Source organism: Phoca vitulina, unplaced genomic scaffold (assembly GCF_004348235.1).
Source record: "Phoca vitulina isolate PV1807 unplaced genomic scaffold, GSC_HSeal_1.0 scaffold14, whole genome shotgun sequence".
Taxonomy (NCBI): domain Eukaryota; kingdom Metazoa; phylum Chordata; class Mammalia; order Carnivora; family Phocidae; genus Phoca; species Phoca vitulina.
Genome location: NW_022589717.1, coordinates 33,044,410 through 33,181,663, shown reverse-complemented (window position 1 = coordinate 33,181,663; position 137,254 = coordinate 33,044,410). Strand labels below are relative to the sequence as shown.

Below are 137,254 nucleotides of genomic sequence, written 5' to 3'. Positions count from 1 at the left end.
TTCTTTCTTTCTTTCTTTCTTTCTTCTTTCCTTCCTTCCTTTCTTTTCCTTTCCTTTCCTTTCCTTCCTTCTTTCTCTCTCTCTTCCTTTCTTTTTCTCTTTCTTTCTTTCTTTTTTGCATCTGTCTATTCAAATGTTCCAGCACCATTTGTTAAAAAGACTGCCTTTGCTCCATTGTATTGTCTTTGCTCCTTTGTCAAAGATTAGTTAACTTTATTTATATAAGTGTATTTCTGGGCTCTATTCTGTTCTATTCATTTATTGGTCTATTCTTTCACCAGTACCATACTATCTTGTTTACTGTGGCTTTATAGTAAGTCATGAAATCCAGTAGTGTCAGTCTTCCAACTTTGCTCTTCTCCTTCAATATTTTTTATCTCTTCTGGAACTTTGCCTTTCCATATAAATTTTAGAATCAGTTTGTCAATATCTACAAAATAACTTGCTGGAATTTTGATTGGGATTGCACTGAATCTATGGATCAATTTGGGAAGAACTGGTATCTTAATAGCATTGAGTCTTCCTATCCAAGAACACTGAATATCTCTCCATGTAATTTGTGGGTTTGTTGTTGTTGTTGTTTGTTTGTTTGTTTTTGTTCATCAGAGTTTTGTAGTTTTCCTTATATAGATCTTGTACATATTTTGTTAGATTTATACTTAAATATCTCATTCTGGGGGGGTACTGATGTAAATAATGCTGTTTTTTAATTTCAATATCCATGTGTGTATTTCCAGTATATAGGAAAGTAATTGACTTTTGCATATTAGCATTGAATCCTGCAATCCTGCTATAATCACTTTTTAGTTCCAGAAGACTTTTTATCTATTCTTTTCAGTTTTCTACATAGATGGATGATCATGCCATTTGCAAAGACAGTTTTATTTCTTCCTCTTCAATCTATGTACCCTTGTTTCCTTTTCTTGTTTTATTGTATTAGCTAGGAGTACCAGCACTGCTTCACTGCATCACACAAATTTTGAAGTTGTGTTTTCCTTTCCATTTAGCACAAGTGTTTAAAAGTTTCTCTTGAGTGTATCTTTTACTCATGTGTTATTTAGAAGCATACTGCTTAATCTCTGACTATTTTGGGATTTTCCAGCTATTGTTCTGTTACTGATTTCTATTTTAATTTCATTGTGGACTAACAGTAAACGCTGTATGATTGCTATCTTTCTAAGTTAGTTTATGGCCCAGAAGGTGGTCTACCTTGGTGAATGTTCCAGGTGAGCTAGAGAAAAATGTGTTTTGTGCTATTGTTGGATGAGGTAGTTTATACTTGTTCATTATATCAGTAGACTGATTGATTGTGTTATTGGGTTCAACTATATCCTTACTGATTTCTCCTTGCTGGGATATATCCACTTCTGGTAAAGGAGTGTTGAAGTCTCCAACTATAATAGCGGATTTATTGATTTCAACTTGCAATTCTATCAGTTTTGTCTCATCTTTTTATCCTCTGTTGTTAAGCAAATACATGTTAAAGCTTATTATGTCTTCTTAGAGAATTAACCCCTTTATCATTATGCAATGCCACTCTTTATCCCCAGTAATTTTCCTTGGTCTGAAGTTGGCTATGTCTGAAATTAATATAGCTACTTCTGCTTTCTTTTGATTGACATTAACATGATTTATCTTTCTCCACCCACTGAGTTTTAATATTTGTATTAAATATTAAATATATATTAAATATATATTTAAAATGGGTTTCTTGGGCACTTGGGTGGCTCAGTCAGTTAAGTGTCTGCCTTCAGCTCAGGTCACAATCCCAGGTCCTGGAGTCCCAGGTTTGAGCCCCTCATTGGACTCCCTGATCAGTAGGGAGTCTGTTTCTCCCTCTGCCCCTCACCCCACTCATGTTCTCTCTCACTCTCTCTGTCTCCCGCTCAAATAAATAAATAAATAAATAAATAAATAAATAAATAAAATGGGTTTCTTGCAGACAACAGATAGTTGGGTTTTATTTTTTGATCCACTCTGACAATCTTTTAATGGATGCATTTAGACTATTGAGTTCATAATGATTATTGATAAATTAGATTGATACCAGCCAGATTTATTACTCTTTTCTATTTGTTGTCTCTTAGATTCTATTGTTGCCTCTCACTTTCTCTGCTTTTTTGGAAGTTTTAATTGAACATTTTATATGATTCCATTTTCTCTCCTTCCTTAGAGTATCAGTTACAGTTATTTTTTTAAAACTTTTTTAGTAGCTGCCCTAGAGTTTGCAATATACACTTACAACTAATCCAAGTCCACTTTCAAATAACACTATACCACTTCATGGGTTATGTGAGCATCTAATAACAAAATAATGCTAATTCTTCCCTCCCATCCCTTATATCATTGCTGTAATCCATTTCACTTATATATAAATGTGCATATGTACATAAACATATATAATTGAATATATAATGTATTGTTCTTATAATTATTTTGAACACATTATCTATTAGATCAATTAAGAATAAAAAATAAGTTTTTATTTTACCTTCACTTATTCCTTCTCAGATGCTCTTTCTTCTTTTTGTGGATGTGAGTTTCTGACCTATGTTGTTTTCTTTCTCTCTAAAGACTTTCTTTTAACATTGCTTACAAGGCAGGTCTACTGGCAACAAATCCTTTCAATTTTTGTTTGTCTGAGAAAGTCTTTATTTCTCCTTCAATTTTAAAGGGCAATTACATTGGATATGGAATTCTGTGTTGCTGGGTTTTTTTCTCCCAACACTTTAAATATTTCACTCCACTTTTGCCTTGCTTGCATGGTTCCTGATAAAAAGTTGGATGTAATTGGTATCTTTGCTCCTCTACAAATAAGGTGTTTTTTCCCCCTCTGGCATCTTTTAGTACTTTTCTTTATCTTTGATTTTTTTTGTAGTTTAAAATGATATATATATGTATGTATATATAGATGTAGATATATATCTATATATATTTTGGCATTTTCCTGCTTGTTATTCTCTGAGTTTTCTAGATCTGTGGTTTGGTGTCTGATTTTATTTTGGAGAAATTCTCAGTAATTATTGTTTCAAATATTTATTCTTTACTTTTCTTTATTTATTCTTCTGGAATTTCCATTATGCATATATTACACCTTTTGTAGTTGTCCCACCAATCTTGGATATTCCAGGGTTTTTTTTTTTTTTTTTCAGTTTTTTTTGTCTTAATTAGTTTTGTCAGTTTCTACTGAGATATTCTCAAGCTCAGAGATTCTTTTCTCAGTTGTGTCCAGTGTCCTAATGAGCTCATTAAAGGCATTCTTCATTCCTGTTATAGTGGTTTTGGTTTCTAACATTTGTCTCTGATTCTTTCTTAGGATTTCCATCCCTCTTCTTACATTGCTGTTTTTTGTTTGTTTGTTATTTTGTTTGTTTTGTTTTGTTTTGTTTTCATGTTGTCTGCTTTATGCATCTTAAAAATAGTTGCTTTAATTCCTGGCTTGATAATACCAACATCCCTGCCCTATTCAAGTTGGTTTTGATGGTTGCTTTGTCTTTTTAAACTGTATTTTTTCCCTTTTGCTATATCTTTGATTGTCAGACTTGATATACTGGGTAAAAGGAACTGGTGTAAACAGTCCTTTAGTAATGTGGTTGTAAGATACAGGGGAGGAAAAGTGCTCTATAGTTCTATGATTAAGTCTCAGTATTTTTGTGGGTTTGCACCTCTGGGCTGTGAACTTTACACATTAGTATTCCCTGCTCCCCCTTAGATCAGACAGGATAGCTAAAGCCAGCTTGAGTTGGGCATTTTTCTTTCCCTAGGTCAGTTAGGCTCTGATAAAGCCCCAGTAGGTTAGGATCTGGTTAGTTTCTTTGGAGGGCTGATTTTAAGAGGAACAGACTGCTCTGGCATACATCAAAATGGTTCCTTTTCTCTTCCTCCCTCAGGAAGCCCAAGGAGATTTCTCTCTAATATATACTGTGAGAATCTGGTTGAGCTCCTGAAGGTAAAATTCATTAACGTATGGGGACCCCTTCCCCCTACCATGACTGGGTACCCCTGGGCAGACTTGTCCATACTGAGCCTTCCAGTATTTTATATCAGTTACAGTTCAGGTTTCCCTACTTTAGCACTGGTTCCCATGGAGATTTCTGCTAAGGGTTTCTGCTCTGGTAAGTTGCAATACTCTCTATTCTCTTGTTGATATCTCCAATTTTACAGGCAGCAAATTGCCTGCAACCTCACCTTGACAAATCTAAGAAGAGTTGTTGACTTTTCAGTTTGTTTAACCTTTTAATTATTAGGACAGAATAGTGACTTCTTCCAATAGTGATGGATGAGAAACTAGAAATCCTCATGATCACTTTTTCTAGTCTACTTTCTCTATTGTCTAGCTTCTGATTACTTATTCATAAGATCGGTCATGGCCTCTAGTTAATTTGAGAGTTATTTATTTACCATGTACTTTGTATCAGGCATTAGGAGCTGAGGTAAAATGATTATTAATAAGATAGAAAACATGTCAAGCTTCTTAGAACTTAATTTTTTGAAAGGATAATTCCAAAATAAAAACAAGGTACACATATTTAATGGCAATGATTTTGATGATGGTATCCATTTGCAAACTAGCCGAGATTATTGGAGCAAGAAGTTTGAGGAGATAAAGAGTTTTATTTTTGTCACATTAATTCTGAAATACCAATCTGACATGCAAGGGACCAGGTCAAATAGGCCATTGGAGGCATAGATACCAGGTGCCTACTCCATATTTCTCAATTCACGTTTCCAAGAAAGAGATTTTTTTCCTTAAAACTTCTTAACAGTGTCCTTATCAGTGTATAATCTAGCTTCCTTTGGGTCATTTCCACAGCCATGACTAACATTGTCCCGGCCTTTCTTGATTTCACTACACAAGGCATAATATTACCTTTATAGGCAGACATATCCGGGCTCCAGTACGGCTGCCCTCAGGAATTTAAAAGTATTTTTGATCTCTAAGCTCAGTTTTCTCACCTTCTAAGATGCCTAGTAATACCCATTAGATTTTGTGAGCATTACATTTGGTAAGTATATAGAACTATCTAACCCAAATAATAGACTTTTGTTCATATTAAAAGATTAATTCAATTATACACATTATCATTTTGATTTTTTAAGTCTTTATATCTGTAATAAGAATCTTTTTCTAGAGATTTTTGCTCTTTGATTAGCTAGAAAGTATATGAGTTTGGGGAGTTAAATGGGTTTTGAAATCCTAATAGAATTGCATTTCTAACACAGAAGAAACAGTTCACTGACATGAATTTAAGATTATATTATATTTGCTAAATACAGCCTCTGGTCATGCCACTGTTCTTTTGGGAAACCAAATGGACTAGTAGTAGGAGGAGGAGGAGCAGTAGTACTTATAGTCATAGTAGCAGGGGTATATTGGCTGATCTTTCCTTTTGTCCTTTCTAAGTAGCATTAAGTTTCATTTTGTGAATTCCCCCCCCCCCCCCCCCCCCGCCTTTGGGCCTATTTAGGTGGCACTGTAAACCAAAGTCATATCCCTTAAGCTAGAAAATGAGACTTTCCCCTCTATGGAATATTAATCTTAAACAAGATAATATATAGACTGAAAAACGTTAGTGTTCATCCATATCAAAGGTCACATGCTCAATAGACTCTTCCTACTATAAAAGCATTCCTGTAGTTTTTGCTTTCTAGTCCTGGGACGTGGGTTTTGGTTTCTATGCATTTCTAAGTCTGAAGCTTTAGTTTACTCTACTGTTCTGCGGGATCCCAATATGCTTCCCATAAATTTCCTTTTGTACAAATTAGCCAGAATAGCATCTTGTGCTTACTGAGAGTCGTACCTGATATAAGACGTTGTTCACATCTTCTTAAGAGTACAACATGTTCTTAAGTGTACAACAGACTTTTGAGACCTGAATTTTGACAAAATGCAGATAGAGTTTCTTCGTGCTAAGAGATGAAGCAGAAGGTTCTTATCTGAGGAGTGCCGGAATTCAAAGTGTTGAGAGACTAAAATCTATGCAGGAAAGGCAAAGGAATGCAAGAAGAGAGTTCAGGAAGTCATCAAATTAAATTGGGCCACAGGAAGATGTCACAGACAGAAGTATGGCAGTGAGAATTTGTGTCCAAGAAGAGCTAATAGAGCAGGCGTGAAGGAGAGGGAAAGATAAAAATGAATTCAGGAACATACAAGTTTTTCTCAGGTTGCCTCTTATGGTCTGTGCATTTATAAGGAGAGGATCCAGGGGCACTTTACCTATCTTAGAGTACTTTGGAAAACAGTATCTGCTAGGTAAAACTAGATATTTCTTTCATCCAGGTTTATCTATAGATATATTCTCTCCCCTATCCCTTTACCCTTGGAGGTTCTTTGCTTAAAGACAAATTGGGTTTATTTATTCCTTATCTTATGACAACCCTTCCTTCCCTCTGCCCCAAGGTATATATTTTGAGTTTTCATGCACATTTCACTTCATTTTAATTGGTGTTATAATGCTTTTCATACCATAACCCCAGTTATCAATGTTACTTTCTGTTACAACTGTATTATTTCAATGCCTAGCTATAATGTTTTTGATCAAAAGATTATTTCCTTTTCAATACTAAAAAATTTCCTTTACCACATTTATAAGGTAGATAGAGTATAATAGATTGCCATGACATAATGTGTGCTTAGTTTCAAAGAAGCTTTCAATTAAATTTAAAGAGTTACTATTTAGTTTTCTTTTTTTTTCCTTCCTCTCCCTGGAAGGTGTGTTTTATTTGTTTATGACTGGGGGGCTGGTAGACCTTCTCCATCATGTAGGTGGTACAAAAATTCACAGTAAAGTTTAAAGTTATTTTTCTTCTGGGACATTTGAAAATAAATATGGGTCTTTCTGAGAACTTCTAGACAGTTTGATATTAATAGCATATTTTATGATATTTTTCACTGTACAATATAGGACTCTAAAGCTTAACAAATGGCTCCAGCATCCATTTCCTTCATACTTAGCAAGGGGAGTTTTCCCAGTTTCTCCTCACATTCACTGGCAGCAAATAAAACACAATGTTAGTTACGATCATGTATTTCCAGACACCCTAAGTCTACGTGTGATTTAACTACAAATGCATATATTTGGCATAAAATTTCTTCTTTTGAATATAATAGAATCTAGAAAAATGCAGCACTTAATGTAATTATGCATATGAATTTTTGAATGTTATTCTTTCAAGTAAGAATTATATAAATGAAAACTGATGCAGGAACCTTTAAAAATCTATGTTAGGTGCTACAATTCCATGTAGAGCTTTCTGAAGCTTGCATTGCACCTCTTTTTTTTTTTTTTTTTTACAATACATAAGTAAATTTAAACTATTTGGAGCTTATAGAGATTATATCAGCAGTCATCTGCAGAGTGTCAGCAGTTTTGAAAGAGGTAGGATATGAATTGTATTTAGAAAGAAAAGCTTGATAGAGATCTTTTGCACTGCTGTATAGAATTGTTTCAGAGAAATATTATCTCTTGTTTGCTATTAGGTTTTGTCAGACCTGAATCCAAAAAACATATTGATTTGTTGTCAGTAAGTTGCATATGCTGGATGGATCTGTTTATCCCACAATTGTATGAAGCTAATTTCATTGCACTTGCTTGGGGGCAGATAGTACTAGAAAAGAAGCTCAAATCCACCTCCACCCTACCTCTACCAAACAATTTCCTTCATTCATTTTGAATTTGGTTCATAAATAAAGGACAGAAAAAATCATCTCATTAATCTGGGTACGGGCTTGCACAATTTTGTTGTGATAAATCCTGAAAATTACTTTTTTCCTTCACTTTCACTATTAATGTTAAGCTTTTAGTGTATATCATTGGTCTGTCTTAGGACATGAAATATTAATTATGTTTAATTTATTAGCTGCTAATTTTACTTCTTTTACTCCATATTTGGTTAGCTAAAGAACCCAGAATGGAAGCTGACATATGGTATCTCTGCAGTACTAATTGAACATCCGCCACTCATGCAATATTTCAAATGTATCAAGTAGATTGCTTACATAAGTAAGATAATGTTTTATCTCTATTCCATTAGGTTGAGTTGAATATTTACTCTTTTTAAGATTTTTTTTAATTTTTATTTTTCGACAGAGAGAGAGAGAGACAGCGAGAGAGGGAACGCAAGCAGGGGGAGAGGGAGAAGCAGACTTCCCGCCAAGCAGGGAGCCTGATGCGGGGCTCGATTCCAGAACCCTGGGATCATGACCTGAGCCGAAGGCAGACACTTAATGACTGAGCCACCCAGGTGCCCTGAATATTTACTCTTTTATAATATAAGATGCACAGTATGTTCTATTGTATGGGAAACAAGAACCAGTTAGCAAAAAAAAAAAAAAAAAAAAAGATTTTTTTCATGAGTTTTGAGCTCAGATGGAAATACTTACAGTGAAATTATGGTACTTACTATAGAGGGAAAGGAGTATTCCAGTGGAGACAGAGAAAAAGGAGGAAGAGATTCGTGTTGTAACCCTGGGTTTATTGAAGACATACCTACTAGCAGAGCAGCAAAATGTTCTCTCTTTTTCTCTGTCTCTGTCTCCCTCTCCTCCTCCTTCTCCCATTGTGTCCTACAGTTCTCCTCACCCTACCTTTTCTCTTCATCTTCTTCCAGGGAGCACAGAAGGTTTTTTTGACCATTTTTATTGGGTGACTAATCGTATGTGCACAAATATGTCTATTTAATTCAGTAATTGTATTTAGCAAGAAGAGCTAAAAGCTTACCTGGAAGTGTATGACTTTCCTTTATGTAACTCATTGTGACAAGAAAAGCAAGAAAAGTCTACCTGGAAGTGTATGACTTTCCTTTATGTCACTCATTGTGAGCTTCTTGAGTGATCTGTGTTCTTCATTTAGACCTCTCCTTTGTAAAAATGCATTTGACTCTTATTCTCCTCATTGACAATCTGAGGTTCTTCATGTTCTGCACATTTCTAATTGTTTATCCTCATCAGAGTTTTCCTATGACTACCTTTACAGATACAATGAGTTCTGATAAAATTCTAGACTATTGTGCTCATGCTTGAGAGTTTTTGGGCTTCAAAATATCCATCTTCAAAAATGATGGCACCATTACATCAGTTCTTCTGAGTTATGCCACATGAAACATCTTTCATTCTACTTACTTGCTTACTCCCTTGCAAGTAATAAATATTGAAGATTTTTTTAGAAAATAGATGTTAAATTTGTTGTTTTTGCTTTTGATTTAAAAACTTCTTTCAGATGTACATTTTATTAATAAAGTACCTACCTACGTTCCAGACACTGTTCTAGGGCCTGCAATATAGAGGTAAACAAAACTTTCACTCTTAAAGCTTATGTGTGTATGCAGGGAAAGGGCAGACAATACTAAGTCAACAAATCAAACAAGGTAGTTTCCAATAGTGTTAAGTGTTAAGAAGGAAATGTGGGCAGTTTTCCTGGGTGTGGCTAGGTTGGAGGGAGGTTAATTGAATTGGATATTCAAGGAAGACCTGTTTGAAGAGTTATCTGAGCTAAGACCTGACTGATCTGAAAGAGCCGAGTGTGTGAAAATTTGTGGGGTGAGCATTCATCTAGAAAGAAGGGTGAGTGCTGGAGCCTTATGGAAGGAATACATCCTTTGTGCCTGAGGCATATAAAGAAGGCTTTTCTGGATGTTATATAAGAAACAAAAGGCTAAGTGACAAGAAGTAGGTTATAGGTCAAATCACATTTGATCTTGTAGGCCCTCTATGATTTCATTTGAGGAGTTGTCACTGATTCTAAGTGAGATGGAATTCCATTGGTTGACTGAAGTCAGGGAATGACGAGATCAGATTTCATACAGGCATTTGGGTTCCTCTATGAAGAATGGATAGAAATTATAGCGCCTTATTCAATGAGTCTTGGTTGGAAGCAAAAACAAAACAAAACAAAACAAAAAAAACCCCAGCCTTGGCTGGTTTAAACAGAAAGTGATTTGTTGGTCAGCATATTGGTTAGCACAGAGAATCACACAGACGGTTGAAGAAATAGGCAGAAACACGACCAGAATCCCATCCCATAGGTCTGTAGTTGAGGCTTCACTGAGCTCTGAACACCCGGAGGCCCTGCAGTATCCAAACTCTGGGTGTTGACTCCTGCAGCTGTTCTAATTGAACCACTTCTGTGGGTCACTGGCTTCAGACTCAAGGTCCTTGGGCCATTGTCTCTGGTTTGCTGAAATTCTGCAAGAAGAAAATCTGGGGAAATGTTTGTCTTGTGATTTCAGCTTCTATAGCAGCAAGCAAGTTTTGCATGGCACGTTCTTTAAATGTAAAAAAAGGATTCATATGCTTGACAGATAATAAAGTGACAAATATTCACCATAGAGGCTAGTGCAGTGATCCAGGTGAATGACCATTTTGGCTTGGACTAGTGCGGTAGCAATAAAAAAAGAAATCTTCAGAATTTTAATTATTTGAAGGTAGAGTCAACAAGAGTTTCTTTTGTCATGAATATGGGGGCTGGAGAGGAAAAGAAGAATCAAGTATAATTCCTAGGTTTGAGGACCTAGATGGATGGTGGTAACATTTTAATATTTAAGATAGCCTTAGACATTTAAATGGTGATGCTAAGTTTAATTCTAAAGCTTAGAGGCAAAATCAAGGGTGGAGATATAAACATAGCTTCATAGGCTTTTAGCCTCTTTTTTCTGATAAGGCATTATGTTTATTGCAGCCATTCTAGACTTAAAATTTTACTTTAATAGTGCCAATTATCTCTTTACTTAATAACTTAAAATAGCTCTGCAAAATTGCATGCAATATAAAGTGAAAACTCACCTGCTGAGCTTTCATGGCACCCTATAGTATGACTGAGCTTGGCATATTCATACTCAGCCTTATTTTCCACTGCTTCCCAGCTCACAGATAACCACTGTTATGATTAGGCCAACTATATCACTGCGTATCCCATAAGCATTGTGAAGTTCTGATTCCTATTTTTTTAAAATTGTTGTTACTCTCCCAAATTGGAAACATTATAGCAGAATGTTTAAGAGAACTTTTGAGTATGACAGACCAGCAGTGACTCCAGGACCACACCAGTTATTAACTGTATGATCTAGGGATGCCTTAAACTTCTCTACTTCTCATCTGTAAAATGAAGACCTATTCCACGGGGATAAGATGATTGTACCTCTTCCATGGGGATGTGGTAAGAATTAAATGAGATAATTTTTATAAATACTTGACACACATTGCAAGTACTCAGTAGATGATAACTTCAGTTATTATTGTTAGTCCTTTCCTTCCCTTTCTAAATGCAAAAGATCCATTCCTCAAAAAAAAGTTGTCCTTCAAGTCTAAGCTTTTGCAGCTCCTGCGGTACCCTTCAGCCTAGTTAAGGCTATAACTGAAAAGCAACAGCAACACTTACAAAGATTTATTGAAAAACCAACAAACAAAAACCAGGATCATGACTGTCCAAGGACAAAACACAAAGAACAGTCAGCCCTCTGAGGCTGAGGCTGGAGGCAGGGTCAAAGTGTATTCCTTTATAGCGCCATAGGCTGAAATCGTGAAGGCTTCTCAGCGCTCCTGTGTCTGTGGCACCTGTCTAACTTCTTTATGTTCACTCAGTTTCTGTGCTCACAAAGGACTTCTCTACTCCCCATAACTTATAATTGCATATGTCTCTGGCTTGTTTTGATTTATTCCCACCTTAGGTCTACATGAGTTTATAGGTCACATGAATTGTGACCCTTAATTTGTATTTCTTGACCTTAATTTAAAATTTCTAGAGATCGAGTATTTGGCCTAACCTCCATCATTTCTCTTGGGTCAGATGTCCACTGTACCCTGGGTACAAAATTAGGCTGTACAGTATCAGGCTTACACCTTTCTAGAAGCTGTAGGCAGGACAAATTAAACTAGGAGGGTTTTTGGGTACAGCAAGCAAGTAATTTGTTGTCAGTTGTAATTTGTTGGTAAGGAGAAGACCGCTCAAACTTACTCAGATAATAAGGGATTTAGCTGAAAGGATATAAAAGAACCATGAAAGTGTAGGGCATAAAATACAACTGGGGTAAGTAGGAATTGAAAAATTATCAAGCAAATTGCATCTTTCTATCTCAACCTGATTTTGCTCATCTCTATTTTACTCTCAGCAGACTGGTTTTATTTGCTTATTCAATAATATTAATTGCTCATTCAACATAAGCAAATAACTCAGGCATTCACTCTCCTAGGTTTTCTCTGCTTATTCATGGGATCAAATCTCCATAATTTTGTCTTACCTTGATTCTATCTCCATTGATTTAGTGATGGTTACTTTGAATTTTCCAGGCACAGTCCCGCATCTCTTCTTTGCTCTGTCTACACTCATTCCCTTAGTGATCTCATCCGGTCTCATAGCTATAAATACTATATTTTTTCTGACAACTTCAGATTTATATCTTTGAACTCCAGACCCATATATTCAGCTGCTCACTTTATGTCTCGACTTGGATTTCTAATTGGCAACTCAAACTTAACATGTCCAAAATACTACTCCTCATTTCATCTCCCTTTCCAAACCTGTTCTGATCACAGTCTGTCTCATCTTAGTTGATAGCAACCCTATATGTCCAGTTGCTCAGTCCAAAACCCTTGGTGCTATCTTTGACTACTTTCTTAGCTGTATTCCTTATATGAAGTTAGCAAGTCTTTTTGGCTCTACCTTTTAAATGTATGCCCCATCCAACCAGTCCTTCTTACCTCCATTGCCAACAGGCCACTTTCATTTCTCACCTGAATTATTGCAGTAGATTGTTAACTAGTTTCCCTGTTTCATCAACAGTCTATTCTAATAGATTTTCCAGAGTGATCCTCATGACAAAAAGCTCAGACTATCAACTCCTCTACTCAAAACCCTCCTTTGTTGTCCCTTCTCATGCAGAATAGAAGCCAATGTTTTTACAATCCTCTATAAGGCCCACAAGAGCTATCCCCCTCTCTTCCTTATTTCTGACTTTATCTCTTAGTATTCACCCTTGTTCATTCTTGTTCTCCTGGTTCACAGACCTCTTTGCTGTCCTTTAATGAGCTAGGCAAGACTATGCCCCAGGGCATTTGCGTTTACTTTTTTTTTTTTCTGCCTTAAAATTCCTTTCCCAAGATATTTACATTCTCTATCCTTCAAGTTTTTACTTAAATGTTACTCTCAGTGCAAGGCCTTCCCTCACCTCCTTATTTAAAATTGTAACCTTTTTACCCTGCACTCCCTATCCCTGCTCCCTACTATACTTCACTCCAAAGAATTTAGCAGGGTTTGACATACTATATATCTTGCTTATTGACAGGTTTTCTCCTCCTCCAGTGGAAGGCAAACTCCACAAAGGCAGATTTCTGATTGATCTATTCATTGCTGTGTCCTCAATATCTGGAAAAAGGTCCGCCACTCAGTAATATATGCTGGGTCAATGAGTGCATTTATGAATAAATGAGGAAATGGCTATTTGTCATTTTTTGTCTGGTTGCTATATGGGGTATTTATGGGGGAGAGATAATCTTTCTTATACATCTAGAACATATAAGGCATTTTGAATTTTCTGATTGTTTCATATAAATCTACTCTACGTAGCATGTGATATTCTTCCCATTTTACCAATGAGGATACTGAAATTTAGAGAGTAAAACCAACATGCCCAAAGTATGTGATGTGAACTTCAGATTTATGTCTTTGAACTCCAGACCCATATATTCAGCTGCTCACTTTGTCTCGACTTGAATTTCTAATTGGCAACTCAAACTTAACATGTCCAAAATACTACTCCTCATTTCATCTCCCTTTCCAAACCTGTTCTGATCACAGTCTGTCTCATCTTAGTTGATAGCAACTCTATATGTCCAGTTGTGATGTGAACTGTTATCTCCCTGTCTGTAATCTGTACCCCTTCTAATAATACATGCTGCTAGAATTAGGATTTCTATCTTCATCCCTATACATAACATTTCTGTTCTACCCATTTCTTATCCTTGCAAAAATAGCATTAGAAAAATACCTATAGATTTTATATCCCTTTGGGGTCAACAAGTAGAAGATCAATATTCTCACAAAATATACTAGACTTTGGAGTGGAGATTCTCCTATCGGTATAGCATTTCTGACAGTCATTAGTGGCCCTTCACCCTTTATCCAGACATTTATCATAACACTCTGCCCATTTCCTTTCTCCACAGCCTGCCTCTCTTCCCAGCTGAGCTATTTCCTGCTTAAAATCTCAGCCTATTCTTAGGGTCTGGTGTCACAAAAACAATATTTTTCTCTAATGTTTCTGAAAATATTAATTGTAGGTTTTCTGCAAATTTCATCTGTTCCCTACCCCACATTGTATCCTTTTCCTTTGAGATTGTTCCTTTTTCTTTTTCTCTTAAATTTTTTTTTTCTTATTTGGTTTCTATCTTTAATGTTATAAAGGTTTCTCAGTTCTACCCTGGTTGTGCATTCACATTAAAGAGTCAATGAAGCTTTGGGGGCACACACGGGGCTTACCCGTTAAGGCATTATAGAGGGCAGCCCACCGCCAGCTGTGAACATGTGTCTTTTCTTCTTGATCCCTCCATTTTCTTTATCTGGTCTTCCGCCTGCTTGTCACATTCTGTAAGCTAGTGTGTGAAGGAGAGTAAGAATATCATCATTCAGTCTGTAGACTTTTGTTAGTTCCTAGTGTTTAGTACAGCACATCAGCTCTCCTAGAGCTATGTTTCCAGGTCTGCAGGATTAATTGCTTCCTGTACAGAGAGGCAATGCTCCGGCTTTCAGCTACCCCCACCTCAGACTGGCTCCTCCCCCCATCCCTTCCAAAAGTACATATCTTTAATTTCTGAGTCTGAGATTCTGTGACTCAAACCAGATTAATTCTTCCAGTTTTCCTCCCAGGCAAGCACATAGGGTGGAACTTTCTATATTCTTCTATGTCATTTACTACTCACAGCAATAGAGCAAATAGCTTTTAGGTGTCCTGACTCAAGAGATGAACTGCCTTGCTTCAAACCCTAACTCTGCCACTTATTAAGTATATGATCTGAGTAAATTCTTCAACCTTTCAGGGCCTTCCTCATCTGTAAATTGTGGATAATAATAGTACCTATCCCAAAGAGCTACTAAAATAATGAAAGCACTTATAAATGTGCCTGACACACATAATAGATGCTAGAGAAATGTTTGGATTTACTGTGTACTTTCATTCTTTCTACAATCTGCTGATTTCTACCAGTTCCTGTTGTTTCTCTTCCTATTCTTTTGTCCTTATAGATTAAGATGTCCTATTCCCTTATTATCAATTTAATAATGTTTTTGGAACAAGCTGATATAAATACTTTAATACTTTATAATTATCTTAATAATGGAACTCTCCCAAATCTATTCCCCTCTTTATGTATTAGCATGGTAAATCAATACCTGTTCTGGTAATCTGCCTGGTACTTGCAAACCTCTGGGAAATGGTTTGCTTTCCGGTCCCCTTCCTAGGGACCAGAGTCCTACTATCGAATCCCAGCCAGCCTACCAGTGCACAAGCCTCTCGGACTGCCAACTACTTGCTTGCTCAGATTTCCCCAAATTCCCTGTGCCGGGAGTCACCTTCACCATGCCGAACCTAAGGAGACACTTCTACTTTGATGTGTTGAATTTTCATTGCCTGTGTTTGCCCTTAGATTTACTAATCACTCTTTTTCTTGTTAGCTGGGATCAAATTCTTTGTTTTTGAACCTTTCAGAGCCTCTCCAGTTTTTAACTGGCCCAGGCCTAGGTATTTAACCAAAATATTACACAACTTCCTTTCTTTCTATTTTTAAATTCTCACTTCCCATTTTCATTTTTCTCTTTTTTCTCCTATTCCCTTCCTTCTCTGAAATTTGAAAGAACACTTTTAATAACTTTTGAGGCAGGGCTTTTTAGTGATAGGATGACAGATATATTATATCCACTAGAAATATGTTTGAAGAACTGTATACACAGGAAATAGTCAGCAATGCATTATTGTTTAGGGAAATGCAGTCATCTTTCTCATTACTATAATAAGGGGCATTTTTATTTTTTATTGTACACTAGCAAACCATTCCAATTTCACTCTAGTTGCACGTTAGGCTTCATATTCCAAAATGAGGAACAGTAATGAGGAAGAGTAATTATTCATAGTTTACTACAGTGAAATGATTTTGTGAGAATGACATTTTCATAATCACTCTCCCCCACCAGTACTGTCATTACTATCAAATTAAGAAATATACAAATATTTATTTAGAAATCTCTGAGAACATAAAGGGTTTAAGATTGTGTTATATTTACTCTTCCCTCCCATGGGCTTTGAGAAGACATGGCCATTTTGAAGTGGACAAAAATGACCTTGAATTTACAAAATGCATCTAAAATACTCAGTAATTGAAGCTACTGAGTACTAGAGAGGGAGAGTAATTAGAGTGTGTACTAACGTTAACAAGTCAGAAGTACTATAACAATGGAAGTGAGGCACTAAGTCTGGAGCAGGAAATGCTGCTTGCTCCATTTTCATATACTAATTAAAATACAGCTGCATTTTTATTTGGTTGTTCACTCTTGCTTACCATTTATACCATTGTGTCATTGTGGATACCAGTGTGTGTACTAATCTGTCTGTGAGGGGCTAGGCATCTTATTCACTGTGCAGAGATCAGTAGACTTTCCTTTGTAGAGCTCTGATAAAATGGAAATCAACTCCTAGGAACAAATCTCACTGAAGGAAGGAGGGAGGAAGGAAGGGAGGGAAAGAAACTTGCCAGATTAGTTCTCATTCTAAAGTCCCCTACCTCAAGCATTGATTCACTGTTGCTTATAGACAGTCAGTTTGCTCATGTCATGTATACTTAGTTAGCCTATAATGTTAAAAAGACTGCCATCTAAATACGGAATCATGTAGAAAGTCAGATAGTTAAGGATTGCTTCCTCTTTCAGTGTATGCTCATTATTGGCTTTGCAAATCCTCAGTCAACATTACAGGTAAGAATTTGTAGAGATTTACTATTTTATTATAATTTAAATGTAAAAATAGATACATTAAAATAAAAGTAGGGATCCACCGTGTTTTAGTTGTATTCTATGTCTGATACTGGAGAGATATGTATCATATTATATCATGTCATACATATCTTTCAGAATTCACCTATTATGCTCTATTCTACTATAGCAACTCAACAGTTCTATAATTTTATTGTTATAGTAATCAGTTTTTGAGAAAATTGAGAGCACAAAAGTAGAGAATACAAATGTTCTTATTTTATCTCCTGTGTATTTTTGTTTGCTTGTTCAGGAACTCTTTTTTAGTGCTGGAGAAAAAAACAACTTCTTTAATAAATGATTCTCTGCTAACAATTTGATAGGAAACAATTTTGAGTTTGTGAACCCTGTAAAATTATGGGTTTATGCCTGTTTTTCATTCTGTTAATAAACTTCAAGGCTTGTTGAAAAATGACGCATTTCAGAATTAAATAAAAACACCTTACATCAAAATATTATATTGGCCTCTCCCTTTCAAACATGCCAGGCTCGGGAATTCTATAGCTCCAAGGTAAAGATGTCTTCTCCCTGAGCCTTGCTGGTCTTCGGAGCCAGTTACAAATTATACTGGAGTGAGTTAGTTCCTGCATTTTGTCAAAATGACTACAGCTTCCCTGCAAATTTGTAAAGTGTGGTCGATGGAAGAAGACACCTTTAATTTGTTTTTATCTCCAACACTCAGAAAAGACAAGCCAAAGAGCCATAAATGTTTTTCCTATTTTGAAGATTGATTTGAATGCCATAAAATATGTAGAGTTGAGAGTTGTGTAGAGCATGGTGACTTTGGAGGCAAACAAGGCTGTGAGTTCCATCCCTGTATGAGTTTTAAAGTTGTACTCTTAGAAACTGTGTGTGCAATTGTATCCCTAACTGTAACTCAGTTTGTTAATTCATGGCCTGAAGATAAGATTGAAATTTCTCATGTGTCTCCTCAGGACCTCATTTCTAAATGTTTATTATTGCTAACACACAATAGAAAAATCTCGATTTCTAATTTTTTTCTTTAAATAGCAGCAGCTCTATGGTGTCCAGTTGTAGAGCATCCAAATCTTGATCTTGGGGTTGTGAGTGAGCCCCACGTTGGGTAGAGAGATTACGTTAAGAAAAAAAAAAAAGCAGAAGCTCTGTCTGAGCTCATATGCATATGCCCCACAAGAGACCAATTGGTTGGAGCAGGGAAGCTGCTGCTTCCTTTGGATGTCTCTCTGGGCCACCTCTCCCCCTTCCTCAGCCCACGCATTTTGTTTCTGTTCCTGTTCACCGCCTGGGTCCTTAACCATTATAGGTTGCAAACATTGCTTTAGATTTAGGGCAGCTGCTAACCTATTAGTAACCATTTGGTTTTGAAAAGGTGACGCTTGCTGACCCATGCAGAACATAAACTGGATTTCAGTCACCTCTCACTCTCTCACGTGAGTGACCTTACATAGTAGACAAGCAGCCCAAGCTTAGATAGAATATACAACAACAGCCAAATGTACCCTGATAAAATGGGAGCTTTCCATTAATCTGGAGTTTGAGCAAAAGAGTATTTCTGTGTCAGCACAAGTCAGTCATCCTTGCTTGGAGGAAATGGCGAAAAACAAAAGCTGGAGGTCTACTGCTTTGTTTAAACAGGACAGCAACATTTTGGACCATACAAGGCACATCCAATTTATGTGGTACAAGTAAAGCTTCCAGAAAGATTTTCCTCAATGTTACCTTTTTTAAAAAGTTCAAATCCGGTTCCTTATGTTATAAATGTGAGGTTTTTCACAAATGACTAAACCTCATGAGTACTGTGGAGTGACTCATGCTGATAGATCATTGCTTCATTTTTAAAGCAAGCACCCTGTAGACATTTGAAAACCAAATTCATAAACTGAGGTTTATTTTGTTATGTGTGGGCATTTATAAATATCAGCTGGGAAAAGAGAGAAGAGGAGTTACCTTTTTCAATCTTAAGCACTGCTCAGGAGTTCCTCCACATGGAGCGGCATTGTGACGAAGCCGTGCCAAGACCTTCACAGCTCTGCGGCGAGGCTGCTTTAATAAGGAGGTTTGAGACAGGCTGGAGGAGAATGCTCTGCCTGAGTTTTGCTTCCTGATGGTTCGACACAAAAGCCTGATATTGATCTGGCATTGGAAGGGACATCTGTAAATGCTTGAGGTGATGTTCTGTGAAGGATAAATTTAGGAAGAAAATAATTAGGTTCAGTTTTCTGTGGTGACTAATCCATAAATGCTTTTAGAGGGAAAAGCTTAGTATTCAGGTGCATGCAGAGGCACTGGGCGAAGTTCTTCGTGTACTAGAGGCAGGGGGTCTAGACCAGATATTACAAGATCCTTTAGCTTGTCAGCGGCACAGCATGAGAAATATTTGCAAGCCAAGGTTATTCCTGCAGCAAACATTCAAGACTGCTGAGAAGAAGCAGTCTGTGTTTTGTTGAGTGTGTAGTATTCTGGGTGACCCTGGATGGGGTTTGCCTCAAACAATATGCAAGCAGTGAGGAAATGTAGGCAGAGAAAAATCCATCAGTTCTATGGTGATTTTGTACTGAACCCAGGGTCAGACAATCAGATGTATGAATGTTGTTCAAATTTTTGAGTTATTTGTTTTTACTTGTTTTATTACTTTAGACTCACCAGAAATAAGCCCAACAACTTGGCAGTCCGACCACCTGCGTCCACCTTCCAATGAGCCATCAGTGGCTCTCTGAGCCTTTAAGGCGTAGGATGAAGCCGGGGGAGGGTGTGCTTCATAGTTTTCCATTTTAACACACCTCCCACATGCCCGACTCAGTATTTCATAGATTGGGGTTGACAAGCAAAGATATCTGAAGAATGTAGCCTGATAGTCACATATTACCTGTCAAGGTAATAACTCCCTTAGGGTTTTAGGAAAAAGAAGCCTTCCAACCTGACATTTACAAACACTGCCGGTTTCAGCCTGTCTACTACCCCCCGTTGCCGAGCCTGGTATCCAAATGCTATACTATAGGCTAACATCCCACAAATACAAGAGAGAATGAAGAGCATCTGACACTGTTGGACCCCCTTTTCTTCAAACAGTCCTGGATGTCATGAACAGGGAAAAAGAGAACTAATTTTCTGTGAAATCAAACATCCTCGTTGACCCAGCTTGACTCACATTGCACCAACATGTCAGTAGTTATAGAATTTTTTGCAATGGTTAGGAGGAAAAAAATCACTGCTTGTTGTTTATCATTGTAAATGTTTCCATTGTAAATCTTTCCTGAGTTTGACTAATTATGTGGATGATATCTTATAGTTAGAATATACATTTTAAAAAACTTATCTTTTCCCTGAGTAAAAATAATGGTTATCCTTGGAAAATAAACAATTACAACATTCCTATGAAGGGTGAAGCTATGAATTAAATTCCTTTTTTTGCATCCCATGTGTCCTTAGTGTATCTCATCCTGTTTGGATCATAATCTTTCTCTGTGTCCACATCATCTCAAAATGAAAATTCTGAAAATCGGCATCAGTAAAATGGGTGGCTATCTCGGGGTCTCCATCTACATCCTCTTCTTTTGCTTGATCGTGCAATTTTAACACCATCCTTGCTGGGATTTCCCAAATCCATTTTTGCCTATTGTACAGCAAAGTCTTCATTTTCCAATAACACATTCTGTGACTTTTTCAGCATGCCTTTCTCATACACTTCTCTTTCATATCATTTAGTGCGAGTTCCTGTTAGCTCATGATTGGATTATTACACTGTTTTAGATGCCTTCCTCACTTTCAGGATTTATATCTTCGAAACTCTATTTTTACCACAGCCTAAGGTGTGTAGCCACTACAGTGATTCAAGGTATTATAGCACTCAGCCATCGGACACTTGGTACCGATCAGACCAAATATAAATACCTATATTTGAATTTCAAGTCATTTTAGCTTGCTGTTTTGGTTTCTAACTACAATTGTTTGCTTTTGTGTTGGTCGCCATGACCTCCTCTCCAGGTAAGATAACATTTCTCTTTCTTTCACGTACCACTCCTGCTGACTGTATACTCAAGTTTTCTCCTATGCCTCAGAAAGCCTATAAACTATTATTGTTTTTCCATTTTTCTATCTTTCATTCCCTTCTTTCTTCCCTTCTCCTTGCCTTTATGTCTCCCCAGCTCTCTCAATGAATATTTAATGGTAGTGCTTTAGAGAGAGAACATTAAGAGCAAGCTTGCAATAGGTGAATAAAGAAAGAGAACAAGAAGTTTATAAACCAAAATACTTTTAGGCTGCCTCTTATTACAAACAGCATGCAAGCCTGCATTCCATTCTCCCCCAAACCATCTGTCACAGTTATAGTCCCAGTTTGCTAATTTGAAATTTCACTCTTTGGTAGTTTCTCTTAAGAATCAATGGCCACAACAATGTTCTCAATTCAAAATCATGTTTTTACTACAGTGAATGACATATTTTAAGGAGATGGTATTGAATCCCTAATCATTTTTTAGTTCAAAGGGGATTAAAGGAAGATTGTATTTTAGGGCACAAGTTGAAAGATTGGTATTTCGTATACTTTCCCCTGGGCTGGTGAACGGAGACAGATTGGTAGAAGAGACAGCTGCTGCTACGTGAATGGGAGTAACTTCCGACCAGAGCGTGCATGTGTATTTGGAGATAGAATTAGAGTTCAGTTAATATTCAAAGTGGTTATCCAGCCACAATTTTGAAAAGTAGATGCTCCACTGGAACCATTTGCAAAAGATGCATGAAAACCCTAGGAGGGAACACCCACATCCAAGGAATCTGGGGAGGGCCTTACGGGAGAGGCTTGTGCTGGGTTTATGGCGTGAATGGAGACGTCAGTCGGAGGGGTGGTGGGCATTGCAGGAAAGGGCTGATGTGTACTGAAGCAAAGCGGCAGGAACAAGGACGGGACATTTAGGGAACTGCAAGTTGTAAGACATGAGACCTCAGGATTTTAAGGAGAAAAGTCACTTGTTCAGATTACAGTTTTAGAAAAATCAATGTGCAGCAAAGTAGACTGGATTAATGAGTCTCCATCTATATCCCTGAAGAATATTGGTGTAGTCAAAGCTGCTCACAAGTAACAGTGGTTTAATTAGCAGGAAAATTGGTAGTTTCCTCAACTGTAAGAGTTTCTCTTGTGTTTTCATTAAAAAATCTTTTATTTGCCTACAAGTACCACCGATAACAAAAAACAAATATAATAAGTGGTATTGATTTGACAAATATGAATAACTGTAATAACTGAAACAACCATCTATGCTTCTTTTTTACTGTAGTTTTTGCAAGCATACTGCCTGTGGATGTGTTTTTATACTTTATGATATAAAATATTATGTTTTCTGTTATGAAAAATTCCCCAGTTTATGTGCTGAAATAAATCTCTAAATGTTTCATGATATCCACAGAATAAAAATAGCATTCAAACTCCCTCTGCCCAGTTTGACTGCTGCTCTGTCTCACACCCTCTTGGCTCCACCTCTGCGTTCAGCTCCATTCACGGCAGGCAGTTCAATGAAGGATTCAAGTCACTTCATGCTGCCAGTGTCTCAGGTCAAGTCTCACATGCCTTTAGTTTCTGTTGTATGGAGGAGCTAACATTCCTGAGGGCAATTCGCAAGAAACGTGGGGTATAGATCCACTTGTCTTCCCACCAATCTTGAAGAGGTCGATTCTGAGTGTTCTGTAGGCTCTCTGGTAGTTCCAGACGGATCCAGCTCCCTGTGGCCAGTGACCAGCTTGATAATGACTCTGCATTAGTCTTTTCCTCCTTCCCTCACTACTGCCCTCTGGGATTTCCTCCCAAATAAACAACCTGAACACAAATTTTGTCTCAGCCTCCACTTCTGAGGATAAACCTTCCTCCCTTAATGATTCTCTCTACTTCTCATAGAGTTTGAGGACCACTAAGGGACAGGAATAGTCCTAGAGGGACAACAAGACTTTTGAGGAGGCCGTTCCTAGGATGAGGGCAAACATAATCAAGGTTCTGGTTCTACCTGACACAATGATATCTGGGATGGAGCACATGCCAGTTAACATAACAAAAATGCCTTCTACTTTTATAGTGCTTCATCCTATTCAAAAATTGTTTATTAAGATTTTAGTTTTTAATTTTTTTTGCAAGTCCCTCGTTTAATTTTTTTCTAAATTCAAATCTCTCTCTTTCTCTATTATTCCATTTATATAAAATCCAAACCCATCAGACTAAGTTCTGGTGTTGGTAGTCTGATTAATGGTGATCTTTAGGAAGAAGGAGGAAGTATAATGACTGGGAGGGGGCACACGTCAAACCTCATGTTAATGTCTCCATTATTTATGTGAAGTGTGTAGGGGAGGGATTATTTTCGTATTAGAAATGAGGAAACTTAGGTATGCAAAGTATAAGTGATTTTTTTAAGGTCAGGTAACAAGTGAGGGACAGACCTGACTGTCAAAGACTTTACTTTAGATCCTAATTAAGAAATAAATATTTCTCTATGAACCCACGGAAACTAAGCTGCTCTCTAATTGCTTTGCTAAACTATATGTGTGGCAGACTTTGAAAGAGGTCGATAAATAATACCAGCTTCCTCATTCAAGTTCTGAATCAAATGAGAAATAGGATAAAGAATTGACAAATGTAGACAAAAAATTATCAGCTTTCTGATAAAGCTGAAACTCATGAATAGGGACTTATTTGTTTAACTCCAGAACTAGAAAGACCTGCCCACTTCGTAGCCCTAGTTGTACCGCAGCTGGTTGCTATGGGAAAGGAATAAGAAGGGGCTGGACATCACATGCTAGGTTTGTCCTTCAAACCTCTTTAATAAGGGTAAGACACTCTTCCTCCAGAAAGGAAAGAGCAAAAGAGAGGAGAGACGCCACGGGTCTTATGCTAAATGGGAATAGGGAATAAGGAATCCCTCTCAATAATGTGATCAGTCATGAATTCATTCATTGACAATGTGTACAGAGTGACCACTATATTTCAGGTACAGAGTGATATAGTTATAACTCAGAATAACTGGCATGTGCTCCATCCCAGATGTCATGAGCAAGACATCATGTTCCCTGCCTCCTGCTGTTGGTTAAAATCTGAAAAAGTAATCTCTAGCATAAAGTCAAAAATTTATTAGTTCTTGATAAATCATAATAAATGATAGTAAAGTGAGAATCATCTAATATAAATGAATTTAAAACTTCAAACTATGAGTTGCATGAAGATGTATATGTACTGCTTTTTATTGCATTATGCTTTTAGAAGAGATAATCTAATATCTGCCTGCAATATCAGATAATTTAATACTGATAATCCAATATCTAAGTGACTCTCCTTTGTTTGCAGAGAAATATCAGCCACCAACTTCAACCTCTGCATCCATACCATTCCTACTTTGAGGTGGAAGAGATGTCTCTGTCACCATAACCTGAATCTCATTCTCTCCCAGTGGTAGAAGCAATATTCTTCAACCCACCCTTCTCTCTCTCTCTTTTTTTTAAAGATTTTATTTATCTATTTGATAGAGAGAGGGAGACGGAGCACAAGAGAGAGAGAGAGCACCAGTGGGAGGAGAGGCAGACTCCGCACTGAGCAGGGAGCCCGATGTGGGGCTCAATCCCAGGACCCTGAGATCATGACCTGAGCTGAAGGCAGCCGCTTAACAGACTGAACAATTACGGCACTCCTCTGCCTTTTGATAAAGAGAAACATTTAAACATTTCCCATCTAAAATAAGCAAAATACACACACACACACACACACACACACAGTTATTGACCTAACATGCCTACTTAATCATCCTCTTTCTTGCTCCCTTAGCAGAAAGCTTCTAAAAGAGAGGTCAGTCTAAAATTCACATTCCTACTTCATCTGGCTTGTTTCACTACCCACCAGGTACACAGTTTACTTCTTAATCTAGGCCCTGCTTCTTTTCTTTATTGTCTTTTATCATTGTCTCACGGCCTCCTTGAATAATGACTGGTTTCCCAAATATTCCATGCTGTCATGCCTCTGTACTTTTATACATATAATTCCCTCTCCATGAAAAGTCTTCATCCTCTTCTTTATCTTGTGAAGTCCTTACTTTTTTAAAAATGACTCAGTCTAAGGGGTACCTGGCTGGCTCAGTCAGTAGAGCACACAACTCTTGACCTTGGGGTCATGAGTTCATGCTCCAGATTTTTACTAAAAAAATAACAAAATAAAATAAAATTCTTTAAAAAAAGGGAGTTTAAGCTCCATCTTCAGGTTTATGTTCCTTTCTCAACTGAGTAACTGGCTTATATTTGTGCTCCTTTAGAATTCTCTGGATATCTCTATGATTTCTATTATTTTAAATCTCTTAAAGTATGTGTTATGGTCTAGAATGTGGTCTATCTTGGTGAAAGTTCCATGTGAGTTTTAGAAGAATGTGTATTCTGCTGTCATTGGATGAAGTAGTCTATACATGCTCATTATATTCAGTTAATTAATGGTGTTGTTGAGTTCACCTATGTCCTTCCTGATTTTCTACCTGCTGGGTCTATCCCTTTCTGAGAGAGGGGTGTTGAAGACTTCAGTAATGACAGTGGATTCATCTGTTTCAACTTACAGGTCTATCAGTTCTTGCCTCGCGTAGTTTGATGCTCCGTTGTGAGGTGCATTCATGTTAAGGATTGTTATGTCTTCTTGGAGAATTGATCTCTTTATCATTATGTAATGCCTTACTTTATACCTAATAACTTCTCTTGCTTTGAAGTCTCCTCTGTCTGAAATTTATATAGCTACTCCTGCTTTCTTTTGACTAATGTTAGCATGACACATTTTTCTCCATCCATTTCCTTTTAGTCCATATGCCTCTTTATATTTAAAATGGGTTTCTAATAATAGATATATAGCTGGGTCTTGCTTTTTGATCCATTGTGATAGTCCTTGTCTTTTAATTGGTGTATTAGGACATTGATGTTCAAAGTAATTATTGATATGGTTGGATTAACATCTACTGTGTTTGCTACTGTTTTCTACTTATTGCCTTTGTTCTTTGATTCTATTTTTGTCTTCCACTCTTTTCCTGATTTTTTTGTGGTTTTCATTGAGCATTTTGTACAATTCCATTTTCTTTCCTTTCTTAGCATATCAGTTACAGTTCTTTTTAGTGGTTGCCTTAGAATTTATAATACATATTTATAAGGAATCCAAGTCCACTTTCAAGTAACACTATATCAAATATTACTGTAAATAACACTATACTAAGAGTGAATACCTGATAACAAAATAATTCTGATTCCTCCCTCCATTTTGTATCATTACTGCCATTTATTTTCACTTATACATATGCATACATATATACATAAACATACATCATTGAATATATTGTTGCTATTACTATTTTGAACAAATTGTTTTCTGTTAGATCAGTTAAGGGTAAAAGAATAAAAGTTTGTATTTTAACTTCACTCATTTTTTCTCAGATGCTCTTCCTTTCTTTACGTAGATGCTAGTTTTTGACTGATACCATTTTCCTTCTCTAAAGAACTTAACACTGTTTGCAAAGCAGATCTACTGGCAACAAGTCCTTCCCTTTGTGTTTTTTTTTTTTTAAGATTTTTAAGTTTATTTATTTTAGAGAGAGAGAAATAAAAAGAGAGAGAGCAGGGGGAGGGACAGAGGGAGAGGGAGAAAGAATCCCAAGCAGACTCCATGCTGAGCTCAGAACCCTATGCGGGGCTTGATCCCAGGACCCTGAGATCATGACCTGAGTTGAAATCAAGAGCTGGACACCCAACCGACTGAGCCACCCAGGCGCTCCTGTCCTTCATGGTTAAAGGATAATTACACTGGATACAGAATTCTGGGTTGGTGTTTTGTTTGTTTGTTTTTTTCTCTCAACACTCTAAGTCACTCTAGTGTTTTCTTGTTTGCACCTCCATGAGGAAAAGCTGGCTGTGATTGTGGTCTTTGCTCCTCCATAAGTAAGGTTTTTTTTATCTCTGACTTCTTTCATTAATGTTTTTATCTTTGATTTTCTGCAGTTTGAAAGTGATATGTCTAGGTATAGTTTTGACAGTTGCCTTGCTCAGTGTTCTCTGGGTTTCCTGGGTCTGTGGTTTGGTATCTGACTTCATTTTGGAGAAATTCTGTCATTAATTTTCCAAACTTTCTTCTGTTCCTTCCTCTCTCTTCTTCTGGAACTACCATCATGCTTATGCTATGCCTTTTGTATTTGTCTTACAGTTCTCGGATATTTTTCCCCCCAGGCCTTTATCTCCTTCTTTTTTCAGTTTCAGCAGTTTCTATTGAGACATCCTCAGACTCAGCCGAGTCCAGTGTCCGAACGAGGCCATCAAAGGCACTCTTCATTTTGATTACAGTGTTTTTGATTTCTGGCATTTCTTTGTAGTTCTTTCTTAGGATTTCAATCTTTCTGCTTACATTGACCATCTCTTCTTCCACCTTGCTACTTTATCCATTAGAGCCTTCAGTATATTATTATTATTTTAAATTACTGTTCTTTTTTTTTTTTTTTTTAAAGATTTTATTTATTTATTTGAGAGAGAGAATGAGAGACAGAGAGCATGAGAGGGAGGAGGGTCAGAGGGAGAAGCAGACTCCCTGCTGAGCAGGGAGCCCGATGCGGGACTCGATCCCGGGACTCCAGGATCATGACCTGAGCCGAAGGGAGTCGCTTAACCAACTGAGCCACCCAGGCGCCCTAAATTACTGTTCTGATAATTTAGTATCCCTGCTATGTCTGAGTCTGGCTTTGATGCCTGCTTTGTCTCCATAGATTGTGGGGTTTTTGCCTTCTGGTATACCTTGCGATTTTTTCTTGAGGTACTTGATAAGGGAATTGTATAAGTAGGCCTCTAGTAATGTGGTGGTGGGGTGTGGGAGGGGGAAAAGCATTCTATGGTCCTATAGTTAGTTCTCAGTGAGTCTGTGCCTCTGGACTATGGACTTCACAGGTATCTCTCAGGCTTTTTTCTCTCTGTGTGAGGTGAGACAGGATGGCTAGAGTTGTCTGGAGCTCAGGATTTTCCTTCCACCAGGTCAGTTATGCTCTGATCGTGTCCTAACTAGCTTCTTCTGAGGGTAGGCCTTATTAAGAATGGAATGTCTGGTGTATTTCAAAATGGTTCCCTTTCCTCTTCCCCTGTCAGAAGCACCAGGGAATTTCTCTCTCATATTTACTGTGAAACTTGGTCAAACTCCTGGAGGTAAAGTTCACAAAATTGTTGGGACTCCCTATGATTGAGTCCCCCTGGAGTTTCTATTTTTTAAAAAATGTTTTAAATTATTATTTTTTTGTTTAAAGTTTTTATTTAAATTCTAGTTAGTTAACATATAGTGTAATACTGGTTTCAGGAGTAGAATTTAGTGATTCATCACTTACATATAACAGACAGTGCTCTTCACAAGTGCCCTCCTTAATACCCATCACCTATTTAGCCCATCCCCCCCACCTCCCCTCTAGCAACATATTACTAATTCTTTATCAGAGAACTCTCTGACTTATCCATACTGAGCCTCCAGCAGTTCATCAGCCACAATTAAGGTTTCCTACCCTGACACAGGTTTCGGTGGCTATTTCTACTGTGGAGTCTCTGTTCTAGTATGCCGTGACTCCCTGTATTCTTCTGTCTGTCTCTCTAAGCTTGGGGGCTTTGGTTTGTCCTGTGTCCTCCCCTCTATTATATATTATAGAAGATTTTTTTAGTCTATTTAGCTTTTTGTTTATTGTTATGGTGGCGTAGGGACTTCCAAGCTCTGCAGAATCAGAAAACAGAAGTCTCTATAATGACACTTATAATTCACTATAAGTACTAGTTATTTATCTCCTTATCTTCCCAGGACGTAAGCTCCCTGACAGCACACACTTGTGTCATGGCCTCCATTACCCGAGCCCTAGCTCAGGGCCTTTTTCATAAGAGGCTCAAATAAATGTGGAATGAATGAAGGAATGATCACAAAAAATATATTCCAAGATGGTTGCATATGATTTTGTATCAAATATAATATACAGAAATGGTTGTTGTAGAACAAATATATTTGATGAAAAAATGATCAATCTGTTAACCTAGACACAATAGGGGTCATACCTTTTAAATGAAGTAAAAAGAGATTCTGCATCAGGCAAAAGAAACTGTGCATGACTAATGCACAGTGTGTTCCGTCCATTTTCAATGCTCACAAGTTATATGAGACACATGATAGATAGATGAGAGATACGTGCAGGAAAAAAAAGGACAGAAACAAAGATGGAGACAGAGCAAATGTATTCAATGCTAAAGCTGTTGTTTCGTGCAGAAATAACATTAGAAAAAGCTTGGAAGATTTAATGTACATAAACAAATATGACTTAGGAGATAAAGAAGATTATGAAGCAGAAGAAAAAGCCTTAGGATCCATTGAAACTGATGAAACTACAATATAATGATTGTCTTGTGGAAAATGAAGAAAGATAAAAACACAGTTTCTAAAATAATAAACAATTTGGTAGGCAAAACATCCTTTCCACAATATTCTAAAATGTTTTAAAGCTTTTTGAGATCTATTGTGCTATAGAGAAATGAACAAGACTTTTTGATGAGACCTGTATTCATATATCAGCTCCATCACTTACTAATTGACGAATTGTCTCACTTTGGCAGGTTATTTTTTTTCCTCCCTAGACTTCAATTATCTGTTCAATGAAGATAGTTCCTACCTTCAAAGCTAATTTCTAGATGTAGCAGTATATGTGCTTATTGGTAATCAGTAAATTGCAGTTACAATTAGTATGGTATTAGAACATTATATACTATATTATATCACAGCATACATACACATTTGTGAATGATTCCTATCTATTTGTGTCTCTAACTTTGTCCTCTTTCTAAGGTCCAAGTCCATATTACCAACTACCTAATGATTACAGAATCATCAGGAAACGAGCATGCCTAGAAGTAAACTCCTGTTTTCCTCTGCAATTTGAAACATCAAGGTCATAGCTGGATACATTTTATCTGTGAGTCAGATCTAAGCATATGTGAGTGTGAGACCAAAAATTAGAGTGAAAGTAGAGGACAAGCATTGTGTGAACAATTAATAATTGAGGTGCGAGCTGAGTCAGGGAATGAAGGTGTAGGATTTGGGCTGTGAAAGAGGTGGGAGTGTCTGGGCTGCACAAGACATGTGCATTGGCAAGTTCACCAAAGCACAGGCATGGGAAAAGCCATTAGCTAGATCAATGGCTTTTTACTAACCCACATTGCTATTTAAGCAAATTACTGTTTGCAGTGCTCTTTATTTAAGAACATCTTAATATCAAGTATTAAGTGTTTTGAGTGTTAATATAAAAGGAACAGCTGATAACCCTCTGCAAACCACTCTTGCTTGTATTAGTTGGTTGGCTCAGGTCTTAGTGCAATGCTGTAGGGGTGATAATAGTACCATTCTTGTCCAACTTCTGATTCAAAAGGGAATACTTTTAATATCACTGCATTTAGAAAATATTTATTGCGTGATTTTTTATGTGTCTATAACCTTTATCAGGTCAACCATTATCTTTTTAGATACCACTTATTTGTCAAAACTTCATCTGTCTACACTGAAACAAGGTAGCAGGGAAAGCAGTTTGTTGTTTTCTTTTTTTAATAATGCAAGTGTTTTCAATAACACAAAGTGGAATGAACATTTTGTGTTATTGAAATACTTATGTAATCATTGCCTAAGAGACTAAAATGAGATGAATTCATGATTCATCTGCAACATATAAACTGGTAGGAATAATGGCTTTGGTTTAAAAAGGCTGAACATTTTTGATGAGGAAAGGCATAAACCCCTGAAATGAAATATTTTACAATTCTAATTAGAGACCTATCACAGTAAATCCTTTAGTTGCCATTTATATATTTGCATATATATTTCAGACTTACAAATATATTCAGAATAATCCCTCAAGAAATCCTTCTCTTTTCACTCCAAATAAGGCATTCACATTTACAACCCTAAATTACTTAAATATTAATCAAGGCTAAAATTGAATATACTAATATCAAAGGGTCATTTTTTTTAGTTTTTTATTTTTATTGTTATGTTAATCACCATACATTACATCATTAGTTTTTGATGTAGTGTTCCATGATTCATTGTTTGTGTATAATACCCAGTGCTCCATGCAGAACGTGCCCTCTTTAATACCCATCACCAGGCTAACACATCCCCCCACGCCCCCTCCTTCTAGAACCCTCAGTTTGATTCTCAGAATCCATCGTCTCTCATGGTTCGTCTCCCCCTCCGATTTCCCCCCCCTTCATTCTTCCCCTCCTGCTATCTTCTTCTTCTTTTTTTTTTTTTTTTTAACATATATTGTATTATTTGTTTCAGAGGTACAGATCTGTGATTCAACAGTTCAAAGGGTCATTTTTGAGATGAGTCACTATATTTTTATTTTGTTCAGTTAAATTCAAGTTTATATTGTCAATTGTCTGAATTTTATACTCATTCTTGGAAAAACTTTAGATACTAACCATAATTTAGTATTTATTTAAATAAAAATTTAAAGTATTTTAAATTTAAATTGGGATTTAATATTAATATAAGAAAATAAACTAATATGTGAAGGGATTAAGAAATGCTAGCATGAGGAGGTAGTTAAGAGCATAGACTTCACAGGTTTGGTTCCTGGGTCTGGCACTTTTTTGATGTGTGACCTTGGATAAATTGATTAACCTCTATGCTTCAGTTTTCTTTTCTGTACAATGGAGATATTGATAATACCTCACTCAAAGAGAAGTATTATGAGTATTTTAATGTGTGAATATAACTGTCTTAGAGTATTCCAGACAGATCCTATAAATTTGGACTATTATCATCATCATTGCCATAATGTCATGAAATACGTGACAAATTATGATTCTTCTAGTATCTTTTTTCAAAGAATTATTTATTTATTTTAGAGAGAGAGAGAGTGAGCACGGGGAGGGGCAGAGGGAGAGGGAGAGAGAGAATCCCAAACCGACTCCCCTTTCAGCTAGGAGCCCGATTTAAGGCTCAATCTCAGGACCCCAGATCATTACCTGAGCCGAAATCACGAGTCAGTCGTTTAACTGACTGAGTCACCCAGGTGCCCCTGATTCTTCTAGTACCTTAAGTGTAGTTCATATTAATGGGTTTTTTTTGTTTGTTTGTTTCTATTAATGTTTGAATAGACAGCATGTATAGTTCCTAATAACAATGTGAATTTGTTGCCTTCAATGAACAAAATTTCAAGGATAATATGACATTATTATTATTTGTTATAGTTAAAAATAAAGCAAGGGAGGCACATGGAACAAGAGATTTTTCTAAGAAGACTAAAATGGTGTCTACTATCTTTACCAGCTATGATTTCTATAAGCTAAGATAAATACACTCGTATTTCTATATGCTTCATAACTGGCAACCCTGTTATCTATCCTGTGTTAGTCTTCTTTTGGGAAAAATGCTCAAGTTCCTATTGCCATAACAACAGACTACTCTCCCTAAAACAAGATATGCTCTGAGTCAAAGTAAAATTGTTTCCATGGAAACTGCTACACATTTAAGTACAGCAGGCTGGTTTTTAATCAGTAAAATTGTCCTTTGTCAAAAAGCAATCACATATTGCTGCTAATATAATTACATATATTTTGGGGTATGGTAAATAAATAAAGTAAAATAGGTTCTCACAAAAATAAAAACAAAATTGATTAGCCCTTTTTAATAGTTACAGTTTCTTATTCATGAAATAAAAATCTCTATCATATATACATGTGCCAATCCATAACACAGCACTAGTGAATATAAAATGTTCCTATTTCTTATATTTGGACCAATTTAAATAAAATCTTCATCACCGAAAATGAAAATGTCCCACGGTCCAAATCTGTTTCCTGGTTACCCCCTTCATTCCCAGTCCTTTGCTTTTCTGATGGTTGTTTCTCATGTGGAAGGGAAAGGGTGTGACTATGGCCAGCAGTCTGGGAATTGAAATTGGAAGTGGTCGGCTTGTTTCCATTGCCTGTCAAGTAGAAAAAGGGGGAGGGCAGTTTCACTGAAGTGATGCTCTGGTGAACTCTAATTTCCTATTTACCACTGTGGCCATGTTTGTAGGTAGAACTACGTTTGACTCCTGATCTGTGGTTTTTCTAGCCATGTGACTTTGGGCTTAATTTTTTTTCATTCGTAAAGTGGAGTTAATATGCTTACCCCATGGATTATTGAGAGAATTAGATGAGACAAGGCATGAAGGAGGCTTAATACATGTGTTATCTCACCTACGGATGCCTAACGCATAGAATGCACTCAGTTGCTAATAGCAGCTCTCATTGTTCCCATTATCATGAATCTGACTTGAATCCTAACAGAAAAGGAAGTTAAAAGTTCCTGGTATTGCATATATACAGCTCCTCAACAATAAATTTTGTTTCATTTTTTCATCCTATTTTTAGAGTATAAAGATGTATATAAAATATAAATATATAATATAGATTACATGGTAATATAATAAAATAGTTTTGCAGCACTCTGAGATCAAAGTTAAAATACTTGATGTGATTTAAGGTTATTTTAAACACCTTTTTTTTAAGATGAATGAATCCATATTGTACTTTTCTCTCACAATTCTAATTGCACCCAGCAGATCAGATAACTTTAGGCTGAAACATATCTCAGATTTTCAAGGACAATCTTGAATTTAAATATCCTGTTTCATTGTTCCCACAGGTATAGCTATACCTGTCAGACACTGTGTCCTGATTTTTGGGTAAAAAATGTCGTCACTGTAAACGCGAGACTTGTACCATCCCTGACTTTGGCACTGGCAGGTAATTGTAGTCAGGATTCCAGGTCTCAGAGTGCAGATGGCACCTCAGCAGGGTCATTCTGCTACCACAAAACACGCTGGCAAAGTCCCATGACACCAGTCTACGTGACAAGAAGCATCAGAGGACAGCAGGTGACTCCTTTTCATCTTTTTATTTGTTTCCAAGGAAAGGGCGCAAAGGGCAGGTTGTCAACAACCTAAATAATTGACAGCCAAATCTCTGCTCTATCGTTCCATTTTAAAACTATTATTAGGTTTGGTACTGCGAATTATTTCACCGATAGTGGTCTAAAATAACACGGAGAAAGGCCCTCTCTCTTCTATATGTTGCCTGTTCTGAAGGGAAAATAAAGAATCAGAACAATCACTTCTGAGAGATCATCAAGATGAAATTCAAATCCTTCTTTTGACTGGCCATAGTCAGAGACGGGTCAGGAAAGGTTGAGACCACATTCTTCATTCTCCTGGGATCCTGAGCCCCTAACTTTAAAGCAGTCTTTCAGTTCCTCACCTCTCTTCCAACTCTTCTGATTATGGGAAATTATTTGAGATTTCATGAAAAAAATGATCTATGCATTGATATTTTCAAAAGATTTGAGGCAAAGAGCAGACAAGATCAAGGGTGCTGGAAATTCTCTCACAGGAAAGAAAAGATTTAGACTTGGATTAGAACAGAGAAAGACTGTGAAATAGAAGGAAAATTATAGTACTTGGGTAGGCATAAATAAAGAGCAAGCTAGATTAAAGAAGGATGTATGGAATAAGTCTCTCAGTTGCTAAAACTGGTGTATTAGTTGCCTAGGTTTGCATAACAAATTACCACAAACTCCAAGACTTATAGCAATAGAAATTTATTGTTTCACCATCCTGAGGGGCTAGAAGTCTGAAATTGAGATGTCAGCCGGGCCATGTTCTCTCTGAAGGTTCTATGGGAGGATCTTTCCTTGTCTCTTCCTAGCTTCTGGTGATGGATGTCAAGCCTGGGTATCCCTTGGCTTGTAGGAGCATCACTCCAATCTCTGCCTCTGTCTTCACATGGTTTTCATCTTCCGTGTCTGTTTCTGTGCTCCTTTTCTTATAAAGACACCAGTTATATTGGATTAGAACCTCCCTAATCCAGTCTGATGTTATCTTAACTAGTTACATTTCCAATGACTATATTTCCAAATGATCACATTTTCTGGCGCTCTGGCAGGGTCATGAGTTTTGGGGGGAGACTGTTCAATCCAGGCCATCGGATGTTCTTTTCTCTACCCCACATCTTAACCCCCATGCTAAAATATCGGGAAGAGCTGGAGATAATTGCAGAGTGCAGGTCAAAGGCCACGACTCAGGATTGCATCAAAGAGTGCCCTGGAGGGAGAAGGATGCCATGAAAATATATAACCACAATTTGATTGTGTAATTGTGGACTGGCCAGCAGACTTGGAAGTTAAACAGTAATAAATGGTTAACTCCAACAAGCTTGATTCTATTTCACAAAACACATCATGAGTGGAAGCAATACATGCTTAAAGTAGAGATACTTAATTTAACATTCTGGTTGACAAGTTGCTTTTCTAAGAATTTTCCTGAATACAAAGTGTTAAAATCTGCCTCACTTCATTACTGTGAATGTCAAGTGAGATAACATTAATGTGTGGCACCTAGTGAAGTAATTCCCATACTAGTTCTTTTCCCCTTCTTTTTATATGGGTATATTGATACATTGGTGTGGTCCAATGCCAGGGATCTCTGCCTCCTGTAGCAGAGGTTTACATTTATTTCATCCAGGTCAGAAATAAGACTTACCTCTTCTAGCTACGTAGTAAAATTGAAAGAGAAGCTCTTGTACTTTTTATTCTCTTTTTCTCCATAGAAATGTCTCTTCATTTAGAAAAGAAACACTTATAAACTACTATTTTAGATTAATTTGACTAAAAATGTTTGATAAAGCCTGAATTATCTATTATCTATCTCTATCTATCTATCATCTATCTATCATCTATCTATCTATCTATCTATCTATCTATCTATCTATCTATCTATCATCTATCTATCTATCATCTATCTATCTGTAATAACTAACCAAAGAACTCACTGCCTTGTGAGGATATAAATAGCTGGTATGCCAGTTTAAGCATATAGTCTCCCTTGTATCTGCTTGTCTCTGAGCAGGTGTTTATAACTGAGGGTCTGCCCTAAGCCTTAGAATTTAGCTGCATTGAAGTGCAGCTTCTTCGTGTCTTCTTTGTATCCTATTCCTCCCACTGAATTCTAGAAACCAAGGATCTGTGCTGCACCGAACTGCTCTGCTATTATCAAACTGCTGAGTGGGAGGCTAGAGCAGAGCATGTAAGTAAATCTGGTAAACAGTGTTTAAAATTAGTACGTGACAAGTACAATTTTTTTTTTTCTTTTTCATGGCTTCCCTTGGGCATTAATTAAATACAGCATTTTCAAGCATTTTCTCATACAGAATCATTTCCTCCTATGTATTAAAATATTCAGACTGTGAATGCAACAGACAGCAATATTAAATTCTAATGACTATTTCTGAAATAGCAGGGAGTTGGGTCATACCCAGTCTGTAATAGACACCAGTAAAATTGAAATATTTTTCCATTAACATACAGATGAGTCAAGTTTGAGAATTACCTCATTTGTGGAAGAGTTTCTTTTTTTCCTAATGAGGAGTTAAAATTAGGGCATGTTACTACTACCCCTGGAAATTTTTTTTTTGTTTTTCTCTCTGTCTTCTTCCTGCCTCCCTCCCTCTTTTCTTGTTCCATCCTCTCCCTGTTTCCTTCCTCCCCTCCTTCCCTCCCTTTTTTTTTCCTGTTTTCTTCTCCCCCTCCTCCTTCTCTCTCTCACTCTCTTTCTTGAATACATATACTTGAGTTCTGCAGCTATATTAATCATTGTGCCTAATCTTTCTATCATGTATGAGAATGAATAGCAATAACTAGAAATAATCTAAAAATTGCATATTAGAATTGAAAAGAAAAACCTGCCTCATTTTTATTACTACAAAAAGCATTTTGTTTTATGATAACATATTGCTATTAATAATAACATGTAACTATTTCTATATCTTGACTTTAAATGATCCCATAGATATGCAATTTAATTAATGTTTATTTCATGAACAATATATTTTTGTGCAAGTAAAGTTTTTGGCAATCAGTCCTTGACCTAAAATCATGCTTTTGTTGGTGTTTATTTTTCAAAAAGAATATTTTGAAATTTCATGCTTAAAAGCACACACACACAAGATTCATTTTGACGAGTGCCTAAAATCTTTCAGAAACACTCTTACACCTAGAAATAAATACTAAATGGCTGGTTTTATCTGTACATCCCATTATTCTGACTATCTGAAAAATGTGCTATCTGCCATGTGCAGAACACTGACACACTGCTTTGTGTTATAGAGGCTGCAAAAATACAGCTTCTTGTTTTCATGGATTTTAAACCTGCTAGCATATATAATATACTAGCATATATTATCTATAACTCAAGTATGAAAATGTCCACGAGCAGAAGATGTAAACACATAAACAGCTGCAGATTGGAGGAGGTTTCTAGAATATGGCTATTTGGCACAGAAATAACGAAAGAGAGAATTTTGGGGGAAAAAAAGCTATGAGGCAAATGATAGATTTGTAGCAATGAAAAAGAGCCATAAATCTGTATGACCTAAAAATACAGAAAAAAATTAGAAGATTGAGTTTCAATTAGCGGCTGGCTGAGTGTGTTTTGACGACTGCTTGTTATGGTCTCTGCATTGTTCTTGGAGAATGGAAACAGGTGTTAGGTTACTGAGGTGTATTCTTTTATACTGATTACGAATATATTTTTTGAAAAGCAATGGAGTAGGGTAAAACTGAAATAATGTTTGTTCTGTCATAGTAGTTTAGTCTGCCAATCAAATAAAAAAAGACTTATCCACAGGATAATACATTCCTCTCAAGAATCCATTTAACTCAAAAAGTAACAGACTTTTTCTGGTCTCATTCCTGTGTCTATAGAAAATTGGTTCTGATAACAAGAGATAGCTAGTATAGAAAGTGTTCCAAAAACCAGGAAAATACTGATGGTCTTGGGATCGGCACTGGAGTAAAATTCTAGTGAGATAAAGTGGACTGAGATTAAATGACATCTTTTCTGAAAAATTAACACAAGCACACAACTCTTACAGTCACCAACAAATAAGAATAGGCTAGTTTTTATGCCAAGACAATCAGATGAATACATATTTATAATCTTTTTATCTCTTTCCTGTTACTATCCTCCCATGCCCACTTCTCAAACCATATTTGTCCACCATGGATGAGACCGACAATCACTTTTTTTTTTTAAGATGTTATTTATTTATTTGACAGAGAGAGACACAGCGGGAGGAGGAACACAAGTGGGGGAATGGGAGAGGGAGAAGCAGGCTTCCCGCAGAGCAGGGAGCCCTATGTGGGGCTCGATCCCAGGACTCTGGGATCATGACCTGAGCCAAAGGCAGACGCTTAACGACTGAGCCACCCAGGTGCCCCGACAATCACTTATGCACATGTTTCATAAGTTGCCTATAATAAAAGCAATTTCCACAGTTAGAATAAATCCATGGCTTACGCATAACTGGACCCATGTTACCTTTAGTTACTATCTGTAAGTAATGATATATGGTGATGGTTGTGGCGATCTAAATTTCAAGAGTGGATTGCTATTTACAGGTATTTTCTAATTGGATCCTCTCAGCCATGAGATGTAGATGAGGCAGAATGTTTTGTATATCATACCTATAAAGATAAGAAAACAGTATCTTCAATTAGCTGCCCATGCTCAATCATCAAATCAGTCATAGAGCCGGGTTTAAAGGAAAATCTAACCTCTCCAAATACTGGACTTTCTCTATGACATCACACTGTTATGTATACTCTTCTTCTAACTTGTAGCATATTGCAATTATATTATTTCTGAATATTTTTAAATGTTATGGGTCAAAATAAAGAATTAGGCCAAGGGGGATAAATAAATAGTAACCTATGGTTGCATTATCTCATTAGAAAAATTGTCATTTTTCTTTTGGTTACAAAATAGTGGTATTTCTGTTTTTGATGAAAATAATATGGTTTATTTTGCATAGTCTCAGAGTTTATTTCCAACCAAATGGCCAGCCTTAGCACCTGCTTATTCTCCACAACATATAGCTAAAAAAGCTTTCCCGTTTTCTAGTTATGTTCTAATAATGAAACTTGGGGAATTAACTAGTATCAAGTGACTAGTCTAAGGTCATTTTGTAGGTAAATTGAGATTTAAAAAAATCCCAGAGTTTCTACTACATTGCTTAAGTCCCTGAATCACATTTCCCTGCTGCTACATTACTTAACTGGGCAAAGAGCTGTGCTTTTTCAATGAAAGATCATGCTGTTTTGTGATGCTCAGCATTTGTAATTAATGCACAAATCACTGCCAGTATATCTTTCGATAAAGATTATTTTAATTGGACCAATGAAACAATTAAACCTTGATTTTACTAAGTGCAGTCTATTTGGCTATTTGAAAATTAATGTAAAAAGAATCACCAGTACTTGAGTTTCCAATTTTCCACATGTGTAGTTATAACGTTTTGAACTAAGCCGCTTGGCAAAATATTTCATTGGAAACATTTCTTCTTCTAAATGAAGATAGGAAAGCAGATTATGTTCTTAATGAGAAACAGTTAGGTTGATGTGTTTGGATGGCATTTACTAAAATAGCCTATTTAGACAATCTTACCTTATACGATCTACTTAAACATTAGAAGAAATTCTAAGCTATGTTACAAGACTTCGAACCCCCCCCCCCAAAAAATAATAATAATAAAAATGTTCAAGATGCTTGTTACTTCAAGCATACTGTGAAGGTGTTGGAATCATTAAATATAAATATTTCTGCTTTTGGATTTATTTTAATTAAGAAGACATTTCTATTTAATTCCTTTTTTGTTTCAAGCGAAAAACTTATATTGAGACAGGGGTTCATTTCAGGAATATAACTATTATTTAATATGTTCTGTACCAAAAGAAAAAATGGATGCACTTTTTTCATCTGCCATATGAAAACTATAATGTTTGATCAATCCTTTCTTTTTCTAAATATTAGTAAATATTTCTCAGATATATCCAGGAGATATTTAATTCACATGATCTCCCTCTCAGTGAATAATCAACAAATAAAAAGAACATTTTAAAAGAAATGACATAAGGGAAAAAACCTATCTTATACTTTAAAAACATAAACATTCGAATCTTAATTGAAGGATTACTGGGAATCTTGATGGCCCATGCTACTTTTTCTCTTAGATTCAGGGCACAGTCTTAGAGAAGCAAATTGAGGGTAAAGTCAAGATGTTGGAAGGTGTTAAGTCAGACTTGCAAGGAGGGGGGGGAATTTATCAGGATGAAAACAATGGTGAAATCTCCCCAAATGAGTAGTAAAATAATTAAAATTATGAATCAAGATCCTTTTTAATTATTATTAACTTTTTTTTTAAACTTCTGTTAACTGCTATAACTGCCCTATATGTAGTAGCAAGAAAGTATTGACCAAGTTTTGGTTGCTGCAAAATTCCCAGTGTGATATTAATACATATCAGGAAACACATAGAGAGTAATGTTGTAATAATGTCAGATATATATTAAATATATTAATATTATAATAAATTAATATATATGTATTATTATGTTATATTATATATAATTTATATATTGTATATTCTTTATATTATATATAACATATAATAAAAACCTTAGATATGCATGTTAACTATAGTGGTTATATATTATTTCTTTAATTGACATTTTGACATATAAGATTAACGGTAATATAGTTTGTTATGTATCAGGTCTTCATGATTTAATTCCTAGGCCCCTACAATTGAGAGCAATTATTTATTTATTTATTTATTTATTTAATACATTTTTAAAATTAATTTCAAGTTTTTATTTAAATTCTAGTTAGTTAATATATATATAATACTAATTTCAGGAGTAGAATTTAGTGATTCATCACTTACATATAACACCCAGTGCTCATCACAACAAGTGCCCTTTTTAATACCCATCACCCATTTACCCCCATCCTCCCCGCCCACCTCCCCTTCAGCAACCCTCAGTTTATTTTCTAACCTTAAGAGTTTCTTAGGGACACCTGGGGTGTTCAGTCGGTTAAGTGTTCAACTCTTAATCTCAGCTCAGGTCTTGATCTCAGGGTTGTGAGTTCAATCCCCATGTTGAGTGGGGATTGAACCTCCAAAAAAAAAAAAAAAAAAGAGTTTCTTATGGTTTGCTTCCCTCTCTTTTTTTTCCCTTCCCCTATGTTAATCCATTTTGTTTCTTAAACTCTACATATGAGTGAAATCATATGGTATTTGTCTTTCTTTGGTTGACTTGTTTTTTTTTTTTAAGTTTTTTTATTTATTTGACAGAGAGACACAGCGAGAGAGGGAGCACAAGCGGGGGCAGTGGGAGAGAGAGAAGCAGGCTTCCTGCAGAGCAGGGAGTCCGATGTGGGGCTTGATCCCAGGATCCCGGGATCATGACCTGAGCCGAAGGCAGACACTTAACCAACTGAGCCACCCAGGCGCCCCTTGACTTGTTTTGCTTAGCATAATACACTCGAGCTCCATCCATATCGTGAGAACAATCATTTAATTACAAGTATTTACTTAAGTCATATTTTCCAACATCTTTCAAGCTATTCTCATTCAGTCAGAATTTCTGCTTGAGTTTTTGAAAGTATAACTAAAAACTTTAACAGCAAGCCAAATAAATATATAGTGATATGGCAAGCAGGGAAGAAATAAATCCAAGTCACTTTCACCCATCCAATCACCCGCTAGAAGATGAATTATAGGTACAAAAGCAAAACAAATATGTGTGCACCATTGGGTGATAAAAAAGAAATATGAAGGTAACAGAATAACTGGTCTTAGGACAATTTTATAACGGCCACTTTTTCCTTACAATTTTCCCCCTTCGTTCTCCCTGTCAGTTCTGCTGGGCAACTACATCACAGTCGCAAATAAATATGTAACCAAAGGCCATCTAGAATTGTAGGTTAAAATAAGGAGTCATCCATTATATAAGTTCCTGAATGCCATTATTCTCTCTATTATCTCAGTGGCAAATTGTTTTCGTTTAGAATAATTATAAGTTAACAGTTCTTCATTGTGCTCACTGCTTGCTACTGAACACTAACTGCAGAGTGCTGAGCTGAACCTTGTCTCCATGGAACAGAAGTATCAGAATATAAATGAGGCAAAAGGAGGGCACCTTGGGGATGTAAAGGCCATAGGGATTAGCGCTGAACACAAATCCTAGCTTCTCAGTAAATAAGCTCCCATAGTTTTCATTTAGCACTCTTATCACTGGGGAGCCTCAAACACTGGTGAAGTGATAGTATTTAGAAGTGATAGGACTAAAGACAATGGCTGGAATCTATGTCTTGAATTCATTCCATGTGGCTTTTTTTTTTTTTTTTTGAAAAGATAATCCCTGAAAGAATCTTCAAGCATAGACCCTGTAAATTCTTTTTGATTTTTAGTCTGTTATTTTAAAATAAAAGTGAGTTAGATGTGAGTGGATAAAGTACATTGGAAAGCAGAATTTTTTTTCTCACTAAAGTGGGGTGATAGGTCTGGGACAAGCTGCTAAATGTGAGACAAAAGAATTGTATTATTTATAAGCGCTTGGAAAAGTGCATTGGCCTGGGTATTACAAGTAAAGGTATTATGCTTACCTGTCCCCAGTAAGCAGCTGTGAAACTTGATAAAAAATATGAGGCAATCCTTTCAGGCATTAGAAAACATACTGATGTGATCCCTGAGAGAAGATGTAATAGGTGAGCTTCACAGTTACCTCAGTTGTTTGCCCAGAACACATTTCAGACCTTGCACGAGGGACTGGATCCCAAGCATAGAGTAGCAGAATTTCTGGGAAGAGGAAGCAGAGATCAGATGTCAGGGTTGTTGAGGTGTCTGGATCTGTGGGACAAGGTAGCAAAGAGGAGTTAGCTCTGTAAGAAAAAGAGCCCAGAAATCTGAAAAGGTGTTTCCTTGAGTGTTTGACAAAATACTAAGCTGTATATACCCAGGGTAAGACTCCATGAGGCCCAGGAGAAAACAAACAAACCACTCTAGAAGGCTCTGAACTGAATAGAGATCTTAGAAGTCAAACAGTGCTGGAAAATACCTGTCAGAATGGAGAGCTCTTGGGTAACATTTCAAATATTCAAAGAAGCTTCTAGAAGAGAGGAGGGCTACTTTAGCCCTAAGGTAAGGGCTACTCTAGACTTGGCCTTACAAAATTTAAAACTTAAAGCTGTTTTTTCTTTTCTCATTTGTATATTTTATTTTTAACACACACAAAATTTATAAATGGTTTAATTGAATACATTTTTTTTTATTAGTTAAAGCATAATTCACTCTATGGTTAATTAACTTATATACAAATATAGTCCCTTCTTATATGATTTTTTTAAAAATCAAAACAAATACCTTAATTTTGATAGATTAAAAAAACAGTTTATCAAGGACAATAATTTTAGTAAAAATGGAAATCAATCACCATACCTTTTCTTGAGCTCTTCAAAGAATTATTTTTCAATCCTGATTTCTCTGTGTGATTGAATAATACATGTGTTTTTTTCAGATTTGATATAAACATCAGTAAAAATCATCAGTAAATGCACTCACTGCTGGAACGAAACTCAACATTCTGTAAAGGGAAGAAAAAAAAACAGGTTCTAAACAGAGTAGCATCAGGTAGAACATAGGGAATACAGTCGATGGTGTTATAATAGTGGTGTATGGTGACAGATGGTAGCTACGCTTGTGATGAGCATAGCATAACTTAGAGACTCATCAAATCATTATGTTGTACACCTGAAACTAATGTAATATTATGTGCTAACCATACTACAATTAAAATAAATAAACAGTAATATCCACAAGTCCATCACACAATAAAAAATAACAGACACACAAAGAAGCAAGAAAATGTGAATCTTTAACTCAGACAAAAGTGCAATTAATAGAGGGGCACCCAGGTGGCTCAGTTGGTTAAGTGGCCGACTCTTGATTTTGGCTCAGGTCATGATCTCAGGATTCTCAGATTGAGGCAGCAGGGAGTCTGCTTAGGATTCTCCCTCTCCTTTTCCCTCTGCTCCTCCCTCTGCTCATGCTCTTCTCTCTCTCTCAAATAAATAAATAAAAATCCTTTAAAAATGCAGTTAATAGAAACAAACCTAGAGTTGACAAAAATGTTAAATCAGCTACTATAAAAAATTCAATATTTTAAAGGAAAAGATTGACATAATGGACAAAGAAATGGGGGATGCCATTAGAAAAATAGACACAGGGATGCCTGGGTGGTTCAGTCGGTTAAGCATCTGCCTTTGGCTTAGGTCATGATCCCAGTGTCCTGGGATTGAGTCCCACATCAGGCTCCTTGCTTAGCGGGGAGCCTGCTTCTCCCTCTGCCTGCCGCTCCCCCTGCTTGAGCTCTCTCTCTCTGGCAAATAAATACATAAAAATCTTAAAAAAAATAGGCACAATAAGAAAAAAACAAATGCAAATTCTAAAACTATGAAACAGCAATATAAGAATTTAAAATAAATCATTAGATAGGCTCGATAGAACTTTGGACACTGAAGAAGAAAAGATAAAGTAACTTGAAGACTGACTGACCAATAGAAATTATTGAAACTGCAACACTGAAAGAATAAAAAGGAGGAACCTCAGTAATGTGTGGAATAATATTAAGTGGTCTATCTATAAGTAATTGGAGTCTGGGAAGACAATGAAAGAGAAGTTGAGAAACAAAAATTATATGAGGACCTGAGTGTCAAAATGTTCTAAATTTGAATGAAAATATGCTCAATATCTCCCAGACAAGATTAAAAAAAATAAAGGACATTCAGTTACATTATAACCAAATTGTTGGAAATCAAAAGTAAAGAGAATTGCATCAAAAAGAATAAAACACCTAGGAATAAATTTAACCAAGGAGGTGAAAGACCTGTACAGTGAAAACTATATAACATTGATGAAATAAATTGAAGACAGCACAGATAACATTAATTCTTCCAATTAATATTATTAACATAATTAATATTATTAAAATGTTTGTACTACTAAAAGTAATCTACAGATTCAATGCAATCCGCATCAAAACACTAATGACATTTTTCACAGAAATAGAACAAACGGTCTTAAAATTCATATGGAATCACAAAAGACACAAAAAGCTAAATTAATCTTGAACCAAAAGAACAAAACTTGAGGCATCATGGTTTCTGATTTCAAATTATATTACAAAGCTGTAGTAATCAAAACTGTATGGTATTGGCATAGAAACAGACACAGAGATCAATGGAACAAAATAGAGAGCCCAGAAATAAAACCGTGCATATACAGTCAATTAATTTATAACAAAGGAGCTAAGAATGTATGATGGGGAAAGGACAGTCCCTTCAATAAACAGTGTGGGGAAAACTGGACAGCCACATGCAAAAGAATGAAACTAGACCACTATCTTACACCATACACAGAAATAAACTCAAAATGGATTAAAGACTTAAATGTAACACCTCAAACCATAAAATTCCTAGAAGGAAACATAGGTAAAAATCTCCTTGATATCAGTCTTAGGGACAATTTTTTGGTTGTGACAGCAAAAGCAACAAAAGTGGGACTACGACAAAGTAAAAAGCTTTGCACAGCAAAAGAAGTCAATAATATGAAAAGGCAACCTGCTGAATGGGAGACAATATTTATAAAACATATATCTGATGTGGGGTTAATAACCAAAATAAAGAACTCCTACAACTCTATAGCAAAACACATAATTTCATTAACAAATGGGTAAAGGATCTGAATAGACATTTTTTTTCTAAAAAAGACATACGAATGGTCAATAGGTACATGAAAAAGTGCTCAACACCACTAATCATCAGGTAAATGCAAATTAAAACCACAATGAGTTATTACCTCATATCTGTTATGATGGCTTTTGTTCTAAAGTCAATAGATGAAAAGTGTTGTCAAAGGTGTAGAGAAAAGGCAACCTTTACATTATTGGCATAAATTGGTAAATTAGTGCAGCCATTATGAGAAACAGTATGGAGGTTTATCAAAAAATTAAAATGGAACTTCCATATGGTTTAGCAATCTCACTTCCAGGTATATATCCAAAGGAAGCAAAATCAGAATTGCAGAGGGAACTGTGTGTACTCCCAGGTTTATTGCAGTAATCACAACACATAAGATAATAACCGAAGTGTTTGTCATGAGTGAATAAAAAAAAATGTGGTATATGTATAGAATGGAATACTATCCAGCCACAAAAGAAGGAAATCTTGCCATTTATGACAACATGGATGAACCTGGAGGACACTGTGCTAAGTGAAATAAGCCAGACATGAAAAGACAAATACTGCATGATCTTGCTTATATGTGGAATCTAAAAGAGTTGAACTCATAGTAAGAGGAAATAGAACAGTGGTTTTCAGGGACTAGGGCATGGGGAAAAGTAGGGGATTTTGACGAGGGTGCAGGTTTTCAGTTATAAGATGAATAAAGGTCTGGAGACCTAATGTACAACAAGATGACTATAATTAATAATAATTTGTTATTTATTTATTTGTTTTAAAGATTTTATTAATTTTTTGACAGAGAGAGAGAGACAGCGAGAGAGGGAACGCAAGCAGGGGGAGTGGGAGAGGGAGAAGCAAGCTTCCCTCAGAGCAGGGAACTTGATGAGGGGCTCCATCCCAGGATCCTGGGATCATGACCTGAGCTGAAGGCAGACACTTAACGACTGAGCCACCCAGGCGCCCAGTAATTTGATTAGTGGAAATTTGCTAAGTGAATAGATCTCATGTGTTCTCACCACACATGCATACATTCAAAGGTAACTATATGATGTGATGGATATATATGTTAATTAGGTTGATTGTCATTTCACATCCTTGCATATGTATACCAAAACATTATGTGGTCCATGTTAAATATATACAATTTTTATTTGTCAGTCATACCTCAATAAAGCTGGAAAAGAATATGTATCTATAAAGGTACTCATAGAATAGAAATGAAACAAACAGGGTAGAAAATATATATACCATGCACCTACATCATAAGACACCCGAGGGAGCTATATTAATATCAGATAAAATCGATTTCAAGAGAAGAGCTTTACCAGGTATAAAGTGACATTTCATAGTGGTAAAATTTCATCAGGAAGACATAAGTGCTTTGAAGAAAAGCTACTTTAGTAATACAAGAGAAAAAAACAGGATATTTTATTTCTTTTGTTATTTTAATACTCAGAATTGTTTCTTAGGGGCGCCTGGGTGGCTCAGTCGTTAAGCGTCTGCCTTCGGCTCAGGTCATGGTCCCAGGGTCCTGGGATCGAGCCCCGCATCAGGCTCTCCGCTCCGCGGGAAGCCTGCTTCTCCCTTCCCCACTCCCCCTGCTTGTGTTTCCTCTCTCACTGTGTCTCTCTCTCTCTGTCAAATAAATAAATAAAATCTTTAAAAAAAAAAAAAAAAGAATTGTTTCTTAGACTACCTATACTTATAATTGTGTATCAGTTTTAGTAGTATGCCGTGGCTTTCTTTTATGATTTTTATGATTATGACTGTGTGGCTGACATGACTAGTATGACTGCATACTAATCATTTCCCGTCTTCCGTGCTCTCAGAACCCTAATTTTGTTTGGATGGCAATATGGCCCACCCCAGAGGATAAATCATGATTAGACTATCAATCAGAGCAATCCATTTCCATTTTTTTTAATGTTGGAATAGATACAAGCCTTTGTTTCTCTTCTGGCAAATAGAATATAAAAAGAATCTGCTTCTGTGTAAATTTGTCATTACATATAAGGGAGTCCTGTATAGAGAAAGCTTTTTTGTCCTATGTCTTTCATTCCTAGTTGGGTGCACTTGTGTAATGACATGTTTAGAATTGCAGCAGACATTATGAGGCATTGGTGAAGGCATTGCCACATTTTTGAGTGGAACAAAAAAAAAAATTGTAGAGTCTTTCATGAATGAACTGAACTTTAAATGACCTATCTCCAGACATTTTGTGATATGAGGTTATTAAATGGCTTCCTTGTTTAAGTAACTAATTCTTGAGAATTCTGTTACTTTCAGCAAAGAACTTAAAGATTAATATTTAAGACGAACATTAATAGGGCTCCACAAGATATCCAGTTATATTTTGGGCTGCATAGTCACCATGAAGAGCCTAGGTAAATAATGTATCTAGGTATTTCATATTCCATCCAAAGTTGAAAAGGCTGTTAAATAAAAATAAGGGATTTTTTTTTACTTTAATAGTATACTTCATGTATAATATCTAATCCACTAAATATTCTTACTAATATACTTTTTAAGATTTTATTTATTTATCTGAGAGACAGTGAGAGCACTAGCAGGGGGAGCGGCAAAGGGAGAGGGAGAGGGACAAACAGACTCCCCACTGAGCATGGAGCCCCAGGCAGGGCTCAATCCCAGCCCCCTGAGATCATGACCTGAGACCTGGGATGCTTAACTGGCTGAGCCACCCAGGCACCCCAACTAATATTTTTTCAAACAATGCCATATATTCATTGAAATAGTTACAAAAACTTTCCTAGTGTTTCTGCCTTTTATAGTATACTATTTTCAGAATAATTTTGGCTTTTGTATTGGCTACTTTTATATTATGTTATATTATTTTATGTTATATTAGAATTTTTATAACAGACTAAATAAAACAGGTTATTTAAATCAACTAGACTAAGATGTGACTTGTTAGAGACCGATGGCATAATGTGTGTCTAATATCTTTCTCTTTTTAACTGATCCTCAAATGGTGGGTCTCTGATTGTATGTATGCTCAACTGCCTTTTCTTGGGAACTTTTCTCTGGTCTCTTAAATAAATACTTAATATTTCAACTACTATCTGCATTATTTTGTACCATTATAAACTCCACGCTCAGTTATTTTCAACGAATTTTGAAAAAACGAAAAATAAACTATTTTCATCTTTCTTTCCTTCTTAACTTTTATTATATTATATAAATTTTTGATATATTATTTTATATCTTTTTATACTGATAAAAAAATATACCATAAAGAAGTCCCAAAGTCCATATTCATTCATTCATTCCTTCTTTCATGTATTCACTGATTTCTTGTTAATTTTATTTGACAAATATTTATTGAATGCCTACTATATTAGTGTCCAGTGAAAACATTATAGATACCAAGGTGACTTCACACATCCCATAGTTTATTTTAATGAAGTAAACACAGAAAATGAATTAAAATAGTTATAACTCATAAGTTAGTAAGCTAAGTTAGTTCTTTAATGTTAGTTAAGCCAGTAATTTAAATGCTATAAAAGCAGTGTGTGCATGGCATTATGGTAACATTAAGGAGAGACATCTGATTTAGTATTTCTGAGGTTAAGAGTAGAAAAGATATAAAATATTGCTTCCAGTGACATTTTACCTTTATTTTGTAGGGAGTTAGTGAAAAAATGGCCAAAGGTTGCATTAGATCATTACTATCCCATAGAACGGTGTCTGTGATGGTGAAAATGTTCTATATTTGCACCATTTAATAAAGCATACACTAGTCACATGTGGCTAATAAGCACTTCAATTGTAGCTAGTGTGACTGAGGAACTGAATGTTAAGCTTTCAGTTAAATTTATATAGCCACATGTGGCTAGTAATCATCATGCTAGACCATGAAGCTCTTGAAGAGGAAAGTGCATAGAAAGAGGCATATAAGTTTGAGTTCTGTTGATTTAGGTATGATGTGATAAGATGCTTCAGGAAAAGAGGGTCATTCTTTAAGTTACAGAGGATCATAAAACTATTCAAGAGAGTTTGAAATTTTAAGTCCTAAAGGCAACAGGCCCATTAAAGTCTTTTACAGGAATGGTAAAAACCAAGTTACATTTCAAAACACGATTATGACAGCAGAGGAGGGATGGATTGAAGTCCAAACACTGGAGACAGTCACCGCTTAGATGAGTGCACATGCTACATTATGAGGGTAAGAACTAAAACAGAGGCAGTGAAACAGAGGTTGGGGAGAGGACAGGAGAGAGGAACTGAATATATTCAATTGATATTTGGGAGGTAAAACTGATAAGACTAAGGGATATGTTAAATGTAAATTGTTAGGGAGAGGACATTATTAAGGATGACCCAGGTTTGGCTCAGAGGAAGGTGTGTTTAATTTTACGTAGATTGGGGTTGAAATGGATCTGAACTTCAGAATAGGGTTAACCTCTTACAGTATTAATTAACATTCTTGACTGGCTCTGAAAAATGATGGAGGGCCCCAGGACTCAGTACTACTCTTCTCCCCATGCTTTTCAATCTGTGATTTTACCTATCACCCAGCTTTATAAGCTGATAACTGTTAAATATGTACTTCCACCTTGATTACTCCACTGATTTCCAAACTCACATGGTGGTTGTCTCCTTGATATTCTAATTGGATGGGCAAAATGAAATTCTTCATGACCATCACCTCAACATATTTCTCCAGGCAACATCATTCCACCCAGGTGCTCAAACTCAAAACCTGGAACTGATCCTTGATTCCTTATATTTCTTAACCTACTATATCCAAAATCCAAGGACATTTCAGCCCTGTTCAAAAACAGATTCAGTATCTGCCCACTTTTCTATATCTTCCCTGATGCTTTCCAATTTCAAGCAAACATCAGTTCTTAACTGAATTGTCATCGTATCCTCCTACCTGGATTTCTAGCACTTCTTCCCACCCTTATACATTCAGTTCTTCAGCAAGCAGGCAAGTGTAATGTCAAAACAAATCTAATCATTAACCATTACATGAACTAAACCTTCCTTCAGCTTCCCATTACACACTGAGAATGAATTCCAATCTTTGCATATTTACCATTCTCCCTTTTTATCTACAAGCTCACTCAGCGTCTTTAGGTCTCTCTGTTTTTCCACATAGCCAAAGTTCATTGTTCCATTAAGGTCTTTACACTTGCTGATTCCTTTACTTGGAATGCTTTGTTTCTCATTATTTTCTTGATCGGTAACTACTTATGATGAAAATATCAGCTCAGTTTTGCCTTTTCTGACAGAGTGACTAGTTTGCTCTAGTCATTGGGACATAATAGCGTGCTGGTTTACTTATGTCATAGCACTTAAAACAAAATTATTATATTCACTTGTTTACTTATTTATTCACTCTTTCCTTCCCCTAGCATGTAATAACTGCAAATATATATATAATATATATATTCACACACACACATATATATATATCCCACAATATGTAGGTTCATTTTCTAATGAACATGGAATTAGAACAAATGAGGTTCAAGATCTTCAGTGTCGTTTCATATAGATCATTGTGATGTACACTCAAACATTTCATCTTATAAGAGAAAAAAATAATTCCAATAACTAGTATACTTGTGTATCAAGATTCTGCTTCTCTTTTCACTGGTCATGGCCAAAATGACAATTGTACTTCTCTGAACCATGCTTCCATATATTTTCCAGCTTCCATTCTTCATATTTCTTTTAAATATCATTAAACTAGGTAGTGGTGATCGTTCAAGTATCTACTTTTCTTTTCCAGGAAATAACAGGTCTGGTCCCAATACAAACTGATGTAATTATTGTAGTTCTTAGACAGCAGTCTTATTTCCCTGTTTTCAAATCTTGAGGGATGTTTTATTATCAACTCTATGAACTATAAATATCAACCTAAAGGGCAATTGAATATAGAGATTTGGAGTTCAAGAGAGAGAAGTAATGAAAAGGAGGCTTTGGGAATTACTGATATACCTGTCAATTGTTCTTACACCTGTGTCATTATCAGAATCACCTGAACATCATTTAAAATATAGATTCCAGGAGCTTGTCATCAGACATTGTAATTCAGTGGATCTGGGCCAGGAACTGAAAATTTATATATGAATGCGTGTGAATGAGGAGAAATAAACAGGTTGGGGAGGTGGTGACAGGATTTAAGGGAAGCAGCTAAGCCACTGAGGGGAATTAGGCAAGAGACTTGACCACGTATAAGTGAAGGTATAACTTGTCAATATTCTGAGCCAGTTCTCTAGGAAAAGAAGTCTAAATTTTGAAGGATTTTTGAAGTACTTCTGGAGGTAAATATGAATACACATTCTTACATGCAATTAGTCACAAATTTTCTGTTATTTTGTTATATCTGTATTTGAACAGAAAGCCCAAAGAAATATACATCATTTAAAAAAGTAGATTCTTGCCTTAAAATGGAATAAATTAAATTTAAATAAGCCAAATTATATCTTATATTCATTGGAGAAGCTGATTATGTAGGAATATTTTCTTAAGCATTGTTTTGTAAAGCAAAAAAGTCTTATAATCTAAATGATCACCATTTAATACATTTTTATAAATGTGGATTTTCTATAGTGAGCACATATTTTTTAAGTAGGTCATATCTGCCATGAAAAATGTTAACTAAAAGAAGCTATAGTTTTGTGTATGTGTTTACATACTAATTTGTCATTTACATTTCTAGTATACAGAAACACAGAAAAGCATATAAAATTACATATCTGTATATATTTGATCTTGTATCCAATGTCATGAAAAATAGCATTTTTGATAGAAAAGTTATAGCACATATTTTTAGATATAATTTGCATTCAACCCACATGAAAGCTGTAGAAATCCGTTCTATTTGAAAATTAATTATTCTTGTCCTCAATATTGCCTTTGACAAGGTAAGAAACAGTTGGATTCATTCTAATTTGCTTCAAGTAGTGGTAATTAGAGAGGGTGTGAAGAACAGCTCTCCACTCAATTCTCTCTAATTATTATAAGATACATAATAAACCTCTTAGAAAAGCAAATGCTTTGAGTCCATTACCCCCACTCCTCTGGAAATATAAAGTAACATGTTCTTTCTCTTTTTTGGTTTCATTTAAAAAGAAATGTGTTGAGGAGCCATTGCAGATTTTCATGGGAAACCATTTTTGAAGGTTTTTAAAGTTAAGATATGGAGCAGACTAAAATGCTCTGAAATTTTTCACAAGTTTTTCTATCACATCATATCTTCTCCATCTTGTGTTATTAGAGTGGCCTTATGTTTATTCCTCATGAATTTAATTTGGTTTCTGTTCAGTAGCCTGGCCTATTGAGATATGCTTGAATCCGGATTGTTCTCGTTATTTTCATGCCCAATTTTCAGTCATTTGCAGATATGAGGAGCATATTTTGAACATCTTCACTCTTTTTTCACTGCAATAGCACAGAAAAAGTCCAAGCTCTGTGATACTTTACTAGATTTCCCTTTATGTTGACCAGGTGTCAATAACCAATTTTCACTGGTGTCAGTCACACAATGTGGCTCAGTTTCACCTAATCATAGTGTGATTGTTCCCTATTTTATTGAAGCTGTGTTCTAGAAGAGTCACAACACACTTCCAGAGTTTTCTTGTGACTAATCTCTAGAACTGGCAAAGTCCCCAAACAAGAACTGAAAAGGCAGAGAATAAAGTTGGGATAAGGCGAGACTGGGAACCAGGCTTTATTCCAATATATATGATCTTACACAACAATAGAGTTTTGGAAGGACAAGTACATTTCCTCCTAGAATTAGGTAAATGTGGTTAGCCAACTAGTGGTCCTTCAAAGATGTTGGTGCACTAATCTCTGTTAACTGTGAATATGTTAACTTACATAGCAAAAGGAACTTTGAAGATATAATTGGGTTGTGTATCTTAAAGTAGGGAAATTATCCTGGATCATTGGAATGGGCTCATTCTAATCACATGAGCCTGTAGAAGCAGAGAACAATCTTTAGCTGGAAGAAGGCAGAAGATAGATATGTCAGAAGGGGTATCAGAGAGATTCTGAGCATTAAAATGTTTTGACATGCCATTTCAGGCTGAGATGTAAGGGTTCACTTGCAAGAATAGGGGAGAAGCTACTTCTGGGAACACGGGGGGTCCCTAACTGACAGATAGTGGGGGAAATAGGGGCCTCCGTCCAACAACAGAAAGGAATCAGATTTTTAACAACCTGAATGACCTAGGGAATAGATTCTTCTATGGAGCCTCTTGATAAGAACCCAGCAGGGCAACACTTTGATTCTGTCCTGGGAATCCAACCCAAAGCACAAGAACAAATTGAGCCAGCAGACTATGGTGTACAGACCAGTGGAAAAAAAAAAAAAATGTGTTGTTTAAAACCACTCAATTTGTGTAATCTATGTAGCAACGATAGAAAATCAATACAATTAATATCTTTAATAATTTTGATATGAAGTTTAGTTGATTTTATGTAAGCAAAATGACAATAGTGATTTCTTGAAGTTAAGCTTTTACTTAATCACATCAAAATTTATTGATTGTTATTTTTATGTTACATATTTACTAACCTAAACTAAATTTTTACTTGTGATCAACATTAAATATGGGTAATATTTGCTAGGCTTCAGTTTTATGGGAAAATATTTTCCCTTATGTTATATCAAATAGTTATGGAAATTGAAGGAGAATGGAATAGTTTGGTTTTATCATGATCGGAACAGTTTTCATAAATAAATGACCAGTTGCAGTTAAAAGTGTTCTTCATTTGGGGCACCTGGGTGGCTCAGTTGGTTAAGCGTCCAACTGTTGAATTCAGCTCAGGTCAGGATCTCAGGAGAGTGAAATCAAGTCCTGCCTCAGGCTCAGGGTGGAGCCTGTGAAAGATTCTCTCTCTTTCTCTCTCTCTCTCTCTGTCTCTCCCCACACCTCCCTCTCTAAAAAACAAAACAAAACAAAACAAAAAAGTTCTTCATTGAATGTCAGGACATCTGGGTTCTTTGATGACTGTGATTCACATCAGCTAGTGTCCTTGAGTAACTCTCTGATCTCTCAGGATGCCAGCAGCCTTGTCTGTAAAACAGGAGAATTCGTAAAAATGATCTGAAAGACCCTTGCCAGCACTGAGAGCCTGTAGTTCTGGGAACAGTGAATTCAAGGACAGGTGGGGATTGACAATAAGAAATGGAAAAGGGGAAACTGTTCTTACCTTATCTTTCTTAGAGAGTGGTTGTGAGGATAAAAATAATAAAAACAAAAATATTTTCCCTTTCTACCTTCAGGTATTTTCCATCTGGGATTAGATTTTAATTCATTTGGACTAGCCAGGTGCTCACTTACTATCCCATTGTCTTTCCTGTGCTTCAAGTCCCTCCATATGTTGTTTACTCCACCTTTCTGATTTGAAAAATGTTTAACATTTGCTTAACAGAACCGAAGCAAACACAAGTTTTGATATTTCCCTTCTGTTGGTCATCCATTAACATTTATTTTATTCCCAAATCAGTGAAATCTGTCCTTTAATTTTTCTGTCTTCACATCGTTTTTAAAATCTTTTAAAACATTTTATTACATTTCTTTAAAAAAAAAAGTCTTTGTTTCATTCTGGAGATACCCTACCTGAACCAGGGACAATAGCCAATAATACTTTTTAGATAGATATTTACTGCCTGTTTTTAAAATATACCCAGTTGCACCTTATCATCAAATACATGTAGCTACAAATGGGGTTGGCATTATATTATGCAATGAAAACATGACCAATTTGTTAAGTTAAATGGAAAAAAATTAAATAATCTCAAATGCCTGAATCACTTCAAATTTTGAAAACTAAACTATTATAGAATTTTATCGATTAAATTAAATTAATATCGATGTAATTTTGTACAATAGAATAGATTGCCTACAGGGGTCTGGGAAATATTGTTAGACTTATTTAATTATACAGCTGCTTAAGGTCGAGATATTGTGCTGCAGGAAGTGTGTAGATTAGGATAAATAGAGACCTAAGGGATTGGATTTTTTTCTAAATCTGGATTATAATGGCCGTGTTTGTAAGATGTTATTTTTTCTCAGGATCTTGTTTCTTGTTAAGTGTATGTGAAATTTGGGCTAAATGTTTAGTGTATTCCTCCTACAGCCTGCTTGCTGTTTGAAACATGGGAAAGACCCTCCCTTAATACCGTTTGCTATTGTGCTAAGCAGTATTAAGGGAGGGTCTTTCCCATGTTTCAGAAGGAGCAGCCTAGAGCATACCAGGCTGTGGTCAGGTTCCTATAGCTGCATACACCACCTACTTGTTCATTCCTAGCACTTGACTTGGGCTTTTATTCGATATAAATTTTCCTAAACTTCCTGCTAGCAAACCTTTACATGAACCCTAACAACTTCTATGTGTATGTGGAAAAGCATCCCTTCCACATGTAGCACCCTTCCCACGCACTAACCTGTGCTTTGGAACTTCCCTTCTTACCTCTCACTACTAACTACCTCTCCTTTCCCTAAGTTTTCCTTTTCTACCTCTTATTTGGGTTTTTTCTCAGACCTTTGCACATGCTTAAGTTTCTCACATCTTTTTTTTTTTTTTTTTTTTTTTTTTTTTTTTTTTTTGATTTTTTCACATTTTTATTTTTTTCTTTTCTTTTTTTTTTTTTTTTTTTAATTTTTTTTATTGTTTAAGTTTCTCACATCTTAAATCTTTTCATTTCAGCTACTTCTTATTTCTCTCCTTATATCCCCAATCCCCCAATTTGGTGTGTACTTTCTATTTTTCTATTTCCCACTCCTCCTCAATCCACTTCATTATGACTTCTAATAGCACCAGTTCCTTTCTAAGTGGTTAAATGCACTGGAAATTTTTCCAGAACTCATTTTATTCGACCTCTCAGAGGCATGGGACCCTGTTGGTAACTCATTCCTTATTGAAACTCTCTTCTCTTTTCCCAACTATATCCCCTGGCTTTCTCCTATCTAACTGGCTGTCTTGTCTCTTTTGACGGTGAAAGCTCTTCTGGTAATCAGGTACTGAAATTTCTCAACGCTGTGTTCTGCACTCTCTCCACTTTTCTTCATATGTATTCTCCCTACCTCAGACTTCAGTGACATGTGCAGCATTTCCGCATGGATGTTCGAAGGGGATGTCAAATTCAAAATGTCTGTGACCAAACCATACTCTTTCCTCCCACATCTGGTCCTTGACTGTGGTTTTCTACCTCAGACAATCACTTCACAAGCCATCCAGTTAGTCAAGCCAAAAACAGGAGTTATTTTTGGTGCATCCCTTTGTCTCACATCCTATGTGTTTTTCCCCTCCTGAATATATTTTTGAATCTGCCATTCTCTATACTTCTACCAACTGCACCCTAGTCTGAGCCTCCATCTTCTTTCTCCTGAACGACTATTTTGGCCTCCTGACAGGTAACCCTGCATCCATCCTGCCCACCTTCCAATTCTTTTACATATTTCAGCCAGGGTACATTTTCAAAATAGACATTTTTACTACCTTTGATCATGAAACTCTTTACTTATTCTTCATGGCAGGGTAAAAAATCCACAATTTTAAATATAATTAAAGCAGATATCTCTTTATGGCCTGGTCCTTGCTTACTATGTAGGTTTTATCTCATATGATTCTACTTACTCTTTCTTACCATACCAGATTTTTGTCCATCTTTTCACTCCTGGAATGTTACAATTTTCCTATAATACTAACAGTATCACTGAGCACATTGTTTCTCTGACTGTTGTTTTTTCTTCCTTCTCACCCCCATAGGTAACTTTTACTTACCCTTCAGCTCTGACTGTCAAAATATCTTCCTCACTGTGCTTTCATGGAATCATATATTTTGTGTTTTTTTTTTTTTCTCCTCATTTGGTGTGGCAGCTAATCTCAGCTTGTACTTACACAATGATTAATGTGACCACTGGAATAACTTCTCCATCCCACTGGATTGTCAAGCCCATGAAAGTTGAAAATAAATCAACTTTTGCTTATAACTGAATCTGTTGTTTCTAGGTTCTCAATAAAATTTTTTTTTAAAGATTTTATTTATTTATTTGACAGAGAGAGATAGTGAAAGCAGGAACACAAGCAGGGGGAGTGGGAAAGGGAGAGGGAGAAGCAGGCCTCCCGCTGAGCAGGGAGCCCAATGCGAGGCTCGATCCCACGACCCTGGGATCATGACCTGAGCCGAAGGCAGACGCTTAAAGACTGAGCCACCCAGGCGCCCCCCAATAAAAGTTTTTATATTGATTGAATGATTCTTGTCATCCTTAAACTATAACCAAAATGCAAATTTCTCCATACCTCTGCAGTGACTTCAATTATATTTTTAAGCTTTCTTACCCACCATTCTCCTAGTACTAACTCCTCACTCCTCCTTGTCAATGCTTCCTCATTAGCTTACATTTCCAATAAATATCCCTATACTCTTTACCCCTTCAAAATATTTCTTCTACCTTTTTGACTTATTGCTACTTCTTATGCATCTAGGAGCTGGAATCTGCTATGAATAATTTTAATGCAATTAAGATAGGTCTAAAACATTGATTTTGTAAGCCTCTGTAAAATTCTCTGCCCTTTTTGTTAAAGATAACCAACTACATCACCTTCTTGTATTTTCCATTGTTGTCATCTGTTGCCCTCCGGGTCATTCCCCAATATTTTCCAAAGACTTTGAATTCCATTAATTTATATATTCGTGTAAAATAACTGATGAGTTCTTCTCATGCTCTGGACTCTGAGGTTGAACTATTAAACAACACATAAAAGACCCAGCTGTTACATGGCAGTGAAGTATGGGAGAGAGAACATATGGTCAACAGACAAGAAAATTGATTAATGGGTTATCTTCAGATAGTCAAGAAACTAAGAGGGAAAATAATGCAAGGTGGTTCAGAAGAGACTGAGGGAGATATTTAGTTTAGATTATTTGGATGGTCTGGGAAAGCCTGTGAGGAGGTACATGGGAACCTAATATCCTTGAGGCTAACAACTTTCACAGTTACATTGTGGAAGTGGTAAACTTTTAAAGCCTGAGCCCCAGTAAATGAGTCTCCAGATGACTTAAGGAGTGGGGATAGGGTACACCTCTGGAGCTTCTGTTGTTAACATATATTTGTCTTCTTTCCTGCTTCCCAACCACTATACACAGAGATACACAAACTAGATGATTTCAACCTTCCCTATGTTTTTGCCTCTTTGGAATGATCTAAACCTTGGGGGAAGGTGGAGGAGCCAGGGGAAAGCTCAGATGGTTCAGTCTAAGCCCACTGGCTCAGGACAGACAATGATCTGAGAGGAGCAATGTGGCATTCTAGAAATCTTTCCCTATCTATTCCTCTTCTAAAATGCCTGCCTTTTTTCTGCTTCCAGCATCCCATCCTGGCCCCATCCACAAGAGGAATACCACCACCTTCTGGCTCCTCAAGAGATTTTCCTCTAAGTTCCTGTGCATGTGTGTGTGTGTGTGTGTGTGTGTGTTGGGTATGTTGTTAAGGGTTCTATGACTTATTACTTCCCTTTGGTTTCTCTGACATCTCTATGGTTGAATCAGAGTGGAAGCTGCCAGCTTGTAGTTCACTCTGTAGTTAAAAAAAGTCTACCAGTTACCTAATTGCACATGAAAAATAACACAACACAACACAAAACAAAACGAAAAACCCTTCTTAGTCCTATTTTTACTTGACCTCGACCTCTTTGTAAGATTTGAGTCTGTTGACCACTCTTCCATTTCTTAGGACTCCCCCTTCTTAAAGATTCCACTACACCATTCTCCTCTGATCAATGGTCCATCCTATGTGTTTCTAGATAAAACTCAATGTCTTAAATATAACACATGAGACTCTTTTAGTCCTCTCCACCATGGCAGACACATTCACCTCCATACTGTACCCATGGCACAATCCTGCTTGAGTCATTAGTCACCAATATGTGCCTTGTATCAGTCTCTTTCTTGGCTATCTTGTTTATCACATGCTGTTCCTTCTGCTTGGATTATCCCTCTTCCCCACCCCTCTCTTTCCCATCTCCTCAGCAAACTCTTTTCTTTTCTAGGGAAAACAAAGACAAAAAAGAAAACAAAATAGCATTTGTATTGCTTGCATCATCTAGCATGCCAGAACTCTTTCCACTGTTCCCATATTTTGACTTTTTTTTCATGTTGCTCTAGTGTTTAGTTTATATCTTGTCTTGTGACTCTATGATTAAATTGTGAGCTCCTGCATGGCATGGGCTTTGTTCCTTCAACAATTTGGGGTATATACTAGTTAGTTAATAAACATCTGTTACATTAATAATTTAAAGAACAATAAATGTTTGCCATGGGCAAGGTTCTTATAAAAATAGCTAGTTAGTATATTGATAAAGTAATTTTCATAGAAAAAAATGTGGTTTCTTTTTGTTGTTGTTATTAAACTTCCACTTTGTAGAGAACAATATTGCCAACTTACTAATAGATTAGAGCCCAAAGTTCTGGATTTTTCAGAAGCATAGATAATGTTAGAACAATAAAAAAATTAGATGTCATTGCAAGGCATTTGTTTATTTTTATGAAAAATATTTGCTGTACACACGGATTTTATATTGGCATATTATAGATACTATTTAAGTACAAATGTTCCTTGACTTACAGTGGGGTAAAGTCCTGATAAACCCATTGTATTTATTTATTTTTTTATTATGTTATGTTAATCACCATACATTACATCATTAGTTTTTTTTTTTTTTTTTTTTAAAGATTTTATTTATTTATTTGAGAGAGAGAGAGAGCGAGAGAGAGCACATGAGAGGGGGGAGGGTCAGAGGGAGAAGCAGACTCCCTGCTGAGCAGGGAGCCCGATGCGGGACTCGATCCGGGGACTCCAGGATCATGACCTGAGCCGAAGGCAGTCGCCCAACCAACTGAGCCACCCAGGCGCCCTACATCATTAGTTTTTGATGTAGTGTTCCATGAGTCATTGTTTGCGTATAACACCCAGTGCTCCATGCAGTACGTGCTCTCCTTAATACCCATCACCAGGCTAACCCATCCCCCCACCCCCTCCCCTCTAGAACCCTCAGTTTGCTTCTCAGAGTCCATAGTCTCTCATGGTTCGTCTCCCCCTCCGATTTCCCCCCTTCATTTTCCCCTTCCTGCTATCTTCTTCTTCTTCTTTTTTTTTTTTTTAACATATAATGTATTATTTGTTTCAGAGGTATAAGTCTGTGATTCAACAGCCTTACACAATTCACAACACTCACCATAGCACATACCCTCCCCAATGTCTATCACCCAGCCACCCCATCTCTCCCACCCCTCCCCACTCCAGCAACACTCAGTTTGTTTCCTGAGATTAAGAATTCCTCATATCAGGGGCTCCTGGGTGGCTCAGTCGTTAAGCGTCTGCTTTCGGCTCAGGTCATGATCCCAGGGTCCTGGGATCTAGCCCCGCATCAGGCTCCCTGCTCGACGGGGAGCCTGCTTCTCCCTCTCCCACTCCCCCTGCTTGTGTTCCCTCTCTCGCTGTGTCTCTCTCTGTCAAATAAATAAATAAAATCTTAAAAAAAAAAAAAAGAATTCCTCATATCAGTGAGGTCATATGATACAAGTCTTTCTCTGATTGACTTATTTCGCTCAGCATAATACCCTCCAGTTCCATCCACGTCATTGCAAATGGCAAGATTTCATTCCTTTTGATGGCTGCATAATATTCCATTGTATATATATACCACATCTTCTTTATCCATTCATCTGTTGATGGACATCTTGGCTCTTTCCATAGTTTGGCTATTGTGGACGTTGGTGCTATAAACATCGGGGTGCACGTACCCCTTCGGGTCCCTACATTTGTATCTTTGGGGTAAATACCCAGTAGCGCAATTGCTGGGTCATATGGTAGCTCTATTTTCAACTTTTTGAGGAACCTCCATACTGTTTTCCAGAGTGGCTGCACCAGCTTACATTCCCACTAGCAGTGTAGGAGGGTTCCCCTTTCTCTGCATCCTCGCCAACATATGTCATTTCCTGACTTGTTAATTTTAACCATTCTGACTGGTGTGAGATGTGATAAACCCATTGTAAATGGAAATATCATGAGTCAAAAGTGCATTTAATATGCCTAACCTATCAAGCATCATAGTTTAGCCTAACCTACCTTAAGTGCGCTCAGAACAGTTACATTAGTCCCCAGTGTAAGTTTTAGTTGGGCAAAGTCAACTACCACAAACGTATTAAATAAAGCGTTGAATATCTTATGTAATTGATTAAATACTGTACTGAAGGTGAGAAACAGAATGGTTGTGTGGGTGCAGAATGGTTGTAAGTGTATCGATTGTTTACCCTCATGATCACGTGGCTGACTGGAAGCTGCCACTGCCCAGCATCACAAGACAATTGTACTGCATATCACAAGCCTGGGAAAACATCAAAATTCAAAATTCAAAGAATATATATTGCTTTTGCACCGTCATAAAGTCAAAAATTGTAAGTTGAATCACAGTAAGTCAGAAACTGTAGTTTCCGTTAGATGAAGTTTCAGGAAATTTGTATAACTGAGCAAAACAGAAGAATCCACCAAAAATAAACATACCTGACTTTCAGCTACTCTTCCCCTTTTAAAAATCTCAAAAACAATTTAGAGGAAGATAAAGTGCCAATAATACTGCAAAGGAGGTCATTCATTCCTACACAAACAATTTATCATGTGTTTTTGTGTTTGAAAAATAAAGTTGATTAAAAAAAAGTCTTTCCTGGAGGCAAATTAACCAGAACATTCCTTCTTTCTCTACCAAGGTGGATGATATACTACCACTATAGGGACTGTTAAGGAGGCTTAAAGTCCAAACAAACAAAAAGATCACTTATAATTATGTTAACTCCTTTTCCTCTATCTACTTGATGTAATATTTTTTGTTATTTTCTTAAGGTTTATGAAATATTAATTCTTGCTAGTACCATTCTAAGAGGCTCTGAACACATTATTTTTTAAATAAAAGGTAATTTCCCTTTCATTAATGCCAAAAAGAATTAACTACACTTTATATTTGATTCAGGATTAATCAGTCATATTTTCTAATAGACATTTATTTTGATTAAAAGGTAAAAAAAATATTAACCTGGAATAATTCCCTCTTCATCTGATATGCACTCTCATCATGTCAGTGAACTTAGCTATTTTGCATCCATAAAACTACTCCTACTTCAGTTTCTATTACTTTTCTGCATATTTGACAATTAATACTTTATTTCTTACTGCTACCTAAGGCTGCACTAATTTTCTTGCAGATGAGGTTTGTCAGTCTCGTTCTATTTTTATCCCACTGGAGAGGGACTTACTGGTGTTTCATTTGACAAGCTTCCTGATCTTCAGCACGGTCCCAAGGTGGTTTATGTGAAGACAGATACAAAAGCAAACTCATTTTAAATCTGTATCCTGTTAGAAAGCAGTGGTTATTGCTAGAATTTTAAGGGTTCATTTTCAAGTTCTTGCCGCAGATGGGTATGAAGTCTATGTGGTTATGCTGATTTTGAAGGACTGGGAATATTACTGAATGATGGTGTAGTTTTTGCATCAGAAATGAAGGCTCATAAATCCTATTTGTCTAATTTATCTGTGCGGCTTTTCTGCTCAGCTTCAGTTAATATCATTAAATTCTTATCTAATTATAATGCAAGCAAACTGACTGCCAGAACCAAGACTGTGTCAGCATTTTCTTTGCAAACTTCTAATCTCAAAGGTTTGGAATAAACTAACCCCAAAAATGATATTGGCTGATACACCTTAGAATGCTAATTCTCACAGCCAAAATGAGTTGTGTGCTGCTTCTTATTTGGAAACATAAATAAGACTTTACTGTGGTTGTTTTAAATACCTCAAGATAAGCTTATGTATGAGAAATATGATTATTTTTATGGCAAAGATTTCTCATGAGAGGCTGTTTTCTTTTTTATATCTGAAAGACATCATCAGTTATTTCTATAATCATAACACACAACCTTCTCCTTCCTGGTGTGTTCCCTATGTCTCAATCAGATCTCTCATGTCTTTTCAATAGAAGTCCTTTGAAAATTTCTGGGGTGGGGGGTGGCATTTCTAACTATCATGTGTGATAAAAGTACAAGTAAAAATTGCTGTAATCCAAAAGTGCAGGTTTGGTTTGTTAGTTGGTCTAATGTCATCCATGGAAGTCGTGAACATATCGTGAGCTATATAGATTGTGCTATTTAAACTTCACATGAAATATTTAAAATTCTCTGATTATTTTTATTGAGATATATTTAATAAAACAATGCACAAATCTTAACTGGTCAGTACAAGGAGTTTTACAATAGCATATGCCATATTACCACCACTTACAGCAAGATTAAGAACTTTTCTTTCCCTTCAGAAAGTTCCTTGATACCCCTTACCAGGCAATTATTCTCCAATGCTCCTTCAACCATTATCCAATTTCTTTCCTGTTAGAATAATTTGTTTGTTTTAGAAATTTTATATAAATAAAATCACACAGGAAGTATTCTTTCTAGCTCTTTTGTTTCTAGCAAGTCATTGTGCTTATCATTCTTTTTATTACTGAATAATATCTTATTGTACATGTATAAACCTTCTCTTGGATGTCTGGGTCACAGACCAGGTGTAAGATTAACTTTATAGATAAATATCAAATAGTTCTCCAAAAAAGGTTGAACATTTTATACTCCCAACAATAATGTATGAAAGTACCAGTTGCTGGACATTCTGATATTTGATTTGGTCAGTCTTTCAGATTTTAGTCATTCTAGTTGATAAGTAGTTGTATCTCATTGTGGTTACAATTTATATTTTTCTGGGAACTAATGACATTAAAAACCTTTTTATATATTTATTGTCCATTCATAGATATTCTCTTAAAAACTGTTTAAGTATTTTGCTCACTTTTGTCACATTAATTTTTAAATTATTAATTTGTGCTTTTTATATGTTCTGGAAGTAAGTGCTTTGTTAGATATATATACTATAAATATTTTTCATAGGTTGTAGCTTGCATATTATTTTCTTTTCATGAGCAGAGCAGAAATTTTTAAATTTTAAACATTTGTAATCTATCAATTTTCTTTTCTTCTGGAATTTGTGTTTTGTTGTTGTTGTGTTGTCAGTCTTAGAACTCTTTATCTTCCCTTAGGTTGTGAAAATTACCTGTTTTCTTCTAGAAGATTTACAGTTTCATGCTTAGGTCCAAGATCCGTCTTGATCTAATTTCTGGGCATGAATAAGGTGAGAATCAAGGTTCATCTTCCCCTCCCCCATCAATATCCAGTTGTGCTAAGAACATCTGTTAAAAAAATTCTTTACCTGATGAATGGACTTAAATCAATTGTCCAGGGTATATTTATGGACTCTCTATTCCTTTACGTTCATCTATTTATCTATCTTTATGCCAATAAAACCTTATGTCTTCACGATATATATAGTAGTAATTCTTGAAGTCAGGTATTTCAAATCCTTTAAATTTGAACTTTGTTTTTCTTTTCAAACTTCTTTTGGTTATTTAAATTGTTTTGGCTGGGCGCTTGGGTGGCTCAGTCGTTAAGCGTCTGCCTTTGGCTCAGGTCATGGTCCCAGGGTCCTGGGATCGAGTCCCGCATCGGGCTCCCTGCTCATCAGGAGGCCTGCTTCTTCCTCTGCCACTCCCACTGCTTGTGTTCCTGCTCTCACTGTCTCTCTCTCTGTCAAATAAATAAATAAAATCTTTAAAAAAAAATAAATTGTTTTGGCTGTTCAAAGCCCTTTTCTTCCATTAAAAAAAAATGTTTTAGAATATGTTTGTCAATTCTTAAAAAAACAAACAAACACTCATTAGGATTTTGATTGAGATTGATACTAATCTGTAGATCATTTGGAGAAGATTTGACATCAGTGATAGTTAATTTTATGTATCAACTTGGCTAGGCTACACTGCCCACTTATTTGGTCAAACACTGGTCAAGATACTGCTGAGAAGGTATTTGTGGGTATGATTAACATTTAAAATCAGTTAACTTTAAAAGTAAGTCAGAATACTTTCCTTAATGTAAGTGGGCCTTATCCAATTTATATGAGGGTCTTAAGAGTAAAGCCTGAGATTTTCCAAAGAAGGAATTTTGCCTTAATATTGCAACATAGAAATCTTACCTGACCCTGCTGGCCTGCCCTGTGGATTCCAGATGTAAGAGCCCTCACATTATGTGATCCAGTTCCTCAAAATAAATCTCTCTCTCTCATACACACATATATACACACAGATATACATACATAAACATGCATATATATACACATACATATATATATGTGTATATATACATATATGTGTGTGTGTATATGTATATGTGTGTGTGTGTATATATATACACGGTTGGTTTTGTTTCTCTGGAGAACCCTGAATAAATTGATTTTTGAATGTTATTTATTTATTTATTTATTTAAATTTTTGTTTTTGAGAGAGAGAGAGAGCATGTGTGAGCAAGGGAGGGGCAGAGAGATTGGGAGGGAGAGAATCCCAAGCAGGCTCCACGCCCAGGGCAGATCCCAACATGGGGCTGGATCTCACGACCCTGAGATCATGACCTGAGCCAAAATCAAGGGTCAGATACTTAACCAACTGAGCCATCTAAGAACCACTTGAATTTTATTTTTTAGTTGTGGGTTAAAGAGAAGTTCAATTGGTTTTCTGTAATAACATTTTTTTCCTTTAGTCATACTATTTTCAGTTAGTTATAATAATTTGTAGATTGTTTTGAATTTTCTATGTACTGCACCAGTTATCTGATTATTGTTGACAGGAATTTTGTTACACTTTTTAACAACCTAATGGACTTTTAATACCTTAGCTATCAAAATAATAAACATATGTTTCATGCAAAAGCTTTTTAAAAGATGGTATTCAATACTAAGCTGCTTATTGTACAAGATTAAAAATGATAATCTCCTTATTTATAAGTAAATACATCTGTCAGTATTCCCATTTTCATTTTTATTGTGTAATCATTTGTGACTCCATGTGAGGTTCTGCCTGTTCTTTGTTTGTGAGGCTATTGTTGTTGGTTTGGCTTTTCTTTTCTTTTTTTTTTTTTTTAAGATTTTTTTATTTATTTGCAAGAGAGAGAATGAGAGACAGAGAGCATGAGAGGGAGGAGGGTCAGAGGGAGAAGCAGACTCTCCGCTGAGCAGGGAGCCTGATGCGGGACTCGATCCCAGGACTCCAGGATCATGACCTGAGCCGAAGGCAGTTGCTTAACCAACTGAGCCACCCAGGCGCCCCTGGTTTGGCTTTTCAATATGCATTCCGAACCCCTTCTATCTATGCTCCAAACCCTTTTCCTTCAGAGACCAGAAAACTTAAAACTACATTTCTTAGCCTCCCTTGAGTTCTTTCTGAGACTTAGATTCTACTACTCTGTTGTATACTCAATAGGTTTGGATTTGGAACTGAGTCATATGAGGAAAGACCTAGAATGTGGAGATCTATTTTGCTGCTGTGAGACACGGTGGAGGCATCATTGTCCAGGAGGAGGCAGGTGCACAGCCAGCTTCCAAATTTAGGCTGGCTTCCTGATCCAGTGGCCTTTGGATCCAGGCAGGAGCAGTGCAGTTCTGAAGCCAATAACGTTTTTGTGTGTGTTTTAATGTAAGTATCATATATTTAGTTATTTTGATTTTTTAAAAATTTTATTGTATTATGTTATGTTAATCACCATACATTACAGCATTAGTTTTTGATGTAGTGTTCCGTGCTTCATTGTTTGCGTATAACACCCAGTAATTCAATAGCTGTCACAAGTAGCTGCTTTCTTGGCAGCAGAGTTTGACATTGCATGGTATTCTTGATAACTCATTTTAGAGTCTCTATCTGTAGCACTTCTTTTTTTTTTGTTTTAAAGATTTTATTTATTTATTTGAGAGAGAGAGAATGAGAGAGAGCGAGTACATGAGAGGGGGGAGGGTCAGAGGGAGAAGCAGACTCCCTGCCGAGCAGGGAGCCCGATGCGGGACTCGATCCAGGGACTCCAGGATCATGACCTGAGCCGAAGGCAGTTGCTTAACCAACTGAGCCACCCAGGCGCCCTCTGTAGCACTTCTGAAGAATCTATAACCATTTACTATTTCCTTCACATAGCTGGGATGGATTCTATCCTATTTAGCAAAATCCTGACCAATACTTGCAATTGGGAATTTCTTTTATATGCAATCAGTTACGAGTTAAATAATACTAACAAAATTATACTAAACCTGAATACTTTGGAGACATTTTTAAAATGCCATGAGAGGCATAAAACTGAAAAAGAAAATGAGGAATTTTAAATTTGGTGGAAATAACATGAATTAGACACACATTGCTTTATATATTAACAGATTTATATAACATTCTGTATCACAGGTAGTAAAAAATAAAAAATTAGGGAAGTTGAAATACTTTCATTTTAATTGATGAAACACCTTCCCTTAATTGGGTATATCAAATAGCTATTGTGAATCTAAGAGACTGAATAAAATATTTTACCTGCTAAGTTAATAAGAAAAAAAAAAGAAAGGGGAGCGCTAGATGTTAAAGCACTCAAATGCAGTTAATACCATACAACCCTGAAGTCTGGACCTGCTAAGTGATTCTCCTGGGGTACTGACAGTCTTCTCATGCAATATCACAGTAAACACCAGAAATGTGCGATGGTTATTTTTTACTGGTTTTTTGCTCGGTAGGATCCAGATCACTAAGGGATATGTAGGTTGTCAGAAATTTGTGGAGACGGGAAGCCATTCCTCTCTTTGTCTTTTCTCTTGCTTTATATAAAACTCTTTATAGATCATCATACCATTTGCCCAGACCTGAATATGTTGGTATCTTTCTATCATTCATATTACTGTCTGAGTGTGTCAGTCCAGCAGATGACTATATTTCAAATGGAGAAACTATTAAAATACTTTTCCAGTTGTGAGTTAACAAATTTGGATTTCATACTTCTCAAAGTTTGTCAATTTTCTATATTTATTGCCATATTTTCTATACTATTAATTTCTATTGAATATCTCCATTCTGTTTGTATTTTCTGCTTCTTTCATTGAAGAAATTTATAATCAACCGAAATCATGTTTCATTGGGGCCACTAGCATGAATGATTATCTTAAGTGTTCCATATTTCTTCAGTTACAATGAAGATTGTATTATGCATTAGAGACTGTTTTCCCTTTATATCCTTTATATTCAGTTATGTATACATACATATGTATATATATATATATATATATATATATATATATATATACACACACACAGTTGTGTATACACACACACACAAATACTTTTGTCTATTCATAGGTCTAATACCTTAAGAGTTGCTTTCCTATATTCATATTGATTTTTGTTATGTGCACTTCTTTAAAATTGTCTATAGATCTATTGCTCTTCTTTCAGGTTTTAGGTAGCACTGAAGATGGATAAATGACTTTTGACTTTGCCTGGAGAGCTGCACCAGTTATATCTCGACTCTACATTATCTATATCTCCCCCTGTGCTGAATGACTGAATGTGTTCCTTCAAAATTCATATATTGAAATATACTGCTCAGTGTAATGGTGTTAGGAAGTGGGGCCTTTGGGATCTGGGTAGGTCACAGTGGTGGAGCCCTCATGAATGGTATTAGTGCTCTTTATAAAAGAGGTCCTACAGAACTCCTTAGCCCCTTTTCCCACGTGAGTACAGTGATAAGATGGCCATCTCGGAAGTGAGTCCTCGTCAGACACAAAATCTGTGGATTCCATGACCTTAGACTTCTCAATCTCCAGAATTAAATGTGTGAAAATTAAATGTCTGTTGTTTATAAGCTATTCAGTTTGTGGCATTTTGTATGGCAGACCGAATAGGCTGATAGCAGACAAGCTAAAGTCTTTGAGGTATGTGGTGAAGATTGGGTCAGACAAATCCTTAAGACATACTTCTTTAGGTATACTACAATTTATATAAATGTTTATGTTGATGAACATTGATGTTGTTCATTCATTTTAATGGTTATATGTTATTCCATGATGAATATTTAACAAGAGACTTTCTTATTCAATACTGGTGTTTACATTTCTTATTTTTACAAACAAAGCTTCTTTTATAAACTTTTTGTACATATGTTGTAGACAACACCAGCAGGATTTTTTCTCTATGGTGTACACATTCAAGTAGAATTGCTAGGTTGTAACGTATGTGCATCTTCAACATTACTAGGTTGTGACAATGTCTCTTTATACTTTCATATGCAATGTGTGTTCCCACTAGTGCTTGGTATCAGAGTTCAAAATTTGAAGGTTTTTTTTCAATCACACTTTTGTTTTAATTTGTATTTCTCCAATGCAATTGATAATCTTTTTATGTTTATTGACCATAGTTTTTTCTGTAAAATGTTTACTCAAGTCTTTTGCCTTTTTTTTTTTTTGATTGTTCTTTTTATCGGACTGATTTGAAGAAATTCGTTGTATTCTGGATTATCCTTTTGTTAGTTTTATTTTTATTGCAAATATCTCCTCTAAATCTGTGGCTTAACATTACACTTTGTTTTAGGTATCTTTTGTAGTACAGACATTTTTATTGCCAAATAATATAGTTTATAATTTGTAGATTGTGTGTTTCAATAAGGAAATAATTTTCTGTCCTAAACTCACAGAGACATGTTTTTTATTCTAAACATTTTAAAGTTTAGCTTTACAAATTTTAATCTACATGGAAAGTATTTTTTTTGTACAAGGTAATGAAAAAATGATCTGGTTTTACTGGTTTTAAAAACAGATAACCACTTGTCTCTGCCCACTTATGGCATAATGCCTCTTTTATCCACTGATTTTAGTGCCACTTTTGTTATATTCCAAGTGTGGATATTCTCTATAAGGGTAGATATTTCCCTTTAAGTTCATGAATAAGATTGGCATGTAATTTTCTTTACTAAAACTGTCTTTGTTTTTCTGTGATGGTCACACATCCAGGCATGATGTTAGATCACAGAGATAAGGACTAAACATAGAAATGACAGAGAAGTGATCTGGAGCATAACTACTCAGCAGCCCTGAACTGCCTGAACTTTTACATTAGAGAGCAGCATAGTTTGATTTTGCTTGAGCCTTATTGGGGGATCAGTTCTATTTTTGGCTGAAAATCTAATCTCAAATGATCTTAGATATAGTCTATATTTTCTTGAGCTGGCCTTCATATTTTTATGTAAAACTTATATTCATTTTTAAAGTTTCCAATTCATCGCTATGAGGTTGTTCATAATAATCTCTTATGATCTGTAAAATGCTCTACAATTACATGATATTTTGCATATCTTATGTTACTTGTGAATTTGTCTTTTTTTCTTAATCAGTTTTGGTTTTGTGTTCATCTTTTTAAAAATATTTTATTTATTTTTTTGAGAGAGAGAGAGAGAGAAAGTGGGGGGAGGAGCAAAGGGGAGGGACAAGCAGACTCTGTGCTGAGGTTATCAGAAGAGTATAGACCTTAGGGGAGGAAAGGGACTACTTTTAATGGATTTTCCTGGGGAGATATGTTTTAATCACGTCCTTTATTTAGTAACTATTTAAATGGATTTTGCAGAATTTTTGGGTCCTATTTCTGTAAAAACTCTTCCCATGTATAGCTCTGATGAGATGAAAATCATGTGATTTCACTAAGAGATCTGCTTGGGAACAGACTGCAATAATAATCAAGTCCTGATGAGTGCATTAGATAGATGTATTGGCTCTCTGAACCCTTGAGAGATAATAATGAATAAGAATCTTGCAGTGGAACCCAGAGACTTTATTTTAGCACATTTCCCCAGGTTATTCTGATACACAGCCAGTATTTCCTTCCCACTGTCTTGAAACAGTAAAGTGTTTTGCTTGTAACAAGTAGACACTTGTGTGGGATGAATGGAGTTTAACTATTTTTTAACCACATGCAAAATGTAGCTTAAAAAAAAGTTTTATTTTAGAATCTAAGACATTAAATGAAGTCCAAAAAGATTCAGAGTTTTACTTCATTGCATTATCTGGTCACAAGTATCTGGCAAGCCTTTGTCTAATCACAGAAAAAAAAAGATGGTTTCTGAACACCAGTTAATCTGCAAATATAATGCATTTTAAATTTACAAGGAGAAAACCTTTTTTTGGTATATTTGATGGATTTTAAATGTCTCAATCTTCAAGTTCCTTTATAAAAATGATTTTGGCTTTGTTAGCAGAGTGGCAGTGTAACTCAAGGAGTGTAAGATTTGAATGACATTTGTGAGAATCATTCATTTTCTGCCAAACTCTTCACAATTCATGCTCACTTTCAGTGGTCAATTATCTCCACCTCAGAGTCCTACAGAAGTGATGTGCTCATTCTCAAGGGATAGGTGTCACTTCCATTTGATCATACTAATGAGACTCCACATAGTGGCCAGCAGCCCTTGTTCATGTTGGCAGAACTGGTCCTGCTGATTAAATGCCCTTCAGAGGCGCTCCATAAATTAAGCCACATATCAGTGCCCCTGATCACCACAGCTCTTGTTCTCTCACACGAATTCTGTGATGCTGGAGAGCTCAAACGCATTTCATATTTTTCAATTTCTTTATTTCCATGATGCAGAATTTGGAGGATATGAAAATCACATATAACACACTTCAAATTATATTAACATTTAAAACTCAAAGCTTTTCTCTGTGATATGGTGGGCATTTATCATGTGTTTGATGAACTGGCACCTTTTGAACACCCTTCCAATGTGACATGATCAGTCCCTTGTTCTCAAGTTAGGAGCTAGAGCGCCCTCTCTCAGCATTCCTATTGTCTACAGGGTTCTGTCATTCAAAAGTTAGAGTCTGGGGACTCCATACACAATCTCAAAGGTGTGAGCTGTAATTCTTATGCTCAGTGACATGGCAGTGATATTCTCACAGAAGCAAGCCCCATGTTGTGGTTGCTGGTCCAAGCTTCTGGGACTGGCTCTCCAACCTTCTTAGAGATCGTGTTAGCTTCCTAATATCCTTTAATGATGTATTTAATGTTACTTAGAATGGATTCTCAACTCTGCAACAAAGAACCCTGAACTTGCACATTCTTTCACACTTGCTAACCACATTCTGGACATTATGATTTTCTTTTTGTCTTTCCAAAAATGCCATTTATCCACCTTGGAGTTCTTCATTTGATGTTCCTTCTGCCCCAAATACAGATCTACTCAGAATTGGCACTTTTCATCTTTAGACTTCTTCTCTAACACCACCCTTTCAAAGAAGCCATCCTGGCCATTCTTCACCTATCTAGTGGTCTCAACTATGTTCATTGTTTAGTTGGTTAATGTGTCTTCATGTCTTCCTTACAACATGAGAACAGAGCCCTAGTTTGTTTTATTTACCAAAGTGTTCTCAGAATCTAAAATAAAGCCTGGCAAATAATTAACGTTCACTTTTTATGAATGAATGGATGATGAATGAATGAATGAATGAATGAATATGCATAACATATTGTTTCACTTTAAAGAGCTTTTTAAAGACAGGATTGAGAATCATAGGTTTTTATTTTAGGCCTAGTAGGAGAAAGAATTGAGCAACTCAAAGGAGAATTGAGTTAGAGGCAGAAAGAATATGGAGAAAAGTGAAATTTTTTCAAAGGGAAAAATGGTGAAGCCAAAGATAAAACCAAAGTATAGTAATTTGAGGAAATTATCACATGTACATTCCTAACTGCTATGTACTCAGAACCTCATGAGAAACTGCAATGGGTAAAAGAAAATCTAGGAAGTCCAAGATGTCCCTGACATTTTAATGCTCTGGAATAGTTAGGGAAAAAGAAGGACAGTTTATAGAAATGGAAAAAAGAAAGACAGAAAAACATGAGTGATGCAGTCCTGACATTGATGGAAATGTTTCCCTAAGAGTTTACATTGCTCTGAGTGAAAAATCTGAAGCCATGATTTGGGGATAGGTTCTCCATAATTAGAAATAATTGTTTAGGATTTGTGTTCTAAAATCCATTCCTATGAAACTGGTGATGAAGCACTAATAATTTTTGAGAGAAAATTAATCTCTAAACTTTAATATGTACTAGCAGAATACTAATTCCTAATACTGACAAACTTGCAAATTGTACCTTGTCAACCACTTTTCTAATTAGTAGGTAGACATCTTGAAGCACTGTGATCCTTTAGATTTTACTTGTCAGACAGCGTCATCTACAGTTACTCCTTATGTCCTAATCAAAAAAAAAAAAAAGAAAGAAAGAAAGAAAGAAAAAGAACAATTAGCCAAGATAACAACTATAGTTTTGATGATTGTAGATCATGGTTAATTGGGTAATGGGCATGATTCAGTTCTATTGCTTGTCCAGTCAAAACAATGATGATCATATTATCCAGTATACCATGAGCATATATATATTTTTCTCTCCAAAACAATCTTAGTGTATAATGTAAATAAGTACATAAAGTTTCTCTCTCAAGAGGAATTACATTTCACAGATTACATTTTAATTCCCTTAAAAGATATTCAGAAGTTATTACAACATGCTAAGTGAATACATACTCACTAACATAAATAATAAAATTTATATAGTGTGTCAATAACAGTGGTAATTTATTGAGCTCGTATTATGTTCAGGGAGCTCTTACCAGGGCTTTACATATATTAATATCTTTAATCCTCACCATTGTCTTTTGAGACAGGTTCTTATTCCCATTTTATATTCGAGAAACATAGTTTTTAGGAAGATCAAATGACTTATTCAAACTTAAACAATGAATGAATGACAGGGTCAGGATTTTCACTCAGGAATCCCGCTACCAAGTCCGTGTCCTTAACCAGAGAACAATACTGCCCTGGTAGTGGGAACAATAGAAGTTTTGAGTTAGCCCAACTCAAATTTGGGCTCAAATTTCAGTGCTGACTGTGACTTGAAGACTATTCCTCAACCTCTCTCAAATTTAAAATCTTCATTTGTAATAAATAAGCAAATAATAAGTAAGCAAATGAAAATCGTGAAACCAATCCATAAAAATATCTCCTGAGAAGGTTTGAAACTAACGTAGTGTTTTAAGGTAAGGTAGTGTGTAAAAGCACCTAGCATACTGATCAGAATATGCTATGTCTTTGGGTATCAGTGGTACTTTTCTTCATGTGTTAGAAAATTACCAAAATAAACCAGAAATCCTTTCTCTTGCTTTTTTCTCCATTTTGCAATTTGAATGGGAGAGGGCTGCTATTGGGAGGTCCTCCCCAACTCCTGGCCCTGGCACGCACCGAAATGGATGTGATTGTCAGGCTAGTGCATTCAGTGGAAACTCTTGTTTCCCCCTATTCTAGAAGCCTGAGCAGTGTCACTTCCAATTTTGTGATTTGCCTCTGCCATTGTGTTTACTTCTCGGCTAATTTTTAAATGCAATATTTAAGAAGAAATCCTCCTGCCTGGTATACTTGCTTCTTTTATTTTAAAGATTTTATGTATGTATGTATGTATGTATTTTAAGAAAGAGAGAGAGAGAGAGCTTGAGTGAGTATGGGGAGGGGAGGGGCAGCGGGGAGGGGGGAGGGAGAGAATCTCAAGCAGACTCTGCGCTGAGTGAAGGGGCTCGAGGCAGGGCTCGAGGTGGGGCTTGAGGTGGGGTTTGATCTCAGGACTCTGAGATCATGTCCCTGAGATTATGACCTGAGTGGAAACCAAGAGTCTGACGCTTAATCAACTGAGCCACCCAGGTACCCTGCCTGCTATACATGTTTCTTAACATTAATGCTGTTGGATGTAATCTGTCTCTGAAACACTAACAAGTTGAGTTTTTTCCTTCTCTCTTTTTTCTTTATTTTTTTTTTTCATTTGGGTACAATTTTTTTTTTTAATTTATTGATTTCAGCCTTCTGGATGATGGTAATAAATTTTCAAATATAAAAGCAGACTTCTTATAGAACTATCATTTTATGATTTTCAGAAATGCACAAAGAGCCCCCAGTTGGGGATTCCTTTAGTTTAACAAATAAAATCATTTTAAACCTCCCAGTAGTGATATTTTCTCTTTGATTCATATTATTCGAAGTAATCTGTAGAACTGAAAATATTTCCCCAAATCAAGATTTATAATACTTCTGAAAAAAAGACTGTGAAGCATTAGATTTAAGAACCTTATAGTCTTGGATTATCATTCTTTCCTTGTTACTACTGATTACTATGGCTTATTCTCATTTTTAATATTCAAGTGTAGATCATGTAATTAAAAATACCACTAACAGCTTACCACACCACAATGCTGAGGAGACCAGAAACTGAGGACTTTTAAATAAATCTAACATTAAAAAGATTGGCCTATATGGGTTCTAGTTTGAGATAAAGTAGTGTATCTCATATCATTTCCAGTGAGATGTCTGAGACTTGAATTGTCAAGAAATAACAGCCTTTTTATACACAGATACGACATCAGGGTCTCCTATATAGTGTGACATAAGGAGAGTCACGAGACAATTTCTGACCCTTTTCTCATGTTAACCTTATATTCTTGCAATGTTTGTTTCACTTTAGCACATTTCCTTAATCAACCAAGAGAAATATATTTGTATCAACAAATAAGTTGTTGGTCTACAAATAAGATTAAATAAATTACAGGCACCTAGGGGCTCAGTAGTTAAGCATCTGATTTTTTTTTTTTTTTTTGAGTTCTTTTCTTTTCTTATGTTAGTCACCATACATTACATCATTAGTTTTTGATGTAGTGTTCCCTGATTCATTGTTTGCGTATAACACCCAGTGCTCCATGCAGAACGTGCCCTCTTTAATACCCATCACCAGGTTAACCCACCCCCCACCCCCCTCCCCTCTAGAACCCTCAGTTTGTTTCTCAGAGTCCATAGTCTCTCATGGTTCGTCTCCCCCTCCAATTTGCCCCCCTTCATTTTTCCTTTCCTACTTTTTTTTTTAACATATAATGTATTATTTGTTTCAGAGGTACAGGTCTGTGATTCAACAGTCTTACACAATTCACAGCATTCACCATAGCACATACCCTCCCCAATGTCTATCACCAGCCACCCCATTCCTCCCACCCCCACCACTCCAGCATCTGACTCTTGGTTTCTGCTCAGGTCATGATCTCAGGGTCATGATCTCAGAGTCAGAAGTTGGTTAAGCGTCTGCCTTCAGCTCAGGTCATGATCCCAGAGTCCTAGGATCAAGTCGCATCCGCTCCCTGCTCCGTGAGAAGGCTGTTTCTCCCTCTGCCTCTGCCTCCCTCCCTCTCTCTCTCTGTCTCTCATGAATAAATAAATAAAATCTTAAAAAAAAAGATTAAATAAATTACCAGTCAATGATGGCATAGTATATTGTTTTGTTGAAAAAACAATATTTCTTACTACATGGTTGATAACATGCTCTAGTGAGAGAGAGGAGAGTTAGAAGCAAGTGGGAATTTGGGAATGATTTTGTGATATTATGAGAGGAGGTCACAGAAACAGAAGAACAATCAGAACACTAAGGTATTAAAGAGACAATGGAGCAACAAGTATCAGCAGAATGGTTTAAAAGGAGAATTAGTTAAATATATCCAATTTCTTCCTGAGCCTATCTGTTCTGTTTCATACACTTATTTTTTGTATCCATTTGGCAATATCACACTGTAAGAATACTCTAGGGTAAAATAAGCCTTGAAATGAGGTAATACAAGTCCTCTAATGGGTATCTATGTGGCCAATTGTCCAATCAAATGTTTTGTCCCCCTTTTATTGGCTCTTTGTCTTTTTACTGTTGATTTGTATTAGTTCTATATATTTTCTGGACAAAATTCTTTGTTGGTTTTACAAATTGCAAATATCTTATTCCTACTCCTTTGCTTGCTCATTCATTTTTTTAAATGACATCTTTAGACACAGAGAATATTTCTTCTGACAAAGTCCAATTTATCAATTTTGTTCTTTTCTGGTTAGTGCTTTATGCATCTATTTAAGAAATCTTTGCTTCCCTGAATGGCTTGAAGATATTCTTCTATCACTTCTTTTAGATGATTTATAATTTTAGCTTTTGCATTTAGGCCTACAACCCATCTTAAATCAGGTTATTTATTGAAAAGAAATGAAAACATATGTCAACATAAAATCTTTGACAAGAATATGCACAGCAACCTTATTCATAATAACACCATGATGGAAACCAAATTACTATGAGGAAGAAATGGACAATCAAATCCCACTGTATTCACAGTGGAGTACTACTGAGCAATGAAAAGGAATGCGCTACTGATATACTCACAACTCAGATGAATCTCATAAATGTTATGTTGCACAAAAGGACCCAGACAGAAAAGAATACATTTCTATGATTCCCTGTGTATGATGACATCCAAGAACAAACAGAATAATTTTAAGGTCATAAAAATCAGAAAGTGGTTGACTTTGTTACCAAGGTGGTGATAAGGTAGGTTCTTACTGTCTGATAATGAGCAGGAAGAACTTTATGAGATGATGGAGAAGTTCTATATCTTGTTTTGGACAGTGGTTACATGGTATACAACTGTCAAACCTATCAAAATGAACACTTGAAATCTGTACATTTTGTTGTATGTACATTGTACATCAATAATTTTTTTAAAAAATAGAGTTAAAAAGACATTAAAAGGCATAATGGCATTTTTATCAATGACAGCTATAATGTGAACAATTATTTCATAAATAGTATGCCTCTTGGAGTGATACTATCTACAAACTGGCTGTGTCCACTGGCCCACAGCAACCTACACACAAATTCCAGGAGCAGCATTATCCTGACTTGGTATAATATACAAGCAGACATTTAATAACAGCCATTATTTTGTGCTTGCTTCCTTTGTTGTAAGCATTTTGCAGCTATTATTTCAATTAATTGATCATTAGAGGCTACAGTAATTTTTATTATCAACTGATTATGCAGCTTTTCTTTGCCCCTTGCTAATGAGGTCAGTAATGTGAGCCTATGACTTTAAAAGGGTGAAAATCGGGGCACCTGGGTGGCTCAGTTGGTTAAGCGACTACCTTCCGCTCAGGTCATGATCCTGGAGTCCCGGGATCGAGTCCCACATCGGGCTCCCTGCTCGGCAGGGGGTCTGCTTCTCCCTCTGAGCCTCTTCCCTCTCATGCTCTCTGTCTCTCATTCTCTCTCTCAAATAAATAAATAAATAAATATTTTTTAAAAAAGGGTGAAAATCCATCAAAAGTGTGTATGAAGAGATGGTGAAGAAGAAAAATATTCCTAAACCAGTGAAGTGTTAATGTCAGGTTGTTTTAATGCCCAGGACTTGCTCTAGGGAAATGTTTTAATAGGGAAGTTTATCTTCAGTATTTCATGAACCCTTTTTCTCATAAAATCACATCACTTTAATAAAAATCACATCGCTTTCACTGCTGTCCCAAACACTCCATTTCACCTTATGGGGCTTACCTAGAGCTCCTTTTTTGTGTCCAGTACATTTTGCTATGTTTCTATGAACATTGCTTGTACTGAATCATTCATTCCTCACCGTAAGCTTGTTTGGTAAGCACACTTATTTTTTCATTTGACATTAGATGAAACTAATACACAAATGTTACATAATTTCCCAGAAACCACATAGCTTATATGCAAACAGTGAATCATGGAACACTACATCAAAAACTATGATGTAATGTATGGTGATTAACATAACATAATAAAAAAAATAACTAGGAAACAAACAAACAAACAAACAAAAAACCATATAGCTTATAAATAAGAGATTCAGCACTGGAGTCGATGCAGTTTGACACCAGAGCCTACACCCCCGATCACCATACTCTGTGCATCTCTCATATGTCCCTTCATACTTATACTCTTTACCTCTAAAACATATGGGTTTTGGGGCGCCTGGGTGGCTCAGTCAGTTAAGTGTCTGCCTTCGGCTCAGGTCATGATCCCAGGGTCCTGGGATTGAGCCCCGCATCGGGCTCCCTGCTCCTTTCTCCCTCTTCCTATGCCCCTCCCCCTACTCATGCTCTCACTCTCACTCTGCTCTCTCTCAAATAAATAAATGAATGAATGAATGAATGAATAAATATAAATAAATAAAAATCTTAAAAAAAATGGGTCTAAATTGCCTCTTATAAAAACTCTAATTTCTTCAAAAGTGCACTTTTCCTTACCCCACAGGAATACAAGGTGACACTCAGACACTGACCTGCTAGTAGAGGAGACAATTTTATTCATCAAGTCCCTTTAGTACAAATTATTCATAGACAACCATTTTCTCTAACTATTGATTCAACATGTATTTACTAAACACTTACTCTATATTAGGAACACTTGTGAACCCTGAGGATTCAGATACTATAGAAGGACACTCTTGGAAGGGTGTCTCAAATTCCAGACATTTCAGGAGGTGTAATATTCTCTGATGCTGGTGTTGCTGCCCTCCTGGAAACAACTCAGTGTTGTCACCTTAAAAACCAATACCACCTAGCCTATCTTCCACTAATTAGAATTCCGAGCCATGAAGACCACAAAACAGAGACAGCTAAGGCTTAGAACAGGATGAGAAATATAAAGGTTGGAGTACTTTCTATGGGCTGTGACCGCAGCCACCATGACAGCCAACAGACTCAGGTGGAGGAGTCATTCAGACCTGGAAAAGGTCTGAAAATTCCAGTGACAGTGATTCATCTTGTGGTTGGACTGTCATCAATCATGAGGGGTCTGATAAAGAGATGATAAATTCTGAACATGGTACAGCCAGTGACAGCTGTGAGCTTGCTCCAGAATATACATCTTTAGAGCAAGAGGGCCTATAAGTATTGCAGTCAGAGCAGGGATAGAGTAGCCAAAATAGTACACGTTAATGGAAGAAATCGCTTATCCAGCTTTGGAGGAAACAAAATCAGCACTTGAGAAAGAAGAAAAGTCATCTGAAGACAATGTCTATTTTGGAACTGTCAGTCATGATTCTGATATTCTTACCCTTGAGCCACCTAAGTTAGAAGAAATTAGAAATCATGAAGTGATACTTGTTGAAGAAGCACAGAGTCCAGAAGACTTTAACATGGGCTAGGGGCGCCTGGGTGTCTCAGTCATTTGAGACACCAACTCTTGATTTCTGCTCAGGTCATGATCTCAGGGTCTTAGGATCGAGCCTGTGTGGGACTCCCCGCTCAGTGTGGAGTCTGCTGGAGATTCTCTCCTTCTCATTCCCATGCCCTTCCCCCTGATCAAGCTCTCTCTCTCTCTGTACTTCTCTCTCTCTCTGAAATAAATAAATAAATAAATAAATAAATAAATAAATAAATAAAATCTTAAAAAAGCAAAACAAAAAACATTGGTTTTTCTTCTAGCAGCCAGTATATATTCTGTCAGTCAGAAACTGTATTTTCATCCCAGACTAGAAATGATAAATCAAGTAGTGATGAAACCAGTCATCAGCCTAGTCCTGCCTTTAGACCATGCCATGCTAGGAAGAAGACTTTCTAGTTCAGAATCTGAGAAACGGCTACTCCCCGAACAAGAAACCGAATCTCTAGGGAGTTGTGTAAATGCCAGTTCAGCAGAAATCTCAATAAATGTGTTATACTTGCTTTGGTGACTGCAATTGGCATGGGATTTGGGACATTTCTATGGCACAATTCAGATTCAGAAGCATCAGTAGTCAGAAAGATACATGAAGATGAACTGAATGATATGAAGGATTATCTTTCCCAATGTCGACAGGAACAAGAATCTTTTATAGACTATAAGTCATTGAAGGGAAATCTTTCAAGATGTTGGACCCTTACTGAAGAAAAGATGTCCTTTGAAACTCAGAGAAAGAATCTTGATGGAGAAAATCAGGAATCCTGTAAGGATAGATGAATTTAAACAGTTAATTGAAATGTATTTATTGGAAAAACTGGATAGTTTTCATCATTGGAGAGAACTCGGTCAATTCATCAATAAGTTTTTCCTAAATGGTGTCTTTACACATGATCAGAAGCTCTTCACTGACTGATGTTAAGGATTATCTTAAAGACATGAAGGAATATCAAGTAGATACTGATGGGGTATTTAAGAAGTTGGAGATATATATATATATATATATATATATATATATATATATATATACATATATATACATATATTTCTTTGGTCATACTCTTTCCCCTCCATATGGACCCAGTCGACCAGATAAAAAGCAACATATGGTAAATACTGAAAACTCCAGGCATGGAAAACAAGAGCAGAAGCACCCTCAGCCACAACCTTATAAAAGGGAAGGTAAATGGCACAGATATTGACACACTAATGGAAGACGCATGGCAAATCTTGAAATAGAATTGGGGCAGTTACCTTTTGACCCCTACATTTTGATGATCATGATTAAGTTAAATTAGAAAATGGTAACAGAAACATGGATGCTTTCTGCAATGTTTGGTGTTGAAACTAAAATGAAATTATCAAGATAATGTCTTTCTATCATTTCTAAGTATCAGTTTGATGACTTCACATTATTACTCAGAAACATCAAGCAAAAGCTTACTAACTTTCATTTTATGTAGTTTAGCTTTGCCAAATTTTTTTTGGCACTGGAAACGTTCAATGTAGTTTTAAGGAAGCCAGGCATGCAACAGATTTTGTGCATGAAATGAGTCCTCTTTTCAGTGCATGAGCTTAAAGCAAGCTCAAATCATATGACAAAGTGCAATTAACATTGATAGTTGTTTTAAGTTTGCAGTAGAGCTTGAAAAAAGTACATTGTGATGAAATTTCATCTTTAACATTTTATAATCTCACACTTGCTTCCTGTCTTTTTGTGGGTTCAAGAGCCGGTTGACTTGTGAAGAATTTGCTGTCGTTTTTAGGAGCTTGCTGATTTGTTCTCTTGTGAAATTTCTTGCACATATGAATATTGTGGAAGAAACAATAAAACTACACCATGAGGAAAACTAAAGGTTTTTATTTAAAATCAGGCATTTGTATTAATATATGATTTTATACTTTGTGATATTTTTCAGACATTTCCTCAGTAGTGATATTTGGTAAAGCAGTTCAGTGGTATTTTGCTAGTGTTTACAGGTGTTTTTAGGCAACATCTGAATATTTCTATGCAGCAAGGTCTATTTCTCTAAGAAAGATTTAAACACAGTTCAGAATTTCATCTTCTGTTGAATCATTATAATGACCTTTTAATTTCTGTTCATAGACATATATGTGACTTCCAGTTCTACCTTCTGGCAAGTGAGTGTAGAAGAACACAGCGGTTCTCTCATAGTTGCTTGAAATTAGAAAGCATTTATTTCCTGGAAGTAAATAAATGTTTAAATAAATAAAGGCTACATTTTGCTGGAAAAAAAAAAACTTTCTCCATCTATTCTTACATCTATTTGTTTCCTATTATGGCTGTAACAAACTACTACAAATTTTTTAGCTTAAAAAAAAAAAAAAAAAAAAGCAAACATTATCTTCCAGTTCTGGAGTGCCGAAGTCTGAAGTGGGTTTCACTAGGTTAAAATCAAGGTGTTGGCAGAGCTGCATTCTTTCTGGAGGTTCTAGGGGAGAATCTATTCCCTTGAATTTTCCACAGGCTGCCTGCACTCTTGGCTAGTAGCCTCTTCTGCATTCCAAAGTCAGCCGAATCATTATATCATACGCTTGAAACTATTATAATACTGTATGTTAACTATGTGGAATTAAAGTAAAAAGCAAATGAACAAACAAAATCCCAAAAGCCAGCAGTGCATAGCATCTTTACAATTCCCTCTGACCTCCTACTTCCCTTTCAATTTGTAAGGACCCCTGAGACTTCTTTAGGCCCTCCTGGATAATCCTGGATTATCTCTCCATCTCAAGATTCTTAGTTTAATCAGAACTGTAAAGTCCTTTCTGCCATGTAAAGTAACCTATTCATGGGTTCTAAGGATTAGGACATGGACATCTTGGATAGGGAGACATTTTCTGCCTATCACATTATAGGAACATTTTTCTTGCAGTTATGTATTCCATAAAAACTCTCTATATTGGAAATGTAGCTATCTATACATTATATAATTAATAGCCAGGATATACGTTATGCCTGAAGTAAATTACTTTTTAGACTCCCCAAAAATGTCTCAGAAGAAAAAAATATTCTGTAAACATTCTTAATTGACACAAAAATCACTCCACAGAATAGCTAGATAATAGATATATATATTTTAATAGCCTCTTCTCTTTCCTCCCTCCCTCTCCCCATTCTTGTCTTTCCTCTCTTTCTCCTTTTCCATATTCCTGTCCCTCTCCTTTTCTTCCTCCCTCCCCCCCCCCTTTCCCCCCTCCCCCCCCCCCCCGCCTCCCCCTTTCTCCCTCCCTCTCTAGCTCTCTCTTTTTCCTTCTCCAATCCGGTTTCTTTTTCAACCACACATGCATGTGCACACATCTAAATCATCCCTACTTATTACTAACAGCAAATGCACAATGATAAAGAAAATATCTAGTTCAGAAGTATATTTTGCTTGGTCTTAAATAAAAAGTACTCATATAAGGAGAAAAATATTTAAAAAGTCCAGGGGATTTCTTGGGGGGTGTGAAACATCCTTCCCAGGAGAAATAATCTCATAGTTTAAGCTAAATTTATTGCAGGAACTTGACGTGTTGGCTCAGTCCTCTGGTGCCTTTGGGGCATAATGCAATGTGCTGGACTTGGCAGATGAGTCAGAAAGTAAGAATTCATATGGAACTTGCTTCTGAGAAGGAAAAAAATCTCTTTAATGAGTGCTTTGGAAAGGTTCCTTGAGCTATAACCTTGGTAGATGTTGGATTCAGGATCATTAACTACCCAAGATAAACACAATCCATGGGAAGTAGTGTTCTTGCCATATGTGGGTTGCAAATGGACTAGTTGTTTACAATAGCTGCAGTAAAATGAGAACAAAGTTAAGTAGCGATGAGTCAACTATGCAAGGCTCTTCCTCTAAAAGTGCAAGGGCAAATAACATCAATTTCTAAATTTGAAAATTACTCAAAAATATACAATTTTTTCAATTCAAACTGCTGATGAATTATTTAGAATGATTAGCAGAAAGAATGATAGGATTAAATTCCCAAATCTACTCCTTAGTAGCTGAGAGACTTTGCTTAATAAATTACTTACCTCAACATGTTTCAGGTTTTTTAACTTTTAAAATGAGGGGGACAATACATTTGCCCAGCCTACATTGCAGTGTTGTGATAAGGATTATAACGACCTGAAAAAAATACTTAGGAAATCACTTGGCAGTATGATATCAAGCAAAAAAATTCTATACCAGCTTTATTAAATATTCATATTTGTAAAGCATTTATAACACTACCTGACAAGTGAGTTTATTATTACCAAATGTTAATTCAAGTTGTGAAATGTAACAAATGAAGTTTCAGATTTTTAGTCTCTTTTTATCAACGTTAGAATAATTAGTATACAGGGGCGCCTGGGTGGCTCAGTTGGTTAGGCGACTGCCTTCGGCTCAGGTCATGATCCTGGAGTCCCGGGATCGAGTCCCACATCAGGCTCCCTGCTCACAGGGAGTCTGCTTCTCCCTCTGACCCTCCTCCCTCTCATGCTCTCTGTCTCTCATCCTCTCTCTCGCAAATAAATAAAATCTTAAAAAAAAAAAAAAGAATAATTAGTATCCAGTTACAGTGTGCAGTTCAATGAGTTATGATACATGTTTACACTTGTGAAATCACTCTCCCAATCAAGATAAATATGTGCATCGCCTTTAAAATTTCCCTCATACCTGTTAGTGGTATGAATATAGATTATTTTGAACTTCTTAGAATTTCATATAAATGCAGTCATGAAGTATATACTCTATGACATCTAGTCCCTTTTCTTCAGCATAACATTTCTGACTTCTTCCAGCACAATACTGTTGTATGTTTCCTTGGTTCCTTTTCGTAGCTGAGTAGTATTGCATTATGCTGCATATAATAATATCTATTTCCATGCTAATCAACATTTGAATGGCTTTCAGTTTTAACTATTATAAATAAAGTTACTATGAACATTCTTTTTGAGAGAGAGAGAAAGCATCTGTGTGAGTGAGGTTGAGGTGGTGGGCAGAGGGAGTGAGAGAATCTTAAGCAGGCTCCATGCTAAGTGCAGAGCCTGACATGGGGCTTTATCTCACAAACCTGAGATCAGGACCTGAGCCAAAATCAAGAGTTGGACGTTTAACTGACTGAGGCACCCAGGAGTCATGCTATGAGCATTTTTATATGTCTTTGTGAGGACATAAGTTTTCATTTCTCTTGGATAAATCTCAAGGAGTGAAATTTCTGGGTCATATGTAAATGTATGTTTGTCTTAATGAGAACTTCCCAATCGTTTTCGCAAAATGGTTGGGTCATTATATTTCCCCACCAGCTATGTAGTTTTTCCACATAACTGACAACACTCATTCTCATCATTTTCCATTGTAGTCATTTGTATGTGTATAATTGCATTTCATTGAAGTTTTACTTTACTTTTCCAACTAATGATGTTTATTAATATTTCCTATATCTTAAAAATTATTCTTGAAACTAAAATTACACTGTATGTTAAATAATTGGAATTTAAATAAAAACTTAAAGAATTATTCTTTTTACTAAATTTTAAAATTGTATTACTCATTGGGTTCTAAAGTTCTTTATACATTCTAGATACAAGTGTATCTATATGTGTATCTATACATATATGTGTGTGTGTGTATATATATATTCTCTCCTAATTTGTGGTTTGCATATTTACTTCATTAAGCTTATTTTTAGAAAGGTAGTTTTTTATTTTGATAGAGTTCAGTTTATTACTATTTTTTTGTTTCATGCTTCTGATATCCCAACTAAGAAATTTTTGGTTATGTATTACTTTAAAAATGTTCTCATCTGGGGCACCTGGGTGGCTCAGTCGTTAAGCGTCTGTCTTCGGCTCTGGTCATGATCCCAGGGTCCTAGGATCAGCCCCTCATCCGGCTCCCTGCTCAGAGGGAAGCCTGCTTGTCCCTCTCCCACTCCCCCTGTTTGTGTTCCCTCTCTCGCTGTCTCTCTCTGTCAAATAAATAAATAAAATCTTTTAAAAAAATTCTCATCTTTTTTACCTAGAAATTTTATAATTTTAACTTCTACATTTAGTTCTATGGCTTATTTCAAAATAATTTTCGGGTATGATGTGAGTAAATTTCTTTTTACACGTGATTTTTTTCTTTTATTATGTTATGTTAATCACCATACATTACATCATTAGTTTTTGATGTAGTGTTCCATGAGTCATTGTTTGCATATAATACCCAGTGCTCCATGCAGTACGTGCCCTCTTTAATACCCATCACCAGGCTAACCCATCCCCCCACTCCCCTCCCCTCTAGAACCCTCAGTTTGCTTCTCAGAGTCCATAGTCTCTCATGGTTCATCTCCCCCTCCGATTTCCCCCCCTTCATTTTTCCCTTCCTGCTATCTTCTTCTTTTTTTTTTTTAACATATAATGTATTATTTGTTTCAGAGGTACAGGTCTGTGATTCAACAGTCTTACGATGTGAGTGAATTTAAGGTTTATTTATTATGGTGCAGATGCCCTGTTGTTGAACCTCATTTCTTTTTCTTTTTTTTCTTTTTATTTGCTTGGAAAAATACATTTCTTTTAAATTGTGTTTCTTTTTTTTTTTTTTTTTGGCTTTTTAAGCATTTATTTTAATTCCAGTTAGTTAAAATACACTGTTATACTAGTTTCAGGTATACAATATAATGATTCAACAATTCTATACATCACCTGGTGCTCATCACAAGTGCAGTCCTTAATCCCCATCACATATTTCACCCATCCCCTCACCTACCTCCCTTCTAGTAATGGTCAGATTTCTCTATAGTTAAGAGTCTGTTTCTTGATTTGTCTATCTCTCTCTCTCTCTTTTTTCCCCCTTTGCTCATTTGCTTTGTTTCTTAAATTCTACATAGGACTGAAATCATATGGTATTTGTCCTTCTCTGATATTTCATTTAGCATTATACTCTCTAGTTCCACCCAAGTCATTGCAAATGGCAAGATTTCATTCTTTTTATGGCTGAATAATATCCCATTGTATATATAAACCACCTCTTCTTTATCCATTCATCAATAGATGGACATTTGGGCTGCTTCCATAATTTGGCTATTGTAAATAATACTGCTAGAAACATAAGGGTGCATGTATCCCTTTGAATTAGTGTTCTTGTATTCTTTAAATAAATACCTAGTAATGCAATTGCTGGATCATAGGGTAGTTCTATTTTACTTGTTTGAGGAGCCTCCATACTGTTTTCCAGAGTGAATGCACCAGTTTGCATTCCCACTAACAGTGCAAGAGGGTTCCTTTTATCCACATCCTCGCCAACACCTGTTTCTTGTGCTGTTGATTTTGGCCATTCTGATGTGAGGTGACAGCTCATCACGGTATTGATTTGTATTTCCTGACCATGAGTGATGTTGAGCATCTTTTCATGTATCAGCCATCTTGATGCGTTCTTTGGGGCAATGTCTATTTATGCCTACTGCCCATTTTTAATTGGGTTTTTTGTTTTTTGGGTGTTGAATTTGTAAGTTCCTTATATATTTTGGATACTAATCCTTTATCAGATATGTCATTTGCAAATATTTTCTCTCATTACATAGGTTTATAAGTTTTACTGATTTTTTTCAAAGAACCAGCTCCTAGTTTTGTTGATCTGTTCTATTAGCTTTTTTTTATGTTTCTATATCATTTATTTCTGCCTTTTATTTCTGCTTTAAGATTTTTCTTTATCACTATATTTTTCAAATTTAATTACAGTATATCTTGGTGTGGATCTGCCTTTGTTGATTTTGATGAGAGTTCTCTGTGCCTCCTGGATTTGAACACATGTTTCCTTCCCCAAATTAGGGAAGTTTTCAGCTATTATTTCTTCAAATAAATTTTCTGCCCCTTTTTCTCTTCTTTTTCTGGGACTCCTGTAATATGAATGTTATTATATTTGTGGAGTCATTGAGTTCCATAAATCTATTCTTATTTTGTATAATTCTTTTTTCCTCTCATTTCTTCAGCTTGATTACATTCTATTACTCTGTCTTCTAGATCATTAATCCATTCTTCTGCTTCTTCCAGCCTGCTGTGTTTCTCATTTCATTTATTGAGCCCTTTATCTCTGCTATGTTATTCCATATCTCTGTGTTGAGTCTCACTCAGCCTTCCACTCTTTCCTTAAGTACATTGAGTATCCTTATGATCATTGCTTTAAATTCTCTATCATTCACGCATGTTATTTATATCTGTTTTGCTTAGATCTCTAGCTGTGGCCTTGTCCTGTTCTTATATAGGTTGCCTTTTATTTTGTTCATTATTTCTTTTGCTATGCAAAAGCTTTTTATTTTGGTGTAGAAATGTTGCTATGACTGATGTCAAAGAAGTGAATGCCTGTGTTCTTTCATTTGGGATAAATTTCTCTGTCTCCTCATTTTGTATAAGTCTCTGTGCCTGTTTCTCTGTCTTAGGAAAGTCAGCAACATCTCTTATTCTTAAGGGTATGGTCTTATGAGGAAGAGGTCATGTAGTGCCCTGCCATGTAGTGTCCTCTGTTCCCCAGGGCCTGGTACATCCAGGAGTGTCTCCAATGTGTGCTGCATATTCTCTGCTATTTCAAACTGTTGGCTTTATCCTTCAGGCCAGTCACCTGCAGAGGCTTTCTTTGCTTGTTGTGGGCAGTGTTTGGTCCTTGGGCTGAATGTGGTGTGTTTTCATTAGGTGTTAAACTACGTTTTAACTATAGTGATGGGGTGGTGGTGTTTGTTGTAAGCAAGTTAGTAGCGGTAAGGAGTGTCTAGGGAACTCTGTGCTGTTCCTGCAGGTGGCACTGTGCGTATGTTGAGGGGCTGAGGGGCTGAGGGGTGGGTGAGGGAAATAGTGCTGGCCAGTTCCTGTGTTCCTGAAAGGGTCTCTCTGTGAATGCTGTCTCTCTGGGATGCACTCTGAGATAAGCAAATAACCTTGGCACTGCATGCTCCAGGTGCAATTCAGATCATTGTTTCCATGCTTTACATTCACAAATTATTTGCCTGCCTTTTTTCCAAGAGCAGCCCAGTACCCTCCAGGCTCTATCCCAACAAACCCACTGATCTTTAAAATTCCAGGTTTTAAGCCCCACTGGTTGCAAGAACTCATAAATTCAGCCCCTCTCACTTTCCAAGCAACTTGCTATGGGAATTCATTTTCCTGTGCACTCCCCTGTGTATTCCTCACCTTTTCTCTGAGACCACGGCTCTCTCCCCACTGCAGTGGCCATGATCTGTTTCTCTCCCACCCCTGCATCTACGCACTTCCTGCATTCTTCAATGTGGCCTCTTCTCTACTTTTAGTTGTGGAGTTTGTTCTGCCAGTCTTCAGGGCAATTTCTGGGATTTTTAGGATGACTTGATAGTTATCTAGTTGTATTTGTGGTTCTAAGAGAGCCTAAGGTCCTCCTACTCTGCCACCATCTTCCAACCTCCTTTTGAAGCCTCATTTCTTGAAATTATTTCCTTTCATCTCTGAATTACCTTGACCCATTTCTCAGAACTTAATAGGTCATCATGTGTGTCTGTTTATTTCTGGACTTTCAGTTCTGTTCTATTGAGCTATATGCCTGTCTCTTTGTCAAATTTATACTATCTTGATTATTATAACTTTACAGTAAGATTTGAAATAAGGTAATGCAATTTTTCCATCTTTGTTTTTTTCTTTTTCAAGATTGCTTTGGCTATTTTAGGTCATTTGCATTTCCATGTGAGTTTTATAATGAGAGTCAAAATTTACAAAGATATTTGCTATATTGGATTTGTGTTGCATCTGTAGATTAACTTAGGATAAATTGGTATCTTAATAATATTGAAGTTTTTTATTCATGATCATGATTTATATCTCCATTTACTTAAGATGCTCTTTTATTTCTTTCAGCATAATTTTGTAGTTTTGTACTTATTTTGTTAAAATATCCCTAAGCGTTTAATATTTTTGGTTGCTATTTTTAATTGAATTGGATTTTTATTTGATTTAGAACTTTTGTTGCTCTCCTATAGAAAATTCTTTATATTAATTTTTTATGTTATGGTCTTATTAAATACATTTATTATTTTTAATACTTTTTTCATAGATGTCTTAGGACTTTATATATAATACAATCATGTATTTATGAAAAAAACTATTTTTCTTTTTCCTTCCAATCTGTAAAATTTTTTATGTCTTTTTGCTTGTCTCACTGCACTGGCTAGGACCTCCAGTATATAATCAACATTGGTAGCAAGTGTGGACATCTTAGCCTTGTTTCCAGTCTCGGGGTGAAAGCATTCAGTCTTCTATCATTATGTACCATGGTAGTTGTAATTTTCCTCATTAATCATCTTAGGGAAATTCTTCTCTGTCTAGTTTTTCTGGGTTTTTATCATGCGTAATGACTTTTATAAAACAATATTTTACATTTATTTACATTATCACGTGTTTTTCCCCTGCTATTTGGTTATTAGAGTAAATGACATTGATTAATTTTTCTGAATGTGTTAAGTCAACCTGGCATATCTGAAGTAAGTCTGGCCTCATAACTGTATATGACCCTTTCTGTATATGACTGACTATAATCTATTTGTGAATAGTTTCTAAAGAATCAATGTGTGTGGGCGCCTGGGTGGCTCAGTTGGTTAAGCAACTGCCTTTGGCTCAGGTCATGATCCTGGAGTCCCAGGATCGAGTCCCACGTCGGGGTCCCTGCTCAGCAGGGAGTCTGCTTCTCCCTCTGACCCTCCCCCCTCATGTGCTCTCCCTCTCTCATTCTCTCTCTCAAATAAATAAATAAAATCTTTAAAAAAAAAATCTCTCAAATAAATAAATAAAATCTTTAAAAAAAAAATCTCTCTCTCAAATAAATAAATAAAATCTTTAAAAAAAAAATGTGTGTATACTCAAGAGGGATATTGGCCTGTAGTTTTTGATTTTTTGTCTTTTTTTTTGTAATATCACATTGATATTTTTTTTTATCAGATAGAGAAGGAAAGAAGGAATATTCATAGAAATAGAAAAGATCCAGGATTATGCAAAATATTATCATAAAATTCCCACAATACAGAAAACTTTTACGTATCTTTCTCATTAGATTTAGCCAACCTCAAGAATAAAATTTTCTTACTCACCTGACAGCTTAGTTGAAGGTTTTGTTACTAATTTGGTAAATGTGGTTATTGTTTGGTAAATATAAGCTTTTACCTCCTCTGTGTAAAGGCTATATCTTCTTACCCATTGGTATTGAACTTGGTCATGTGAATTGCCTTGATCAATAGAATGTGAAGGGGATGATGAAGCTGAGGGCCATTTTTAAATTTAGGGCTTAAGAAGAACTGCATTTTTCTGCTTGTTCATTAGAATGTTTCCAACCTGGGCAGTGGGAGAACATACCTTAGACAGCTGCTACTCCTACAGCCTAAGACCAGAATGAAACACTGGGAACAGACCTGAGTTTGACTTGCATCCCAAAAGCAGAGCTGTTCCAGATAACATGAAGCCTTTTGAATAAACAGTAAGAGTTTATCGCTGTATGCCACTGGTGTTTTTGTGGCTGCTTGTGTGAAGAGAAGCTAACATATACTTATATACACTTAAAAATGAATGAATATAGATATGGAATTTTGCTTATGGTTATGGTTGAGTAGCTTCCATTGAGGCAACCCTCCCACAAATCACAACACTAGACTGTGGACAATATACACAAAGGATAATTGTCTGAAGTACTGAAGAGCAACCAAAAGCAACTAGATACTGGAGAGTGGGGGTGATGGTCAAAACTTGGAATCAAGGAACGGGACATGGTGAGTTTTCTGGATTTTTTTTTAGGAACTGTGTCTTGAAACTAGATAGTAGTCAATGCCATAAAGAGCTACTAGGACCCAGATAGGGAAAAAAAACAGAGTTGAGAGTAAAAGACAGCTATAATACCTGGAAAGTGAAGAAGAATATCTCAGGAAAGAGCTAGAAGAGAGACCCCAAGTTTCTGTGCACAAATGCTGACTGTACATGTACAATGCATTTAATAAGAAGTTCAACTAGGAGTAGAAAGAATTGAACTGAGACTTCATAGTTTGAGATTTTGAGAAAGGCATACTTGCTGATACTAAAAAGTCATTGCTTTTCAGAAGGACATAAAATAATCCAGGACCTTTAAAACATATCATCCATAAGGTCTTAGATAGAATAAAAATCACTAAACATATAAAGAAACTGGAAAATATGACCTGGTATCAAGAGAAAAGGTGATCATTAGAGATTAGCCCAGATGTTGGAATTAGCAGACAAGAATGTTAAAGCAGCTGTCATAACTAACTACGTTCAAGGACATAAAGTAAAATATACTCATAACAAATGAGAAAATATGAAATCTTAGCAAAGAAATAGAATCTTTTAAAAAGAACAAAATGAAAATTCTAGAACTAAGAGTATAATATCTGAACGTATGTATAAACACACACACATACACACACTAGCTCGGTTTATTAGCTATTTGGAAATGAGAAAAAAATCTTAGCGAAGTTAAAGAAATTTAAGATACAAAATGAATGACATAAATGAAATATGATATGAATTAATGTGTAATATGAAAACAACCTAAGGGACTGATGTGACAATATCATAATCTCTGGCATATGTGTAATTAGGATTCCAGAAAAAAGACAGAGTGAAAAGAAAAAAAAAAAAAGTTTGAAAAAATAATGGTTTAAAGCTCTCTAATTTGATAAATGATACAAATATTTATATTCAAGAATTTAAGCAAATTATAAGTATGGTAATAGGAAAAAAAAACCTACATCATTTTAAATTATTGAAAACCAAAGATAAAGAGAAAATTGTCATAATAATCATAGTAAATGATAAATTACACTCAAAGGAACAGTTTTTTTAAATAACTTTGACTTTGCATCAGGAACAATGGAGGCCAGAAAATAGTAGGAAACTCTTTAAAATATTAAAACAAAAGATCTGTTTACTCAGAATTCTACATCCCACAAAAATATCTTTCCATAATGAAGGTATAACAATACTTTCAGATAAAAGAAAACTAAGAATTTTGTCACCAGTAGACCTCCATCAAAGAAATGCAGGAGAAAGTACTTTAGATTGAAGGAGGATTACAAAGGAAGAAAACTTGAAACTTAGAATAAGAATGACGAATATTGGAAATGATGATTTGAGAGGCTTATATGGAACAACAACAACCATGAATAACTGAAATTAAAAAAGGCCAGTCATGGGGTGCCTGGGTGGTTTTGTCAGTTGAGTGTCAGTTCAGGTTATAATCTCAGCGTCTTGAGATGGAGCCCCACATCCACTCTGTGCTCAGTGTGAAGTCGGCTCAACATTCTTTTCCTCTCCCTCTACCCTTCCCCTAACTTTTGTGCATTCTCTCTCTAAAAAAAAAAAATATTATGAAAATTAAAAATAAATAAATAAAAGAGGCTAGTAGAGGATTTAACCTTGGCAGTAATGATGAATGATACACTCTGAAATGGGACAGTATGAAGATAGGGGAAAAAAACATGTAAAAATAAAAACAGAATGACACATCCTAATCTAAAGTAAAAAAAAGACAGATATGGTCAACAGTCATTTGTGGCACCTATGTTCTGTACGTTCACCTGAAAACACTGAATTGGGAAATACAGAACCTTTGCTCCTAGCGGAAATGCTGAGTTAGGTTCCTGCAAGCCTCTGGTCACAACATTTTCATCAAACAATACCTAAGCTTGTTTTATGTTAGTTTCTGTTTAAAGACACCTCATCTAATATATATTTCTCATCAATAATTTACTATATGGCTTTTGAATGATTTAAAGCCAGGGACTGTGGAGGCCATTGCATTAAATAGATTCATTTGCCATTGTCCTTGTAAAACAAGCCAGACTCCAGTTTCATCAGTATTGAAAACTTACTCTTCCACATAACCCTTTTTTACTTAGCAAGTAATTATTTATTTATTTATTTATTTATTTATTTATTTATTTATTTTTTAACAAGTAATTTAAAAAATGTTTCCCAGAGGCTCCTGACCTGCAGAATTCTCCAATGAAACACGTGAGCCAGCCAGCAGGAGCCAAGAAGGGCTTAACATTTTGTTGAGCCTGGGTTATTTGTGCCTCACAACAATGCTATTTACTGTACTTAAATATATCTATATCTATATCTATTTTCACTTCATTAACCCACCTATTGAGCCACTTTTCCATCTTATCCATAACTATATCACACACTATAGATGTTACTTTAGCACTTTCCTGAGTGGCCTCATGTACAGATTGGCAAATTTCCTCTTTCTTTTTCCAGTTGTGGTATACTGTTGATTCATGAACACTGAACTTGCAGTCAACAGCACTGTAACTCGGGCTTGAGTGAAGCTTATCTAACACATTTTCTCCATAAGGCACATCATAGCCTTTTTGTACTCAGGACCACTAACCAGTGCTTCAGCACTATGCTTGGGGGCCATTTTAAACAGCTCAATCACCAACAAAAAGTATGAAAATGAGAAAAACATGGCAATAAATAGACCATGAAAAGAACACTTGTTTCCAGTGTGAGAGCTGAAACAAGAAGGCAGAGCGTTGCCTTGTTAGATCTCAGCTGAAAATGTCAGTGAGTCAAAGCTTTTGCCACTATGCACATGTCCACAAATGACTGTGAAAGCACCATTCTGTATTGACTTGGGGGTTACAAATAAATTTTAGCGAGGAAGTGATTCACAATTATTGAAAACCAACATAATGAGGATAGACTGTTCTTTTATTTGCTTCTCAGGAAATTCTCTCCCTGTTGACAAATTTATATTAGAAAATAATTTAAAATCCAAATTGGTGAGGAAAAACAAAGTGAATTATGTAGATGAATTCATGGTTAGTGGTAGTTAATAGATTCTGGGACATTCTTTATAATCATGGAGTTTGAAATAAAAGATGGAAAGTAATAATAGCTAATTCTTATTGAGTATATTTGTGAAACACTGTTTTAAGTACTTGACCTTAAATTGTATAGGAGTTCTAGGAGGTAGGTACTAGCATTATGCTTATTTTATAGGCCAGAAAACTGAAGCACAGGAAGTTTTCATAACGTTGTATTTTAAAAAATTGTGTCAGGCTATTTTTTCCCTAGTCATGGTAGAGATAGTTCCTAATATGTGTTGTTCCACTTCATTTTAAAATTAAAGGGAACTAGGGGGAGGAGCAAGATGGTGGAGGAGTAGGAGACCTGGATTTTGCCTGGTCCCAGGAATTCAGCTGGATAGGGATCAAACCATTCTGAACACCTATGAACTCAACAGGAGATCAAAGAAAAGGAAAGAGTTGTTACTCTCTGAACAGAAAAGCAACCACTTTCTGGAAGGTAGGACATGTGGAGAAGTGAATCCAAGGTGATATTCGGGAGGATAGATGGTGGAGGAGGGGGCCTCCATCTGCCGCGACCGACAAGTGATAGAGCAGCAGATGGGGGAGACTCCCCTTCCTCCCCTGGGAGGAGCGGCGTGGGATCCCACCGCAGGGATCTGCTGGGTTTGGAGACTCCACACCAAGTCGAGTGCCAGAGATAGAAACGCTCCGTCACAGGCCGGATGAGCACAGAGTGCGGCCAGAGACCGGGGAGAGAGGAGTGATTGACTGCTTTTCTCTGGGGGCACACTGAGGAGCAGAACCCCGAGTTCTCGGCTCCTCCCGGGCGGAGATTGGGAGGCCACCATTTTCGCTCTTGTCCTCCAAAGCTGTACGGAAAGCTTGCAGGGAACAAAAGCCCCCAAGAGCAAACCCGAGCAGATTACTTAGCCCGGACCGGGCAAGTGCGGGGCAATTCCACCTCGGGCAAAGACATTTGGAAACCATGGCAACAGGCCCCTCCCCCAGAAGATCAGCAAGAACTGCCAGCCAAGACCAAGTTTACCGATCAATGAGAATGGCAGAACTCCAGTGCTAGGGGAATAATGCACATAGAATCCATGGCTTTTTTACCATGATTCTTTAGTCTTTCAAAGTTAATTTTTTTTTTCTGAATTTTTCTTTTTCCCTTTTCAACCAACATCTTATCAATCCCTTTTTTAAAAAAATCTTTTTTATTTTTCATTTTTAGAGTCATATTCAATCCCTTCATAGTAGTTAACCTTATTTTTGGTATATATATATTTAAGTTGTTCTCTCTTTAAATTTTTGGGATACAGTTTCTTCTAACAGATCAAAATATACCTTAAATCTCTAGTGTATGGCTTGTTCTAGTCTAGTGCCTGATCACATTCTCTCCCCGCCTTTTTTTAAATCCTCTTCTTTCTTTTTTCAACCAAGTTCTTATCAATTCCTTTTATAAAATCTTTTATAATTTTCATCTTTACAGTCATATTCCATCCCTTCATCGTATTTACCCTTATTTTTGTACATATATAAGTTTTTCTTTCTTTAAAATTTTGGGAAGCATTTTTTTCTAACAGACCAAAATACACCCAAAATCTAGTGTGTGGCACTGATCTATGCACCAGCCTGATCATATCTGATCATATTCTGTTTTGTTTTGTTTTGTTTTTGTTTGTTTTTATCTTTTTGTTTTTGTTTTTGTTTTTTTCTTCTTTTTTCTTTCTTTCCTTTTCTTTTCCCCCAGTTTCAGGTCTCTTCTGATTTATTTAGTGTATATTTTCTGGGGACGTTGTTACCCTGTTAGCATTTTGTTCTCTCATTCATCTATTCTTCTCTGGGCAAAATGACAAGATGGAAAAAATCACCTCAACAAAAAGAATAAGAGGCAGTACTGACTGCCAGGGACCTAATCAATATGGACATTAGTAAGATGTCAGAACTAGAGTTCAGAATGATGATTTTAAAGATACTAGTTGGGTTTGAAAAAAGCATGGAAGATATTAGAGAAACCCTTTCTGGAGAAATAAAAGAACTAAAATCTAACCAAGTCGAAATCAAAAAGGCTATTAATGAGGTGCAATCAAAAATGGAGGCTCTAACTGCTAGGATAAATGAGGCAGAGGAGAGAATTAGTGATATAGAAGACCAAATGATGGAAAACAAAGAAGCTGAGAAAAAGAGATAAACAACTACTGGATCACGAGGGCAGAATTCGAGAGATAAGTGATACCATAAGATGAAACAATATTAGAATAATTGGGATCCCAGAAGAAGAAGAAAGAGAGAGAGGGGCAGAAGGTATATTGGAGCAAGTGATAGCAGAGAACTTCCCTAATTTGGGGAAGGAAACAGGCATCAAAATCCAGGAGGCACAGAGAACCCCTCTCAAAATAAAAAAAAAAAAAAATAGATCAACACCCCAACATCTAATAGTAAAACTTACAAGTCTGAGAGACAAAGGGAAAAATCCTGAAAGCAGCTCAGGACAAGGGGTCTGTAACCTACAATGGTAGAAAAATTAGATTGGCAACAGACCTATCCACAGAGACCTGGAAGGCCAGAAGGACTGGCATGATATATTGAGAGCACTAAATGAGAAAAATATGCAGCCAAGAATACTATATCCAGCTAAGCTGTCATTGAAAATAGAAGGAGAGATAAAAATCTTCCAGCACACACACACACACAAAAATAGAATTTGCAAACACGAAACCAGCCCTACAAGAAATATTGAAAGGGGTCTTCTAAGCAAAGAGAGAGCCTAAAAGCAATACAGACCAGAAAGGAACACAGACAATATACAGTAACAGTCACCGTACAGGCAATACAATGGCACTAAATTCTTATCTTTCAATAGTTACCATGAATGTAAATGGGCTAAATGCCCCAATCAAAAGACACAGGCTATCAGATTGGATGAAAAAACAAGACCCATTGATATGCTGTCTGGAAGAGACTCATTTTAGACCCAAAGACTCCTCCAGATTGAAAGTGAGGGGGTGGAAAACCATTTACCATGCTAATGGACACCAAAAGAAAGCTGGGGTGGCAATCCTTCTATCAGACAAATTAGATTTTAACCAAACACTATAATAAGAGATGAGGAAGGACACTATATCCTACTTAAAGGGTCTATCCAACAGAAGATCTAACAATTATAAATATCTATGCCCCTAACATAGGAGCAGCCAATTATATAAAGCAATTAATAAGAAAAGCAAAGAAACACATCAACAACAATACAATAATAGTAGGGGGTTTTAACACCCCCCCTCACTGAAATGGACAGATCATCTAAGCAAAAGATCAACAAGGAAATAAAGACTTTAAATGACACACTGGACCAAATGAACTTCACAGATATATTCAAAACACTCCATCCCAAAGCAACAGAATACACATTCTTTAGTACCCATGGAACATTCTCCAGAATAGATCACATCCTAGGTCACAAATCAGGTCTCAACCAGTACCAAAAGATTGGGATCTTTCCCTATGTATTTTCAGACCACAATGCTTTGAAACTAGAACTCAATTGCAAGAGGAAAGTTGGAAAGAACTCAAATACATGGAGGCTAAAGATCATCCTACTAAAGAATGAATGGGTCAACCAGGAAATTAAAGAAGAATTAAAAAAATTCATGGAAACCAATGAAAATGAAAACACAACTGTTCAAAATCTTTGGGATGCAGCAAAGGAGGTCCTAGGAGGAAATTATATAGCAATACAAGCCTTTCTCAAGAAACAAGAAAGGTCTCAAGTACACAACCTAACCCTACACCTAAAGGAGCTGGAGAGAGAACAGCAAATAAAGGCTAAACCCAGCAGGGGAAGAGAAATAATAAAGATCAGAGCAGAAATCAATGAAATAGAAACCAAAAGAACAGTAGAACAGATGAACAAAACTAGGAGCTGGTTCTTTGAAAGAATTAATAAGATTGATAAACCCCTGGCCAGACTTATCAAAAAGAAAAGAGAAAGGACCTAAATAAATAAAATCATGAATGAAAGAAGAGAGATCACAACCAACCCCAAAGAAATATAAACAATTATAAGAACACATTCCGAGCAACTATATGCCAGCAAATTAGATAATCTGGAAGAAATGGATGCATTCCTAGAGATGTATCAACTACCAAAATTGAACCAGGAAGAAATAGAAAACCTGAACAGACCCATAACCACTAAGGAAATTGAAGCAGTCATCAAAAATCTCCCAACAAACAAGAGCCCAGGGCCAGATGGCTTCCCAGGGGAATTCTACCAAACATTTCAAGAAGAATTAATACCTATTCTTCTGAAACTGTTCCAAAAAATAGAAATGGAAGGGAAACTTCCAAACTCATTTCATGAGGCCAGCATTACCTTGAACCCAAAATCAGACAAAGACCCCATCAAAAAGGAGAATTACAGACCAATATCCCTAATGAACATGGATGCAAAAATTCTCACCAAAATACTAGCCAATAAGATCCAACAGTACATTAAAAGGATTATTCACCATGACCAAGTGGGATTTATCCTTGGGCTGCAAGTTTGGTTCAACATCCACAAATCAATCAATGTGCTTGATACATTAATAAAAGAAAGAACAAGAACCATATGATCCTCTCAATAGAGGAAATGCAGAAAAAGCATTTGACAAAATACAGCATCCTTTTTTGATTAAAACTCTTCAGAGTGTAGGGATAGAAGGTACATACCTCAATATCATAAAAGCCATCTATGAAAAACCCACAGCAAATATCATTCTCAATGGGGAAAAACTGAGAGCTTTCCCCCTAAGGTCAGGAGCATGGCAGGGTTCTGCACTATCACCACTGCTATTCAACAGGGTACTAGAAGTCCTAGCCACAGCAATCAGACAACAAAAAGAAATAAAAGGCAACCAAATCAGCAAAGAAGAAGTCAAACTCTCACTCTTTGCAGATGATAGGATACTTTACATGGAAAACCCAAAAGACTACAGCCCCAAACTGCTAGAACTCATACAGGAATTCAGTAACGTGGCAGGATATAAAATCAATGCACAGAAATCAGTGGCATTTCTATACACCAACAAGACAGAAGAAAGAGAAATTAAGGAGTCGATCCCATTTACAATTGCACCCAAAACCATAAGATACTTAGGAATAAATCTAACCAAAGAGGCAAAGACTCTGTACTCAGAAAACTATAAAATACTCAAGAAAGAAATTGAGGAAGACACAAAGGAATGGAAAAACGTTCCATGCTCATGGATTGGAAGAACAAATATTGTGAAGATGTCAATGCTACCTAGAACAATCTACACATTCAATGCAATCCCTATCAAAATACCATCCACTTTTTTCAAAGAAATGGAACAAATAATCCTAAAATTTGTATGGAACCAGAAAAGACCCCGGATAGCTAGAGGAATGTTGAAAAAGAAAAGCAAAGCTGGTGGCATCACAATTCCGGACTTCAAGCTTTATTACAAAGCTGTCATCATCAAGACAATATGGTATGGGCACAAAAACCGACCCATAGATCAATGGAACAGAAGAGAGAGCCCAGAAATGGACCCTCATCTCTATGGTCAACTAATCTTCGACAAAGCAGGAAAGAATGTCCAATGGAAAAAAGACAGTCTCTTCAATAAATGGTGTTGGGAAAATTGGACAGCCACATGCAGAAGAATGAAACTGGACCATTTCCTTACACCACACACAAAAATAGACTCAAAATGGATGAAAGACCTCAATGTGAGACAGGAGTCCATCAAAATCCTAGAGGAGAACACAGGCAGCAACCTCTTCGACCTCAGCCACAGCAACTTCTTCCTAGAAACATCGCCAAATGCGAGGGAAGCAAGGGCAAAAATGAACTATTGGGACTTCATCAAGATAAAAAGCTTTTGCACAGCGAAAGAAACAGTCAACAAAACCAAAAGACAACCGACAGAATGGGAGAAGATATTTGCAAATGACATATCAGATAAAGGGCTAGTATCCAAAATCTATAAAAAACTTCTTAAACTCAATACCCAAAGAACAAATGATCCAATCAAGAAATGGGCAGAAGACGTGAACAGACATTTTTCCAAAGAAGACATCCAAATGGCCCACAGACACATGAAAAAGTGTTCATCATCACTTGGCAACAGGGAAATCCAAATCAAAACCTCAATGAGACACCACCTCACACCAGTCAGAGTGGCTAAAATTAACAGGTCAGGAAATGACAGATGTTGGCAGGGATGCAGAGAAAGGGGAACCCTCCTACACTGTTGGTGGGAATGCAAGGTGGTGCAGCCACCTGGAAAACAGTATGGAGGCTCCTCAAAAAATTGAAAATAGAGCTACCCTATGACCCACCAATTGCACTACTGGGTATTTACCCCAAAGATACAAATGTAGGGATCCAAAGGGGTACATGCACCCTGAAGTTTATAGCAGCAATGTCCACAATAGCCAAACTGTGGAAAGAGGCAAGATGTCCATAGACAGATGAATGGATAAAGAAGAAGTGGTATATATATACAATGGAATATTATGCAGCCATCAAAAGGAATGTAATCTTGCCATTTAAATGACATGGATGTAACTGGAGGGTATTATGCTGGGCAAAATAAGTCAGTCAGAGAAAGACATGTATCATATGACCTCACTGATATGAGGAATTCTTAATCTCAGGAAACAAACTGAGGGTTGCTGGAGTGGTGGTGGGTGGGAGGGATGGGGTGGCTGGTGATAGACATTGGGGAGGATATGTGCTATGGTGAGCGCTGTGAATTGTGCAAGACTGTTGAATCACAGACCTGTACCTCTGAAACAAATAATACATTATATATTAAAAAAAAGAAGAAGAAGAAGAAGAAGATAGCAGGAGGGGAAGAATGAAGGGGGGGAAATCGGAGGGGGAGACAAACCATGAGAGACTATGGACTCTGAAAAACAAACTGAGGATTCTAGAGGGGAGGGGCGTACGTGTATGGGTTAGCCTGGTTATGGGTATTAAGGAGGGCACGTTCTGCATGGAGCACTGGGTGTTATACACAAACAATGAATCATGGAACACTACATCAAAAACTAATGGTGTAATGTATGGTGATTAAGATAACATAATAATAAAAAAAAAATTAAAGGGAACTATCACCTTTTTGAGTATATGGTTATTATCCCAAAATAAGAAAAAAGGAAAAAAAGAGTGTATTTTATACACATATACATATATAGTATTCACCCATGCATATAAACATGGCTTTTAAAATTCGTGTTTGTTTATTTTGTGGTGCAGTATTGTAATACGCTTTCTTTTCCAGAAATTTTAACTAAATCTGCTTGTGTAAAGACTGTTTGGGGGCAATCAAGGAAGCAAGGATGTACTGCAATTCTGATTCAGTGTGGAGAGAGATGATGCCTGAGTAGAACTGAGCATTCAGTAGGAATGGGATCTTAGAGTAAGAGAAAAGCCTGACAAGTAAAGTCTTTGAAATCTTGTGATGAAGTGGGGTTTCTGGTCAAAGAATGGACTGGTTCATTAATAAACATCATTCCATACTATGTATACTCTTTTTTTAAAAATGTGTTTTCAACTTAGTGATACTTTCCTGAACTTCAAAACATAATAAACATAATAATTTCTGTCATATTTTTGCAAGTTTTATCAGCAAAAAAAAAAATGACTTGTTTTAATTCACAATTAGTTTGTTACTTGTAAAGTAGTTATTATTATTATTTTTTAATTTAAACATGTTTGTCAGCTATTTATGGAAAAAAATCCTAAACAAGTCAGGTCTACACACAAATATAACTAAAACATTAAGATTAGAAGAAATGTTAGATAATTTCTCAGGTATAAGACAAATCATATAAATGATAGTTTTTACACTTTTGATTCGGTTAGGAACAAAAAGATACATATTTAGGATTAAGTAAAATAAGGATTCTCAATCTAGACCGATTATTCTCAAACCAGAATGCATATCACAACCTCCACCTGGAGGACTTTTAATAAATATAGTCTCCAGGTTCCCATATTTAGAAAATCTAATGTGTGACATAATAATTTGTATTAAAATCTTCTCAGGTACTTTTAATGTTCCATGAAAATTGAAAACTTCTATTCCAAACTATATCCATGGCCAACATATACAAATTTTGTTTATCAAAATCATCTAGAACAATCTTCTTAGTCTTTAGTCTACAATTTTCTTTAGTTTGGTGGCAACTCTATAGCTGTTATTGGAATTAATCACCACATTAAATTACATCTTTGGTTGACACTTTAGACATATTCTTCTTAAGAAGAAGAAACATCCTTAGAAGCACATTTGACTGAATCTCATAGTTGGGCTCTTTAAGAGAGTGGAGACCTTCTTAAACCATTAAGGTGAAACAGGGTAGTAAAACAAAGTTGACCATTTTGCAGTAGTGCTCAATGTCAAGGGCTCAGGAAAAGGAGGTAGTGTGGACTTCTAAGCTCCCTCTGAATCATTGCTTAGTGTTTGTCTTCTTTTTATATGTAGTGAGCACCTAGAAAGTAATTTTTATCTCTTTAAGTGTAGGGTATTAACTCATTCCTACCTAAAAATTTCAGGACTTTTGATTACTCTTATATCTTCAGTGGCATGAATAATTGTCAAGTGGCTGCCTCAAATAACTTCCTAACTTTAAGACCAGTCTTTAAGACTATATGGAAAGTGGAGCACCATATTCTTCAATCCATTGGTGTAACTTCTCAAGGGAAAATAAAATACTTCAGTAAAAATGGCCGTTATATTTCTGTTTCTTAACCCTTTATTTGCCTTCAGTGCTGCCACCTAGGTTCTAATTAGGTGTTTGTACAGGTATCTGAGCATTGGGGACAGATTGTTTTATTTTTCTTTGGCCTGCTAAGTATCACTAAGCAGGCATGAAAGGTGATTCTGTCCTCCTTCTCTCAGACCTACTTTCCTTTTACATCTTTAGAAAATAAAATTTTTGTTTTTGTCATTTATAATCTACTGGGTCTGCTGGTAGTTATGCACCTTGGGATGTTTGTATTATTAATGGGTGTGGTTCACTCTGGTTTCCCACTGTACCTTGTTAATATTACAAATTATTCTTTAAAAAGGGGAAAACAATTTCTCCTATTATGTGGTTTTTAAGTGTGTCTGATATGAGTTTACAATACCAAAAAAGAAAAATAAATATACATTAACAGAATAATAGTTTGTGGGTCTGTTTGACAAAATGAAATTGTAGATTGAGGTAGTTCCATACAAACATAAATTGTATTCTCAGAGGCTACAATATGTGAATATAAGAGTGTTGACATTGTTTTTTAGTTCAAACAATTTTTTTGATTTTCAAGACTAAAGAGCTGTTTATATAGCTTTATGCAACTATATTAAATATAACCATATCTAAGTTGGAAAGTAATACTAAGATAGTTTAATTTTTCATACTCAAAGTATTCTAAGTCATCAAGAAGAAAACATAAAAAATTGTGATACAAATAAAAAAATTCACTTGGTGAATTTTATCTGGATTGAGTAAACAAGACTGTTTAGTATGAAAAATTTAGGTTTATATCATCTATCTACCTTCCCTTTCCACCACCACTATCACCATTACCAAACTGGAAAACAGGAATTGATATTATACTCCAAATTTTTATGACATTTTTTATATCATAAAAGGTAAGGCATACTTTCACATCGGGAAATTGCAATGAGAGAGGCGTATAGCCTTTATTTAATATCAATATTTATCAAACTTAATTTTAGGAATTATATATGTTCCTTAATAAATAATCATCTCAGTGGGTTTCTGAGATTTTCACTTGCTTTGGTTGATTTAGACCATATTTCCCTGCCTAGACTCCCTTTACATTAAGCAACATGGAATTGGTAGCCATAATTAAATTTATTCTGTGTGCAAACTCATGTAAAGGGCCAGAGGAGTGACTGCTATAGTCAGCTGCTGCTATTCCTTCTGTCTCTAGAACTTCTAGTTCCCAATGTTTTTTCAAGTCAATGTAGAATGTTGTTTTTCAAAGACAAGGCCAAGGAAAAGCATTTTTACTTACACTTTTTTTTTTTTTTTCCAGTTTACTATTCTGTATTGAGAGCCCCTTTGCAAACTATTTTTATAACCTTCCATCTTTCAAACCTGTGCTGTTGAAATTTTGGAAACCTGGAGTGATAATTTCTAAAATCTTCAGAAATCGCTGGAAAATTCCCTGGGAAATATGTCACTTGCCCAATCCTAAAATAAAACTCATCTTAGAACAAACACTTTGTTACAGGATTTTGAAAATAAAAAGGACTTACTCCCCTCAAACTACTTGTGTCTCTTCCATCCTACCAAAATGCCTCAAAAATACTAAAATCTTAAAAATATATAAAAAGCGGAGCTTCTATAAATATGATTCAGTAAACTGAATGGAGCTTATGTATCAGTCATATTGTAATGTATTTCCTTAGAAGGAATCTGAATAATTTTTAAAACATTAACTGGTTTAAAACTGAGGGTTGCTGGAGTGGTGGGGGGTGGGAGGGATGGGGTGGCTGGGTGACAGACATTCGGGAGGGTATGTGCTATGGTGAGCGCTGTGAATTGTGTAAGACTGATGAATCACAGACCTGTACCTCTGAAACAAATAATACATTATATTAAAAAAAAAAAGTAGGAAGGGAAAAATGAAGTGGGGTAAATCGGAGGGGGAGACGAACCATGAGAGACTATGGACTCTGAGAAACAAACTGAGGGTTCTAGAGGGGAGGGGGCTGGGGGGATGGGTTAGCCTGGTGATGGGTATTAAGGAGGGCATGTATCGCATGGAGCACTGGGTGTTATACGCAAACAATGAATCATGGAACACTACATCAAAAACTAATGATGTAATGTATGGTGACTAACATGATAAAATAAAATTAATAAAAAAATTAACTGGTTTATATCTTTTTTTTTTACTACACACTCACACTCACACACACACACACACACACACTCAAATCAATTTGTTGAGTGCTGTTTCACCTTAATGAGCCAGAATCCTATGACTCACAGGTATTTCATTCTCTCCATCCAAAATGTTAAATATATCATTATTCTATATTGAAATGAAATGCTTCCAGTTAGTCATTTCTATGATTTGAGTGAAAACAGGGAACATTTCTAAGATGACTGCCAGTTTGCTCCCACATGCTTCAAAAACTCCACAACTAGCGTTGAATTACAGAAAATTTCCAATGAAAAACAAAGTGCATATACTGTATCTTCTGGGGTAAAAAAATATTCTTCGTCCCTCATGCTTTCTTTAAAATTAAACTTAAAACTAAAATAACACTGACTTGCACAGAAAAGATTAAAAATTATAAAATTCACTAACAGGAAAAAAAATAAGGAACAAGCATTCAATTTCATACAAAACAGAAATAATATCTTGCTGTTCATCTCCAGCTAGCACCTAACCCAACAAAACATGTAAGTTGCTGACTGTTAATATTGGCAATGGTATTCTAATACTTAACCTTTTTCATTAGTTCAAAATGTTTGCATTATGTTTTTTTTTTCTTAAGAAAATGCTATTGCATCATGGAAGTAATAAAAATAGTGGAACATATGTTATTATTAGAAATTGCTATGTTCCCATTTAGCTATAAAATTTTAGCCCAAGTCCCTAAGAAATAAAAGAATGATCCTGACAAACCAATAAACATGGGTAGTCTGTAACTTAGGCAGTCTCTGAGATTCTACCCCTTTAGAAGGACATTTCCCAAGACTGAGACATTTTAATGGCACCATAAAGCTAGGTAATCTCTAACACGAACCAGGAAATCACTGATATTGAAACACTAATATTGTAATATTCCAAATCCAATATTACTCCGGGCACATTGGCATGAACAAACGACACTGTCTACTTCTACATCCACCTCTCCCCAATTTCTTTTTTTTCAAGATTTTATTTATTTATTTATTTAGAGAGTGTGAGTTGGGGGAGGGGCAGAGAAGAAGGAGAGAGAGGATCAAGCAGACTCCATGCTCAGTGCAGAGCCTGACACAGGGCTCAATCCCACAACCCTGAGATTATGACCTGAGCTGAAATCAAGAGTTGGACGCTTAACTGACTGAGCCACCCAGGCACCCTTCTCTCCATTTTTCTTAAAGAATAAGTGAATTGTGATCCTGGAGTGTTGAGATTTTTTTCAATGACTCTACCGTTGGATGATAAAAATAACTGACCATAGTAATTACTATCTATAAGGTGCCAGCCATTGTGCTAAGTTTTATGTATACTGTCACACTTAATGCTAGAAACAGTCCTGATGCATTCCCAGTGCCCAGACCAATGCCCGCTATAAACATCCAGTAATAAATGTGAAAGCCTATGATGGAGGTATTATAACCCTCACATCACAGATGAGAGCACTGAGGCTAAGAAAATGGAGAAACTTACTCCATTTTATACTACCAGCAAGAAGCAGAGGAAGTATTTGAAGACAGATCCATCTGATTGACTCCAACGTTTATGCTTTGATCCTCCATGCACAAAGATTCATGTAAATTCTCTGAGCCAAGCTTATTATTAAGTAAATAAAGGTGTATATCAAGTGATTTCTAAGGTCCTTCCCAAATTAAATATATTTTAAAAATTCATGACCAATCCTGACATTAACAACAAATTAACATCAAACACAGACTTGAGAAGTGGATATGGAACCTGAGGGTTGATCTGTTTTTTCCACCCTGGAAAAGTTGGCAGTTTTTCTGGATTTGAGGCTGAGTGTAAAAAGTGAACCTCAGGTCTTTCCTTCTATAGATCTATATAATCTCTTATCTGCAGTTCTAATATCCAAACAACTCTAAAACCCAAAACTTCTTTAAACTTAGTTGGCTGCAACATCTGGCCCGACTTGAACTTACTTGGCTGCAAATACTAACCTGAACTGATGTGAGACCATTTCCAGTCTTCATTTATCACACTTGTGAATATTCATTTGCTTTACTGCCAAAATATTAGTGTACTTGGCTGTGAGGTGCTACATTCACTCCTTGAGGTGAAGGGGGTAGAATGTTACAACATTATACAATTTATGCAATATCACCTGCCTATAAATCTAAAATAACCTGATTATAAAGCATGTCTGGTCAAGAGGTTTTGAGATAAGAGATAGTGGATTTGCTCATGCTCTAATGGTTAAAGCTACAGTCATTGGAGGAAGAGAGAGCAAGGACAAAACAAACTTTAAGTTTTAAGAGTGTTAATTTCAAGATATCAAGGCATCCACTTTAGAATTGGGTTTTCTTATTTGTGAAAAGTGGCCCACTAGAGATTGTAAAATATTTCAGACAGAAATACTACTAACCAGGATGGAGTGTCCTTCATGAAATAGTCTGGCATTTTAGAAGACAGAAATACAAGATAGAGTCCCTAGGAGTGACACGTTCATTCTAGCAAATGTTAAAACAGTAACAGTAAAGTAACCTCAAACCATTCAATACATACCCAGCTAGGCTTTCACATATCCACATTCTTTTTCTAACTTTTATTTGTATTTAACCCATCCTTGTCCCAGTTTGAGAGCAATCACAGCATTTCAAGGTAGCATAATAAGAGAGAAAGAGAGAGAGGAAACAAACAAACAAAAAAAAACCCAAAAGAAAACAAAATGCTTTGCACCTACATACTATCTCCTCGTTTTAAAGTTGTTTTTCTTTTTCCCTGACATTATCCTATAGAAGTACTTACGTAAGACAAGTAGAGAAGAGAGTAAAGGGGTTACTATGGGCTCCATTTAACAGATGGCAAAACTTATGGTCTAGAGATTGAGTGACTGATCATTGTCACACAGCTATTTAGTGCAGCTGAGGGATTAGACTCTAGAATCTAAATTCTTAGCGGAGTGAATTTTCCACTACAAGACAGTGACTCTGCAAAGTAACTGTCATCATTTGACTAGGTCTAGCCCTAGGATATTTTCTTTTTAAATAGATGTTATATAAAAACCATGCCTGGTATTCCACAAATATCATGTCAATGAGTAAGAAAAAAATTATATAAAATGATAGTGCAGTATGACTCACAAGATTTCTTGATTGTTTTCCAAAGTGTTTTTCCTTGTCTATTCAAGACACAGGACAAAGTTCCTAAAATGGCACTGTTAAAACTCCTCTATATCTTCTTTGAGAATCTGGAGACTGGCCAAGCATTCATTTTGATAGTGCTGGAACTAATGCTGTACTTTATAAAGTGGGTCACAGCATGTTCCTGAGATGTCTTAAAGATGCTGTAGGCTTTGACTTGGGTGAGCGGAACTGGTTCTTGCACACTGGCAGACTTCAGTGGTCCCTTGCCAAACTTCACATTGGGATTCACACAGCAGTCAGACTCCGAAGTAACTGTGTGTCTGTGCTTCAGGATAACCTAATATTTAACTGCTTTTAATCTTCCCTTGTAAATGATTAGTCTCCTTCCTTCTTTATTTTTACTGACAATACAGAAATGTAGCAATTTTGATATCTTTTTGGTTAGGCTATGCTTTGAATGAATTATGTCCTCTCCAAATTTATATGTTGAGGCCCCAATCCCTGATATGATGGTATTTGAAGATAGGACCTTTGGGGGATAATTAGGTTTAGATGGGGTTATGAGCATGGGGCCTTTATGATGGGATTAGTGCCCTTGGAAAAAGATGCTCCAGGGAACTTGCTGTCTCTCTTTCTCTGCACCATGTAAGGACTTAGCAGGAAAGTGGTTTTCTGCGAGCCAGGAAGAGAGTCATTACCGGAGATCGATTACACTGGTACCCTGAATTTGGACTTTCCGGCCTCCAGAACTGTGAGAAAATAAATTTCTATTGCTTATGCCATACAGTCTATGATGTTTTATTATGTCAGCTCAAGCTAAGACAAGGTAGTATGACACTGTCACTGCCATTTCACTGGACTCATTGACAATAAAGCCTCTCTACTCCTTGAAATTGGAATAAGTTCTTCTTTCTAGTTTAATAGTATGTATATACTGGATATAATTTAAAAAATAACATGTGGTGGGTTGAAAATGAACGTGTTGCTAACTTGGATGTGCAAGAAATTTCAGTGAGAATCCAGTCTTCTCGTTAGTGTTGGGTTATGACAGAACAATTTAAAGTTTTCTACAGAAAAAAGGTTTTGAATTCTTCTAAATTATATGGTCTCTTTTTGGATAAATATTCAGTCAATTAAAAGTCAAGCTCCCTCTCCAGTTGTTTTCCTACTTCTGTACTTTCTAAGATGACATTTGGGTAACTCACTGCATCCTCATTGGTATTGAGGAGGGATCCTTCAGTCTACTTTGAGCAGGTGGATGCCCTTCATTTTGTCTTATCATTGGGTGTCTCCTATACATTTGCTGCTAATGCCTTGGCAGGTGGACTTATGCATCTACTCCCAATATGGTCAGGGTCATTTGGCAACTCCTTGCTGACTTAGGCTCAATTCATTTTTCCTGAGTCTGCCACATCCGTCCATGGTCCAAGCACCACCTTCGCATAATAATCGCATTGCAGGCATCTGGCTCTCAATCCCACAAGTGGCCTCCTGGAAGGAACAAGCCAAACCTGCCTTCATTCTGCTCAATGTGACAGGATACTGATTAAATCCTTGAAAGCAGGTAATGAGAAAGAAGAGATGATCTGAAATGTTCTGGCTAAGGAATATTTAAAAAAATAGTTTGATGATGGGGGCACCTGGGTGGCTCAGTTGGGTGAGCATCCAACTCTTGATTTCAGCTCAGGCCAGGATCTCAGAGTTCTGGGATCGAGCCCCGTCTCAGGCTCTGCGCTTGGGGGGCCGAGGCGGTGGGGGGGAGTCTGCTTGAGGATTCTCTCTCTCTGCCTCTGCCTCTCCCCCTGCTCATGCTCTCTCTCTCTGTTTCTAAAATAAATAAATAAATCTTTAAAACATAGTTTGATGATAACCTCAAACAGTTTTCATTAGGCTGAAACACATGATGAGAATGCTAATGCAATGAAGTATTCAGTGAATATGTAAAATTTATGATCTTCTATAGGGATGCATGTTTTGTTAGATATTAATGCATATTTTTCCATCTACCAAATGACTGTTACAACATGCCTCAAAAATATAATATCATCAGAAACATGTTTTGGTCCCCTCTTGTCAACTGTGTTTAATAAGCCCTAAACAATTCTGAAGAAGCTAAAGTAATCCTTGCTTTCATAGCATCATAAGCTGAAGTCTTTCATTTTTGAGTCACATTGTTGCACTGGATCTACTTTGCTCTGACAGTTAATCATGAATAAAACTTGTGTAGAGTCTTATAATAATCCTAGATGAGCTTGCTCTAAATATTAAAATAACAATGCTAACTGCGATGGTGTGTAAGTTGGTCAAGAGGGTGGCCGGTGTCTCCAGCAGTGCTTGTGCTCTAATTTTCTTCATTTCCTTCCCTTGGTTTCCAGTGGGTTGCTGCCTGTGCAAACATTGAACTTCAAGTTCCCTAACTCGATAATATTTTGAGAGTGATCTTCATTTTCTTTCTTTTAGTTTGATTTTAATCAATACTATCCCTGTTAAAATATCTACCTGCAACAACAACAACAAGAATAGCTTTGTCCGAACAAGATAATACTAGAGCTGGAACAAATCCACCTGAGATTGTCCAGTGGATCTCTGGTGATGAGAAAACTAAAACTCTGAGATATTAAACAAATGATTCATTGTCAATCAGATGCTAGAAGCAACAGGATAAGAACTAGGGGTTTCTTAACTCATGGTCCAATACTGTCGCCTTATAATCTTAAAATCACTTTTAAATATACTCTTACAGATATTGATAAATCCTTTTTATAATGATATTCCCATGTTTTTAGATTTGAAAATTACTTTTTGTTATAATTTATCCCATTCATTATGTATTGAGTGTTATATGTCAGACACTGTGCAAAGCACTTGTCGTAGATTAAGTCGTTTACTTCTCAGAGCAACCCACTAATAGTTTCATTGCTATTATTTATACCTGACAGATGAAGAATCAGAGGCACATATAGGTAAAGTGACATGTCCAAAGTTACATGACTGGTGAGTGACAAAGCAGAATTTGAATCCAGATTACTGCCTCCAAAGCATGTTGACTTTCAAAGTAATGTTCAAATTAGCCACAGCTGTCCCATTAGTTTGTTTTGCTCCTGGGAAATCTGTAATTTACCCTGTTCCTTTCCTAAACTGTTTATTAAATAAACCTAGAACCATAATTGTGACTCACCTGTACCAAATTAAACTATTTTCTGGATTTGTTTTTCCATATTAAACTCCTGGCTCCAAACTGTTTTCCTGCTTTTGCCTCCAACTGTTCCCTTTTTTCACCATTCTCTTGTTTAAATATATTTTATCTTGTATGCATCTTTACACACATCTTTGTGTATATGTTTTGTATGCATCTTTACAAGTCACTTTATAACCTTTTTATGTAAGAAAGCAGGGTACAAAGAAATAAAAAACAAATTATTAAATAAACTAGTCAACCTCGAGTCACTCTACTAGAAAGCTAGAATAATATAGGCTAATTATTCATGAATGTGGGGCTAGCTGTGCACAGCCTAGTTGCAAATGTTGAAAAAGTCTAAGTACATCCAATCACAAAGTTCTACAAGATGCAAAGTATAAATAGAGTTTATTGCAAAGAGGAACAGAACAGTCCAGGGTTGGGCATCTGGGTGGCTGAGTTGCTTAAGCGTTTGCCTTCGGCTTAGGTCATGATCTCATGATCCTGGAGTCCTGGGATCCAGCCCTGCATCAGGCCCCCTGCTCAGCAGGGAGCCTACTTCTCCCTCTCCCTCTGCCCCTCTCTCTGCTTGTGCTCCCTCGCTCTCCCTCAAATAAATAAAATCTTAACAACAACAAAGAAAGAACTGTCCAGGGTCATTCGCAGAGACTCATTCTAGCAGGCATGAACTCTCTCACAACTGCATGAATTAGACATTGCGTTTTGATGGCTTTTCTGGTCTGTTGCTTTGTTTTGTTTAACATAAGAACTTTTATATCAGAAACCCAAATGAAAAACATTGGTTAACTCAGGTAAAAAAATAATTGTAATTTCTCATCTTGTAGAGAGAGAACTATGTCAAATGAACATTATATTTTCCTGTTGGTTGAGATCTCTTGTGGGCACTGTCTGAATTTTTGTTCTTAATAATTTGGAATCATTGGCAAATATCCTTAGAAATATAGAATAGCAAATTAAATTATTACATGGGTATCACTATACCAGTACAATAAAAAGAGATCCCATATTTTATTATAAATAGCTTATATTTAATGCCACCTGTAGGTATTTAAGAAGGAACTAACTTTCCAATATTTTATTTGCCAAAATAATACTAAAAATGAATTTTTATAAATTGCATTCTGTTGCATTTTTTTCTTGCTAAGAATCTGTCTAAAATTGATGAATAAGAAATTCCTCATAGTGAAATGAGCCTCTCTAGATGCCCATTATGAGACTTCCAAAAATAATTTTATTCTTCATTTGAGCAACTGATATGATTTTAGAATTTTATTTTTAGAACTTCTGGTAAATTTGGAAATTCAGCAGTATTCATGACACCAAAATGTTTTGTCAATGTTTGTTTTATAAATTGTCTAAAGCAAATAGCAAATGTAACCCTTACAATCCCAGGTTTTTGTGTAGAAATAGAAATTGTTTTAGTCCAAATTTGATTAAAAATTATTTATAAGGGAAGATGTAACTCTGTCTTTGAAAACAAGTACTACCCATTTTGAATAATGATATGTTAATTAAATTAAAATTGATTTAATCTGACAACATTATATATTTGCTAGTACTTCAATTTTAGCCAGGAGAAGAATGAATATTCTTTAATATTCAAATGCCACCTTCATGTTTAAATTCATTGCTGTGCTGTGGAAAGAGAAACAACAGAAGCAGCTGTCTGCTTCCTCCACATTTAGCCAGGAGTTCAGTAACTCCCAGAATAGGCAGGATTAGATACTGTCAAACACAGTTGCCCAATTCTGTGCTGCAGATTTTTTTTTTTAATATTCCACTTTAGAATTGTAAAATGTTGAAATATGTAAAATATGCAAACATTTCCATTTGCAAGTCGCAATGAAAATATAGAAGATAAACAGGTTCTATTTAGCTTTGTAGATTTCCTAGTTGAACTCAACTCATTTACTAAAGATATGATCTTTATTAATAATGGAATCAGAATTTATTAACCAAAACAAGTTTCCAAACATAGTACTTATAGTACTCACTCTTAATCAGTGAAAAAATTTTGTTAACCTTTTCACCTCTACTAAGTGGACATGGTGCCTTCTTTTTTAGATTATGCCAACAGACCACAGTTGTCTTCCAGACATTGAGCCCAAACTGATTATGCAGTTAAACCATTAGCATTGCTGGCCCAGGAGCATGCTTAAAAATATTACATTAGAAATATCCTGACAGTCATGACTTCAGGGCAATTTGGGAACTATTTTCAGCTCAGATCCAAACTGAAAATTAGCCTTCTTAACAAAAAGTTAAATTTTAGAATACTCTTCTGACCAGCAGTAGAGCATGGGCCAGAAAACAGACAACGGAAAGAGGACATAGAAAGAGAGTAAGCCAGATAAATGAAAAAGAGAGGTTGTATTGGGTTATTATCAATATTATCAATAGCCAAATACAAATACTATTGCCCAACACAAATATTATTTACAAATGTTATGACACATAGAGTATATCTTCTTTCTTAACACTCATCATCCTTCTTTATTTACTCACTTTTTAAAGGGACACAAAACAATGTTAAAAAGTCCTGTAAACTATCTAATACAGAATCTTAACATTAGAAATATGTGAACTATATCTTTTTTTAATATTTAAAATTTTATTATTTTTTTTCAAAAATTATCCCATTTGGTTACATTTAAAATTACTTAAATATACTTAAATCTTTATTTTAATAGCATCGCTTTTTGACAGTATTTTTTGAATATTCTCTGATTAAGAGGAGGGCACTAATACCCTAACTTTTCATTCTTCCTTTACTTCCTCTTCTATATCATGCTCCTTGTGAACTATATCTTAAGAGGTCTTATTGAGTGCAGCTTGGTGGTTCTGAATAACCTCTGTATTTTTTAGAACTTTCAGGCAGGCTTAGCCTGCATTATAGTAAGGGGAAGAAGGAGTGGATATGAAATTTTATTTTTCTATCGGTTTTTGAGTAACTATTCCTCCTCCTGCATACACAATCAGGCTGAATTTGTGTATACATCAAACCTGCATCTAGGAGAAACATTGTCTCTGTGCAATGAGCAGTGTAGAAATTAGAGTAACTAGATAATCCTTTGCAATGGTTGCTCATGCCCAGAAAGAGTCTCAGGTGGGAGCTAAAGGAAAGAGGGCTATAAATGTTCTCCTAGACACAAAGGCAAGGAACAAATAAATGCAAAGGAAATTTTGCTCTTTTGTTAATTAGTTTCAAATCTAGGGCATTATAGGTAGCCATGTGATAAATGAATGACAGTAAAAGGAAAATGTTGGGGAGTTTAGCAGAGTACAGCATCAGCTATTATTAATCTGATGAACTTTTCACTTGTAACCTTTGAAAGTATATTACCATAAAGTGAAGCATGGGAAAAAAATTCCTGTAGAAGACATTTTTAGGATTTAAAGTGTACAAAGATGGGCAACATTAACAATTTGAAGCCCTATTAAATATTTCACAGTTAAGAATTTTTAATGAATTATATTACAGTTAGATTGACTTTCATAGTTACTTTTAAAAATAGATGGAATGAATGCTCCTGAAAGGTTTTTTTAAATTGTATTTTTAAAAAATATGTTGCTATATTAAGGAACTTTATAGAAATCACTTTGGTAGGGTACTTGTAACTCCTGTTAATTTAGTTTCTTTTCAACTTCTGAGCCTTATTTTAGTATTTGCTTATGTAAGGCTAACATTTGTATAGGAAAAAGATATTCTAACTATACTATACACAATATCTAAGGAAGAATAAAGCTGGTACAAAGATTCCTGGAAGATTTCTGCTTCTGAACATGATGGAGTAAATGGGACCAGACTTGTCATTCTCCCATGAACATCAACAAAACCAAGTATAATAGATGACACATCCTGGCCCAAATATGAGACAACAGGCAGCATGAACTACGGTTCCTAAGATAAATGAAAGAAATATGATGAGTCCTATTGTCCCAGCTTTCTGCCTAGAGGCACGGTCCTGACCACAGTGCAAAAAGGAAAAACAAAACGAAGCATAACAGTAATACTGAGTAAAAGACACAGAGGGCAGAGCTTGGGGAGGCTGAGGTGGCTGTAATTTAGAGAACATAGTATCAGAGAAAAGGGAGCTATGCAGAGATAGAGCTCCCAAAATCCATAAAAGTGTCCCCTTGAGCCTTTTGTTAAATACTAAGCAAACTTATGTAAGAATGAACTCCCTGAGGTCAGGCAGTGTTCAGAAACCTGTAAACTAAACAATTCCCAGACCTCATTCAGGTCTGGGAGGTGGTGAAGTCTGACCACTCAGATTTCAGAGTCTTCATTGAACACTGAGGACATTCTGGATATATGTAACAAGTTATGATTACGCCTTAGCAGGGATGTGCTAGTATTCTAAGATACTCCCCATGTTCCACTCTTCCAGGGATTCATTATCTTCTCTTCTTAAATGTGAGCAAGACATAGTGAGTTGCCTATAAATAATAGAATACAGCAAAAAATGGTGAGATGTTACTTCTTAGATTAAATTAGAAAATAATACTGGCTTAAATCTTACTTGCCTTCTCTCTTGCCTTCTTTTTGGCTTACTCTAATGGAAGCCAGCTGCCATTGTGAGCTGTGTTATGGATAAGACCATGTGGCAAGGAAATAAGAAAGAGCTCCAGCCAATACCTCATGAGCAACTAAATCTTGTGAATAACCACTTGAGAGAGCTGAGAAGAGGATTCTCCCACAGTCAAGTTTTGAGATGACTGCACCCCTGGCTGACATTTTAATTATAGCCTTATGAGAGGCAGTAAGCCAGGGGAACTTGTACTGGGATTCCAATCCAATGGACACTGTAGGATAATGAATGTGTTCTTTAAAGCTTTAGTGCTTTGGGACAATTCTTTGTATAGCAATAGATAGCTACCTGGAAGTGGGAAGCTACCATAATAAATACCTAAATACAGATAATTAAATACAAGGGGTAAATTAGCCTTAGATTAAAAGCTGCTATAGACTGTTAGCAGAGCTTAAAACAAGCCTTGAAAGGATCAAACTGATTAGCAATAACTTACACATCAGCAGTTTAAAGTCCAATTTCCCTTTAAGGAAGGCAACAAAAGCAACATTCAACTATGTAAAATTCACAATATCCAACTTCTAATCAGGAATTTCTAACTATGTGAAAACATGGGAAAATGTAATGCATAAAAGGAATAAATTTCAGTGAACAGAAACAGATCCAAAAATGACAGCAATCATGGAATTACTAGATAGGAATTTAAAACAACTAAAAAAAAAATATGCTCAAGTGTTTAAAGGAAAACATGAACATCATAAAGACAGAAATTAGAGATATACATGAAAGGGCCAAATGGAACATCTAGAGCTTTGTATATCTCATATACTATATGAAATTAAGACTTTATTAGATAGCTTCAACAGCAGACATGACACTACGAGTTAGAAGACCTGTGAACTTGAAGACATGGAAATAAAATTTCTCTAACATGACCCCTCTCCACCCAGAGAAAAATATAAAAAGACTAAAAAAAATATAAACAGTGCTTCTGGGACCTGTTATACTGCTTCAATGTCTCAGGTGTCAGTAATACCAAACTGTCTAATAAATGTGTAATTGGAATTCCAAGAAGAGTATTGGGAAGCAGATAAAAGTTAAGGAAATGATGGCCAAAATTTTACCAAATTTTGTAAATAATAGATATATGTCACTTTCTAGAAGTTCAATGAGTCCTGATTGGACTAAATGCCAAGAAAAAAATGCCTAGGCACATCATAATCAAATTGTTAAATACCAGCAATAAATGAAAATCTCTTACACAAGTCAGAGCAAAGTCAAATTATTTAGAGAGGGACAAAGATCACAGAGGCCAGAAAATAATGGACTAACATCTTCAAAGTGCTAAGAGAAAAATTTGTCAATGCAGAATTCTATATCCAGCAAAAATGTACTTCAAAAAGAAATGTAAAATGAAGATTTTTTTAAACAAACAAAAACAGGCACTTTACCTATATGTGCCTCTGATTCTTCATCTATCACTAGATAACTTGCACTACAGGAAGTATTTAAGAGAGTTCTTCAGGTGAAAGGACAATGATGACAAAGGGAAACTTGGATTTACTAACAGTAATGATGTTGGGAATAGTAAATATATGAGTAAATACAATGCTGAGTCAATATGCTCTTCTTATTTTAAATATCTATAAAACTATATGACTTTTAAAACAAAAGTAATAAAAATACATTGTGGAGTTTGTTATATATATGTAGCATACGTTATAAACCACATGTATGAAAACAAAAGTAGAAAGAATGAGAGGGTATAATTATATTATTGTAATTTTTTTCTACATTTTATGTGAAGTAGTATAACATTATCTGAAGGTAGAGTGCAATCAGTTAAAGACACATACAAAAACCCTGCAATCAGCAAAAAATAAAAAGAAAGCCATTGCTATAAAGCAACAGAAAAAATAAAAAGGAATATGAAAAAAAACAACAAGAAGTCAAGAAGAGGAAAAATAGCAGAGGTACAAATACAAAACAAATAACAAAATGATAACTTTAACTTAACAATATCTACAATTAGCATAAGGAAAATGATATAAAGACTCCAAGTAAAAGGGAGAAATTATCAGACATAAAATAGCATGACCCAATCATATCCTTCCTATAAGAAGTGCATTTCAGGTGTCAAGACACATTTAAGTTTTATAATAAATACACAATAAATTGGCGTGCCTGGGTGGCTCAGTTGGTTAAGTGTACAATTCTTGATTTCAGCCTGGGTTATGATCTCAGGGTCCTGATATGTGGCTCCATGCTCAGCAGAGAGTCTACTTCTCTCCTTCTCTCCCTACCTTTCCCTTTGTCCCTCCCCTCTCTCCACTTGCCCACTCTCTGTCTCTCTCGCAAATAAATAAATAAATAAATAAATCTAAAAAAATACACAATAAATATAAATATATGTCTATACATCATATATCACTAATAATAAGAAAGAAGACACACCTATATTGAAATTAGATAAAGTAAACTTTAGGACAAGGAATTATACCTGGAGAAGGACATTTCAAGGGATAAAGTGGGAAATTAATTAAAGTATACAACCCTAAATGTGCATATTTCAAATAAGAGAACTTCAAAATGCACAAAGCAAAAGCTGACTGAACTGAAGAGCAAAATAGAAAAATCTACAATTTTGTGTGGAGGCTAGAATTCTTTTTCTGTAACTATAAATAAGACTTAATCAATGGTACTAACCAATATAAGTTAATTGATATTTGTGGAATTTTCTCTTCAACAATAGCAGAATAAATATTCTCAATAACATATGGACCATTCACCAAGATGGACCCTATGCTGGGATATAAGACATGTCTTAATAAAACTAAAAGAACGGAAACTATAAATATTACATCTGCATGTAGTAGAATTAAATTTTTAATTGACTGCAAAAATCTATCTACAAAATTTCCCCAAACATGGACATTAATCAACACACTTATAAATAACCATGAGTCAAGGGAGAGTCACAAAGGTATTAGAAAATATCCCAATTTGAATAAAAATAAAAACATAACATGTCAAAATTTGTGAGATACAGCTAACACAACACTTAAGGGGAATGTAAGAATTTAAATCATTATATTAGAAAAAAAAAGGTCTAAAATAATCGATATTAACACCTAAAGAATTGAGGAAAAGAAATAAATTAAATTCAAAGTTAATAGAAGACAATAATCAAAATAATAATAAAAATAAGTGTGGAAATCAATAAAACAGAAGACAAGTAATTAATAGAGAAGAATCAATAAAAGCAAGGAATTTTTTTTTAAAGATTTTATTTATTTATTTATTTGCCAGAGAGCGAGAAAGCGAGAGCAGGAACACAAGCAGGGCGGAGCGGGAGAGGGAGAAGCAGGCTTCCTGCAGAGCAGGGAGCCCCATGCGGGGCTCAATCCCAGGACCCTGGGATCATGACCTGAGCCAAAGGCAGACGCTTAACGACTGAACCACCCAGGCACCCCAAAACCAAGGTCAAAAATCAATAAACTTCTGGCTAGACTGATAAAAAACAAGAGTAAAGACACAAATTGTCAATATTAGGAATGAAAGAGGGAGCCTCAGATTTTACAGATATTAGCAAGACAGTAGGTAATGTTATGAACAACTTTGTGCCAATAAATATGATAACTATGTAAAATTTTTAAATTATTAGAAAGGCATAAATTACCCAAATGGTAAACCTCTAAATGATTTATTAATACAATATAATTAATATATTCTGTATTATGTTGCATCATGGAAAAATAGTGAAAAGTCAAAATATTTTTTGGCATTAGTACCTATGATTAATTTCCTTACCCCTGTGTTAATATTCTTAGATTGTATTTATGAACTTTCTAGGAAGAATAATGTATTTGCTATTACATACATCATTGATGCTCAACATCATTATTTAGTAAGAATATAAAGTACAACCATTATAGGATACCAATACACAGCCAGTCGAATGGTTGTAATGAAAAAGACTGACAATACCATGTACTGGAGAGGATGTGGAACAACTGTAATTCTCATGCATTGCTGGTGGAAGAGAACACAGTGAAACCACTACAGAAAATAATCTGGCCACATATGCTTAGCATAAAATCTAACCATTCCACTCGGAGATTTATACCCAAGTGAAATAACATATATTTGCACATATGTTCCAGCCCAGAACTGGAAAGCAACAGTTGAATGATTAACCATTTTATTCATATTAACCCCAAAATAAAAACAAGCCAAATATCCATCAATAAGTGAATGGACAAATAAATTATTATACAGACAATGGATAAACAAATTGTGATGTATGTAATGAAATACTACTCATGAATAAAAAAAGAATAACCACTGATAAACACAACAACATACATAACTCTTAAAAATGTTATGCCAAGAGAAAAGAGGCTGACACAAGAGTACATGTAATGTATAAGTTCATTTGTATGAAATTCTGTAACATGGAAAAGTAATCTATAGTGACAGAAAGATGGTGCTAACCTGGAGCCACAGTTATAGGGTGAGGATATTTACCACCAAAGAGGACAGGAGAAGTGTTCTGTATCTTGATTGTGTATTCAGTGTCAAACCCATCAATCTGTAGACCTAAAATGAATGTATTTTACTGTGTATAAAGTAGTCCTCAACAGAATGGAGTAAAAACAAAAGTAAAAGAAAAAAGAAGCAAATCACTAGAAGATTTTTCTCAGTATTCAAATGTTTTAATAAATCAAAAAACAAGATATCAACTTTAAGAATAAAGAATATGAAATCTACATTCTGAAGACAAGGTCGGGCCACCTGGGTGGCTCAGTGGGTTAAGCTTCTGACTCTTGATTTCAACTCAAGTCATGATCTCAGGGTCATGAGATCGAGCCCCGAGGCAGTCTCCATGCCTGCTTAAGATTCTCTATCTCCCTTTCCCTCTGCCTGCGCTCCCCATCCCCCCACAGTGCTCACTTGCACTCTCTCTCGAAAAGAAAAGAAAAGAAAAAAGAAAAAAGACATTGGATCTCCTTAAAAAAAATAAATAACTAAAGACAAGGTAGTTAAAACTTAAATCTATTTGAATTTCCTCTATAGCAGATATAAAGATCAGAATATATTTCCTTTGCTGTAGTCAAACACTATATAAAAAATGAAAATTTAGTAAACATGACTTCATCTTCTGTCCAAAAGTGAAGCAAGTGATAAAGGAAATAAAGGGAAAGGAGTGAGATGAAATGAGTGAGATGAAGAAATAAGGTCATGCTCTATGCTCATAGTGTCTCACATAGATGATACATTGTTCAAAAATCTCTTAATTCTGTGGAAATAAGAAAAGAGACCATTGCTTGGGTCAGGGGCCTAAAGTAAAATATTGATTTTCAAATTGTGAGCCATACTTGAAAACGCCTATATTTGTCTCATATATGCCTTGGGATGGAGTCTCCAAAGACAGAATAATTTAGGCAGAAGAAGTCACATGTAGCATATCTAGCCTTACAGAGATATTGGGAGCAGAGTTCCCCCAAGCAGGATATATACCTGGTAGGGAGATGGAGGTGATACACTGAGATTTGAAAAGAAATATGGAAGCTTTATATCCATTTGATCTAAAATTTTCAAGTAAAGTTTTTAATAATATGCTGAATGAGAATTTTTTTCCAAATATGAATGGTTTTAGGTAGGTCACTACAGTAACCACTAATTCCAGTATTATAACATCCTGCTTCTCATATTTTCTTTATCTGTCTAGACCCTGTGAGTATTTGACTTTCACTGTGAGGACACAGGCAATGATTCTGCCATTGCATTCTGAGGGAGACCATGAGTTTTTCTAGCCTCACAAAGAAGGAAGGGAATTTTTTTTCCACATGCAAAGATTTCCCTTAATAGAGCACTCACTCAAAAGCCAAACATAGCTCTTTGAGCCAGGACTGGTGAGTTGAAGGAGTTGGGTGAGCACACTCATGGTGGTAATTTGTTTGGTGGAAACATCTCCTATGTGATTTTTAAGGTTAATATGGGAGAGTTTTCCTGTGGGGCTTCAACTTTCTGAGTAGTTCCTTTAGCTTCCCCCGTGAGAAAGTCTATCTTTCCACCCCTGATGACAAGGAATGCCCTGTACATGAACTTACTGCACAAGAAAACAAGAGGAACGAAATCATTCTCTAGAATTACAAACTTTTTTCAGAAAGTGGAACAAGTCTAAAAAATATATTTTAAATGACAGTGAATTATTAGATTATAATACGTACAAATCTGTAAAAATTCCATTTGCTACCTCAGTTTATTTTGAATTGCAGTCAATGTTCTTAAGTGTATCAGAATCCTGACTTCAGAGTTTCTAGAAAGAAATCATTTAGTAGAATCAGAAAGCACATTTCTGTTTTCAATAGCTGTTTACTTAAATGCACACTGCAGTTTTCAGAAGTGGTTTTCCCTCATTGCCTGTATTTGCATAATGTTTACTGCCAGGAAGGTTATTTAAGAGCAGCGAAATTTGAAGTTTGGAGTGTGCTCTTTAATCAAGGCAGTGGTTACTTCATCTGGAATCATTTGATTATTTAGAAAAGTCTAATTTGGTGTATGATTTCTGTAACTTTTTTCCAATGTTATTTCTAAAAAATGAAGAACACAGGTTTTGGAATAATGCTACATTTAGTTTGTAGTATATATACATTCTTAGACCATTGCTTATCTGATTCAATGATGGTTATATAATTGGAGTGTGTTTTTCTGCAGAAGGATGTTGTCATCTTGTCAAGCAGAGGAAGTAAGAGATTTGGAGCCATGAATAAAAGACGTTTTATTCCTGGCTCTACATTTACTCTTTGGAAAATCTTAGGCAAATATATCATTTCCTTTTCCATCTATAATCTAAAATGCAAATAGAGCGATGATATTGTTCATCAGACTTGAAAGAGATTTATCTTGCATTAGTTTGTTTCTCTGAAAATGAAAACACCATGCATGATTTTAAATACACCCTTGTGACTTCTAATCTGTCTCTTCCTACACACAGAAAGAATTCAACTATTGTCTCCTTTTTAAATATTTTCATTCATTTTTATTTGTAAAGATACAAAATCTTACATCATGTTGCAGTGATAATAAAATTCTAAAATTAGAATTATGTACATTTACTTAAATATACATCATCAAGTTTGTTTCCTGAGTCTGGGGAACAGAGAAATCCACTCTACAATTCTCACAATTGTTCATCAAACTCTCTTCTCTCCATGAGGTAATGGAGCTTCTATTTGTACTGCATTCTAACTGGCACCAAGGACTGCAGAATCTGTTAGAAAGGAAGCTGATTGACTATATTTTAAGAAGAAATTTTACTTTTTACAAATGATGAAAAGATTAGTGATTGTAAATAACAATTTTAACCTTTATTTTTATTTTCAGAATCCTCAGGTCTATATCTGGTAAATTTCCTTTAATTTTCCTGTTAAATGGCCTTCATAAAATGTTTCAGTAGATACCACAGTCATGTTCTATGAGGTTTTTGTTCTATATCTGTTTACTTTGTTCATAATGGACCCAGAAAATAAAAATTCATCACCTATATGATTTCTTACTTCCAAAGCTAAGAACTCTTTTTGAATCCAAAATCCATAAATGCATGCACACCATACACATACACACACACAATATCTCTCATATGGGAATTATATTCCTGAGCTACCAAGCCACCCCAGATTTCAACTTGCCATATAATGTCCTTATTTTTCATCTAAATCAATCATCAAATATTTATCCTATGCACATATATATTCAAGGTTTTAAGTTAAGTTTAGGGGATATACTTACTTTGATTTTAAGTGAACAAACACAACTTTCTACCAAAAATATACTTTTCTATATAAAATATAATCTCAAAGTAATAAGTAAGCAGTCTAGAGGAGAAGACTCTTCAGAGATATCTATGGAAATTATAATAAATCTCTTTTTTAAAGAGACCATCAGAAACTCAACTTCGTAATGAATAGATACAGTATAAATATAGTCTTTACTTAAATTTTATTATAAGTAGTAAGTAGATACTTTCTAACTTCTCTTTGCTTTACAAATAAAGGATAATAGATACCTTATTTCTTGCAGTCACTATCAACAATTTTATTTTTACTCAGATATTACCATTAACTGTATTTAGAATTGAGGTCTATATTTTCTTTTTTTAAAAAAATTCATTTATTTCTTTCAGAGAGAGAAAGAGAGAAGAGAGCATTAGTTGGGAGGGGGGCAGATGGAGAGAATCTTTAAGAAGACTCCCTGCTGAGTGTGGAGCCCCAGGCAGGGCATCCCACGACCCATGAGATCATGACCTGGGCTGAAACCAAGAGTCGGGTGTTAAACCACTGAGCTACTCAGGCGCCCTGAAGCCTATATTTTCAATTAAAGTTTTAACTAAAGTTTTATTAACATATCTGAGATTTTTTTTTTTTTAATTTCCACAATTGTCCTTGATGAATAGAAAGGATTTTGATAAGCAGGAAGGGAGGAAATAATCTCACTTAAACAAACAGTTCTAAGTTCTTTCACTTTCTCCAAAATCGGTCTCTTCATGATATAGATTCCTACCAATTATCATGGCTATCTAGGAGTTCAATCCTTTCCAATCCTGACTAAAACAATCCAGTAGTTCTCTATGAAATAAGAAGGAAAATAAGAAGGGACGCCTGGGTGGCTCAGTCGTTAAGCATCTGCCTCCGGCTCAGGTCATGATCCCAGGGTCCTGTGATCTAACCCCACGTTGGGCTCTCTGCTCAGCGGGGAACATGTTTCTCCCTCTCCCACTCCCCCTGCTTGTGTTCCCTCTCTCGCTGTCTCTCTCTCTCTGTCAAAATAAATAAATAAAATCTTAAAAAAAAAAAAAAAGAAGGAAAACACCCTTACAGGCCTGGGAATAGTGTGACTTGTAGTAGGCATGTATACATGACATATATATATATAGATGACTTACTTACATGTATGTATACATATATACATGACAGTAGTTATCGACAAGTACAGTTATTATTCAAGCGCAGCTACATACATATGCATATCCTTTCTTCCCTTCTGCCAATGTCCTGTGGTGAAGCCCCGTTCTCTGTTTCATTCTTAAGAGTGATTTCTCTCTTACAACCCACATTATATGCCGTAAAAATTTTGATTCTGTCACATAGGACTTCCTACTCTCTCAGGCATATCTATGGATATATGAAACCTCAGTGAAAACAGAATTCACTGATTTTTGTCTTTGGTTATCTTTTGCTTGATTGTTTTAAAAATTAGTAGAGTTTTATCTTTCTATTTTTATTAGTGATAAGGTATTATCATCAGTCCAGTTATAATCTTCTTTGGCATATTTTAAGGTTATACATTAGAGTCAAGATTAATTTTGACTCTGAAATATATTTGAACTTTGACTTATTACCATAATTAGACTAAACAAATAATCTTTTTCAACCCGTATTGCTCATTAGCATCAGCTGGGAAGCTTTTAAAGCTACTAATGCCTTGGCTCCCACATTTTCTGGAGTTGAGGCTTGACATTTTTTAAGTTTCCCAGGTGGCCTCAATATAAAGGTAGAATTAAGGACCAGTAAAGTAATAAACTCTACTGGTTAATCTATTGTGGGAAAGATACCAACCATTGGAATGCCATTCATTTCCCTTAATCACTTAAGTAGGTCCACATAACATTTACTGGTCATCTCTCAAGTTGGAATTACTGTGCTCAGTTCTGAAGAGGCAAAGATAAACAAGGCATGGTTTCTAGCAACAAAGAAAGAATACTCTCAATGTTTCTGCAGAAATAATGTTTTCTGTTTCATTTCCCCCAAAATACATACTAACACTCAACTTCATGTTTTGTATTTACTTCTATATGAGTTCTAAGAGCAAGCAACATTATTTCAGTTGTAGGTAGCATTCTGAGATATGCTTATCATTCACCATTATAATAATACTATTTGCCTACTTGAACTATTTTATGGTTGACAAATACAGTTATATGGTTGACAAGAATAAAACCCAGAAACTTTTGGACTCTGGCTTATCTGCAGTGAATAGCCTGAGCAAGCAACTGTAGTTGGACAGCAGTCTTTCCAAAGATAATGTCAGAAATCATCTCTCCAATAGGTGAGTAACAATATAGAGAACTTGGGTTAGATTCTCTGTAAACTGCTTTCAACATTAAAGTTCTATGATTCTAAGAATGTAAGTTATGTGTGGTCTAGACCTGACCATCCAATGCAGTAATCACTAGCCCCAGGTAGGTGTTTAAATATAATTTAAAAAATCGTTTTCTCAGTTGCACTTGCTAGATTTCAAGTGCTCATTAGGCACATGGGGCTAGTGGCTATATGTTTATTGGATTATGCAGATTATAGAACATTTCCACCATTACAAAAAGCTCTATTGCACAGCACTGGTCTACACAGATTTTTTTATAGTAGTAAGTAAAATGAGTAGCAAAGCAAGAGAGAAATTCACATGGAAGGCTCAATAATCCAGTATACATGATACCATATACAAGAAGGGGAATATGATCCGTCTTGACCCCCTTTTAAATTGCTGTAATTTATATTCCTTTTGATGGCATTTCCTAGAACACATTTACTATTTCATTACCTTTAATCATGAAGTAATCATTGAGAAGTGTCAAAATCTGCTAATATGAAGGAGGCACATACTTTTTAAATTTACCTGTATGATCTAGAACTTAGTGTTGTTGATTTCAATTTTATTAAAAACATCCACCAAAATATTGTTATTGGGGCCAGAAGCAATGGCTCAGGAGGTGACAAAGTGCTTTTGCTAGGTCCGACCCATAAAGAAGAGGCTACAGTTATCATTTAAAATCTATTTATGTTTTGCCTGAAATTTCCATTTAGCCTGTTCCAAGCATTTGATATATGGCTGCTCTATCCACACAAGCAGCACTCTTGTCTACAGAGTTGCTCACAGCCCACAGTCATGTCAGGGCCTGGGAAGTGGTAAATAACACTGATGAAGAATAGTCTGATGAAGAGTGAGCAATGACTGTTCAATTAGATCAGTAAGTCACTTCCCATATACATAAATGGTTGAAAATGAGAAATTCATGGTTGTTTATCTTGTTTTTTTTTTTTTTTTTAACAGATTTCAGCCAAAACAAAATCAATGGGTACACTGAGCCAAAGGAGACTGAATTTAAAAGATGATAGTGACATCTATCAGGCAATTCTTCTAAATAGAGCACACACCCACCCTCAGGTCTGTAGCTACTTGATTATCTGTAGCAGAGGGTTTTGGCCTACCTATGATTTTTTATTCAGTCTCATTGTTGGGAAGCTGCTGACTACGGGTATAAAAATGTAAATGCAAAAGCAATTGATCATTTTCTTCCCTAATTCCTGTGATTCTACCATCCCACTAAAAAGGCCAAAAGATTAAAAACTAGATGAATCACTCTTCAGTCTTTCCTCTACAATAAAAGCATCCAGGCGGCAGTGGGTGTAAGTACCATTTTAAAGGAAGGAGTGTGAGTGGGAGAGCAATATAATTTCACTGAAGATGAAGCAGTCTTTGGAACTGCACCTGTCAACAGAATCTGTTTTAAAATGTGCTTGCAGACAAGTTTAAATGGTTGAGCCAGTAAAAAGAGATGTATTATTAACAGTAGATAATGGAAAATAATCTCTGGAAAGTATTTGCTCCTCTATGTGATATGCACTCTGTGCAACATCCAACCAGAGTGGGCATTTTAGAATTCTCATGCCCTCATAATTTAGTTATGTTGTATGTTTACAGAGTTTACCAAAGGACTTTATGATGTATTCAGAATGTTTTGCAAGGAAGGAGATTTTGATTTGTTCTAGTTTATTTGCAGTAAAGAAAAAAATTGCATTACAAATAAATTTCTCTACATAGAATAAGCAAATAGAGGCATAGACTGAATAATGTATCAGTCAAGCTAGACTCATTTGTGCTATAACAAAAAATGACTTGTAGGTCTCATTGACACAGAACATTGAACACTCAGTTGTGTGTTTATCACTGTTCAGGGCCTTGTTCATAGTCACCATCACCTGAGACCTAGACTGTAGGATCAGCCCCACTGGGGACACTGTCAAGCTCAAGGGAAAGGGGAAACTAACAAGGTGGAGAACGATGTGATGGCTTGTAAATCTTCTGTTTGGAAATGGCACATGTCAATTTCCATCATCCATTTACCAAAGCCTAAGGTCAATGAGGTGGAAAGGTACAGATAGTCCTTGACTTAGGATGGGGTTATGTCCCAATAAACCCACTATAAGTTGGAAATATCATTAAGTCAAAAATGCATTTAATACATCTAACTTACCAAACATCATAAATTAGCCTAGTCTTCCTGAAATGTGCTCAGAACACTGACATGAGCCTATAGTTGGGTGAAATCATCTAACAAAGCTTATTTTATAATAAAATGTTGAATATCTCAGGTTATTTATTGAATACCGTACAGAAAGTGATAAACAAAATGGTTGTATGGATATAGAATTGTAGGTATAATGGTTGTTTACCCTCCTGATTGTGTGGCTGACTGGGAGCCAGGCTCACCGCCACCACTCAGCATCATAATAGAATATCCCACTGCTTATCGATAGCCTAGAAAAGATCAAAATTCAAACTATGCTTTCTACTGAATGTGTTTTGTTTTGCATCATTGTAAATTTGAAAAATTGTAAGTCAAATCATATGTTGGGGACCATATGTCTAGTCCTCCATAACAAGGGGACCTCTAAGAAGAGCAGCAGGTGTTTTGAACAGACAATACCATCCACCACACTGGGCAAAAGCTTGGCTGCTGGAGTCAGACGAACTTGAGTTCAAATCCCAGATCAACAGATCAACACCTATGTGACAGGTGAAGCTCTCTAAGTCTCAATGTTTATTCTATCCTATGGTACTTATTTCATAGAATTATTGTAATATTTAGATAAGATAAGGCATGTAAAAGACTTAGCATAGTGTTTGACACTTATAAACACCCAGTGTTAGTTTTATTATAGTCAAGCTCTGCTTGAAGATTTTTTGATGCTTTCAGTTTCTTTAACATTATAATAAAATTCTGTAATATATTTGAAAAACAATAGTAGTTCTAAGTATTCCCTGGTGGCTAATGGAAAAGAATAGAAGCTATTAGTTTTAAACACTTAACAATTAGCATAGTACTCCTCTACAATTCATATTTTAGCTGGGACAGAGAAAGGCATTTGGAAAAATGTAGCATGCGGCGTCATTTTTATAGTGGAAGCAAAAGAAAAACTATAAATCATTAATTATAATAAATTCTAATTCATGGGGGCCCGTGTGGCTCAGTCGGTTGTGTCCAACTCTTGATTTCGACTCTGGTCATGATCTAAGACTCATGAGATCCAGCACTATGTTGGGCTCCGTGCTGGGCATGGAGCCTGCTTAAAATTCTCTCTCTCCCTCTGTCCCTCCCTGACCTCCTCTCTAAAAAAAAAAAAAAAAAAAAAGTTAATTGAATAGGAAGAAAGAAGCTTGTGACTACACACCTTTATTTCACAACTCTGTAAAAATACTGTGATTAAATTTCTTTTTTCTATTCCACACCCACTAATTTAATTTTTTTTTCAGACTTGCTCGCAATCTAAATTCATTATGTATAGACCATATTAATAAAACAATATTTAAAAATAATTCCAAAAGAAAACATATGATAAAAGAACCTAGAGAATACCCCTGGAAGTTTTGTTAAATGTCATGGAATTAGTTCTAGAAATTACTTTAGTATTGGCAAATGATAAAATTTTAATGATCAATATTCATAAGCTCCCTCTGTCTGAATTTGACTAATTCAAACAACTGAAAAATCTTTCTCTGAAATATTAAAGGTTATAGTAATAATAAAGGTGAAAGAGAATAGAATATTTTTAAAAACGAAAAGACATTATCCTCACATTTAAAATTCATAAGCAAAATTTTCATAAAAGCTGGCATTTCTTTCTGCTGACATTTGAGTTGGAGTTTAGCCTTATTTCAAGGTCACTGGCTAAATGTTTAACGTGAAAAAGTTTTATAAGTCAAAATAAGGCAAATACAATACTAATGAATAAAATCACTTTTTAAAACAATCTTCTGGTGTCCCTTGAACTCCTTCCCAAACAAAGCAGCAATCAAAGAAAAGTTTTAGCTTAGCTTTTAGAGAAAGCAGACATTTAAAAGCATAGTCTTTCAAAAACAAAGCTAATTAGCATGCAAAAAAGAAAGAAAAAACAACAATGGTGACAGTTTTATTTAAACCATCATCATTCAGTTACTGAAGCTTTGAGAAACATACACCAAATTTACACCTCTTAGCATTTTAGATGTTGTGAAACCTGTAATGGGTGAATTCATCTCTTCTACTCTATAGTATACCTCTTCCTTATGGCACTCTTCCCTTCCATTCTTTCCCTGGCACCTCAGTTTGAATGGGATCACCTTCCAAAGTTTACTTCTTACTGACTTTCTTGCTGCGGCAAAGTTGTATGATGCAAATGCCTATGCAAATGCCCCACAGACCTAGAATTTCCTGCTCCCTCCTCTGCCCTGGACTCCTCTTCCATTACCTCTCTTTTCTTCACCCCTGTTCTGCTTTTCCATTTTATTCCTATCTGCATGTCTCTTTTCTATGTATCTTTGGATCTGAGAATTGAAATGAATTCAGAAAAGGCCACTGAAGGAGTAACAGTGAGATAGGGAAATTGTCAATAACAGTCATAAGGACACAAGGGAAAAAAGAACAGAAAGGATCTTTTCATCCAGTGGACTGTGTAATTAACACAACGCCATGAGCTTGATTTCATTCAGGTTTCCTATACTGCATAGTGGCGAGGAGCTTTTAACATTTTTTAATGCCTGCTTTCTCCAACAAATGTAAATATAAATAAGTAAACGAATAAATAAATAAAATCACAAAAGAATGATCAAACACTCATTACATCTTGCTTATTGAATATCAAATTCTATGCCGGGATCTGGCCACAGAAATGTGAATACAGCATGTTTTTATACTAAGAGGCTTCTTCTTTTTTTTTTTTTTTTGGTGGGAAATAACATTTTTTTCTCTTTTTTTTTAATTATGTTATGTTAATCACCATACATTACATCACTAGTTTTTGATGTAGTGTTCCATAATTCATTGTTTGCATATAACACCCAGGGCTCCATTCAGTATGTGCCCTCTTTAATACCCATCACCAGGCTAACCCATCCCCCCAACGCCCTCCCCTCTAGAACCCTCAGTTTGTTTCTCAGAGTCCATAGTCTCTCATGGTTCATCTCCCCTTCTGATCCGCCCCCCTTCAATTTTCCCTTCCTACTATCTTCTTTTTTTTTTTTTTAACATATAATGTATTATTTGTTTCAGAGGTACAGGTTTGTGATTCAACAGTCCTACACAATTCACAGCACTCACCATAGCACATACCCTTCTTACTGCAGCAAGAAAGATAAACACGAAGAGCACTACTATAATGAATGTCCTGGATATATTAAGAGAGGCATGAACAGGGTCATAAGAGCATACAAGAGGGATAACTCATTCGTTTTTACAATTTTCATGTAGCATTTGTAAATAATACATGTGAGGCTTAATGTGTTCTTCCTTGAATAGTCTGATCCTGCAAACCATCATTAGATATAAAAAGTTTTCTATTCAGAAATAAAATAATATCTGTCCTCATGGATCCTATGTTTCAGTAGAAGAACACAGACAAAAAAAGGCAAATACTTAGATATATAGTGTATTGAGTGGTACTAAGTGCAATGGAGAAAAATAAAAACAGGGAAGACAGCTAAAGAATGCATATGTGGCCATGCCTGGGTGGCTCAGTCAGTTAAGTGTCTGCCTTCAGCTCAGGTCATGGTCTTGGGGATCCTGGGACCAAGCCCCACATTGGGCTCCCTGCTCAGCAGGGAGTCTGTTTCTCCCTCTGCTCCTCCCCCCACTCGTGCTCTCTCTCTGTCAAATAAATAAAAATCTTTAAAAAAAAAAAAAAAAAAAAACCCACTGTATATGTGTTTACATGGAGGATTGTATTCCAGGCAGAGGAAACAGCAAGTGCAAAGGCTCTGAGGCAGGAGCAAGCAAGCCAGACATGGACCAGGAAAAGCAAGGCCAGTATGCCTGGAGCAGAAGAAGTAACAAGAGCCATAGGAGATGAGATCAGAGAGTTAATGGGCAGCCAGATGGGAAAGTGCTTTGTAAGCCATGGAAAAGAATTTGGCTCACTCTGAGCCAGTGAGAGGTAGAGATGAAGATAATAAGAAGTACTGTTCTGAAGATGGATATTTCTTTGAAGAGTTTCGAATACCTCGTAATCCTAAGAGAGCAGATCAGGAGTCAGTGGTGGAATTTCTGCAAGAGAAGGGTGGTACTCTGAAGCATCTGGCTAATGAAATGCCAGTGCTTTTTATTAAGTATGGGTGTGGCTTGTGTGACTTTGTTCTAATTGCTGGAATTTCCAAGGAGCAGGATTTTAAGAATTATGTGACTGTTACTATTGGTCCTCTGGGAAAAGTCCTGTTCCGTTGCTGAGAAGTGTGCCTCTAGTGGCTGGAGTGTATATTACAAGCCCAGAGGTAAATGTTGGGATGGGTCTAGTGGGCAGGATGTTACTTTTACGGATGATTTTTCAGGGGAGATTCCTTATGACAAAATGTTACATATTGTGGAAAGACATCCTGAAAAAGTTCCCATAAAAAGTGATTTGTGGAGTTTAACAGAAACTGAGAAAAAGAAAAAAGAAAAAAACAAACAAACAACACTGAGAGATTTGGGCCAGGGTTTTAACACGCATGATCTGACAGCTCTCAACAGAATCATTTCAGTTGCTCTGCAGAGGATAGACTGAAAGGTGGGCAAGAGTAGAAGCAAGTAGAGAGTGAGAGGTCATTGCAATAATTCTGATGATAGATGATGGTGGCGTGGATCATGGCAGAAATAGTGCAAGTGGTGAGCAGATGTTGCATTCTGGATATATATTGACGTTATTTATGTTCAATCAAATTAATATTTTGATGATATACTTCTGTGACACATAAATATAGTGATAGTTGATCTAATTAAGTCAATAAAAACTGCCAATCTTAGCAGTTATATATTTAAATACTTTTAATGACCAAACTGGGCTGATAATATGTGAATCAACTCAGTGTTCCATATTTGATGTGTTTTATGTATTCATAGGATGACTCTCTGATATTATTACTTCAGAGAGTGGGAATAGATAGTCAGTGGGAAAATGAGTATATCTGGTGAGAATCAAAATCATCTATAACAGATTACTATCTACATTTATATGAATTTATACTATTGGACTGTATCTTCATATAACATGGCAGTGGCACAAAGAGAAGCTTTTTAATTCTCTGGTTTTCCCACAGACATTTATAGTTAAAACCTATTGTATAATTATAAAATATGGGAAAGCCACTGAGAAATTTTGGCCAAGGGTATAACATAATTTGACAGTTTTCATCAGGATCACTTTAGATGCTCTTTGGAGAAAGACTTAAGACCCTGGAAAGGAAGAGACTAAGATTTTTGTTCTGATCACGTAGAAGAGTAGAGTTATTCAGGTGCAGAAGCTTGTCAGAGCAGCAGGTTTGGGGAGATTAAGAGGAGCTCAGTTTTAGATGTGTAAAGTTTAAGATACTGAACTGACACCCAGGTAGAGAAGGTGACTAGGCAGTTGGATATTAGAGTCTGAGGAGAGATATTGGGACTAGAGACAAGCTTTTATGCTTTAAGAGTATGCTGCTTTTTCCCCTGCTTTTTCCTCCTCCTCTTCCTCCTCCTTGTCCTCCTTCTCTTCCTCCTTTTCCTTCTTTATTCCTTCTTCAGTATTTAGATGATTTTAACTTCTGAACATTTTCTCTATTTTTATACTTATTACATTATAAATTTTATTTCTATACAATAAAAACAATACTATTTTTTTTGAAAAAAGACTTGAAATACTGCAAAAATTATAAACAGTGATTATTAGGGTAGTGGGATTACAGAAGCTGTTCTCTCATGTATATGTATATATGTATATATATATAGAGAGAGAGAGACTGAAGGGAGAGCAAGGTATGTATATAATAAATATAATATGTTAATATGTTAAATTGTGTATATTATATATAATAAATATATTAAAATACAAATGTTTAATGGATGATATCACCAAGCTACTACATATATGTAGAAAACAGAAGAGAGAATCCTAAGGGACTCCAATGTTTAACAGCCAGGTAAGTAATGACAAACAGACAAGAAAAAGAAAACACAACCAAGAGAAAGGAGGAAAACCAGAGAGTGTATCTTCTGGGAAGTACAAAAAGAGCTTCAGGAGGATAGAGTAATCAACTCTGACAAAGTTGCTTATAGATCAAGGAAAATGATGTCTGGAGAATTGAACATTGATTTTGGCAATCAAATGATCATTGATGATGTTGATAAGAGTTTTGTAGTAGAAGTAGAGGTAAAAGCCTGATTGGGTGTGTCAAAGGGAATGGAGTCAGCAGATATAGACAAATATTTTTTATACATATAAACAAATATCAGGCTTCCTTTGAAACCTGAGAAAGTAAAAGGGAGAAGTTGGAGGGCAGTGTGGACTCACTTTTTAAGGTGAGAGAAATGAAAGTGTGGCCTGTATGCTAATGAAGAGAAAGCCCAAGAAGGAAATGATGATGATGGAGGAGAGAGAAGGGGCCATTATGAAAGCTAAGTCTGAGCAGGTGAGACAAAGTGTGATCTAGCTCAGGTAAAGCACTGACCTAGGTTACAGGAGCAAAGGAGGTCATAGATGCAGGGACGTGTGTTGGTGCATTTATTAGATTTTTTTTTTCTTGAAGTTTTCTTCTGATTGCTTCAGAAGGCAAGATCATCTGCTGTAAGAATAACCAAAGAGGTTTTGGAAATCTGAAGAAAAAGAAGACGCAACATAGTCATGAGGAAACATAGGAAGATGAAAAGAGCATGGAAATATACTGTAATCTATTTGAGATCAGTGACCTTGAATTTAAAGCAAGGTTGACCAGCTGGGTGACAAGTTCATCCCAGCTTTTTTCAAGGTTAAGAGTTGGATTTAACCAGGATCTCTTTGGGTCAAGTGAAAATAAGGACAGAAGAGAAGACCAAAAGGTAAATATATACGACCATGAAACACAATGATTGCTTCCAAGGAACTAGCAAAATACAGTTGATCCTTGAACAACATGGGTTTGAACTGTGTGGGTCTACTTATACGTGGATTTTATATATGTATATATATAATGTAGTACTATACATGTATTTTCTCTTCCTGATGAGTTTCTTAATAACATTTCACTTTTTCTATCTTACTTTATTGTAAGAATATAGTGTGTAATACATATAACATACAAAATATATGTTTATGTTATTGGTAAAGTTTCCAGTCAACAGTAGATTATTAGTAGTTAAGTTTTGGTGGAGACAGAAGTTATACATTGATTTTCAACTGCATGGGGATCAGAAGCCCTAAACTCCATTGTTCAAGGGTCAACTGTAATAAAATTGACAACATAAATGTTTACAAAAATATGAAAATTCATAAATATGAAATTAAGAGTAATTACACAAGCTTTGAGAGGAATTCAGTGAAAAGAGAAACCTTGGTTCAGAAAGTTTTCTTGGTAGAGGACAGACTTGATTTGGATCTGATCCCCCAAAGTATTTTTCTCCCTTATTTGAGAAATCTATAAATTATTTGTCCATTTACAAGTTTAACTTATTACAGTTATAATTGTAGGAATGTCTTGCTTTCAGAAGCTATTCAACAGGAAATTTCAAAAATACCCCAAAATAGAGAAAATATAAAAATAAAACCCCAAGCACAGATACAAAAATCATCAACTTAGGGCCACTTCTGTTTGTCTTTAGTTCTCCATCACTGAAGCTTATATGTCTGAAATATTTTGATCCCATTTCCTAAGAGTGAAAAAAAAAATGAACACCTGTAAGTATAGATAAGCATATATATATAATTTATTTACAGAATA

At 35.9% G+C, this 137,254-nt stretch overlaps 1 long non-coding RNA gene and 1 pseudogene across 1 annotated transcript; both read left to right on the top strand.

Annotated features, from left to right (window-relative positions):
• The first annotated feature begins 16,919 nt into the window (after nt 1-16,919).
• Nucleotides 16,920-69,343, top strand: LOC116637508. Its single transcript, XR_004300494.1, has 4 exons — nt 16,920-16,955; nt 64,787-64,878; nt 67,055-67,267; nt 69,050-69,343. It is a non-coding gene; the product is annotated as an uncharacterized LOC116637508 (long non-coding RNA).
• Nucleotide 69,344: 1 nt separating this feature from the next.
• On the top strand, nt 69,345-81,957 carry LOC116637329 (annotated as a pseudogene).
• The last annotated feature ends 55,297 nt before the right edge of the window (nt 81,958-137,254 follow it).